This window comes from Megalobrama amblycephala, linkage group LG20, assembly GCF_018812025.1.
Source record: "Megalobrama amblycephala isolate DHTTF-2021 linkage group LG20, ASM1881202v1, whole genome shotgun sequence".
In the NCBI taxonomy this organism is placed as follows: domain Eukaryota; kingdom Metazoa; phylum Chordata; class Actinopteri; order Cypriniformes; family Xenocyprididae; genus Megalobrama; species Megalobrama amblycephala.
The window spans coordinates 29,439,560-29,583,738 of record NC_063063.1 but is presented as its reverse complement, the minus strand read 5'-3'; the positions used below and the strand labels follow the sequence as shown (position 1 = coordinate 29,583,738).

Here is a 144,179-nt window from a genome sequence, read left to right as displayed (position 1 = left end):
CAGTTTGCACCAGCATCAACCGTGATAAACGACTGACGATGTTCAATTCACATTTCTTCTCTCAAAATCTGTTATTTTTCTTAACACAAGTGCTGATTTATGTGTTCTAATTCTGTTTTTCTTCTTCTTTTTCAGGACCGTGTCGTAAAGGCTGTTTATCTCTCTCGCATTCGCGCGTTCTCTCCTCGTTCTCTCTCTCGCACAGCTCATAGGGCGGGGCTAACTCTTCGCTCTCCTAATTGGACCAATCTTCAATTTGTTTTATTTGAATATTTTTCAAATTAGTTTTATTTCTTTTTGAATTTATGCATTTTCCTATTTTCTATTTCACAAATGTTATTAAAATAAAGTGCTGATTTACAGATTCATGAGTGTTATGGTTTTTATTCCCTTTTCTATTTTACATTAACAGGGCTCTTAGTAACCTGGGTTACGCCAGGCAATCAAAAATTTCTTCTGAAGAGATCGCTTTATATGATAAAACTTTTAAGTTGTTTTTACAATGGGGTAATTTTGTTGCAATATCTTACACACAGCACAAGTAAGCTTGTTTTTAAATGGTAAATTGAATTTTAAAAAGACAAGTAAACAGTATTAAAATAAGAACAAATGAACAAATTACTAACAAGGTCCGTGTACGGTCCATGTACTTTTGTGTCCATTCGTTTTTCCTTTTTTAAACCAGAAATGAAATATGGAAAATGCGGTTTCATTTCAAAATTTCCGTTTCCCCAACACTATTGAGATCCATGTCTCTGAAACATGATAATAATTAATTTTTCCAACCCCTTTCTCACTCACAAGGGGTCCGATACTGCCGCATGTCCAAGAGATGCTATACTGGCGGCAAACCAGTATGTCCCGCTTCGTCCAGCGATAGTGATATTGGAGGAGCAAATTCACTATAAGTAGCCCACTAAGAACACAATTAATAACACGTTAAGCATTTTCCTTGAAAATAAAACACAGTTATGAAGAAAATGCTTAATGCATTAAGACACTGATATTAAATGACCAATAAAGATATGCAGACAAGCAGGTCAGGCCGAATATGAAGGCAATGCGCTTTCAACGTTTAGCGTTATAGAGTGCCCCAGGGATGACGTGTTTTTGTAGGCCAACCCGGAAGTTAGCCGCGCACGGGTTCCCTCGGTTGAAAGCCTATGCATTTTTCCCATAGACTTTTGGAAAATCTCAGAAAATAACCTCTGAGTTTAACAAAGGGTTATGACACTTACATGTTTTGTCTATCAAGATAATCTTTACAAGTTAACACAACATTTATAGATTTTGAAGCCTAAATAAAGTCGTCAGATATAGAAGGCTAACAGTAGGCTATTCCACACCATGGTCACGGATCAACGTCGTCACCACCAAGCTTCCTCAAACTTTATTTAGAAAATAACTCTATTTAAAAACATGCTCACTGATTATGATCTGCGCTGTGTATGAATACTTATCCACTTTTTCATGAGAAATGCTGTCCAAATGTCCTGTTTGTCATGATGACGTCTAGACAAGTCCCCGCCAAAGGAAGTAGTCCCTTTTAGCAATTTGTTAGCAACCGCTGTTTTTAAGACACAGGAAAGGTTTAAAAAAAAAAAAAAAAAAAAAAAAAAAAAAAAAAATCACAAGCGGGTTATAACTGGAGTGTTTTATGTCATAGATCAAAACGTGAAAATATTTAGAGGCTTTGTTAACCACAGACCTTATTTCAGGCAATTTAGCAAAACCCCATTCAGAAAAGCCATAGACTTTACGGCGTTGGAACCGGAAGTCCTAAAATGCTAACTCGCTTCCGGGTTTTGCCTACAAAAATGCGTCATCCCTGAGGTACTCTATAGAAAACCGTTATAAATGCTTAACATAAAAATATTGTCCTTCCACTTTGTTTACATTGCTGTTGTCTTAGCCTTAGATGCTGTTGATGACAAGAAAATGTGCAAGAAAATAGTTTCTCCCCGGTTGTTGTTTTAGTAGGATTAAGCCATGTAAAGCAATAATGTCCCAGCAACGCGGCCGTAACGCATTGCTTTCAATGAGAATTGAGAAATATTTCATGTCAATCCTCCACTGAGGCAAAGGGCATGGGAATTTTGTCTTCATAAAAATCACATATTCGGGTATAATTTTGTCATCTTAACAAATGTTGGTATATTTTCAATTTGAACAGCATAGCTATAAAGTGACTCCTAATCCCAAACACTTTCTCAATATAAAACAATATAAAACACAGAGCCAGACGAAAAAGTCACAGTAATTAAGATGTCGTTTTGGCCTTTATTCATATAAAACAGAGTAAAAAGCAAAATGACGGGATTGAGACCACAAGCGGGAACTCGATCATGTTAGAGCGATAAACAAGAGGCTATAAGGTTTAGAAATGTTTAGGTTAAAATATAAATGAAAATAATAATAATAGTAATAGTAATTTAACGAATGAAAATTAATCAATGTCATTTAGGCAGGCTCTTGACGCGAGCCATTCTGTTGACGCCAGAGGAAAAGGCACTAGAGGGCGCTTTAGCGTCTGTGTGAATGACGCAAAACACTGGAAAATAAATGTAGCTTTTTTATATATTAAAATAACAAGTTGTATATCATTTATATTATTTTTAAAATAAAATAATCTTTATAATAAAGATTATAAAATAATCTTGTATAAGGAAAATTAGCTTGTATCTGCTAATTCTATTCATCAGTGTTAAAATAAAAAAAAAAAACTAAGAAACCGCATTTTCCATATTTCATTTCTGGTTTAAAAAAGGAAAAACGAATGGACGCAAAAGTACACGGACCTAACAATAGCAAAAATAAATACAACAGAATAAAGATATAAATTAAATAGACTGCTTTCTTTTTTCAGGTCTAACCCAGAGGTAGGCAAGTTCGGTCCTAGAGAGCCGCTGTCCTGCTGAGTTTAGCTCCAACCTTAATCAAACACACCTGAACAAGCCAATCAAGCTCTTCAGCATTACTAAGGCTATAGGCAGCTGAAGGTTTTTTTTTTTCAGGGTTGGAGCTAAACTCTGCAGGACAGCGGCTCTCTAGGACCGAACTTGCCTACCCCTGGTCTAATCAGGTAAGAAACTGAATAAAGAAACAAAGTAATCGAAATGAAAATAACATTGGATAATCTTCATTGAAAAATTAAATACAGGTTAATCAATTAAAGTTACAGAAGTTAATCGGTCAAGAACAGTAAGTGATGTTTTCTTTGTGTTTTGTTGTTTGATTAACATTAACAACAGAGAGAGCGTCACGTTTATTCGGCTACTGTCCCTTTAAGAAATGACGAACACACGGACACATTCTTCCTGAACTGTGTTTACTTTAATACTCACCGAGATGGGCATTGTGACATTGATTCTGAGTGTATTTGACCTTTAATAAACTGAGAAAAAGAGTGAAAAGTCATCAGTCTTTGTCATACTTTTAGTCAAACTACAGTTACCAACTTTAATTTTGATATCTATTTTATATGTAGTCTTTAGACAAAATAGTCATTATATTTTTTTTCTCTTTAGACCAATTCATTTAAGCTTATGAAAAATTTGAATCAAGGTAACAGGCTGTATTGACAAAGCACTCTTAGCAGTAGCACTTGTGCAATTGTACATTTGCCTGGCAAATTCTTTTAACTAGTAGCTTATTACTATTAGCATTCATATGGCTAAAATATTGGCTATTTATTAGTACTTATAAAGCACATATTAATGCCTTATTCTGCATGACCATATTCTAGATTCTTAATCCTACCCAATACCTAAACCAAACAATTAACTATAATAAGCAGTAAATTAAGAGTTTATTGAGGGAAAAGTCATAGTTAATCGTTTATATATGTGTTCCCTATACTGAAGTGTTACCAAAATAATGTAATGTAATGTTAACCCATAAAGCTAAGTAGTTTTTTAAGTTTGATAATTAATCTGCTATGTCATGTTTATGAAAGGTTATGATGTTTTGCTAATGTCAAGTTGTCATGACAAAGACACTGACAGGTTATGATGTGTTGGTTTATGTCAAGTTGTCATAACTCGGACATCTCAAACAATGTCATCTTTGCATTAAAAATGACATAATTGAGCGAATGACATTTAATGACAGTTGTCATAAACATGCATAAAACCTCCTTCATATTCATGACACGTGTCATGTCAAGATTATGAAGGTGTCATGTCAGTCTTATGCACACCCCTTCAAGTAAAGTGTTACCCAGATTTGTTTATTTCAAATGCGCGAAAGTCCCTTCAATATCAACAAAGATTGCACACGGGAGACCCGAGAGTTTGTTTTATTCAGACGTGAATTCAGTTGACCAAAAATGACCAAAAACACATTAATTATTTACTTTTCGCTGTTGTACAGCTCTGGTACAGAGGATGGATTTTCCAGGCAAATTGTACATATCCTCGTTCAGTGGTTCTCAAACTTTCTAGAGTGTTGTACCCCCTGAGGGATTTAACATCCTTCTGTGTACCCTCTCTTTTCCACTTAGCCTGTAGTTACACATTTCCATTAAGGGACAATATTTGACTTCTTCAATCGATTTTTCCAGTGATTTTTTTACCTTTATAAATAGGCTACCTTTGTAAAATAAATAATGCCTTAAATATTTTTTTTTTTTTAAATTCAATAAATACAATGATGATAAAATTGAAGTGATACTTTTAAATATTACATTAAAATTAAGTCACTGTTTTTATGAGTGAATCATCGAGTCACTCATTCTTTCAGTATCAAAGCAAGCGGCTGTATTTATGAATGGATCATTGAATAATTGACGATTCGTTCAAAGCCGTAAAAAATAGAGCAAAAATACTGACAATACTGTTTAAAATGTATATCACTTAATATTACCCTTTTGTTTGTTGAACTGTTGTATAAAATCAATATTCGGGATATTATATATTATATTCGGGCAGTATTCTTGCTGGTATATTATGATCAACATTAAAAACAGTAACTCGCAGGGTTAAGAAGGGTATGTTTTTGTATCGAAGAGAGTTTTAATCTTAAATCTACATATTTGTTCTTCATGCTAGTAGTGCTAAACCCCCACTTTCACAAAGATAACGTTATATTGTCGAGAACAGCACTAATGTAGCGCGATGCTGGCTTGTGTGGATACCTGCTAGAAATACATGTTCAGGTTTCATGTTATTTTAAGGTGGAGTCGAATAAAATGAACGGCACTTTCAGCGTACGTCAGTTTGAGAACCACTGCTGGATATCAGCCTGCACTTTGTTCCCAGATTTAGTTTAGTAAACGAGCAGCGCAATATAGACACTTTAATTTAAGTAGAACATCTCAAATTAAGAGCGCTGAACTCCAGCTTACTTGTGTTTTCAGATCATCCGCACTTCTTCAGTGTAGAGAGGGCTCGAGTGCGGGGTTGCCAGATAGCAAAAAATAAGTAAAACGTGTTCTTTTAACAGAAAAGCTCTGATAGGGGGTTTAAATTATGGAAATCTGGCAACCGTAAGCATGAATACTCGTAAAGACAGTCTGTAATGTTTTGTCTCCTTTATTCGACAAAAACAATAAGTGATTTCAAAATAGTGATTTTGGTAAAGTGTTTAGTCTTTTAGCCACATTTCAGTCTCGTCTTTTTTCGTCAACCATATTGCATGTGTAGTTTTAGTCACGTTATGCTTAAATTAAATTGGTGTCGTCTCTCATCGTCTCTTAACGAAATTAACACTACTTCAAAGAATATTTATATCAGCCAAGCTCGTGAACAGTTTTGAAGTGGCTGCATATAAGTTATAACTTGCCTACTCATTCACAAGCGAGTTATACTCGCAAACATGTTGATTATTACACACAAACCAAATACAAACCTCAGCTAAGTATGTGAGTATTTTGAGTGAAAGGCAGTGGGTTTATTTAGTGACATTATTACAAAAAAATTTGCTAAAAGTCGTCTTCCCTCACCTCCCTCAAGGACCAATGTTCTGTAGCCTCGTCCTACCTCCAAGTTGTGGTGTCTCTGGCACAAAAACAAACAAATCCTCATCATCATACCCCTCTTCCGGAGGCTGCAAAGACTCAGCCACTGGACTATCAGACAACCCAGTAGGCAGATCCTGACAGATCTGGGCCTTCAGCAAGGATCGGTGCACATGCTTTACTTTTCCCAGATCCATGGTGGGAGCAATGGTATATACCGCCCCACCTTCCTTGGGTGCCCTTACGACCTGGTACACCACTGAACTCCACAGGTCTTGGATTTTACATCTACCCCTCACACTATGATCACGGAGGTATACCAATTGACCCTCCTTCAGTGGTGCTTCCCTTACCTGCTGGTCATGCCGAGCCTTTCGCCGATCGGCTGCAGCACCCAACCGTTCACGAGCACTCTCAAACGCCACTTGCAACCGATCCTGCTGCTCCAGAATCCACCCATGAACGCTGCTGGCCAACGGCTCTTGGACTCTGCCCAGCAAGAAGTCAACAGGAAGTCTGGGTTCCTGTCCGAACATTAAGAAATACGGGGATTCCCCAGTTGTCTGATTAGGAGTGGTATTGTATGCAAAGAGTACTTGTGGGAGGCAGAGTGGCCAGTCACCCTTTTTGGAAAGCGGCAAAGTGCGCAACAGATCATGCAACGTTCTATTAAAACGTTCGCATTGACCGTTTCCGGCCGGGTGATATGGGGTCGTACGTGACTTCTCGACTCCATACAGACTGCAAAGCTGTTGAAGTAGAACAGATTCAAAATTCCGACCTTGGTCGGAGTGGATACGACCCGGCACACCGAATTTACAAAACCACTCTACCACAAGAACCTGAGCTACCGTCTCTGCCCGTTGGTCTCTAGTGGGTACTGCCAAGGTGTATTTTGTAAAAACGTCGGTCATAACTAACACGTTTTCAAGGCTAGACCTTGAGGGCTCCAACACTGTGAAATTCAAGGCCAGAATTTCATTTGGCCGAGCAGCCAACAAATGTCCCATGAAACTACCAGGTGCAGAGGGGACGCCTTTGGCACACTGGCACCGCTCACACTCCTGGCACCAGCGGGTAATGTCTGCTGTTACGGCCAAAGCCTTTGTATTTATTATTTAGTGTGGTGTGTATTTCTTTATATTAATTTGTGTCTTTCTCTTCCCCCGAGGGTAAGCTCCGCCCCTGTGCACCTGCGCCTCATTCATTTACGACGCACTGGGTTCAATATAAGAGGGGAGCGTGTAGACGCGGGGGTGTGCTGTTGAGTGTCAAACTTGTGCTGCCTCCATCACCACTCCAGTCGCCAGGTCACCACTGCCGCTGTCTTTAGCTCTATGTGAGCGTGGTGCACACTTGAGTTTCCAACGACTACATCTCCAGACGCCAGGCCGCCACCGCCACTGTCTTTGGCTTTATGTGAGCGTGGTGCGCACTTGGGAATTTCCCCATGACTACAACACCTGTCGTGTAGCTGCCACCGCCACTGTCTTTAGCTCTATGTGAGCGTGGCGCACACTTGAGAGAGGGCTCGTGTGGTAAGCTGACGCGGACGGCCAGTTGTGCCTGACGAGCTCGTGTGCGTCCTTATAGCCCGCTGATGTTATGAAGCTGTTTGTTTGTCTCATTTTGTTGATCTGTGTGTTTGTTTATTTCATGTTCGTTGTATTAGAGAGCTGGTTCTATACTATCTGAACAGTTGCCTGTGATACGCGGCATTAATAAACTGATAAATTGTTTCTTTGTCTCGCGTGTCCTTTTATGTTGCTCACCCCCTTCCCTAGTAGCGAGCTATTTAAAAGTGGGGTTTGTAACATAAATGGGGGCTCGTCCGGGATCCTTGGTAAGTATTGTTTCCCGAGAGTTCAGCTGTATGTAAATAACGTGATTTGTTTGGTGTGGAGCGGATCAGGTTTGTCCTACACATTCTCCGGTTAGACAGAGTAAGCCAACAGGACTGTGCTTAGCGCCAGTTCTGGCTACGGTTTACTGTTTGTTGTTTTCTTTATTATTTTAGTTTGTTTTGTTTGGAGGTATTCCGGGGGAGAGAGCAATCTCTTAATCGGTACCCTCCGAAGACTAGCTATAGGAGGTAGTTAGACTTCTGGGTTAGGTAGGTAGGTCCGGAGTGTGTGGGGATTTTCCTTATCTGTTTCCGCACCAGTTTTGTAAAAAATGGCAACTTTTGATTTGAACAAATTCATAGATCAGCCTAGTGTTGAGGGGTTAGAGGCGTGTCGAAAAAATGATTTGTTTCTGATCGCTCAGCGTTATGAGATTTCTGTTTCTAAAACACAGCGTAAAGCGGAAATAAAAGCCTGTATTGTGTCTGCTCTGGTTGACAAAGGGGTGTTTCCTTCGATGGAAGCAGTTTCTGGGGAAGCAGCTGGTCCCGCGATAACTGCTGCAGGAAGTCCTTCACGAGTGCCGGTTGGTGATCAGTCCACTCCAGTGACTACTGGTGCAGGGGTGAGTGCACCATTTTCAATGCCTAAATTCGAACCGATTTCTCTTTCTACTGAGGCATCGCCTGAAATTCGTTCGGATTTGCGTTTAAAAGTTCGTTTAGCTCGTCTACAGTTAGAGACTCAGGATCGAGCTCAGGCGAGACAAGATGATTTAAAACGCCAGATTGAGATGTATCGAATTGATGCTGATACAAAAGTGCGACTTCGGCAGGTGGAGTTGCAGGCTGCTCAAGATCTCTCTAAACAAACGATTCCTAAAACATCTAGTTTGAACGATTGTTCTGAGGCAGCTGCTGGTCCATCAAATTCGAATATTGTCTCTAATAATTCTGTTCCATCAGGTAATGTATCCGAGTCTGTAGTTGTATTGTCTCATTTCGACGTGGCTAAAAATATCTCGATAGTTCCACCTTTTCGGGAGAAAGAAGTGGAAGCTTACTTTCAAGCGTTTGAACGAATCGCGAGTGCTCTGAAGTGGCCAACTGAAGTTTGGGCTTTGATGTTACAGTGTAAACTAACAGGTAAGGCACAAGACGTGTGTGCATCTCTTTCATTAGAAGAGAGCGTTCAATACGAAGCCGTGAAAAATGCGATCCTGAGAGCGTATGAGTTGGTCCCCGAGCATTACCGACAACGTTTCCGTACCACGAAGAATTCCGCGTCTCAAACTTATGTCGAGTTTGTTCGTGAGAAAGGAATGTTGTTTGACCGCTGGATTAAAGCGTGTAAGGTCGCAGATTATACTTCTTTGCGAGAGTTAATGTTGATTGAGGAATTTAAGAACTGCGTTCCGGAGCGCACTGCTCTGTATTTAAACGAACAAAAAGTCAGTACGGTGCAGCAGGCTGCTGTATTAGCAGATGAATATGCTCTGATGCACAAAACGGTGTTTTTTAAGCGTTCAAGTGATTCTGGAGGTTCAGTACCAAAGGAGAATGAGATGGTCTCTGATGGTAAAAGTAAATGGGTTCCTAATGCTCCGAAATCCCGTAAAGAGTGTAGTTATTGTCACAAACTTGGGCATGTAATGGCTGATTGTCATAGCTTAAAACGAAAGCATGAGCGACAAGAGTCTTTCTCTGTTCAACCTCGAGGTACCGTTTTGGTTAAAACTGTCTCTTCCTCTGGCACTACTTCTACTCTGGATCCCTGTTTCCAGCCTTTCGTGTTTGACGGATTTGTGTCTTTGAATGGCGTCGAAAGTCGTAAACCAGTGCAAATTTTGCGTGACACTGGAGGATCTCAGTCTTTTATACTGTCGAACGTTTTAGATTTTTCTGCGGGCTCCGCGTGTGAAACCAGCACGATTGTGCAGGGTATTGAAATGGGGTTTGTCACAGTTCCTCTTCATCGCATATGGGTAACTTCTGAATTGGCATCTGGGTGCTTTGAAGTCGCAGTTCGCCCATCTTTGCCTGTGAAAGGTATTGATTTTATAATGGGGAATGATATCGCTGGTGGCCAGGTTATGCCGGTCGTAAAAGTGACTGATGCTCCGTGCAGAGATACACACTCTGATGTACTTGCTGAAACTTTGCCTGATGTGTTTTCAATAAGTGCTGTTACGACACGAGCACAAGCAAAACGTGACGTTCAAGATACTAACCTCCGTGACTCTATCTTTTCAGAGCTTCTAGGAGATGGTGTATCTCCAGAATCTTTGGATGAGGCTAAAGTAACGCAGAGTTCACACGCTTACTTTGATTTGGCTGCTGTTGCGTCAATCTCACGTGAAGCCTTGATTGAGGCGCAGAAAAACGATCCGACTTTACAAAAGTGTCGTGCTAGTGCTGAGAACAGTTCGTTGACGCTGCGTAATCAAAGTTTTTTCTGGAGTGACGCAGTGCTGATGCGCAAATGGAGCAGTACGTTGTGTGCTGAGCAGGCAGATGATTGGAACGTGGTGCATCAAATTGTGGTTCCCTCGCAATTTCGACAGCAGGTATTGAGTTTAGCTCATGATCATCCTTGGTCTGGACATCTAGGAATTAATAAAACCTATAATCGAGTGCTCCAACATTTCTTCTGGCCAGGATTAAAAACTGATGTCTCCAAGTATTGTAAAACATGCCACATTTGCCAGGTTGGGGGAAAACCTAACCAGGTGGTGCCACCCGCTCCCCTCTGTCCTATTCCTGCCGTAGGAGAGCCGTTTGAGCGCGTTTTGGTAGACTGTGTGGGTCCACTTCCCCGCGCCAAGTCTGGTTGTCAATATTTATTGACGATAATGTGCGTGGCTACTCGGTTCTCAGAAGCGATTCCTTTGAGACGCATAACTGCCAAATCTGTGACGAAGGCCTTAGCGAAATTTTTCACGACTTTTGGGCTTCCAAAAATTGTCCAAACGGATCAAGGGTCCAATTTTTTATCTCGCGTATTCCGTAATGTGTTAAAAGCTCTAGGAGTGTCTCACGTGGTTTCGAGTGCCTACCATCCTGAATCTCAGGGAGCTCTGGAACGTTGGCATCAAACATTAAAATCAGGTCTGCGTAAGTATTGCCTGGAGACTGGGAACGATTGGGAAGAGGGAGTCCCTTTTGTTTTATTTGCGGTGCGCGAGGCGCGACAAGATTCGTTGGGTTTTAGCCCTTCCGAACTAGTGTTTGGACATAACGTGCGTGGGCCTTTGAAAATGCTGAAGGAAGAACTTCCTTGTTTAGGTCCTTCTGAGAAGACCAATGTAATCGATCTGGTCTCTCGTATTCGTGAACGTTTACGCACAGCTTGTACTGCGGCTAAAGAAACTCTTGCTTTGTCGCAGAAGAAAATGAAGCGCTGTTTCGATCGGAAGGCAGTTACGCGTAAGTTTCTACCAGGAGAGAAAGTTTTAGTGTTAATTCCTGCTCCTGGATCTGCTTTTGCGGCGCGGTTCTCAGGTCCTTATGTAATTAAACGCAAGGTAAGTGAGACGGATTACGTAATCCATACTCCTGAGCGAAGGCGAAAAACTCGCTTATGCCATGTAAATATGTTAAAGCCATATCTGTGCCGTGCTGCTAAGGACGAGACCGCTGACGTTTCTCCTGAGACCGTTGATGTTTCTTTACTTGAGACAGTGACCGAGTCAAGAGAGCGCGTTTCGTTACTCACCCGCACTCTGCCTACAGATGATGTGGATGATGGGTTGGAGGCTTCCATGGAGGTCGTAAGGGGTAGTAGTTTGAAAAACTCAGAGGTTTTGTTAAATCTTCAGTCCCAGCTTTCTTATTTGTCCAGTGAACAGCAACAGGACATAAAGAAATTGTTGGATAGTTTTCCAAGCTTGTTTAACGATGTCCCTCCGGGTACTAATATCATTGCGCATGATATAAATGTTAGTAGTGCGTTACCCATTAAGCAACATGCATACCGTTGTCCGGTAAGTAAACGAGAAGAAATGAAACGCGAGGTAACGTATCTTTTGCAAAATGGTTTTGCTGTTCCGAGCACCAGCCCTTGGAGCTCGCCATGCATTTTAGTGCCAAAATCTGATGGGACCGTCCATTTTTGCACTGACTTTAGGAAGGTTAATTCTGTTACTGTGCCTGATGCTTTTCCATTGCCGCGCATCGATGACTGTATTGATAATCTTGGAGTAGCGAAATATATCACAAAATTAGATCTATTAAAAGGTTATTGGCAGGTGCCTCTAACCGAACGCGCTTCTGAGATCTCCGCGTTCGTTACTCCAGATTCGTTCCTTCAATACACACGGATGGCTTTCGGCTTGCGAAACGCACCGGCGACGTTTCAGCGTTTGATGTCCATGGTTTTGGGCGAAGTGCCCAGGTGTAACGTCTATCTGGATGATGTAGTCATCTATTCATCCACCTGGGCTGAACACTTGTTGACTTTGCACGATGTATTTCATCGCTTATCCGTTGCATCTCTTACGTTGAATTTGAAAAAGTGCGAATTCGCTAAAGCTTCGGTCACATATCTAGGAAAACGGGTAGGAAACGGGCAGGTTCGGCCCTTGGATGTAAAAGTGACTGCTGTTCTTGAGTACCCGGTACCTACTACGAGGCGAGAGCTGCGTAGATTCCTTGGAATGGTAGGATACTACCGGTGTTTCTGCAAGAACTTTTCGAGTGTTGTTGCTCCTCTAACTCATTTGTGTAGCCCTAAAGTGGATTTTTGTTGGACTAATGACTGCCAACAGGCATTTTTGTCTGCAAAATCTCTCCTTTGCAGTGCTCCTGTTCTCTCGGCTCCGGATGTGACTCGGGCGTTCCAGTTGGAGGTGGATGCCAGTGCTGTCGGAGCGGGAGCTGTTCTTCTACAAGAGGGTGCTGACGGAATAGCTCATCCAGTATCCTACTTTTCGGCTAAGTTTAACTGTCATCAGCTTAACTACTCGACAATTGAGAAGGAGACCTTAGCACTCTTACTGGCATTGCAGCATTTTTATGTTTACGTTGGCGCCAGTATTTTCCCTGTTATAGTTTATACGGATCATAATCCACTAGTCTTCCTCAGTAAGATGTACAATCACAATCAGCGCTTAATGAGATGGGCACTAATGGTGCAGCCGTATAATCTAGAGATCCGTCATAAAAAGGGATCTGAGAATGTGGTTGCCGACGTGTTGTCACGGGGCTAGTTTTTATCCTTTGTTCAGAAACAGTTTTTTTTTTCCCCTTGTTTCTCCAACAGGAGATAAGGAGAAAATCTGAAATCTGTTTCTGTTTTCAGGGGGGGAAGTGTTACGGCCAAAGCCTTTGTATTTATTATTTAGTGTGGTGTGTATTTCTTTATATTAATTTGTGTCTTTCTCTTCCCCCGAGGGTAAGCTCCGCCCCTGTGCACCTGCGCCTCATTCATTTACGACGCGCTGGGTTCAATATAAGAGGGGAGCGTGTAGACGCGGGGGTGTGCTGTTGAGTGTCGAACTTGTGCTGCCTCCATCACCACTCCAGTCGCCAGGTCACCACTGCCGCTGTCTTTAGCTCTATGTGAGCGTGGTGCACACTTGAGTTTCCAACGACTACATCTCCAGACGCCAGGCCGCCACCGCCACTGTCTTTGGCTTTATGTGAGCGTGGTGCGCACTTGGGAATTTCCCCATGATTACAACACCTGTCGTGTAGCTGCCACCGCCACTGTCTTTAGCTCTATGTGAGCGTGGCGCACACTTGAGAGAGGGCTCGTGTGGTAAGCTGACGCGGACGGCCAGTTGTGCCTGACGAGCTCGTGTGCGTCCTTATAGCCCGCTGATGTTATGAAGCTGTTTGTTTGTCTCATTTTGTTGATCTGTGTGTTTGTTTATTTCATGTTCGTTGTATTAGAGAGCTGGTTCTATACTATCTGAACAGTTGCCTGTGATACGCGAGTGCTGCGGCATTAATAAACTGATAAATTGTTTCTTTGTCTCGCGTGTCCTTTTATGTTGCTCACCCCCTTCCCTAGTAGCGAGCTATTTAAAAGTGGGGTTCGTAACACTGCAGACATGCCAGGCCAATAGCACCGCTGCCGCACTAGCTGAAATGTGCGTTCTACCCCCTGATGTCCATGCTGTTGGTGAAGCTGGGTCAGGACACCATGTTTCATGGCTGCAGGCAATAATACCTGGAAGATTTCCTCTCCACCATCTGAGCGCAATACATGCCGATAGAGCACTCCATCAGTCTCCACCAGGCGGTCCCATTGACGGAGCAGAATAACTGCCAATCTGGAGAGTTTCTTACGCTCTTCAGGAGTTGGGGGCAACTTGCGCCTCCAAAAAACCAACAACTCACATATGACTGAGTCTGCTACCTGCTGAGCACTCATGTCACTAACTGAAGTACAAGGAAATGAGATAACCTGATTGACCGAGGTCACCAATCCACCTTGGGCAGCTTGCTGCAATGCCACTGGAACAGCCACAGCGGGACAAAACTCATTTACTACCCATGTACCTGAAAAGTTTTGACGTGACAAGGCATCAGCATTACGGTTGCTTCTCCCTGACCTATACCTGATCTCAAAATCAAATGATGCCAATTGGGCAGCCCAACGCTGCTCCATGGCGCCCAACTTTGCAGACGTCAGGTAGCTGAGGGGGTTGTTATCAGTAAAATCCACGCATTTATGGCCCAGCAAGTATTCCCTAAATTTTTCAGTCATGGCCCACTTGAGCGCCAAAAACTCCAGTTTCATTGAACTGTAATTGGATGTATTGCGCTCAGTGGGCCTAAGACTGCGGCTGCCATAAGCTATAGGGCGTACTTTACCTTGTTGCTCCTGTGAGAGGACTGCCCCTAGTCCTCCATGACTAGCATCTACCTCTAAAATGAAAGGTAGTGAAAAGTCAGCATAAGCAAGCACTGGAGCTGTGGTTAACTTACCTTTCAACCCCTCAAAGCTACACTGACATTCCGCCGACCAGGCTTCAGCAATCTCCCGAACACCCTGCTTTGGTCGCTTGGGATTTGCTAGCTGAGCCACCAACCTATGAAGAGGGGCAGCCAACTTGGCAAACCCCTCCACAAACCGTCGTTAGTAGCTAGGAAATCCCAAAAATGAGCGCAACTCCGCAACACTGGTGGGACAACGCCATTGTGCAACCGCCTCCACCTTCCCTGGATCAGTGGAAACTCCATCTGAAGAGATGACATGCCCCAAATAATGCACTTCCCTTTTGAAAAAAGCACACTTCGATAATTTGGCCTTCAACCCTTCACTTTGCAAGCGGCTCAGGTCTACCTCCATCCGGGCAAGATGTTGATCTACCGAGGAGGAAAAGACAACAATATCATCAAGATAAAGGAGGAGGGACTGGCACTGCTGATCCCCAAACAACCGTTCCATCAATCGTTGGAAGGTGCTTGGGGCATTGCACAGCCCAAAGGGCATCCTATTCCACTCAAAGAGGCCAAACGGGGTGCAGAAAGCAGTTTTAAATTTGTCCCCCTCAGCTACAGGTACCTGATTGTACCCGCTGGCCAGGTCCATGGTAGAAAACCAACGGGCCCCAGCCAGCGAGTCCAGAGTCTCCTCTATACGGGGTAGAGGGAACGCATCCTTCCTAGTCTTTGAATTTAAGCGACGGTAGTCCACGCACATGCGCAGACTACCGTCCTTCTTTTTGACCAGAACAATGGGTGACGCATAGGGACTGCAGCTCTCTCTAATTACCTGAGTTTCCAACAATTGATTGATATGTGCCTTGACCACCTCATACTCAGATGGGGGAATACGCCTGAACCGCTGCCTAACAGGGATGTCATCCAACAAGGGGATCTCATGGGATATCAAATTTGTGCACCCCAAATCCGCATCGTTTGCAGAGAACACAGGCACATACTTCTCCAGTAGTGCCCTGACCTTACCCTGTTCTTCTTCTGACAACACAGATAAGTCTAACATGGCTATCTGTTCTTGCACAGTAGGGGAAACCTGCACAAACTGTGTACTCACCTTAGCTGTAACGGTCTTAACTTCTGCGACCTCCGGGGGCAAACTAATCACATCAACTTTATTCACAGTGCCAATAACAGTGCTAGCGTACAATACCACATCTACAGTAGCCAGATTAACTACTGGCACATAAACTGTACCACCGTCCACCCTTAAGAGAGCAGGAGAGGCTAGCAAACCTGCCGGTAGACCAGAAACTGGTGGTTCAAACAGTACTGTACCACTCGAATATTGCACTGAACAGGTTGCAGTAACCAATTTCATGGTGCCACCCGAGATGCGCCACGCCCGATGTCCCCGCACTCTAACTCGCCCTCCGCCATCTGAAACTGGCTGAACGTCAACCTGGTGGCAATGCTGTAAGGCCTGAAAAACAAAATTAGGGGCCTGTGATACCACTGGTAAGTCAAAGAGAGCTATGCCATGCTGGCCAAAGAGCTCCCGATAGCAGCGGCTCAGGATGTTCATACCTAACACCCCAGGAACTTCTGCACACACACCACCGGGAGGATCTCTGACCACCAGTATGCCGCAGCCTGAAATTACTCGCCCACAGAGTTCCACATCTAATAACCAACATAAGGAATTGAAAGGCCGTTTGCAGCTCGAAGTTGTAACCAATGACACAATCTAAGCTGTTCCTGACCCCACGACCCAAAATTTGTCACAAACCAACTCTCAGTAATGGTGGACACCATAGAACCAGTGTCCACCAGGCAAGGTATCTGAGCCCCACCCATAGATACAATAAGCTGTGGACAAGTAGACATAAGGCGTGACATAAAATCAAAATCAGTTACAGTTTTGGAGCCTATCCTTTTCCCAACCAAATTGTGGCCCTGCAACTCGGTGGGAACTAGTTTTCCGACGGCTGCTCAGATGACTGTCCACCCCTCATTACGGCAGAATTCACACGGGCTGATGGTGAAGCAGATCTCCGCTCCCCATCGCAATCTCTGGCAAAATGGCCAGGTTGCTGACACCTTCTGCAAATTAAGTTAGCCTTAAATGGTCGCGAACGTGACTGAAAATTTTGAAGCTGCGCCATACTTTGGGTTAACTGATTTAATTGTTGTTGCTGCTTTCTGAGCATGTCCCGTAGTTCACTCATTTCTGACGTTGCTGAACCACTACTACTATTAACATGCTGATGTCCCTGTACCCCATATTGGATGCCATAAGCGGATGGAACAGACTGGCTCCGACCACGTACCCCCCCAGGCATGCCCTCTCTTTCCCAACGAAGAGCTTCGCTGCGAATGTCAAACAATGTGGCAGTGGGTTGACGACGCACCAATTGCTTAAGTTCACGCCGAAGAGCACAATCACCAACATACTCAACAAACTGATCTCTTAATAACATTTCGCCGTTAGGCATGCTATGAGGTGAGTGACTTTTAACCTTTTCCAGAAGACTCATCAGGGCCAGGGAGAACTCCACCAGTGTCTCCCCATCCTGTTGTCTTCTGGAAAAGAACGACTCCTGAAGTGCTACATAAGACTTTGTACAACCGTACAATTCACGCAATACCTGAGTAATCTGATCTGGATCCTCCCTCTCGTTCCTTGATCGATAACGAATTTCTTCCCTCGCCTCTCCTTCCAGATGATCAAACAAGAAAAATGCCTGATCAGCTGTAGAAAGATGGCGAAGCCGCATACAGGCCTGAGCCTCCTCCACCCACTCATTGATGCCAATGCCCGACCGACCGCTAAACTTTGGACACTTGCGATCCCGAGGAATGAAAACAAACCGCTCCGCTGTCGATGCACCAGCACCAATAAGTGGGGGATTTTCAGCCACAGAAATAGTAACATTAGATGGACCTGGCTGCGCAACAGACACCGGCTCTTGCCGCAGCCTTTCATTATCAGCTTTCAGTTGAGCTACCAAATCTCTTAACTCACGCAATTCGTCCTCCATATCTGCAACTGCACACGCAAAGAGGGACTGCTGTTGTCTGGTTCCTACCAAAAGAGAAAGAAAAGAAAAAAAAGAAAAAGCAAATATACAAACAAAACCCACGTCTCTGTACTACACAAGAGGGAACCCTGCCGACTACGCCAGAATGTGGCGGGGCGGTGTAATTTTGAGACACAAGCCCAAGGTTTTGTTCACCAGAAATAAAGTCAGACTACGCCACCCTAAGGATTAACCCCAGGGAAAATACTCAAACCAATCAAATTGGATAATAGAGCACACAGGTTCGGTTCCCTCAAAATTAGGCCAGAGACGCAAGTATAAAAAAAATACAAAATGTTTATTAATACAAAAGTTAATTAAAATACAAAACAATGAATCACAGAAAAATACATGAAACCCCACTTCAAACACAAGAACACAAATTACAAAAAGAGAAAAAGATAACAAAACCAACTTGAGGTAGTATGTATTTGTATATGTGTATGTATATGTAAAACAAAAACAGTAATACCAGCAGGGGCTGAGGCTCCCAACGGCTGGGATCAATGCAGAGTTTGGTTTCACAAGAGCACACTTCCACGCGCACACACACCCGTGCACTCTAATCACACTATCAAACACTCAAGGTGTACACCGCACACGATGAAGGAGAACCACCACCACAAGGAGGGAGAGCAAACCACCCGTGGGACCCCAGCTCCTGCAATAAATCAAAAAGAAAATAAATAACTTTGAAAATAAACTGGACAGAAATGGCAATATGAACATCAATGCAGCAACTCCTCACATAAGTGGTATCAACCAACAGAAGTGAGGAGAAGCAACAATGTAACCAGAAAATCAGATAGTTAATCACCTGAAATTGTTACAAACACCAACTTCTATACAGTAAATCACCATACGATTTGAATTGCATTCATAGATTAAACATGCACATGTCGACAGATTATAGTTTCACAAAAAAAGAAAAATCAAAGCAATACAATCAAACAAATATCCACAAACTTAAAGAAAAAGAAAAAGGTTAAATGATTTAACCATGGTAACTAATAATGAAATAAACCAAAACATGAAGCAGGGCACTAGAAAGGCACGTAATAGAATCAAACCAGCAGTCCCCTTTAATAAACGTTGATGACTTCGTCGGCGCGGCTGTATGGACAGCCGCTCTTTTAACAGCGCGAAGACAGCAGCAAGAGCTCACGGCAGCAAACAATCACGGCATAAAACGATCACGGCAGCAAACAAATCACAGCATAGAACGAGAGGGAGAATCCTACATCGAACAAAAGGAGGTGTTAAAAAAAGAATAATATTATGCTTACCCAGATATAAATTGCCTTTAAAACACTTACCATCAGGATATCACGCCGAACAAAATGCTTCATAGGCACGGGCTTGTTACAGTCATACCCACCGCTACCATCATGGGGTACAAGTATGTTAAATATACTATACTCACTTTATACTAACCACGCAACGAGCTATTAACATTGCATACCTGAGAGGCAAACAGTCATCAAACCCACTAAGCAGCACAAAAAGGAAAGCAGCACCGGACCATAAAAACTGCACTCTAAATAAACACAGTTTTAGATTATGCACGCCAACAATTTCTAAGTCACCGTATTAAAACACAGCACACTTACCCACAGCCACCGTCAACACAGCCAAAACAAAGGGGGAAAACGGACGTGACGCATCCCAGGTAACAGCCAATCGGCCTTTAAATAGGAGGTACTATTCACTGATAGGCAAACACTGCTGTCAATCACCTAATCCTGTTACACAAATAAATATGTACATGTGTAGTTTTGTGCAGTTTGTATTTATTCCCAGTTCATAAGGTGCTTACTTCAGCTGACCATTCTATGATAATCTTCGTTTATTTTGATAATATGCTTATTAGCCTATTTTACTGTCACATCAAGTTTGAATTCAGCTCTAAACTCAGTTATTATGGATTGATTAAATAAAATAATATAAATATGAAGCTCAGATACTCAACAGCATTAGTTTTAGTGTGACATTAAACATTAAAGTGTCTTTTTTAGTTATTGATCCATATATAAATCTATTTCTCTTTTCATTCATCATCTTTTGTCTTTGTGCTGCTGCAGAATATTATTCACGTCACATTTACATGATTAAACGTATTTCAGTGAAGATTATCAAACCAACATCAAGTGAGTTTAAAGCTTTAATCTGTGAAAAACTCTGTTCTTCAGGAGTGTTTGGTGAAATGAAGAGAGTGACGGAGGGAGATTCAGTCACTTTAAACTCTGATCTTACTGAAATGAAGGATGATGATGTGATTCAATGGTGGTTTGGAGATTATGTAAGCACTGTAATAGCTGTCATCAATGTAACGGCCGACAGCTTCACTGTATATGATGATGTTCTTGATGGGAGATTCAGAGACAGACTGAAGCTGGACAATCAAACTGGATCTCTGACCATCACAAACATCACAATGAAACATACCGGAGTTTATGAACTACTGACCAACAATAAGAGTGATCATTTCTATCTCACTGTCTTTGGTGAGTTCAAAAACGTTTTCACCTGTTTTAATGATAAAGCTGAAAGAGAATTCATCATTTTGTTTCTTTTTGCTGTTTTATGATATTGTTTATTTCAAATTTAAATGTTAAACTATTTAATTTAATAAACCATTATAATTTGTTTATCTGTGACAAACCCTGTTTCAGTGTCAGTGACGGAGGGAGATTCAGTCACTCTAAACTCTGATCTTACTGGAATAAAGGACGGTGATTGGATTTGGTGGACGTTTGGAAAGAGTACAATAGCTGAAATCAATAAACTGATCGACAGCTTCACTGTAAATGATGATGTTCTTGATGGGAGATTCAGAGACAGACTGAAGCTGGACAATCAAACTGGATCTCTGACCATCACAAACACCACAATGAAACACACTGGAGAATATACATATTATATCCTCAATTTAGCAGCATCCACTCTTGACAACAGGCATTTTTCTTTTATTCATCTCACTGTCTACGGTGAGTTAAATATCAATTTCACGTGTTTTATTTATTACAGCTAGATCTAAAGAAGTATCTTATCATGACTAATGAGTTCAAATGACTAATTCTCTTACTTTCACATGAACAGCAGGTTTATATTTAACTTTCTATTCAATAGTTTTAAATGCTCTACTTTTGATCATCTTGGTTCCTCTGGATGTTTCTTGAATCTCTTCATTCATCCTCATTTCTCTTTATTCTCTCATGTTTTCAGCTCGTCTGCCTGTTCCTGTCATCAGCAGTAACTCTTCACAATGTTCTTCATCATCATCATCATGTTCATTGGTGTGTTCAGTGGTGAATGTGAGTCATGTGACTCTCTCCTGGTACAGAGGAAACAGTTCATTGTCCAGCATCAGTGTGTCTGATCTCAGCATCAGTCTCTCTCTACCTCTGGAGGTGGAATATCAGGATAAAAACACCTACAGCTGTGTGCTGAACAATCCCATCAGCCACCAGACTCAACATCTGAACATCACTCAACTCTGTCACACATGTTCAGGTACGGCAGCGCTGATGATATTAGCGTTTATTGACTGAGCTGATCTCACTTTGATGTTTTTATTCCTCAGTCCACTGTTGTGGTCCTACTGAAGCTGTGATCCGATTGGTCCTCTCTGCTCTGGTGGGCGTGGCTACTGTCATTCTTGTGCTTTATCACATCAGATCCAGAAGAGCTGAAGGAGATCAAGCACATATTCACACATCAGGTACATGATTGATGATGACTGATTCAGCATATATTAATATTGGTGAGATTGATTCATTTATGGCTTTACATGTTCATCTTTTTCAGGAAGTGCTTAAATCTGAAGCAGAACGCTGAACTTTAAAGGTTCTTCAAGTGTGTTTTTGTCATAATAAATACTGATGATTATTTGAGCTTCTCTTTCAGTGTCAGATTTGTAAAACTCTTATTTGTAAGGCTTTATTGTTTATATTTCTCTCAGAGACACAGATCTCACTTTACTACTACTGCTGTATATTTGTCATGTGTATTTTACACTGTTGTTGATGATCAAATTAAAATAGCATCTTTTTAATGTGTCTGACGGAGTTGACACAAATTAAGTTCTGAAGTACATTTTTAGAAGAAAACATTTTCAGAAAAACCTGTTCATTAGCTGAGACCTTTGTCTACAAATATATCAGTTTATAATAATGTGTTATGAAATAATAAAAACTAACATCTAAAACATGTTTTGTCTCTTCTCTCAAGAATCAGTGAGATTAAGTTCAGACTTCTATTCTTGCCATAACTCTGATATCATTTCATGATCACTACATTCACTTGCGTCTTGTGTTTTGGTTCACTAACATCCTCCTGTCAGAGTCTCTGTAACAATTGTAGTCACACATTTATTTCAATAATAATTCCAGATTCTATAGAAATGCTCTCTGTTGCAGTTATTTGTGTGCATGTTTGTTCCAAATGTCATTTGTGCTCTAGTACCAGGCCTTAGTTTCTGTGTGGAAATTTCCTGATTTTCAGATTTCTAAAGTGTGACAAAATCTCATGAGAGGAACCATGTTTTTAATGAAGGAAAGTTCAAATGCGGGTCCAACAGACCCCAAATACTCGACGTACTTCTACTTTTTATAATGTATAAAACATTCTTTATGAACTCCTACACTATACTTTAATACTTTTAATGCCCTCTTATTCGGGTGGTTGTTACAATACTATTTTTGCATTTTATATTGGGATATAAATGCTTTCTGCACACAAGATGTAGTCTCATGCTCTTTTATTAGTAATTTTTCCATCACATCATGGACAACAATTATTTAAATGGGTATTTCACCAAGAATTCAAACTGCCACACGCGCTTAAAGTCGGCATGAAATCAGTATTGACCCTATTTACTATGTTAGTGCATATTACTAGTCTTGTGGTGAACAATTAATCCAAGTTAATACACAGAAAATGATTGTTTGTCACTTTAATCAAAATCTGAAAAGTTACTTCCGGTCCCATAGACAGTAAAAGAAAGGCGTTCCTTCTCTGGTGACGTCAGTGTGACGGCTTGGGTTGTAACGCTTAAACCACGCCCCTCCAACCGTTAGTCTGCTATGAGCGAGAGGAGGAGCTAAAATAAAACCCTGAAACAAAACGGTTTTTATTGTTTACATTTCTTTAAAATGATGTGGCGAGAGATCGGCATGGCTTGTCGGACACAGCAACAGTAACTAAAGGGGGCGGGTCTTTGCGAACGGTCAAAAGGCAAAAGAACCTGCTGCATGACTGGATTTAATAGAGGAAACTGCGAAAACGCGAGTAAAACAAACGGTTACACTAAAGGTTGGACTCGAAAGTGTTCCTTACAACTTGTCAAATAAACCTAATCCATGGATATTGACATGCAGCCAGGAATCGTGTTTCCTGACATTTATATGTGCCTGATTTCGACGCGGGGGAAATAACGTACATAAATCAAATCTGCCTGTGAATATTTTATATAACTACAATATATAGGTTTAAATCCGAGTAATCACTTATATCAATGTTATATATATCGTCAATGCCGCGAAAAACACAAAACACATCCGAAACAGAAAAGAGCTTTGCTTATCAGGTAATTTAAAGCCATTAACTCTCACTCTGACTGATTCCCTTACCAGTGCGCTGACTACTGAACTAGGGAGCTGATTGAGACGCACCCAGAGATTTAGCTTCTCTTTCTGTTCAAACACTCATCTTACTGTTCAAACACTCAGAAAAACTGAGACACTGTTGTAAATACTCTCACACTATTATAAAGATGGTGTTTATTATACTGTAGACTGAAGACATTAGTTGTTGTTCCTGTTATTGTCCTCTAGATGGCAGTAGTACCAAATATACAAGTGGAGGATAGCCAACGTTACAGGGGTAGAATAAAAGAGTATTAGAGAAGCTAAGCACGTTAAATTAGAGAGCTTTTTAGAAATAAAGAGGCTACACGGCAGTTCATACTTCAGTTCAGTAGTTTATTTAACAAACACCACAGACATGAAGAAACATTCAGAGTGAAACATGAAGATACTGAGGAACAAACAGGCTGGTTTCATTCTCAAAGCTGAACTCAGTCATTTGATCCTTATTTAAATGTCCAGCTCTAGAAATGAATTATATTTGTGTAATATGAGTGTGCACCATTAAAGTCGGCATGAAATCAAAATTGACCCACTTTGTTAGTGCATATTACTAGTCTTGTGGTGAACAATTAATCTGTCCAAGTTATTACACAGAAAAAAACTGTCGTGGTAATCTTTAATCAAAATCTGAAAAGTTGTAACATATATCTTGTAACATATAACCAATTAATAATAATAAATTATTCGAACTTCATTTAAATTGCTGTCAGGGACACGAGGGGCTACAAATGATAACAGACCCTCATTTAGCCTATCTTCATGGCTACAATCATAAAGTCACATTTTATTGGCATGATCTGGCATTTAAAGTATTTACAAAATATAGCTAACATAATATAGACCTACAGAAAGAGTACGGGAAATGAAGGGGGAAATAAAGCAAATAGGGCAATGAATAAGAAAAAAAATAACCAATAATAGCCTAATAATATTAATAAATAATATAAAAATATGAAATAAAACATTAACAATCAGTGAATTGATTTCAAAGACTGTTGGATGTGATAAAAATATACACGGCATATTCTATTATTTATTGATAAACTTCATTCGAATGCTGCTGTAGGAATCGCACACAACAACATGTTAATATAATCATTTCTTAATTATGCGCTTTTTCTTAATTAAAATAAACATTATTATCTTATAAATTAATGATAATTCCAGGTTGCTATGGTCGCGCAGGTTGTTTTAACTCGTGGCCATAAGAAATAGATGTCGTTCCCTCAACATATGATCTCAAGGCCACGACTTTGGCCCAATCCCAATTCTACCCCTTTCCCCTTCCCCTTTGTTTCGCGCGTTCACGTGAAGGGGTAGGGGTGTCCCAATTCTCATTTGGTTGGAGGGGAAGGGGTAGGGGGAAGGGCCAGGTAGCCCTTCAAACGAAGATTTTTCGGGACCACACTTCAGACGAAGGGGTATGATAAATTTCCAACATGGCCGACCAAGCGAGCAGAGAGACCCATAAATGTAAGTATTTTTTTACGGTAAACAGTATTTTAGTAATAAATAATCACTTGTTTTATGTTGCCTTTAATCTTGTGTTCATGTATACGGTTATGTTCTCCGAAAAAAGATTTGTTAAAATCGCTATGAAAACAGTTTTTTACTTTATGATAGTTCCACAACATATTTTTTTTATATTTTATTGAAACCCGCGTTGATTTGACAACATAAATTCAAATCCGGTGGCAGCTAACTTGTCTTTTTGCCGCATGCCTGATTAATGTATTGTTTTGTTGTGGTTACGTCCATAAATACGTGTACATTACATGATATAAACAAAAAGTGCATTCAGTTTGCGTGCTTATTCATCAGTATTGTATGTTCTGTATCAACCAGGGACTCCTGAGGAAACACGCAGGCTCGTCTCCTTTGTCTTATGCGAAGAACTGAAGACAAATGCAAAAAAATAGCTGTCGCCCAAGCAACAGAGATCACTACAGCTATCGATGGCATCTTAAAAGGCCAATTCACACCGCACCAACAAACAATTTTTTTTAGCGCGACCCTTTTTATTAACGAGACCCATAAGCATATACAACCATGTAGCTAAACAAGCCAAAACGAATTATTAAAAACGAAACTGAAGGTAAACCTGCGTTGCTCTCATAGTGGTTAACGTTACCTCTCTCTTTTGTTGAAGTGGAGCAGCGCTGCTCTTGCTGAATGGCACGGATTGCACTATGGACTATTGTACCTTTTGTATATTTTATTTTTTTTTAACAATATTTTATTTTTTATAATGAACAAGCTGCGATGTCACGTTTCCACTGCTTTGTTGTGTGTGCGTGAGGCGCAGGCGCGATCAAACAGCTGTCTTTGCAGGGGACTTGCCTCATCGTCATGGCAACGGTTCGTGGCCAGGTCAGATTACGTCAGAGTTTGTTGCCGTCTGTTGATGACACCACACTCATCGGCCTCTTCCAGGACAGTGACGTGTCTGCTCACAGACAGGAGGTTAAAGAGAACCGCGGGACCCGATAAGATTTCTTGCTGCGCGGGATTAAGTTTTGAATGGCGGATTGCGGATTGCGGTCGGTAACTATAGTGTACCTTCGCGAGTGCACCTTTGTGATCGGAGTTTGAAGCAGAGACGTTCTGAAACGGTCGTCAGTCAGCGTCATTCTGTTCTTGCGCGGATGTTAAAAAAGATTTAATCTTGCAGTATAGTAGTAAGCCAACAGTTTTCGTTTATGTAATTTAGGTTTAGCTTATAGTTTTGAGGGACATGTTGTAGGCTATTTAATTTAGCCTATTTTTCTCTGTGATATTTAGCTTATTATTCTTTGTGACATTTTTTCTCTGGCATTTTTTAAGGTGTTGGCAGCATCATAGACAAATAACAAATACAAATCTTGTATGCAACATTTTATATTTGTTATCCCCAATCACTCTCTTTCTTTAGGGGAAGTTTAAACGCGAGATTCTGGAAACAATCTTTAGCGGGACCCGTCGGGTCGGAACGAAAATCACTATGGCTGCGTTTACACTGGCACAAAACATCCGATCTTTTGCTCACATGCATCTGACACAGATCGGAATTAGCTGCACACGTGTAAACACAAAAATCCACATGAGATCCGATTTTTTCGCATCCGATCTGAGCCACTTCCAAATGTGGTTTTAAATCCGATACATATCCGATCTCTGGACATGCGACCTAAGTCTAAAAACACGCATATCCGATTCCCATTGGAATCCCAAGCCACCACACGGCGAGGGTGGCACGTTTTCTTACTAAAAGGTAGCTTTTATGTTGTATTATGAAGCAGACGTGCTTGTATGCACTCGCACTAAAAATTCGCAGCTTTATTATTGAGGTGGGAACTTTATATGTCTAACGTTATCTATTTTTTTTTAGAAAGAAATTGTGCACACATACATTTTGCAGCTGAATTTCAACCTTTGCCCGTTTAATTTTAAAGTGACCGCCGTGTTGTTTTTCTTATAAGCCAAAAGCTTCACTGTAGCTACTCTAGAGTTTCTCTCTCGCGCGCTCTCTCCCTAGCTTGCTTGAATTCATTTAAAAAAAAAAAAAAAAAAAAAAAAAAAAAATGGAGTTCTATAGGCTAACTGATAACTGTAGATAAAATATCAAACGCAAATTACCTTTATTTTCCGGTCTATATCCGTTCAGTCAGAATTCGCGCTGCAATACCTCCATGACACTGACTGTTAACTTATCCATTCTGACTAATCATGGCCACTCAACATGAAATATATAAATAATAATTTTCAAAACCCGAGTATCTACTATGTGCATGTAAAACTATCAATGACAATCATTTTGGGACAGGAAGTAATGTAAACACAGATATCGGATACCAGTCGCTCTTAAGTTAATGTAAACACACTGGCCAAAAAATCGGATATGGTCAAAAGATCGGATCTGTGCAGCCAATTTGATGTTTTATTAACAAAATTCGGGAGGAGCAACGATCATCACGTCACTTCAGCCAGCTGTTAGCAATCAGTAATCAACATATCTACACAGTCAGCATGGGTGAAAGCATATAGGCTATATATATAGACACAGTCAACTCACCCATATGCCTCGACAGGTTTACATCCCTCCACCACCCCGTCTCCTCACACTTGCCTGATTACTTTCTAAATATGGGGGGAGTAGCCTACTCTGGATTCGGGCCAAATACCGAGCTCGGAGCCCTCTCCTCGGACAGCACACCAAATACGCATACTATTTACTGTCTGATTATTTGTAAGTGTGAACTCGTGAAATGTGGATAGCGGGTGAACACAGACTGAATTTTAGGCGGGAGCGGGTGCATGCGGAATAATATCGCGGGAGCGGGACGAAAAAAAACAGACCCGCGCAGACCTCTAATCCGGCCGTCTGGTGCAGTCATAACAACCTGGAGCTGAACACACTCAAAACTGTGGAGATGATAGTGGACTTCAGGAGAAACACTCCAGCATTATTCCCACTCTTCATCATGGACAGCACTGAGGCAGCAGTGGAGTCATTCAGGTTCCTGGGCTCCACCATCTCTCAGGACCTGAAGTGGGAGTTACACATAGACTCCAGCTGAAAAAGTCCCAGCAGAGACTGTACTTCCTTCACCAGCTGAGGAAGTTCAACCTGAAACAGTTCTACTCTGCAGTGTCGACAGAACCGGCTAATATGGGCACACTTCCTGGATCTAGTAACTCAACACAGGCAAACATTATACATGTGATTTACTGGCTTTTGAGTCAAAATGGACTCTGCAACAGTTTTTCCTTTTTATTTTATCTGTTCAAACATCAGTGTGTCTGGTTTGATCTGTCTGGTGGATAAACAGCGTCTGCTGGATGTTTGTGGTTGATGCTCGAGTCAGCAGTTTTTGGCTGAAGCATTACTTCATTTTCTCTCCTGCTAATAAGATCACAATCTTCCACTCCACACAAAACATCTTTACACTGAAATAAAGTGAATCCATCAATAGTCAAATAAGAGTCACGGGTCAAATATGATTGACAGCTCACAGCACTAAATAACACACCAGTAGATTCAGATATCTAGTCCAATATTTCACTCTTCTGCTGTTAGTTTCATTCAGGCCCAGAATTCATTTGAAAATGTAATATCAGCAAAAGCTTGTTGATTTTCGTGATGTTAAAGCAGATGAACGTGTGAACGGAAACTGATGATGGAGGAGGATTCACACACAACCAGATAAATATAACAGTTCAGTGTGTTTCAGATCAATCCGAGGGTTTTCAGATGAGTTACTATCGTGGGCTTTTCAGTGAACCGATGAAGAAAATGTTTCTCAAGTTAGTTTTGCTCTGTTTGTGGTGTCTGGATGGTGAGTTTTAAATGTGTTTTTATGGCTTCAGTTTAGGGCTGCACGATTATGACAAATAACTGTCGATTATTCCCTTGAAATTGTAATTGCGATTATTAATTAAGATTATCACAATTTACATTGAATGATGTTTTGAATAGCTTTATACCATTGTTTGAAGCAATAATCATGTTTTGCTTGGTCTGCTCAAAGTTGCACTGGATTTTCTCCTCAGCGTAAGGTCGAGAGGTCCATCTATCACTCTTTTCCATGTTTGTAGAGTTAGTTCGTGGAGTAAATATATAGGCTGTGTTGTCATGGTACTGCAATTTCTAACTTCAATATGATACCTTGAAAAGAACCGATATTCGATACCATTTCAATACCATGAAAAAAAAACAATGTATATACTGTCATATAGGCTAGATATGATCCGATCTTTTGCTCACATGCATCTGACACAGATCGGAATTAGCTGCACACGTGTAAACACAAAAATCCACATGAGATCCGATTTTTTCGCATCCGATCTGAGCCACTTCCAAATGTGGTTTTAAATCCGATACATATCCGATCTCTGGACATGCGACCTAAGTCTAAAAACACGCATATCCGATTCCCATTGGAATCCCAAGCCACCACACGGCGAGGGTGGCACGTTTTCTTACTAAAAGGTAGCTTTTATGTTGTATTATGAAGCAGACGTGCTTGTATGCACTCGCACTAAAAATTCGCAGCTTTATTATTGAGGTGGGAACTTTATATGTCTAACGTTATCTATTTTTTTTTTAGAAAGTAATTGCGCGCACACACACACACACACACACACACACACACACACACACACTTGCATTTTGCAGCTGACTGGAGATTCAACCTTTGCCCGTTTAATTTTAAAGTGACTTTAAAGTGAATTTTAAAGTGCTTCAATGTAGCTTCACTGTAGCTACTCTAGAGTTTCTCTCTCGCGCGCTCTCTCCCTAGCTTGCTTGAATTCATTTAAAAAAAATGAGTTCTATAACTGATAACTGTAGATAAAATATCAAACGCAAATTACCTTTATTTTTCGGTCTATATCAGTTCAGTCAGAATTCGCGCTGCAATACCTCCATGACACTGACTGTTAACTTATCCATTCTGACTAATCATGGCCACTCAACATGAAATATATAAATAATAATTTTCAAAACCCGAGTATCTACTATGTGCATGTAAAACTATCAATGACAATCATTTTGGGACAGGAAGTAATGTAAACACAGATATCGGATACAGTCGCTCTTAAGTTAATGTAAACACACTGGCCAAAAAATCGGATATGGTCAAAAGATCGGATCTGTGCAGCCAATTTGATGTTTTATTAACAAAATTCGGGAGGAGCAACGATCATCACGTCACTTCAGCCAGCTGTTAGCAATCAGTAATCAACATATCTACACAGTCAGCATGGGTGAAAGCATATAGACTATATATATAGACACAGTCAACTCACCCATATTCCTCGACAGGTTTACATCCCTCCACCACCCCGTCTCCTCACACTTGCCTGGTTACTTTCTAAATATGGGGGAGTAGCCTACTCTGGATTCGGGCCAAATACCGAGCTCGGAGCCCTATCCTCGGACAGCACACCAAATATGCATACTATTTACTGTCTGATTATTTGTAAGTGTGAACTCGTGAAATGCGGATAGCGGGTGAACACAGACTGAATTTTAGGCGGGAGCGGGTGCATGCGGAATAATATCGCGGGAGCGGGACGAAAAAAAACAGACCCGCGCAGACCTCTAATCCGGCCGTCTGGTGCAGTTATAACAACCTGGAGCTGAACACCCTCAAAACAGTGGAGATGATAGTGGACTTCAGGAGAAACACTCCAGCATTATTCCCACTCTTCATCATGGACAGCACTGAGGCAGCAGTGGAGTCATTCAGGTTCCTGGGCTCCACCATCTCTCAGGACCTGAAGTGGGAGTTACACATAGACTCCAGCTGAAAAAGTCCCAGCAGAGACTGTACTTCCTTCACCAGCTGAGGAAGTTCAACCTGAAACAGTTCTACTCTGCAGTGTCGACAGAACCGGCTAATATGGGCACACTTCCTGGATCTAGTAAGAACTCAACACAGGCAAACATTATACATGTGATTTACTGGCTTTGAGACAAAATGGACACTGCAGTGGTTTTTCCTTTTTATTTTATCTGTTCAAACATCAGTGTGTCTGGTTTGATCAGTCTGGTGAATAAACAGCGTCTGCTGGATGTTTGTGGTTGATGCTCGAGTCAGCAGTTTTTGGCTGAAGCATTACTTCATTTTCTCTCCTGCTAATAAGATCACAATCTTCCACTCCACACAAAACATCTTTACACTGAAATAAAGTGAATCCATCAATAGTCAAATAAGAGTCACGGGTCAAATATGATTGACAGATCACAGCACTAAATAACACACCAGTAGATTCAGATATCTAGTCCAATATTTCACTCTTCTGCTGTTAGTTTCATTCAGGCCCAGAATTCATTTGAAAATGTAAGATCAGCAAAAGCTTGTTGATTTTCGTGATGTTAAAGCAGATGAACGTGTGAACGGAAACTGATGATGGAGGAGGATTCACACACAACCAGATAAATATCAAAGTTCAGTGTGTTTCAGATCAGTCTGAGGGTTTTCAGACATTTTAAGAGTTACTATCGTGGGCTTTTCAGTGAACCGATGAAGAAAATGTTTCTTAAGTTAGTTTTGCTCTGTTTGTGGCGTCTGGATGGTGAGTTTTAAATGTGTTTTTATGGCTTCAGTTTAGGGCTGCACGATAATGACAAATAACTGTCGATTATTCCCTTGAAATTGTAATTGCGATTATTAATTAAGATTATCACAATTTACATTGAATGATGTTTTGAATAGCTTTATACCATTGTTTGAAGCAATAATCATGTTTTGCTTGGTCTGCTCAAAGTTGCGCTGGATTTTCTCCTCAGCGTAAGGTCGAGAGGTCCATCTATCACTCTTTTCCATGTTTGTAGAGTTAGTTCGTGGAGTAAATATATAGGCTGTGTTGTCATGGTACTGCAATTTCTAACTTCAATACGATACCTTGAAAAGAACCGATATTCGATACCATTTCAATACCATGAAAAAAAACCAATGTATATACTGTCATATAGGCTAGATATGTTTAATATATATATATATATTTTGTCCATCTATTGAAAGTCTAGGCAATCAAAAATTTCTTCTGAAGAGATCGCTTTATATGATAAAACTTTTAAGCTTTTTTCATATATATACGTTGATCAGTTACCATTATAATTATCTCAAATATTTGCTAACTCAGTGTATTTGTTTTTACAATTAGGTAATTTTGTTACACACAGCACAAGGAAGCTTGATTTCAAATGGTAAATTGAATTTAAAAAAGACAAGTAAACAGTAATAAAATAAGAACAAATTAACAAATTACTAACAATAGCACAAATAAATACAATAGAATAAAGATAGAAATTAAATACACTGCTTTCTTTTTTTCAGGTAGGTCTAACAGTAGTAATCAAGAAACTGAATAAAGAAAAAAAAAGTCAGTGGCGTAGCGTCTGGGTACGCACGTACATATGGGCCCGGACGGATTGGGGGTCCGCAATTAGGGGCTTAACCCCAAAGTATACTTCGGGCATCTGCGCACCGTCCGCATCGCGAAATTTTTTCATTAGTAGGGTTTGTGGACGTCCACGTGCAGCCTAATTTTTGTGATGGCACGGACAGTGTGTGTACTGAAAACAGCTTATGCGAGTGTGAACTGAGAGCTTGAAAACAAAAGTCCATAAAATGGTCCATGCCATGTCTTAGCGATGATCTATTGTATTTGACGGGTATTCGCTTTTCTGGCATTTTTAAAGTGGGTTTCTGAAACTTATGCATGCAATAATGTAAGTAGTACATAATTTTAAATGAGTCATATTGATTTTAAGATACTGCACAAGATGGGAATAAATGTAACCCGTACTCACTGGGGTGTATACTCTTTATTCAATGAATTAAAATGCACATAAAAACTGATGGAAAAATATTTAGAGAAGGAACTTATAGGAATAAGGAATTATTTATTTGGAATAAAACACGTCTATTAAAAAAGTCTGTGACAGAATAATTAATTCATAACTGGAATAATCTTCGGACTCATCACATCTGAAACGAGGCTATGCTCATTCTGAAATTACAGAGCCAGAGTCGAATCAGTCGAATTCAAAAGAGTTGAAAATCCGTTTTTTTGACATTTTTGAAATAGATCCGCAATGCAAAGTCAAAATGATGGAGGAACGCATATACTGTAGTGCTTTTGTTGTCATTCCTAGAAATGTTTTTTTTTTTTTTGTCTGCATACCGTCCGCAACTGAGGGGGGCCGTAAAAAATGTTGAGCATATGGGCCCAGGGCTGACTTGCTACGCCACTGAACAAAGTAATCAAAATGTAAAATAACATTGGATAATCTTCACTGAAAAAATTAAATACAGATTAATCAATTAAAGTTACATAAGTTAATCAGTCAAGAGCAGTAAGTGCTGTTTTCTTTGTCTTTTGTTGTTTGATTAACATTAACAACATAGAGAGCGGCACGTTTATTCGGCTACTGTCCCTTTAAGACATGACGAACGCACGGACACATTCTTCCTGAACTGTGTTTACTTTAATACTCACCGAGATGGGCATTGTGACATTGAGTATATTTGACCATTAATAAACTGAGAAAAAGAGCTTATTTTGGCTCTTGTATTTCAAAGGTGGCTTTATTATGTGTCTGCTTTTGTGATTTCACCGGAACGAATAGAGTCTCCGGCCGCAGCAGCGTTAAGCAGAAAGTGGTGGGGACATTTATAATTAGAGGTGGGCATAGATTAATTTTTTTAATCTAGATTAATCTAGATTAATTTTGGAATTAATCTAGATTAATCTAGATTAAAATGGCTCATTTGAATTCTGCCGAAGACATTCAGAATATGTGAGATACCCAAATTGTCCCTGCGTCCCAATGTCCGTACTATCCATCCTAAATAGTATGTGAGATTAAAATAAGTGTGTGCCAAAGCATAGTATGTTGAAAAGAGTACGCCAAAAGTCCCCGGATGGTCTACTATTTCCGGTAGATTTTCGAAGTGTGGATCCGTGCACACTATAAAGGCTAATATTGCCCACAACCCATTGCTCTTTGGATGAGGATTTAGTTCAGAACTACAAACACGAGTAAAAAGTGTTAAAAACTACAAAACATGGCGAATATGCACGATAGAGGCTGTTTGAGTGACTAATAAACAGTTCAAACTGATAGAAAATATTTATTTAATGTTATATGTGTTATTTTTCATCTGCAAATACCAATGTGGACTTTTATAAAGATCTGATTGGCCATTAACTTTTAAATGCATCATTATGCATTAATATGAGGAGAGTTCTCCACATGAAAGACTCGCGACAGCAGATCAACGTGCTGCATTTCTCTCCGATACGGTAGGAAATTAGCTAAATGAAATGTGGAGGATGTAAGATGATTGACAGGGCAGTTTACGGTAACAGAATGCGACAGAGAGCAAAGAAGCAATTGTATGACGTGATAGTATGTCCCAAAGCTTGTCTACTCTTATGCTACCCAGGTGAAAAAGAATTCTATTAAAAATATACTTTAATAAAGTGTACTAAGTATATTTTCTACATTTTGTACTATTTTCGTCAAATCCAAGTATAGTTAAGTGTATTCAATTATGTATTAACTTCAACTTAACATCTATTTAACTACACTTCTAGTGTAAATAGTATACTAAAATGGAACAACTTTTTTTAAACTTCAAGTGCACTAAAATACACTAATGAAAATCAAGATTCATGAGCAATTAAGCACACTTACAGTACAATTGCATTGTATTGCCATTCTAATGGAAATACACTTAAAAAGGCATTGCAGTGCAAATTATAGTTGTGTTTAAGTACATTTTGTGCATACTGCTATCATACTTATAATTACTATGAACAGTTAATTTAGTATGCCTCTGTAACATTTCAAGTGATCTACAAATGCACTTCCTAACTATATTTAGTGCTTTTGAAGTGTCCCACTATGACAATAATAATGTTTTTGAAGTGAAGTTCAATTACAACCTAAACATCATAGACACAGTGCAATGTTATTATAGTGTAAGGTAGAAACAAATTGAAAGTGCATTTCATTTGTAATTTTATCCCCATTTTGTTATACTTAAGCATGAATGTTGGTATTACACTACAAGTGTATTACATTACAATTCAGTTCAAGTACATTAAATCAACAGATTACAAATTGCATTTCAGAAAAGGATCTTTATTATTAACACAAAAGTAACACACAAAAGCAGATATTGGCAAAAGGACGAACCTTGAACAGTCGACTTTCTCTGAAATGCCAGGAACAGAACAATGGCAAACAACTTACTACACATGCATATCTACAGGTGCTGGTCATATAATTAGAATATCGTGAAAAAGTTCATTTTTTCATTGTAAATTATTTTAAAAAATGAAACTTTCATTTATACTAGATTCCCTACATGTAAAGTAAAACATTTCAAAAGTTTTTTTTTTAATTTGTTGATTAGAACGTACAGCTCATGAAAGTCCAAAATCCAGTATCTCAAAATATTAGAATATTTACATTTGAGTTTCATTAAATGACCATCCCTACAGTATAAATTCCGGGTATCTCTTGTTCTTTGAAACCACACTAATGGGGAAGACTGCTGACTTGCCAATGGTCCAGGAGACAATCATTGACACCCTTCACAAAGAGAGTAAGTCACAGATGGTCATTACTGAATGTGGTGGCTGTTTACAGAGTGATGTATCAAAGCATATTAAATGCAAAGTTGACTAGAAGGAAGAAATTGGGTAGGCAAAGGTGCACAAGCAACAGGGATGACCGCAAGCTTGAGAATACTGTCAAGTAAAGCCGATTCAAACACTTGGGAGAGCTTCACAATGAGTCAAATGAAGCCGGAGTCAGCGCATCAAGAGCCACCACACTCAGACATCTTCAGGAAAAGGACTACCAAGCCACTTCTGAAACAGAAACAACATCAGAAGCATCTTACCTGGGCTAAGGAGAAAAAGAACTGGACAGTGAACAGTGGTCGAAAGTCCTCTTTTCAGATAAAAGCAAATTTTGCATTTCATGTTGAAATCATGGTCCCAGAGTCTGAAGGAAGACTGGAGAGGCACAGAATCCAAGCTGCTTGAAGTCTAGTGGGAATTTTCTGGAGTCAGTAATGATTTGGGGGGCCGTGACGTCTGCTGGTGTTGGTCCATTGTGTTTTATCAAGTGCAAAGTCAATGCAGCCATCTTCCAGGAGATTTTGGAGCACTTTATGCTTCCATCTGCTGACAAGCTTTATGGAGATGCTGATTTCCTTTTCCAGCAGGACTTTAGCACCTGCCTACAGTGCAAAAACCACTTCCAAGTGGTTTGCTGACCATGATATTACTGTGTTTTATTGGCCAGCCAACATGGCTGACCCCTGAATCTATGGGATATTTTCAAGAGAAAGATGAGAAACAGTCGATCCAACAATATACAGATGATCTGAAGGCTCAATAGTGCCTCAGCAGTGTCACTTCCATGCCACACTTCACTTATGCTGTAATTTGTGCTAGAGCAAGTCATTTGCTGTATTATGTGCTGCCGACCAAGTATTGAGTGCACAAATGAACATACTTTAAAGAACTTGGAACTTTTCTGTTTTGAAAATCCTTTTTTTGATTGATCTTAGAAAATATTCTAATATTTTGAGATACTGGATTTTGGACTTTCATGAGCTGTACGCTCTAATCAACAAAATTTAAAAAAAAAAAAAAAAAAAAAAACTTTTGAAATGTTTTACTTTACATGTAGGGAATCTAGAATATATGAAAGTTTCATTTTTAAAAAATAATTTACAATAAAAAAATTAACTTTTTCACAATATTCTAATTATATGACCAGCACCTGTAGCTCTGACTTGAGTTACTAGAGGCCTTGTAGCTCTCACTGTTGCACTTCCTCCGTAGAAGGGCCCGGATCTCTGCCACCTCGGTGTTGGGGAATCGCTCCCTCACTGCATCTGTGAAAACAGGAAAGAGACATGGGGATGAATTAAAACAGGATAGACAATGTAACATTGAAATACAATCATTGATTATAATGGATTTGTCAATCAATCATGACAATGGATTTGGATTCATAACTATGATATTACTGTACCTAAAATTGCGTTGTTTTTTTCTGGCTCAAGCTTTCCCTGTGAGGGTTGCCTATAAACGCAATATGTCACTTGTGGTCACAGTATTGGTACCTGCGCCAATTTGCCAGAGGCCTTGTAGTTATATCCGTACCAGGGCTGGGATGAACAAAGTTTCAAGTGGAGCATTCTGAGATATTTTTTTTGCTGAATTACTGCGGAGTGTAAGTTATGCTAAAAAATATATGCCAGGATAATCACACAGCGCTTGCCGTAGGCTACACGTCCAATAATGACATGTCCGATTCGCGAACTAATGACTCATTTGAACTGATTCACTTAAATGAATGGTTAAATCAACTGATCTGTCCAACACTGAACTCATGAGACGTCTGAATCGGTGTATAACAAATCGGTACACTTTACCATAATGTTCCATTTATTAAATTCTAGTTACCTACATTAGTATTTTTTCTTTTAAGAAAAAGGTGAGTGGCAGAGTGTATTACTACTATACATTATTGTTATTTTTATGTGAATGAAGAATTAAAAGATGCACTTTTTTCAGTAAGCTATGCATTTTCAACAAATGTTAAATTCTGTTGGTTCAGGAAGGACACCATGACAGGCTGCTGGCTCCCACTGTCGCTGTTAATTTTTATTGATTTTTTGTTGGAAAAGCACTCTCTGTGTTAGCTTAAAGCCCTCAAGTTTACATTGGTTACTGTATTCTTTCAATTGCTCTAAACAAGTATTTTAGGTGACCTTTTTTTTTATTGAATGCTAGACATCAATTTGTTGTTATTTTCATCTGAAAGAAGAATTACAAGATGCACTTTTTTTTAGTAAGCTATGTGTTTAAGGCTTCAAAGTTTTATCCAACGCTACCTCTGACTAAGAATGCATTACTTTGCACTTGTATAGTTTTTTATTTTGGACTTTTTATAAATTGGTATTAGTCAATTAATGGGGAGATTATCGATAATCGAATCAAACCGAAATAGAATTGGACTGAAAAAAACAAAATCAAAAAAAGAGTCGTTAGATTAATCGATGCACCGAAAAATAATCGCTAAATTAATCGTTAAAAAAAATATTGTTTATCCCAGCCCTAATCCGTACCAACCCACTGTCACTTTTACCATAGGCTATTGCTTAATCAGTGAAATTCAAACAAGAAGTATTAACAGTAGTCAATGACGGCAAAAATGGCAGATTTAAGTGCATTTTCAAATTTGTAATCTGGGAAGTCAGGTCTGTATTCCAAGACATAACGTGAACATGCATGTTCTTCAAATTAAAGGGTTAGTTCACCCAAATAGCAAAATTATGTCATTAATAACTTACCCTCATGTTGTTCCAAACCCGTAAGACCTCCGTTTATCTTTGGAACAAAGTTTAAGATATTTTAGATTTAGTCCGAGAGCTCTAAAGGTAAGAAAAACATCATCAAAGTAGTCCATGTGACATCAGAGGGTCAGTTAGAATTTTTTGAAGCATCGAAAATACATTTTGGTCCAAAAATATCAAAAACTACGACTTTATTCAGCATTGTCTTCTTTTCCGTGTCTGTTGTGAGAGAGAGTTCAAAACAAAGCAGTTTGTGATATCCGGTTCGCGAACGAATCATTCGATGTAACCGGATCTTTTTGAACCAGTTCACCAAATCGAACTGAATCGCTTTAAACGGTTCGCGTCTCCAATACGCATTAATCCACAAATAGCTGTTAACTTTTTTAATGTGGCTGACACTCCCTCTGAGTTCAAACAAACCAATATCCCCGAGTAATTCATGTACTCAAACAGTACACTGACTGAACTGCTGTGAAGAGAGAACTGAAGATGAACACCGAGCCGAGCCAGATAACGAACAACAGACTGACTCTAAGATTACACTACAGATGAAGTGAAATCAGTGTACACTTTAATAAATTATACTTTGTATTACAAATAAGCGTACTTACTAAAAGTACACTAAATTACCACTATACATTTTTGTATTTTAACATATTTTATGAGAGTACTCTGATATGCCACTAAAAATACACTTATTTTAGAGTGTACTGTATAAAGTGTACAGAAGTCACACTTCTAATGAAGTGAGAACATAGTACACTTTAAAAAAAAGTATACTAACAATTAATTTCCAAAAAATATACTTCCCATAAGTACACTGAATTGCCACTCTAAGTGTGTCAAATTTAATACACTTAAAAAAAATAAACTTCAATACAATTTAAAATACATTAACAACAAAGTACACTTTCAAAAAGTACATTTAAAAAATAATTTGATTACTGATAAATTAGTATACTTACTGTTTGGACTATTAAGTTGAACTTAATTACATCTTTTTTGAAGTATACTTTTAAAAAGTACAAATCAAATACTCTTTAAATAAAGTACAACAAGTAGAAGTATACTTGTTTTATAATTCATGTACTTCATTCATATTTCAAATACACTAAAGTATACTACTTTTTTACCTGGGTACACACTCAAAAGTAAGTACTTTTTGTTCACAGAAAGAGTACATACTTTTAGGGCGTAGTATAAGTAGGCGAATTGGGACGCAGCAAATGACTAAAAGTAATCCGCCATTCTGTCCGACAAAGCAGATAGGAGTTAGAAGTTAACCTCGGTGGAGTTAAACTTGAAAAATGTTGTATATTAATATCTTTCCGCGTTTGAAACAACATTGATTCTCATGTTCATTCATGTTTATTTGATGCTATAAATGGACTCGTAGTAAGAGATGATCGGTTTACGAGCCTCTTGACCTGAGGCGCTACAGCAATCTGTCACGGCCATGGTCACGACACATTAAAGAAAACGGGTTTTATTGTTTGAATTTCTTAAAAAACTACACAGTTTTAAAGCTGGGACTTTGTTAAATATCATAAGTTACCTGCTCTGTCTTGTCTGTCGACGTGTTGTCAGTGTCCTCTGCTCCGTGATGCATTTATCACTGTGTATGGAGTGACAGCGCCACGGCTTGTCGGACAAAGCAACAGTAACTAAGGGGGGCGGGTCTTTGCGAAGGGTCAGTTCGGCTAGGTATACATCCGCGCTAAAATATCAAGGTGAAAGTCATCATAGCTTGTGTAGAATAGACCCAGCTCCCAACCCAACTTTCAGAATAGATAAACGGCGATATTTTTTTTATCGCCCGATAAGAGTCTCGCGTTAACGCAGCACGTTAACGCCGTTAACGGCCCACCACTATTTATAATACAAATCAATATGTACATGTGTAGTTTTGTGCAGTTTGTATTTATTCCGAGTTCATAAGGTGCTTACTTCAGCTGACCATTCTATGATAATCTTTGTTTATTTTGATAATATGCCTATTAGCCTATTTTACTGTCAGATCAAGTTTGAATTCAGCTCTAAACTCAGTTATTATGGATTGATTCAATAAAATAATATAAATATGAAGCTCAGATACTCAACAGCATTAGTTTTAGTGTGACATTAAACATTAAAGTGTCTTTTTTAGTTATGGATCCATATATAAATCTATTTCTCTTTTCATTCATCATCTTTTGTCTTTGTGCTGCTGCTGAATATTATTCACGTCACATTTACATGATTAAACGTATTTCAGTGAAGATTATCAAACCAACATCAAGTGATTTTAAAGCTTTAATCTGTGAAAAACTCTGTTCTTCAGGAGTGTTTGGTGTTAAAGTGAAGAGAGTGAAGGAGGGAGATTCAGTCACTCTAAACTCTGATCTTACTGAAATGAAGGATGATGATGTGATTCAGTGGAGGTTTAGAAACACTTTAATAGCTGAAATCAATGTAACGGCCGACAGATTCACTGTATATGATGATGTTCCTGATGGGAGATTCAGAGACAGACTGAAGCTGGACAATCAAACTGGATCTCTGACCATCACAAACATCACAATGAAACACACTGGAGATTATGACTGTTTTCAGAGTCTTGACGTTTTTTCTTTTATTCGTCTCATTGTCTACAGTGAGTTAAATATCAGTTTCACGTGTTTTATTTATTACAGCTAGATCTAAAGAAGTATCTTATCATGATTAATGAGTTCAAATGACTAATTCTCTTACTTTCACATGAACAGCAGGTTTATATTTAACTTTCTATTCAATAGTTTTAAATGCTCTACTTTTGATCATCTTGGTTCCTCTGGATGTTTCTTGAATCTCTTCATTCATCCTCATTTCTCTTTATTCTCTCGTGTTTTCAGCTCGTCTGCCTGTTCCTGTCATCAGCAGTAACTCTTCACAATGTTGTTCATCATCATCATCATCATCATGTTCATTGGTGTGTTCAGTGGTGAATGTGAGTCATGTGACTCTCTCCTGGTACAAAGGAAGCAGTTCATTGTCCAGCATCAGTGCGTCTGATCTCAGCATCAGTCTCTCTCTACCTCTGGAGGTGGAATATCAGGATAAAAACACCTACAGCTGTGTGCTGAACAATCCCATCAGCCACCAGACTCAACATCTGAACATCACTCAACTCTGTCACACATGTTCAGGTACGGCAGCGCTGATGATATTAGCGTTTATTGACTGAGCTGATCTCACTTTGATGTTTTTATTCCTCAGTCCACTGTTGTGGTCCTACTGAAGCTGTGATCCGATTGGTCCTCTCTGCTCTGGTGGGCGTGGCTACTGTCATTCTTGTGCTTTATCACATCAGATCCAGAAGAGCTGAAGGAGATCAAGCACATATTCACACATCAGGTACATGATTGATGATTACTGATTCAGCATATATTAATATTGGTGAGATTGATTCATTTATGGCTTTACATGTTCATCTTTTTCAGGAAGTGCTTAAATCTGAAGCAGAACGCTGAACTTTAAAGGTTCTTCAAGTGTGTTTTTGTCATAATAAATACTGATGATTATTTGAGCTTCTCTTTCAGTGTCAGATTTGTAAAACTCTTATTTGTAAGGCTTTATTGTTTCTATTTCTCTCAGAGACACACAGATCTCACTTTACTACTACTGCTGTATATTTGTCATGTGTATTTTACACTGTTGTTGATGATCAAATTAAAATAGCATCTTTTTAATGTGTCTGACGGAGTTGACACAAATTAAGTTCTGAAGTACATTTTTAGAAGAAAACATTTTCAGAAAAACCTGTTCATTAGCTGAGACCTTTGTCTACAAATATATCAGTTTATAATAATGTGTTATGAAATAATAAAAACTAACATCTCAAACATGTTTTGTCTCTTCTCTCAAGAATCAGTGAGATTAAGTTCAGACTTCTATTCTTGCCATAACTCTGATATCATTTCATGATCACTACATTCACTTGCGTCTTGTGTTTTGGTTCACTAACATCCTCCTGTCAGAGTCTCTGTAACAATTGTAGTCCAGGGCCGCGTTATCCTAATGGGCAATATGGGCTGCAGCCCAGGGCCCCGAACACTAGGGGGCCCCCGAGAAAAATTTATTTTGCATTTTAAAACAAGATCAAGGTAGTCGAGGTAATTATGCCTACGTAGAGCATCGTTGCCACACACAAATCAAGATTCACAGCGGACACGCAGTAAATACAGGACATCATCACTATGTCGAACGAAAATGTAGGCCTAAGAAAATATGACAGTGGCGCTAAAAAGAGAAAAGAGCAGCAACAAAAAAAACAGAGAAATGAAGAAACTCTGAGAAAAATGCCAAAGCTTACGACTTTCTTTAAAAAAAAAATTCAGAAGAACCCATAGCTGACACTGCCGACAGAGGTAAAGACAACGAGACTAATTCCCTATCAGATTCAGCTACAACATCAGCCACGGAGCTATGCGAATCTGGCGAGACATCGGCGGCCTCGGCCACAGATAGGCCGAATATAGGCCGCTACTATACCCCCTCCTTCTGCCAGCACTTCTGAATCAGGTGACGATGATGATGCAACTGATACAGGCCAGCAGTTTTCTCCTATTAAAGAACACATTACATCCACTGATGTTGCTTGTTGGGGCCTTGCTGTCACCGAGGAATTGCGTTCTTACTGGGTTAGTAAGGGCGTAAAAGCATCCCTGTTGTGTCAAAATAAAGACGCACCATTCCATGCATCAGAGCGAATTTACAAAAACCAGAAGAGGTGTTTAAGCAAAACCTTGTTTACTCGCTCTATGCGTAATGGCGAAACTGTGCAAAGAGAATGGCTTGTTTATTCTCCTTCGACTGGAAACGTGTATTGCTTCTTTTGTCGGTTATTTGGGCAGTCTGCGAGTTCTTTTTCTCACTCCGGTTTTTGTGATTGGAAACATGCGTGCGCGCGTGCGGAGGAACATGAATCAAGTCAGCCTCATAGAAATGCCATGCTTACATGGTTGGCACGGACACAGGCTCATGGAATAGATGCAGAACTGAAAGAGCAATGTGAAGACGAGCAGAAATATTGTGAAGACGAGCAGAAATATTGCCAAGAAGTTCTTAAACGGGTGGTTGCGGTCATACACGGGTCCTCTCTCACTCACTCACCGCCCAACAACGAGCATATGAGTGTTCATTGAAATTACAGTGGATTTTAGGAAAGCATAACAAGCCCTTTACAGATGGGTACATAGTAAAGGAGTGCATGGATGCTGCATGTGAAACATTTGTAGATGGAAAAGAAAGACATGAACTGAGAGAGAAAATTAAACCCCCCTTTCTGCTGCAACAGCCACAAGAAGAGCTGAAATGTTAGCACAGCATGTGCAGTCACAACTTGACTGTTCTATCTAAATCTAAACTTGACTTGACTTGAGTGTTCAACATTACATTTAGTAAAGTACAGACAATACATGAGAATGAAGATAAAATGTGATATGAGATCTGATTTAATTGAACCAGAGAGGTTTGTGTTCATTGATTGTGATTGTTAATCTCAGTTAGAAAAGAGACTAGGTTTTCCTTTTAAGTTGTTAATGTTGAAATTAATGCATGTTGTGCAGATTTAGAGATGCATTTTACACTGTTCCCTTCATATTTTTGTCAGACATTGTTACTGGATAAATTTAGATATTTTGTACCAAAGCAACTGAAAGGACATACAGTAACAGAACAGCATTAAAATGAGAGCGATTTGTGAAGGATTATTTATGCTTATACATATGAAGAGACATTATTCAATATACATGATAACATTATATTTTGTTCAATAAAAACAAATATTTACACTAATTTCTTTAGTCTGGCGAAAGCCGTCAATTTATGTTTTTTACGTGCAGTACATATTTGTCCGGACCTCGGTTGGTGAGGAGAGTTGATTTACTGGACCTCAAGCAATTTTAGTTGAAGACCCCTGCTGTAGACTGAAGACATTAGGTGTTGTTCCTGTTATTGTCCTCTAGATGGCAGTATTACCAAATATACAAGTGGATGATAGCCAACGTTACAGGGGTAGATAATAAAAGAGTATTAGAGAAGCTAAGCACGTTAAATTTGAGTGCTTTAGAAATAAAGAGGCTACATGGCAGTTCATACAGTTAATTTTCAGAGTTTATTTCACAAACACCACAGATATGAAGAAACATTCAGAGTGAAACATGAAGATACTGAGGAACAAACAGGCTGGAACTCAGTCATTTGATCCTTATTAAAATGGCCATCTCTACAGAAATGAATGATATTTTTGAAGAATGTTATGAGTATGTAACATTAAACCCAATATCTACTTCTAAACTGAAACAAGTTTATTTTATATAGCGCCTTTCTGCATACTCAATATTATAACACATAAATGATCAATATTATAACACATTACTCATGACAGGTGCAGGAGGGTTGGTGAGTTTATTGACCACAGAAAACAGTGTTTTAGGACGAGAGGATGCATTAGTAATGAGTAGTAGCTGGAGCGTGCAGTATTTAGAGCGGATTTGTATAACTGTATTTGTTCCTTGTAGGCAATAAGATGCACATTCAAACCGGTTTTCCTGTGAAGGCGTTCAAAGCGGTGACTAGTAGTTTTCAGTTTGTGAAGTGCAGGAGTAAATCAGGGAGATGTATGTGTAGAAGATACAAGTCTACATTTAAGAGGAGCGTGTATATCAAGGGCATTGGAAATGGGGGCATTATATTTGGCAAGGATTTCAGGGGCGCTAGTGTGTACAGTAATATTGGACAGATGTGTTTGTACAGATTCAGAAAACAGTAATGGATTGATAGAGTTGTGGTTACGGTAGGTTATGGTGGATTTCACCCTAAGGCAGGGAAGAGGCATTACACAGTTTAGTTCAATGAAGAGGTGATCAGAAAGTCCAATTGGAGAGCCAAACATTACATAAATCAGCAGTACAGACTAAATCCAGTGTATGACCTTTTGAGTGTGTAGGAAAATCAACATGCTGTACGAGATTGAAACATTCAAACACTGATATGAGTTCACGGGAATCTGCACAATCACTATCAATGTGTATAACAGTTCATGCAGTTCACTGAAAAAATTGGACATTGATTTGGGTGGACGATACAGGAGAATTACAAGCTATGGAGAAGTACCAGATATTTTGAGAACTAGATATTCAAAACTTTGTCACATGAAGATCAATTGTGTTAAGTGGGATATTGCTGCGGTAGACAGCAGCCAGACCATCACCTCTAGATGTTAAGGTTTGGCCAGGTGTGTCCAGACGGAGTGAGGAGATTTAGGTGGAAATAGTCGTTAGGAACTTGCCATGTTTCAGCGAGCAGCAGGAAGTCCAAGGTTTTTTTTCCATTAGTAACGCGGAAAGCGCAGTGGCCTTATCCGTGAGAGAACGACAGTTAAACAAGGCAAATGCGAGATGAAACGCGCACACATTGCGTGTATGTAAATCAGTCAGAGATGGATCACAGGATACAGTAATTAATGACGTAAGATTTCTTCCACAGTGGGTGGACGGCAGCATAGAATAGCGAGTATCCGAGTGGTTAGACCAGATAGATGAGATAGATGAAATAGATGAGGATGACACTATGAGACACTTGTTACACACTGCAGTAAGATAACTTAGATCGATTTTATTGAATATCATTGCTGGATGTTTCGTGTTGATAAATGATAAATTTATGCATGATAAATTCATTTTAAAACGTATTGTATGATGGAGAAAATGCTGTATTACTGTTAATAAAAATAAAGCTGCATCTGATTATGCTATGTTAGCTACTTGACAAAAATAGTGTTTTTCTCTGAGGCATAGTACTCCCCAAAATCAAGGATATTAGATTTAAACAATGACTAATCATGTTGAGCTATTTATCATCAATTGTTTTTTGTCTATAGATGAGTCATTCTACGAAACGGGTGCCATTTCCACTTTGCACTTTTCAAAATTTTCATTAAGAGCAAACTTTTTTTTAAACAAACATACAACTTGAAAGATATGTTAATCCTCCAAAACGGGGTGGTATGGACAAAGTGTATCTCTATATGATCTGCTGGTTTTAAACTTTAAAAACTGGGGGAGGGGAGACATTCAAATTGAGTAAAAAGTGTGAGAGTGATATAGTGAGTGAGTGAATGAGTGAATTAATGAAACAAACAGTGTTGCCAAGTCTGCGTTTTTCCCGCAAAATTGGGCTAGGCTACTTTTACACTGTTGCTGCGGGTTGTTTTTCATGTCCGACGGGTTGAAGTGAGCCCAAAAAACATGCTATTTAGCCCTTGGAATGCACATTTTACCACGGGAACCTTGCCAAAAAGAAAAAGTTTTACCCCCAAGAACGTTATTTTTATTCGAGGGACATTTTGGGATGAAATTTACCACCCCGTCACATACCACCCCGTCACAAAAACGTGACGGGGTGGTAAATTTCATCACAAAATGTCCGCAAATCTCCCATGTGGTCAAGTTTCTCACCTAGCATACATGCATTCAATCTGAAATTTAATTTTCTTTGTATTAATAATGTGAAAAAATGAATAAAAAAACAGTTTTCCCTATCTATTTTGCGTGACGGGGTGGTAAGGTTAAGCTTGACGGGCCCTGCCTAACATTGAAAAAGCAACAAATAAACAATGTAAAAAAAATGTACATAGTTGCCTTCTTTTGTTCTTGGTGGCTATAAGGCTCAAATGATGTCACTTAGGCTTTGTGATGTCATTTAAAGGAACAGAGCATTATTTATAGATAAAACAAGTTAGTGTGACGGGGTGGTAAGTCAAACTGAGGGACGCGCACAAATCATAAAATATTTACAAAAAAAAAAAAAGATTTATTGTGAATAAGTATATATTGTGTAAACAGGGACACATATATAATCCTGAAAATAGTATATGTTTGAAAAAAAATATATGACTTATTTGGTGATATTTTAGATGCAAATGTCATGTTGGTTAACACGGACATGTGAAATTGGCTATATAATAATGAAAATTAATTAAAATAGTATGCTAATCTTCAAAAAAAAGCATTTTATCATATATCATGTTGAAAAGAACACTTGAATTAATGACCTTAAGCTTTGGAAACAGACTTTGGGACATTTTTTGTGCCTTATGCATCTGATCAAACGTTGCGGACCCAAATGCACCCGTTTCGTAGAATGACTCAGCAGCCGCCGAGTGAACGCACACAGTAATGTTATAACATCATTTTGAACACACTAAAATTATAATAAACGGAGCTATGTTACCTCATACTCATGACCAGAAAAGCGGAAGCAGCGCCGGCGACTCTGTCATAATAAAAGTCCCGCTGCTCGTGAGGCGTTTGTTGCGGAATCGCTCCAGCGGCCTCGTTCAGTTCCCACAACATTCGGTCCTGCTCTGCTTCAAACTACAATAACGTTAATATTCACATCCATGAACATAATTCTTCCTGAGTCCTATCCCTATTCTTTTGCACCGACCGTTATGATGTGCCAAGATGCTTACATGCCATACATCAGCCCAATCGTTCTAGAATTACTATTAAATTCCAAAGAATTATTTGAGTAAACTGATGATTTTATGACGAATTGCAATATTCGATAATACAATGCCTCGATATATAATACAATGTCTCGTTAGAAAGATCTAGACTACATTACAATGTAATGATGTGGGTGTGTTGCTTTAAAGTTTAAACCGCAATGGGGTTTTCCAAGTCTTGCAACGATATCCGGATATGGTATGCCATTCTTTGTTTTGTCCTAAACGAATGGTACTTGAAATATGTGGATGATCATTACAACGTGCTAAAGGCTATGCAATACGAACAAGCACTACAAGCAACGTTTAACGAGCGCTCTGACTAACAAATGCGTGCGCTTGCATAATACTGATTATGAAAGTGAAAAGAGAGCAGAAGACGATTCTTCGCCCAATAGACACCAATGTGCATAACACGATGAAAATACTATCACTGAATGAAACTAATCGTAGTGAAGAGGCGAGGATGATGAAGATTGAGCCGTGACTAACCCTTTGATGAATGTGAGACGAAATTCGAAAACAAAAGAAATCCGTGAAAGGAGAACCTGCATGCTTCTGAAATTAAACGGGAATCTTTCTCCTATTGCCGTAACAGCTCAAACATTCGAAATGATAGGCTGACATGAGCTCAAATGACACTGTTACCCGTCTAAAATTAACATTTTTACATGGAGTAGTAAATCAATATACGCAAACATTTTGTAATCTGTTTGATTATTTAGATAATCACGATAATAGTCTGTGCATGCATCGAGAGAGGAATATTGTTTTACAGTGGTTCACTCACTGAAGCTTGGGTTTTAGATTGAAATATCAGTGATTTAATGGATAACGACGAGACAGGCTGGATTTTAAACGAGCTATATCCCGCACCGACGTGAAAGTTTGCATCAGCATCTGCGAACTCAGACAAGTGTAAGTACCTATCATTTATACTCCAAGTGTTAGATAATGATTGGTTAGATCTGAATTAATAAGTGACGTAACATTTGAGTCTTCCCGGCAGAACTTGCGCTAGAGCTTCATTTCATGTATTCTGACTTATTAACACAGTTAAAGAGTTGGATTCTCATGCTAAAAATGGCCAAAGTTAAAAAAAGAAAACACAAAAAAAACCCCAAATACACTCCTTTATGGTTCATAAAAGTTTAGGAAAGTTTTTCGAGCATGGCTCTGAATGACATCATAAAGGGCTGAATTCTTCTCCCGGAAGAGAGCGCGCACACATCAGCCAGAGCGAGAGCAAGAGCCGCCCATCAGACTGGTGCTGGCCTACCTGAAGGACATTGCAGGACGAGTCTGCTTACATACAGGAGGTTAAAGAGCTGGCCGTCTGGTGCAGTCATAACAACCTGGAGCTGAACACACTCAAAACAGTGGAGATGATAGTGGACTTCAGGAGAAACACTCCAGCATTATTCCCACTCTTCATCATGGACAGCACTGAGGCAGCAGTGGAGTCATTCAGGTTCCTGGGCTCCACCATCTCTCAGGACCTGAAGTGGGAGTTACACATAGACTCCAGCTGAAAAAGTCCCAGCAGAGACTGTACTTCCTTCACCAGCTGAGGAAGTTCAACCTGAAACAGTTCTACTCTGCAGTGTCGACAGAACCGGCTAATATGGGCACACTTCCTGGATCTAGTAACTCAACACAGGCAAACATTATACATGTGATTTACTGGCTTTTGAGTCAAAATGGACTCTGCAGTGGTTTTTCCTTTTTATTTTATCTGTTCAAACATCAGTGTGTCTGGTTTGATCTGTCTGGTGGATAAACAGCTTCTGCTGGATGTTTGTGGTTGATGCTCGTGTCAGCAGTTTGTGGCTGAAGCATTACTTCATTTTCTCTCCTGCTAATAAGATCACAATCTTCACTCCACACAAAACATCTTTACACTGAAATAAAGTGAATCCATCAACAGTCAAATAAGAGCCACAGGTCAAATATGATTGACAGGATCACAGCACTAAATAACACACCAGTAGATTCAGATATCTAGTCCAATATTTCACTCTTCTGCTGTTAGTTTTCATTCAGGCCCAGAATTCATTTGAAAATGTAAGATCAACAGAAGTTTGTTGATTTTCGTGATGTTAAAGGAGGCGGATGTGTGAGCGGAAACTAACTGAGGATGGAGGAGGATTCACACACAACCAGATAAATATCACAGTTCAGTGTGTTTCAGATCAGTCTGAGGGTTTTCAGACATTTTAAGAGTTACTATCGTGGGCTTTTCAGTGAACCGATGAAGAAAATGTTTCTCAAGTTAGTTTTGCTCTGTTTGTGGCGTCTGGATGGTGAGTTTTAAATGTGTTTTTTGGCTTAGTTTAGGGATGCACGATTTGACAAATAACTGTCGATTATTCCCTTGAAATTGGATAAGATTATCACAATTTACATTGAATGATATTTTGAATAGCTTTATACTATTGTTTGACAATAATCATGTTTTGCTTGGTCTGCTCAAAGTTGCGCTGATTTTCTCCTCAGCGTAAGGTTGAGAGGTCCATTATTCCCATGTTTGTAGAGTTAGTTTTGTAAATATATAAGCTGTGGTGTTGTCATTGCAATTTCTAACTTCAATAAGATTGATATTCAATACCATTTTAATTGGGGGGAAAAAAAACAAGATTATCATATGGATATTTTTAATATATATACAATTTAGGCAACATTGATTTAATGATATTTTGTTCCAAATTAATAGCAGTAAGATTTTTATACTATTGTTTGTTTATTTATCCAGCTTTTTAGATAACTGGTATCAATCTCAGACAAAATAATTTTCTATGGAAACCCTACTTAGAGGTTGTTCCACATTATTAAGCAAGTCACAGTTCTCATGCAATATGGGGAGGAAGAAAGATCTTTCTGAAGATGAAAAGCATGAAATGGTGCAGTGTTGTGCAAAAGGCATGAAAACAACTAATATTGTGTGAAACTGAATGGAGATTATCGAATTATCATAAGATTTATGAGTGATTTAGAGCACAGCAGAACTCGGTCAGATAAAGGCTTATTAATGAAAGTTCCTGTCAAAAAAATTTATTGTATTAAAAGGGCAGCTATAAAAAAAGCCAGTGTTGAGTCAGCATCAGGTATTTGAAGCTTCTGGTGTCTCTGGAGTCTTGAGAGCCTCACCATGCAGGCTGGCAGTTGTGCGTAAAGATGCATTTTAGACACCACTAACTAAACCTAACAAAGAGAAACATTTACAGTGGGTGTATAAATACATTTTCAAACAGTTTTATTGCTGTGGTGTTTTATTTGCAGCATGGGATAGTGCATAGTGCATTGTACAATAGTGCATTGTACTATGCACTATCCTCCTTTTTATACCATAGCTGAAAATGGCCAGTTATGAGCTCCACATATCTTGCAAAAGTCATTTTAATACCCTCCATCTCACTTCCCAGTATTCCAGCCCAAATCATCACCCACCAGCTCCTTGCTGACGTCACAGTCTTGTTGGAACATGGTGGCCATTCACCAACCATCCAGAAATCCATCCATTTAGACCATCCATTGCAGTACGGCATTAGTCAGTGAATAAAACTATTTAAAAATGAGCCTTCATGTATTTCTAAACCCACTGTAAATGTTTCCTTTTGAGGTTTGGTTTGGAGTGGCTGAAATGCATCTTTACGCCATGCCAGCCTGCATGGAGAGCTTCTTGAACTCCAAGCTTCAAAACCTGTTTGCTGCTCAACACTGGCTTTTTTTATACTGCCCTTTTAATCATATTTTTTTGACAGACTTTCCTCAATAAGCCACAATTTCACACAATATTAGTTGTTTTATGCCTTTTGCACAACATGCACCATTTATGCTTTTCATTTCAGAAAGATCTTTCTTCCTCCCCATATTGCATGAGAACTGTATTGCTTAATAATGTGGAACAACCTCAAAGTAGGGTTTCCATAGACCTGGCAAATTATTTTGTCTGAGATTGATACCAGTTATCTAAAAAGACATAAATAAATAAACGAACAAAAATTTTCTTAGAAAAACTAAAATCTGAATGTTTATGACAGAAATCTTACTATGCTTTATATGATAAAACTTTTAAGCTTTTTTCATATATATACATTCAGTTACCATTACAATTATCTCAAATATTTGCTAACTCAGAGTATTTGTTTTTACAATTAGGTAATTTTGTTACACACAGCACAAAGAAGCTTGATTTCAAATGGTAAACTGAATTTAAAAAAAGAAGTAAACAGTATTAAAATAAGAACAAATTAACAAATTACTAACAATAGCACAAATAAATACAATAGAATAAAGATATAAATTAAATAGACTGCTTTCTTTTTTCAGGTAGGTCTAACAGTAGTAATCAGGTAAGAAATTGAATAAAGAAACAAAGTCAGTGGCGTAGCGTCTGGGTATACACGTACATATGGGCCCGGGCGGATTGGGGCCCCAAAGTATACTTCGGGCATCTGCGCACCGTCCGCATCACGAAATTTTCATCATTAGGAGGGTTTGCGGACGTCCACGTGCAGCCCAATTGTTGTGATGGCACGAACAGTGTGTGCTGAAAACAGCTTATGCGAGAGTGAACTGAGTGCTTGAAAACAAAAGTCCACTAGAGCGCAGTGCACACGCCGAACGCGTCTTTCTGCAGCCAAATGCTTTCAGAGGCTCGCACGCGCGTCTGTGCGCGAGACAGAACCTGTGTAGATATGTTCAAAAAATTAAGTATAATAGAAATAATGTTGTCAATAACTTGCTATAGCCCATCTATGCTAAATGTACTGAAAATCCTTAAAGGGATAGTTCACCCAAAAATGAAAATGTGATGTTTATCTGCTTACCCCCAGCGCATCCAAGATGTAGGTGACTTTGTTTCTTCAGTAGAACACAAATGATGATTTTTTGATTTTTCTCGCACAAACCGATCGTTTCGTGTCTAAGGACATCAATGTGTCGTCACGAGCTGCAGGGTTTAATTTGGATTTGTCTGTCGTGTTTTATTTACTCTTATAGTCCAAGTTCCCGCTTAGACTTGCATTATACCACTGACAGACGGCAACGGTTGGAGTTAAAAATCATCATTTGTGTTCTACTGAAGAAACAAAGACACCTACATCTTGGATGCGCTGGGGGTAAGCAGATAAACATCACATTTTCATTTTTGGGTGAAGTATATAAGAATCTGAATAAATGGACCATCAAATGGTCTATGCCATGTCTTAGCGATGATCTATTTGACGGGTATTCACTTTTCTGGCATATTTAAAATGGTTCACCTGAAACTTATGATGCAGTAATGTAATGTTTATCTGCTTACCATAGCGCATTTTAAGATGTAGGTCACTATTGATTCTTCAGTAGAACACAAATGACTATGTTTGCAATTTTAATGTGAATAAATGTAACCCGTACTCACTGGGGTGAATACTCTTTATTCAATGAATTAAAATGCAGATAAAAACTGATGGAAAAATATGTAGAGAAGGAATAGTTATCAGGAATAAAACACGTCCATTAAAAAATGTCTGTGACAGAATAATTATTCAAAACTGGAATAATCTTCGGACTCATCACATCTGAAACGAGGCTATGCTCATTCTGAAATTACAGAGCCAGAGTCGAATCAGTCGAATTCAAAAGAGTTGAAAATCCGTTTTTTGACATTTTTGAAATAGAGCCGCAATGCAAAGTCAAAATGATGGAGGAACGCATATACTGTAGTGCTTTTGTTGTAATTCCTAGAAATGTTTTTTTGTCTGCATATTGATGTGACAATTTTTTACAAGTAATCAAAATGTAAAATAACATTGGATAATCTTCACTGAAAAAAGTAAATACAGATTAATCAATTAAAGTTACAGAAGTTAATCAGTCAAGAGCAGTAAGTGATGTTTTCTTTGTCTTTTGTTGTTTGATTAACATTAACAACAGAGAGAGCGGCACGTTTATTCGGCTACTGTCCCTTTAAGACATGACGAACGCACGGACACATTCTTCCTGAACTGTGTTTACTTTAATACTCACCGAGATGGGCATTGTGACATTGTTTTGAGTGTATTTGACCATTAATAAACTGAGAAAAAGAGCTTGTTTTGGCACTTGTATTTCAAAGGTGGCTTTATTATGTGTCTGCTTTTGTGATTTCACCGGAACGAATAGAGTCTCCGGCCGCAGCAGCGTTAAGCAGAAAGTGGTGGGGACGTCCCACCCGCAAAAAAATCATAATACAAATAAATATGTACATGTGTAGTTTTGTGCAGTTTGTATTTATTCCCAGTTCATAAGGTGCTTACTTCAGCTGACCATTCTATGATAATCTTCGTTTATTCAATTAGTTTCAATATAAAAACACTTTAATAGCTGAAATCAATGTAACGGTCGACAGCTTCACTGTATATGATGATGATCTTGATGGGAGATTCAGAGACAGACTGAAGCTGGACAATCAAACTGGATCTCTGACCATCACAAACATCACAATGAAACACGCTGGAGTTTATGATCAATTCCTAAATGGACTTTCAGAAGTTATTTTTCTTCTATTCGTCTCATTGTCTACGGTGAGTTAAATATCAGTTTCACGTGTTTTATTTATTACAGCTAGATCTAAAGAAGTATCTTATCATGACTAATGAGTTCAAATGACTAATTCTCTTACTTTCACATGAACAGCAGGTTTATATTTAACTTTCTATTCAATAGTTTTAAATGCTCTACTTTTGATCATCTTGGTTCCTCTGGATGTTTCTTGAATCTCTTCATTCATCCTCATTTCTCTTTATTCTCTCATGTTTTCAGCTCGTCTGCCTGTTCCTGTCATCAGCAGTAACTCTTCACAATGTTCATCATCATCATCATCATCATGTTCATTGGTGTGTTCAGTGGTGAATGTGAGTCATGTGACTCTCTCCTGGTACAAAGGAAACAGTTCATTGTCCAGCATCAGTGCGTCTGATCTCAGCATCAGTCTCTCTCTACCTCTGGAGGTGGAATATCAGGATAAAAACACCTACAGCTGTGTGCTGAACAATCCCATCAGCCACCAGACTCAACATCTGGAACATCACTCAACTCTGTCACACATGTTCAGGTACGGCAGCGCTGATGATATTAGCGTTTATTGACTGAGCTGATCTCACTTTGATGTTTTTATTCCTCAGTCCACTGTTGTGGTCCTACTGAAGCTGTGATCCGATTGGTCCTCTCTGCTCTGGTGGGCGTGGCTACTGTCATTCTTGTGCTTTATGACATCAGATCCAGAAGAGCTGAAGGAGATCAAGCACATATTCACACATCAGGTACATGATTGATGATGACTGATTCAGCATATATTAATATTGGTGAGATTGATTCATTTATGGCTTTACATGTTCATCTTTTTCAGGAAGTGCTTAAATCTGAAGCAGAACGCTGAACTTTAAAGGTTCTTCAAGTGTGTTTTTGTCATAATAAATACTGATGATTATTTGAGCTTCTCTTTCAGTGTCAGATTTGTAAAACTCTTATTTGTAAGGCTTTATTGTTTATATTTCTCTCAGAGACACACAGATCTCACTTTACTGCTACTGCTGTATATTTGTCATGTGTATTTTACACTGTTGTTGATGATCAAATTAAAATAGCATCTTTTTAATGTGTCTGACGGAGTTGACACAAATTAAGTTCTGAAGTACATTTTTAGAAGAAAACATTTTCAGAAAAACCTGTTCATTAGCTGAGACCTTTGTCTACAAATATATCAGTTTATAATAATGTGTTATGAAATAATAAAAACTAACATCTCAAACATGTTTTGTCTCTTCTCTCAAGAATCAGTGAGATTAAGTTCAGACTTCTATTCTTGCCATAACTCTGATATCATTTCATGATCACTACATTCACTTGCGTCTTGTGTTTTGGTTCACTAACATCCTCCTGTCAGAGTCTCTGTAACAATTGTAGTCACACGTTTTATTACGGTCTTCCATTAAGCCGCTGGTGTCGGTGGCAAGTAAGCAAGTTAATCACGTGTGCCCATTAAGTCCATACACGCAGATGTTAAAATGCAAACTGTCTCTTTATTTTGTTCCAGTCAATAAACACTGCTTCCAATCAGTTTCCTGTGAGCTCTCGTTCATATACTGTTCTTAAGCATAAAGTTCTTAGCACGGTTAGCACGGTCAAACGGTGCGTTCCAAACGGGATATATCGCCCTCCAAAGGGCACTTCGGAGTGAAAATAATCATGGCCGCCATATTGAAGGGTCCTTCCAAACCAAAGTGCTCAAAACTGGCCACTTCAAAGGGCCCTTCGGAATGAAGGATTTCGAAGGGAACAACTGATGGACACTTCGGGCCCCCATGATCCTTTTGCACAGGTAAGTTGTTTGACGTCACAGAATGGGTACAGGAGGTTAGGAGTTCGATTTTAACTATAAAGGTATGTATAATATTTTTCTGTACTATAATATTTATATGAGTTAGATTTGGTACATTATTATGGTCAAAATGACATTGTACTTCAAAAAAAAAAAAACTTTACAACTCATTTATCAGTCCATTCAAATGTTTCAAATACATAGATACAATATAGCCTAAATGCGATAAACCTAAAATAAATAAATAAATAATAACGTTAAACAAAAGGCACAGCTTGCACCATTTATCCTCCTTGATTGTCTCGTTAAGATGACGCTGAAGTGCGTTCCAAAAGAACAGTTTTTTTTACCCCTACACCCTTCATACCTTCGAAGCTCTCACTCCGGAGGGTAAACCCTTTGAAGGGATTAGGGCATAGGGATGAGCCCTTCCGAATGGAACGCAGGGAAAAACTGTTTGCCTCTCAGCCACCAAACACACCTGTTATCTCATTAACCCCGTGCTCTAAATATACAGCCACATTAGAGTGACACCCAATGGACAAGACATGAATTACATTAAAATGGCTCCTACACACCGGCCCCTTAATTGCTTATGGCAGGCAGACATAACAATTACACAAAATACATAAAGGAGCCATATTACAAACATCTGATAATAAATTGTGACAATGTTACAACCACAAACTCTTATTCCCCTTAATCAGTTGTCTTCAATAAAAGAAAGCTTTTAACAAGTCTAAAACACTACCGTTAGTTTTAATCATTACTGCATGTACTAGACCCTTCGAAAAGTTTAATTACTTGATCTACTTGTCATGTCAGCTTCAAAGAGATTTTACAATGACAAACCCATCTATGGTGGATATAGTAGCTTTGCAACTCTTTTCAGTGCCAGCAGTTCTTCCCTTTTGAAACGCAGCCTATTCAGCAGCTTTTTCAACTTGATCATCCAACCAACTAATGCTTCTATTTTACAATCTGTATGTGATAAAGTGATTGTTAGGATTTGGTGTATCTTTTAGATCTCTTGACTTTGATTCCTGATCTGCATTTTCCAGACATTGGTTCTCTTGAGTCTGGTCCTCATCCTTGACTTTACTTTGACATTCCTGGCTTGCTTGTGTATTTTCCTTTAACAAAGCAAAGTTCACCTTTGGTTGGTCGAAACAGTTTCTTTAAAGAGCATAAAATGCCGCCTTAAAATCCATTTCATCAGAATCAAATGATTCTCCTTCCTTCTCATCTTCCTTAAACCTTTGAACAACACAACCTGCCTTTATCAGGATGTCTTCACCAACTACAGCCATTTGCACAAAAGCTTGATCTTGGATTGATCTTTCCACCTTTTTTACCTTAAGTTCTTGTTCAGAGGCATTTGACTCTACAGGAGCAGTGAGAGGAGCAGGAGCAGTGAGAGGAGCAGTGAGAGGAGCAGTGAGAGGTGCATCCACTGATGTTGCTTGTTGGGGCCTTGCTGTTACCGAGGAATTGCGTTCTTACTGGGTTAGTAAGGGCGTAAAAGCATCCCTGTTGTGTCAAAATAAAGACTCACCATTCCATGCATCAGAGCGAATTTACAAAAACCAGAAGAGGTGTTTAAGCAAAGGAACGTTAGCGGATTATGATCGGTGTAGACTGTAATACAATCACCAGAGCTCAAGTACACTTCGAAGTGTTGAAGGGCTAACAACAAAGCCAGAGCTTCTTTTTCGATGGTACTATAATTTTGCTGACACCTGGTAAACTTCTTGGAGAAGTAACTGACAGGATGTTCGATACCAGTATCATCAGTCTGCATAAGCACTGCACCGGCACCGCGGGCACTTGCGTCAACCTGCAAACTAAATGGCAAATCAAAGTTTGGGGCAGACAAGACCAGAGTATTGCACAATAGATCTTTAGCAGAGCAAAAGGCAGACTCACACTCATTACTCCACACAAATTTTTGTTCGGTTCTCAGGAGATCGGTAAGAGGCGCAACCACAGAGGCAAAGTTCTTGCAAAACCCTCTGTAATACCCGGTCCTTCCTAAGAAACGTCGTAGTTCACGTTTATTGGTTGGCGAAGGAAACTCTGCAATGGCTTCAATCTTTGCATTCACCGGCTTAACCTGGCCCTGTCCCACTAGTTTTCCGAGGTAAGTAACAACAGCCTTGGCAAACTCACACTTGCTAAGGTTAAGCGTCAAAGATGCATTAGCCAAGCGTTTTAAAACCAAGTCAAGGGTGTATAAGTGGTCATCCCACGACATAGAATAAACCACAACATCATCAAGGTACACTTCACAATTCTGCACGTCAGATAACACCATTTGCATCAACCTTTGGAACGTGGCAGGTGCGTTGCGCATTCCGAATGCCACCACAGAATATTGCATGAACGCATCTGGCATCACAAAGGCAGAGATCTCGGAAGCACGCGGTGTCAGCGGCACCTGCCAGTATCCTTTTAGAAGGTCAAGCTTCGTAACGTAGCGTGACGATCCCACTCGATCGACACAGTCCTCTATTCTGGGAAGTGGAAAAGAGTCAGCTTTAGTCACGTTATTCACTTTGCGGAAATCAGTACAGAATCGGAGTGAGCCATCAGATTTGGGCACAAGAATGCAGGGCGAACTCCATGGGCTCTGACTGGCTACTGCAAAACCATTACGTACTAAGTAGTCAACCTCATCTCTCATCATTTGACGTTTATGTGGATTAACCCGATAAGCATGCTGTTTGATAGGCGTGCTTTGACCCACATCGATGTCATGCACTAACAAGTTAGTTTTTGAGGGAACATCATTAAACAGCATTGGATACCTGTTGATCAGCTCAATAATATCATCGCGTTGTTCATCGGGCAGATAAGAGAGATAAGACGGCAAAGTAGACAGAATGGCAGAATTCGGAAGCCTACCACAAGGGGCTTGAACACTCTCGTCAATAAGGTCATCTTCCTCAGACACATTTCTAGAGGGCAGATCAACATTCACAACAGACATGTTCTTAATAACGGGACTGACGTCATTCTCATTTCGGGTAACATACGCTTTTAGCATATTTACATGGCAGACTCTGCTTTTGCACCATCGATCAGGGGTTAAAACAGTGTAGTTAGTGTCACTCAGCTTCTTTTCAATTTCGTACGGACCAGCGAAACGAGCATGCATAGGAGAATTGGAGACAGGTAGCAGCACAAGCACAGAGTCTCCAGGTTGAAAACTGCGAGCAACACTCTTTTTGTCATATCTCGTTTTCATTCTGGACAGAGTCAGCAAGATGCCGTTTAGCGACCTCCCAAGCTTTATGCAGATGCTCATGAAACGTATTCACATACTGCAAGACTGGCATGCGGGGAGAATTTTTAGAAAGGAACTGCTCACTTATCAACTTCAAAGGTCCCCGGACTGTATGCCCGAACACAAGTTCAGCAGGGCTGAAACCCAACGATTCCTGTACTGTACTCCTTATGGCCAACATTAACAGGGGTAAGCCATCTACCCATTCCTTACCAGTTTCGACGCAGTAAGTGCGCAACATTGACTTAAGCGTCTGGTGAAAACGCTCGAGCGCTCCTTGCGATTCTGGGTGATATGCAGTTGACAGTACATGCTCGACTCGCAGCTCTTTAACCAGCTGTTCAAACATGTGCGAGGTAAAGTTTGTACCACGGTCTGTTTGAATTATTTTAGGTAACCCAAACAAAGAACAAAACTTGATCAATTCTTTAACCACCGCTTTCGTTGTAATAGAACGCAGGGGTACGGCTTCTGGATACCGAGTAGCTGTACACATTATTGTAAAAATGTACTGGTGACCGGACTTGGCTTTTGGCAAGGGACCTACACAGTCAAGTATTAGTCTTTCAAAGGGCTCTCCCATCACAGGAATAGGCTGCAGCGGGGCTTGAGGAACCACCTGATTTGGTTTACCAGCAAGTTGGCAGACACGGCAAGATTTAATAAATGCAGACACAGAAGACTTCATGCTGGGCCAGAAAAAGTGTCTAGCGATACGGTCGTAAGTTTTTGTAACACCCAGATGTCCCGAGCAAACATGCTCGTGGGCCAACTTCATTATCTGAATCCTGTAGCTGGCAGGAAGGACAATTTGAAAAGCCCCATCACGTTCAGAGTCTGACGGCTTCCACCAGCGCATCAGTACACCATCATCCCAAAAATAACCTACCAACGTTTTTAGAACTTCTGCTTTATCACTAGCAGCACTAACACATTTACTCAATGTCACATCACCTTTCTGGGCAGCAATTAACTGTTCCCTACCTACTTTCAAGGGAGCGTCGCTTTCGTTCGCACGGTCATCATCTGGGTGCGGCTGCGGCTGAACAAGTAATTTACACTCTGTATTCTCCGGTGATGGAACCAGGAATGAGCTAGAAAGATCGAGTACATCACTAAATTTCTTTTTCTGTGCACGCGTCACTGCGCACGACGGAAAAACAGAGGAGCGAATACGGTTTTATGCGAAAGCACAAATTCGTCTGCTAGAATTGCAGCATCGGTCAATTTAGAAACTTTCTGCTCGTTTAAATGTACTATAATACCCTCTGGTAAACAGTTTTTAAAATCTTCGAGCAGAATCAGTTCCTGCAACTCTTCAATAGAAGTAATTTTGGTAGCAAGACACCACTTTTCGAACAGCGCTCTCTTTTCACGTGCAAACTCTACAAACATTTGCTTGGCTGTCTTTGAACAAGCCCTGAACTTTTGTCGGTACGCTTCTGGAACCAGTTCGTAAGCGCGCAAAACAGCCAATTTTACAATATCATAATCCAGTGAATCTTCAATTGGCAAAGCCGCACACACCTCCTGGGCTTTGCCAACGAGATTGCACTGCAACAATAATGCCCACATATCGCGAGGCCACTTTAATTTACCCGCGACCCGTTCGAAGGCCACAAAGTACGAGTCTACTTCGGTTTCGCGGAAAGGAGGTACAAGTTTAACGTACTTACCTACATCGAAGTCAGGTTGTTGCCCAACCTCAGAAGTACTGGAAGGGGGTCTGGTGCACGGTGATGGAACTGGCTGGTTACGCAGTCTCTGGACTTCCAGCTCCAGTTTACGTAACTTGACATCCCGATCAGTTTTTAACTCAAGTTCTTTTAATCGGAGTAATTGCGTATCGTGCTCTTGTTTTTTTAACGCAAGATCTTATTCTTTTAAACGAATGGTAACTTCAGGATCTACAAACTGAGGAGACTTTCTATCACTTACCGAATCTGCACCGTCAGACGCGGCCTCTCCGTCAGTCTCCACTTCAGGCCCTCCTGCTACCATACGCTCAGGCAGAATACCCATCTCGACTAGCTTACCATAAAGTTCGTCTTTAATGAGATGTTTCCTTTGCTCTTTGGAAACCAATACGTTAAAGAACTCCGCAATTACAATTAAATCTTTCTTTTTTCAGCGGTCAAATTCTTCCAGCGTAGGCGAAAGAGTGAACTTGATTAAATCAAACTCCATATTAAATCCTTCCTATCTTCCTCCCCTACCAAAAATTCAAAGCAGCCAAGCAAACTCGCTGTAATGAACGGACGAGACCAATTGTCATAAGCGGATGAAGCACTAATTGTCGCAATAGGACGAGCCCCCAATTGTTACGACCCGTCCTAATCTAGGGGTTGGACGGATCGGTAAGAAAGAAATTAAAATAATAAAAGATCTAAATTAACGAAAATTCCTCCTCTCCTGTCCCAGCTCACAAGAATCACCACGTTTTGTAACAAACTTTTCTTTATTCTCTTCTCATAAGTCAAAAATGAACAGAAGCATTTGCTCGGAAGGGGGACAAAGGCCAAAACAACAAACAAAAGGGAATCTACCTAAGGATTTAGAGAAGCTGACTTACCTTACAAATGAAATATAAACAAAAGTACAACAAACTTCCCTAACTCCCCAACTAAACCATAAACAGGAAAAAACAAATTGCACAAAGTAAAAGTGGCGCTCCCCCGACCTTCAGCTTCGCATGTAAAAAGAAACAAGCGTTATTTAACAAGAGTAGAGTTAAATGATGAGATAGAGCAGTTCTTACTGGGTATTTGTTTAAAGTCTCCGTCACACAATTGGGAGAAAGCAATTCTCACACATAGACAACAACAGCATCGGTCACACCATAACAATTAGTAATAGTCTGGGGCAGGAGACAGAGGACAGGACACACGTGGAGCTCACGAAATGTTAGCACAGCATGTGCAGTCACAACTTGACTGTTCTATCTAAATCTAAACTTGACTTGACTTGAGTGTTCAACATTACATTTAGTAAAGTACAGACAATACATGAGAATGAAGATAAAATGTGATATGAGATCTGATTTAATTGAACCAGAGAGGTTTGTGTTCATTGATTGTGATTGTTAATCTCAGTTAGAAAAGAGACTAGGTTTCCCTTTTAAGTTGTTAATGTTGAAATTAATGCATGTTGTGCAGATTTAGAGATGCATTTTGCACTGTTCCCTTCATATTTTTGTCAGACATTGTTACTGGATAAATTTAGATATTTTGTACCAAAGCAACTGAAAGGACATACAGTAACAGAACAGCATTAAAATGAGAGCGATTTGTGAAGGATTATTTATGCTTATACATATGAAGAGACATTATTCAATATACATGATAACATTATATTTTGTTCAATAAAAACAAATATTTACACTAATTTCTTTAGTCTGGCAAAAGTCGTCAATTTATGTTTTTACGTGCAGTACATATTTGTCCGGACCTCGGTTGGTGAGGAGAGTTGATTTACTGGACCTCAAGCAATTTTAGTTGAAGACCCCTGCTGTAGACTGAAGACATTAGATGGCAGTATTACCAAATATACAAGTGGATGATAGCCAACGTTACAGGGGTAGATAATAAAAGAGTATTAGAGAAGCTAAGCACGTTAAATTTGAGTGCTTTAGAAATAAAGAGGCTACACGGCAGTTCATACAATTATTTTTCAGAGTTTATTTAACAAACACCACAGACATGAAGAAACATTCAGAGTGAAACATGAAGATACTGAGGAACAAACAGGCTGGTTTCATTCTCAAAGCTGAACTCATTCATTTGATCCTTATTAAAATGGCCATCTCTACAGAAATGAATGATATTTTTGAAGAATGTCATGAGTATGTAACATTAAACCCAATATCTACTTCTGAACTGAAACAAGGAAACGTTTATTTTATATAGCGCCTTTCTGCATAATATTATAACACATAAATGATCAATATTATAACACATTACTCATGACAGGTGCAGGAGGGTTGGTGAGTTTATTGACCACAGAAAACAGTGTTTTAGGACGAGAGGATGCATTAGTAATGAGTAGTAGCTGGAGCGTTCAGTATTTAGAGCGGATTTGTATAACTGTATTTGTTCCTTGCATGCAATAAGATGCACATTCAAACCAGTTTTCCTGTGAAGGCGTTCAAGGCGGTGACTAGTAGTTTTCAGTTTGTGAAGTGCAGGAGTAAATCAGGGAGATGTATGTGTAGAAGATACAAGTTTACATTTAAGAGGAGCGTGTATATCAAGGGCATTGGAAATGAAGGCATTATATTTGGCAAGGATTTCAGGGGCGCTAGTGTGTACAGTAATATTGGACAGATGTGTTTGTACAGATTCAGAAAACAGTAATTAATTGATAGAGTTGTGGTTAGGTTATGGTGGATTTCACCCTGAGGCGGGGAAGAGGCATTACACAGTTTAGTTCAATGAAGAGGTGATCAGAAAGTCCAATTGGAGAGCCAAACATTACGTAAACCAGCAGTACAGACTAAATCCAGTGTATGACCTTTTGAGTGTGTAGGAAAATCAACATGCTGTACGAGATTGAAACATTCAAACACTGATATGAGTTCACAGGAATCTGCACAATCACTATCAATGTGTATAACAGTTCATGCAGTTCACTGAAAAAATTGGACATTGATTTGGGTGGACGATACAGGAGAATTACAAGCTATGGAGAAGTACCAGATATTTTGAGAACTAGATATTCAAAAGTTTGTCACATGAAGATCAATTGTGTTAAGTGGGATATTGCTGCGGTAGACAGCAGCCAGACCACCACCTCTAGATGTTAAGGTTTGGCCAGGTGTGTCCAGACGGGGTGAGGAGATTTAGGTGGAAATGGTCGTTACTTGCCATGTTTCAGTGAGCAGCAGGAAGTCAAGGTTTTTTTTCCATTAGTAACGCGGAAAGCGCAGTGGCCTTATCCGTGAGAGAACGACAGTTAAACAACGCAAATGCGAGATGAAACGCGCACACATTGCGTGTATGTAAATCAGTCAGAGATGGATCACAGGATACAGTAATTAATGACGTAAGATTTCTTCCACGGTGGGTGGACGGCAGCATAGCGAGTATCCGAGCGGTTAGACCAGGGGCGGCGCCAGCCGATTTTGCCGGGGCTTTAGCCCCGGATGTTTTGAGTCAAGCCCCGAATGTAATGACTGTCACTGAGCAAATATGACACTGGACAATAGCCTATGTAAACCCCCGAAATCATAAGTTGCTTTATTTCATTGCGCTTTGGCTTTGCATATACTGCATACAGTATCCGACCATACACCGGCAGCGCTTTCTCTCTCTCCTCTCCGACAGCGCGTTTACGCACACCGCAGTTGTACAGAGCCACGCCTCCTGTCACTCACTCAGAGCAGCGGCAGGCCTCGAGACTCTCTCGGTCCAGTGGAAGGGTTTTTGTTATATAACAACCGATATGACAACTTTAGCACATTTATCAGCAATACATTCATTCAGTGTTTCCCATTAATGACCCTGTACTGCCGCCACCGTTTCATAATGAACTGAACATTTAAAACATACTACGTTTTACAACGAGCTAAAATCGAAACCGTGATATGGCTTTGTGCCTATATAAAACAGCAAAAGACAGCGATTAATTATATATACACTCTGTCTGTGCTGCGTGTTTTAAAGAGAAGTGCGCACATCTGCGCACGCGATCGGCTGGTGATCTGGTGATCAAAATAAAAGCTCAAGGATTTATCTTTTAAAAAGAATGGTGATCAAAATAAAAGCTCAAGGATATATCTTTTAAAAAGAAATGAGTACAAAAGTATTGTTAAAAAAAAAAAATTTTTGAACCCTTTTTAATGTCCAGCTACAAGTCAATGCTGTTTCTTTGTTCAATTTGCACACTGTACATGGGTTGAAGCTCTTAATTTTGAGTTTCCAGAGTGCACCAGATTGATGCATTTAACTCTAAAATGTACAAAATTTTCTTCCGGGGGAGCATGCCCCTGGACCCCCCTAGCGGAGGTACATCCAACAAAGTTTTACAAATTACAGTGTCAAATAATGTACATTTTCTGAACAAGAATACGACAACAAAAGCTCCTTTCATGTCAGTAAAGCTATTAATAGAAAATTTAAATGTCTTTGGACAAATATAGATTTGGGCTAAGCCCCGAATGTTTACAATGTCTGGCTCCGCCCCTGTCAGGTAACAAAACTGACAAAAAATAAAATAAATTATTTCACCCCAATGATACTAAGTAAACATGGACTGACATTGATTTTTAAAATTAGGGTTACCAAACATTTTCTCCGCGCACACTCGCAAACTGAAATTTTTACAAAGTCTCACTCCAGCCAAAGTCCAAAAGTTGGCAACCCTGATTATGTACACATACATACAGTCTCACACTCACACAAAACAGTTTTGAATTATGTGCTGGTAATGTAAATACTCCAATTTCATTCATGCCATGTATATAAACTTGACTGTAAACGTATATACATTCAAGTTCACACAACTACATAATCATGGCGTCATATACATCCTCACACTATCAGTGAATGGGCACGGAATAAACTCATAACACAGAATTAATGAATAAAGGATAACATTACATGAAACGCATACACTACTACGTTCGGCCGCCGGCGGGAGACATGATCACGGATCCGTCAGAGATGCAGCTTGATGAACACGTGAATTGTGCACCGTAAATCTTTATTATTATTATTATTATTTTATTATTTAATTTGCTAACTACCAAATCAGTCGTGATGAGAAACCGGTATATCACGTAACTTTAGTGTGGACGGATATTAACGCGTGTGACATAGGCCTGATCAAGGTTTATTAGATTCTGTTATTAGTAATCAATAACGTTACTCCTAGATGACCATTAGCTTTGCTATTGCCTGAATCATGATAATAATCTGTACAATATTGTGATCTGAGAACATGTCGTTACCTAACGTTATATCTATAAGCTAACATCGGTCACTGCCCTGTTCTCCACTGCTTCTCCTCACACAACAGCTCAATTTGTCTATTTTGACCGTTATTTTGTCTAATCCTGGTCTGTCCCTGCTCTCTTAAACACATAGCAGGCTAATTGTATGGCTGTGGTTTGTGATACGAGTATGAATAAAAATTTACAATTTCCTCAGCATCCGAACTGTCATTGCGATCCATTGTTTTCCTATTGTTTATATTGATCGCACTCCCTTGAGTTACGTCACTTCCGATTTGGCATTTTTCAGATGCGGAAGTAAAATTCTCTCACAAAAAAACGACTCCAGAAGCCTATGTAGCGTATTTATATGTGTTTTTTCAAGAAAATCTATTTAATACATTATTTTTCTATACATTGAATCACTGATGCTCTAACCTGCAATATGCCCTTTAAGTGCTGCTGTTTTGTGCTGTAGAAGACGTGGATCAACTTGTCAGATGGCATTCTGGATTTTTGCGTTCGCGTACGGTGGCTCTGAATTGTCAAAACGTCTCTCAAAACGCATGCCACGGATGCGAAAAACGCAGAAAATCGAACCTGATCCGAATATTTTTTTGACGGACGAAAGTTTCGGAGGCAGTGTGCAAACGCAATTGACATAACGTGAGGTCGAATTTATTTTTTTATTTTAAGTTTCACATGCAAATTTTGGACTCAGTGTGCAAAGGCCTTTAAGCTTGGGCTAATTTTCATTTGAAAGTGAACTAATCCTTTAAGAGTTAAAAAATTTAGTCTCGGAGGAAAACAATAATAATATTATTATTAATAATAATAATAATAATAATGTTCAAATAGGTTAACAATATGTTGCATTTCTTAAACCAACATAATTTTGTTCTTGAAAATAGTAGTAAATAAGTTACTACAAACTGTTTCTAAAGGACATTTTATTAAGATTTACAACAAAACTTACAAAACCACTTACCCATATCCTCCCATTCACTTCTGCAGGTAAATTTTTGCCAGATTGTGTCCTTCACAATGGCTGTCTGTCAGCCCCAAAGTACCTAAAAAAATTAAAACATATCTTTCCCATTTCAACATATCTTTATGAATTACTTAAATATTATTATTTAAGTTAAAGAAATAATCAGATTAACACTTTTAAGTAGCAAATGTACAGTATCCGTATTCATATAGAACACAATATCGCATAACGACGGATTAAAGTACCTTTGTTGTAAATGAAGACTTTTTGTTGCATCATCAGTGTCCATATTTAAGTAGGCCGTTTGGATTCTGGATGAAAACAAATCTAAGTTAGCTGTTATTCTAAAGCAGTATACAACCACAATTACTGTAATTGTCATGTCATTCTAAGAAAGATCTAACGGATTTTAGTGTATACGTAAAGGATAAACGAAAGATGTAAACTGAAAAAGACATTTAAAAACTTACATTCCAGTATTTATTGTTGAAGGCAGAGCTCCGTTGACCAGGAGACGGTTCTGTTGTTTGGGCCACAAACTGTCCCAGCGGGTAAAACATCCTCCATCACAACTCTGTATCTGCCGCGACTCTGTTTGTGAACGAGTCCGTACTCGCTTTTTCCTGTCAAAAAGACAATCAGACCAGGGACATTTTGCGGCAATTTCTTCAACTACCATTCGCGCTGTTCGTCAATTTCAAATGTTCCTACGTCACGAGAAAAGCACGCTGTGATTGGTGGATTTACGCGTCGATCTACCATGGCCCAATCAGCGCCTCTCGTCTCCTGTAAACACCCTGTAGATTGTCATATTTTAAAATAAGCACTTTTTAACGAGGCTGAGTTGAAAATGTTCTCTAAACCTTGTAATCAAATATAAACTGTAGCTACATTTGTTTGTTGCAAATTTACAGAAAATGCCATTGAGATGTTAATATTGTTAATAAAGATATTAAAGGGATAATTCACCCAAAAATAAAAAATGTCATTATTTACACACCCTCAAGTTGTTCCAAACCTGTATAAATGTATTTTGTTCTGTTCAACACAAAAGAAGATATTCTGAAGAATGTGGGAAACTGAACAGTTCTGGGGCACCATTGACTTCCATAGTATTAGACCCAAAGCAACCTGGTTACAAACATTCCTCAAAATATCTTCTTTGTTCAACAGAAACTTGAGGGTAGGTAAATGATGACAGAATTTAATTTTTTTTGGGTGAACTATCCCTTTAATATTGCTTGCCAACTGAAAACAAAGTTTCCCCATTTAGGCTACAGTTAATACAATCTTTTTAAAACAAATGACATTAATTATACATAAATTTCCCTTAGTAAAAAGTAAATTGAGTAAGACAGTGTAAAAGGTGCGCGTGTGGATTAGTAATCTGGTCCCCAGGTATCAAGGAGAAAAAATGTTGGCCCTCGTCAATATCAAAGTTGCCCATCCCTGCCCTATGGTAAACACGTTCGCGCAACAGTTCAGCCAAATACGAGACTTTCCCTTCCCCCAGAATTCATCTCACTTTTTACAGTCAAGCCAGTGTTCAGCTAAAATAATGCATTTCATCTTTTGTTTCTTATTATATTTTGTATCTTATTATATGTTGTTTCTTTTGAGTTCAGCCCAATGCTGTTTCACACAATGGTGTTAAAACATGATGCCAGCCAGACCCAGAACCAAAACAGAAGTGCCAGATGTAATGATGATCTGGCCCAAACTTCATCACAATCTGGAATAATATCCACATTTTACAAATGTTGTTTTGATAATGTTACTCCTTTATTATGGAACATTGTGGCAATATTGTATATTCTCCATTCTTACATAAACCAAGCTAACCATGTCTTGAACATTGGGGGGAAGTTTCTTTCTTTCTTTTTTTTTTTTTCTTTTAATAAAGCGCAAAGAAACAAAACAGTGAAGGAAATTGTTTCTAATACAATGCTATATCAGTTATGTACAATAATAATTGAAGACTTCAGATGCAAAAGCCTTTAAGTGCCATTTGAAATTTTCTTATAAAACAAGCATGTTTATCAAGCGTATTACACTTTAATGGCAATGAAAAGGACCTATTAATTGCCATTAAAGTGAAATTTACTAAACCTAAAAATACAAGCTTGACAAAAATGCTAATTTAAGAAGAAAATTTCAGATGCCACTTGCACAGGCTTTTGCATCTGAACTCTTCAATTGTAGAAAAAAAGAAAACATTAAATTGTGCAGAAATTAATTTCAATAGTACATTGAGAACTCAAGTTTAATAATACAATATAATGTTAGTTCTGAGATTGTTCAATTTAAGGAATGAATAATAGTGAATATTTATAAAAAATTAGTGAATATTTACAACTTTGAATAATCTGTTACCTCAATAACATCCTCAAAACATCCTCAAAATGTTGCAGGTGAAATGTTCTAGATTTGTTAATAGATATAATATGTATTAACATATATAATATGTTACCTCAACAACATCCTCAAAATGTTTAGGTAAAATGTTCTATCGTGGTTAATACGTCACATTAGAAGAACATTTTACCCAGAACATTTCATCACCTCAAACCACAGTGATGTTCTTATAGTGTTTTCCTAATGTTGCTGAGAGAATGTTCTTCATTTGTTTTATTTAAACATTGTGCGAATGTTATATTTACAACATTATATAATGTTACCTCAATAACATCCTCAAAACATCCTCAAAATGTTCAGGTTAAATGTTCTATTGTGGTTAATACGTCACATTAGAAGAACATTTTATACAGAACATTTCATCACCTCAAACATTAATGATGTTCTTATAGTGTTTTTCTAATGTTGCTGAGAGAATGTTCTTCCTTTGTTTTATTGAAACATTGTGCGAATGTTTTATTGACAACATTATATAATGTTACCTAAATAACATCCTCAAAACATCCTCAAAATGTTGCAGGTGAAATGTTCTAGATTTGTTAATACGTCACATTAGAAGAACATTTTACACAGAACATTTCATCACCTCAAACCTCAGTGAAGTTCTTATAGCGTTCTCCTAATGTTGCTGAGAGAATGTTCTTCATTTGTTTTATTTAAACATTGTGCGAATGTTATATTTACAACATTATATAATATGTTACCTCAATAACATCCTCAAAATGTTGCAGGTGAAATGTTCTAGATTTGTTAATACGTCACATTAGAAGAACATTTTACACAGAACATTTCATCACCTCAAACCACAGTGATGTTCTTATAGTGTTTTTCTAATGTTGCTGAGAGAATGTTCTTCATGTGTTTTATTGAAACATTGTGCAAATGTTATATTTACATTATATAATATGTTACCTCAATAACATCCTCAAAACATCCTCAAAATGTTGCAGGGAAAATGTTCTAGATTTGTTAATGCGTCACATTAGAAGAACATTTTATACAGAACATTTCATCACCTCAAACCTCAATCATGTTCTTATAGTGTTTTCCTAATGTTGCTGAGAGAATGTTCTTCCTTTGTTTTATTGAAACATTGTGCGAATGTTATATTTACAACATTATATAATGTTACCTCAATAACATCCTCAAAACATCCTCAAAATGTTGCAGGTGAAATGTTCTATCTTGGTTAATACGTCACATTAGAAGAACATTTTACACAAAACATTTCATCACCTCAAACATTAATGATGTTCTTATAGCGTTCTCCTAATGTTGCTGAGAGAATGTTCTTCATTTGTTTTAATGAAACATTGTGCGAATGTTTTATTGACAACATTATATAATGTTACCTCAACAACATCCTCAAAACATCCTCAAAATGTTGCAGGGAAAATGTTCTAGATTTGTTTGCACTTAACATTATAGGAACATTTTCTGAATTTAAAAACATTCTTAAAACATTTTTGGAACATTACATTCAAATGTTTTCTTTAAAACATTAAAAAACCTTTACAGAATGTTAGCCAAAGTTCTGAGAACGTTCCCTGCTAGCTGGGTAACTATTTCCCCACAAAAGCTGTTTAATCAGCACAGTGAAGCCTCTCATCCATTGACATCCATTCAAAACACTGCGTACCACTGGGGCGGAACGTTAGCATTAGCTGTTATGCTTTTTTGGCTAAAGGTTCCAGTGGCTTTGATAGTGATTGTTTGATTTTGCCATAAGAGTCAGAGGTTTTGTGAAATTAGTTGGAAGATTTGGATTTGTGTTTAATGTTTTGAGAAAATAAGTGATGGTTTCAAGAAATGTGTTTTAGCAACTGTGAAATCTGCTATTTCTCAATATTTCAGTGATCTGTTAATTAAAAAAGCTTATCAGTTGTTTCAGTTATTTGTTTTAGATATATTTTTTTCAATACTTTTGAGCTGCTGTTGTTGCAGAAGTAGAGGTTTATACTATATTTAAAGAGTGAAACATTCGGTCTTTATTTCTGTCATGCTGTGTTTAAGCATTTGTAAATAAGATCAGAAAGATCCATGATTTTGGTATGGGGTAAACTTGTATGAAGAGAAAATTTAAGCCTTTTAGAAATGTGTTAATTGACTGTATTTTATGTGAAAACGACATGAATTGTGTTAATGGTAAGGTCACAACAGACGGATGTTGTGTTAATTGTGTTTAGAGTTTTGAAAATGTGATACAGATTGGATAAAAGTATGTTAGAAATTGGAAAAAAACTGTAAACACAAACTCTCACAGTCAGGACTTTGATACATGAAGAACATGAATTCATCCTTAATGACCGTCACATCCATCTTTTTTCTGTGATCATCTTTCCATATTATTTAATGTGATAATTTGTTAACATAATTTGTTATATCAGTTTTTATATTAGTTTTCCCTCTCAATCAAACACACACTCTCTCTCTCTCTCTCTCTCTCTCTCTCTCTCTCTCTCTCTCTCACACACACACGCACACACACGCACACACATGCACACAGACACACACACACGCACACACATGCACACACGCAGACACTCACGCAGACACACACACACAGAGATACGCAGACACACACACACACACACACACACACACAGACACGCGGACATAGTAAAACTCAAATCAAACATGATAATTGCTGCTTTTGTTTTTTATGTTTCTTTTTAATAATGAAGTCTCTGTTGAGTGAAGAGTGTCATTGTTCTCCACAGGTTGTGGAATTGTGGTGTCACAGATGAAGGTTGGGCTGCTCTGGCTTCAGCTCTGAGATCAAACCCCTCACACCTGAGAAACCTGGATCTGTATGAGAATAAACTAGGAGACTCAGGAGTGAAGATGATTTCTGCTGTACTGGAGAATCCTCACTGTAAACTGGAGGATCTGAGGTAAGATCATACGTGACTCTCACATGAAACTGTCACTGTTAGTTTTGCAATTTCAATAATTCATAAAGTAACATTTAATGGAATAAAGGAATCAAACTATTATTACATTCATTACAACAAAATTGTGAGTCAACATGATTACCATTTATTAATTTAAAATTATCTCTGTTTAAATAAAGTGTAAGAAATAATATAGTTCTGTGTTTACGTGTTCAGTCTCTCTTTCTTGAGTTGAGGTGATTGAGTGATTGATCTGTAAATGATTGAACACATCAGCTGCTCCTCAGTAAGATGAAATGATTGTTACGCACCTCTACTTTAAAGGCAGAAAAGGGGAAACGTAACACAAAAAAGGACACGTGAAACCCAATACGTTCGTTAAATATTTATTCGACAAGCAACAAGAAATCGGGAACACGTAACCTATCATACGGAAAAACAAACAAATCAATGACCAAATATAACCAACAATTAACCCAAATTAAGAATAATAAATAAAGAAATAAATACCTGACTTAACCAAGACAAACAAATCAACTTATATAAAGAAAAACAAAATAAAGAAACAAGGAAAAAAAAGAAAAGCTTGTTTGCTGGTGTGTCTCCTCTCTCCAGTCTCCTTCAGCGTCCTCCATATAAGCACATGCAACTAGATGCAGGTGCACAGAGGGCGGACCTACAATCAAACTCTCAGGATGAAAAATAGAGTCATGACGTCACAACACACACAAGACACCGGCCGTAACACTCCCCCACCTAAAAGAAGAACCTAGTCTAATACAAAAAGAGACAGGTTCTGGGTGAAGCATCAACAAGCAAACAAGAATGGAAAAAAACAAAAAAAACAAAACAAAAATTAAATTACATTACAGTTTTTCTCAATCGATTTGGTACATTTCTCCAAACTCAGGTAACAGCTCTCAAAACAGTTAACACAGCAAACTAAACACACTCTTATGCTGGCGAAACCATTAAGTATTCACTGCACAATGAAACACAGCATTTTATTCTAGTAATGCATTTATTAAAATTCAATATTAACATCAAAACTAAAAGTGTGTTCTCTGTTGATTTTATAACAAATTCAGCTGAAGATACACAAAGAAATAAATGAAAATACATGTTTTTTATTAAGTTCTTTAATGAGGAGTTCAGGTGTATAACAATAAGTTGTCACCCCACACACAAAAAAAAAAAGAAAAAAAAAAAAAAAAAAAAAAAAAAAAAATATATATATATATATATATATATATATATATATATATATATATATATATATATATATATATATATATATATATATATATATATGCCTGCTTCATCAATATACAGGTACTCATAATGAGTTGCACTGCTATCCAACTCCAAGATTCTCTAGAGTAAAAAGAAGCACAAGGTAAAATATAGTAAATTTGTGTTTTACAGTAATGGCATTGATTGCAGTCAATACTACTGTGAAATTGTTGCTGAAGTTTGAGTTCACACAAGCAGCAGTATACATAGATATGCCTAAATCTTTTCACATATAGTAGCATGGAATAGTTTATGGACACATACTTAAAATTCAGGAAAAATATATCTTTGAGTTGACAGTAAAATTGCAGTAATTGGGTTGAACATACTTGAACAAACTAGAATCGCAACTCCTTCACTCTAACAGAGTTCCTCTCAAAGGGCACTTTGTATACTTGCTTCATTCGGATAGCATTTCTTCTTAGAACACGGTCAATTGTGGAGAGACTGTATTGGTGGATATTGTGGAACAGTTGATTGTCCTGTGTTATTCTTTGCTGAATTTCTTTGAGGCGGAGGGTGTTGTTCTGGACCACCATGTCAACAATGACATGCTCTTGTTCAACTGAAAAAAGTCTTGTTCGTCCACCTGAATGTTCTCTAACTTCAATTCTGAAAAAGGTTTGGACAAGCAGGAACATTTACTGTAGAGATCTAGACCTATGTCAAACAAGACTACATGGACTCTCATTGTAAAAGTAGAATGATATAGTTACTTACCGGTTTTCCCTCTGAAATGTACGGATAATTGAAGCCACTGTGGATCTGTTTATATTGGGCTGAACTCTCTGGCCAGCTTCTCTCAGTGAGAGACCATGATTTATGACATGGTCAATAAGTGTGGCTCTGATTTCATTTGAAACACGCGTGTACCCTACCCTCATTCTACCTCTCCTCCCTCCTCTTACACCTTGGCCTCCTCTTCCTCTTTGCCCTCCTCTTCCTCCCTGTCCATCTCTTCTTATATTTTCTCTTTCCACTATACCATTGCCCTCCAATCTATCCATCTCTTCAATCTCTTCTCCTCTTCCTACATCCTCAGCTCTTCTCGCTCTTCCTCCTACATCTTCAGCTCTTCCTCCCACATCTTCAGCTCTTCTTTCTCTTTCTCTATCTCCTTTTTCTCTATCTCCTCTTCCTCTTCTCCCTCTACCCTGGCCACCACCTCTCACTCTTAAACCTCTTCTGTTTAGACTGCTCATACTTCTTTTTTTTGTCTTACTGTATCTCCTCCTGTATCTTCTCCTTTGAGAAAATTATGCTTTTGATTTGTGATTTGTATGAAATGAAGGAGAATTTACTATCTGTTTAGGACAAATACAAAGTGTACTGATCACTGTGTTAACTGTTTTGAGAGCTGTTACCTGAGTTTGGAGAAATGTACCAAATCGATTGAGAAAAACTGTAACTTACTTATCCCCGTGAAAGAGCATCTGCAACGATATTGTCAGATCCCCTCTTGTGACGGCTCTCCACATTATAATGTTGAGCTATTAGAGCCCAGCGCATCAACCGTTGGTTATGATTATACATTTTATTCAAAAAAACCAAAGGGTTATGGTCCGTATAGACCGTAACAGGAATGGTGGTACAACGGACGTACACATAAAAATGCTGCAAAGCAAGCAACATGGCCAGTGTCTCCTTTTCTATAGTAGAATAATTCATTTGATGACGGTTGAATTTAGCAGAAAAGTAAGACACTGGATGGGAAATGCCGTCAGCACCATCCTGAAGTAAAACGGCTCCAACTCCGGTCGCACTGGCGTCCACCTCAAGTTTCAATGGGCAATCCTTCTCAGGAGCAGACAAAACAGGGGCACTACAGAGAAGAGACTTTGCACATAAAAATGCATTTTGACATTCATCAGTCCAGTTAAAAGCAACTTTTGGACTACACAGTTTTGTTAGTGGAGCGAACACAGTCGAAAAGTTTTTACAGAAGCATCTGTAATAACCGGTCATCCTTAAGAATCGCCTCAACTCACGACGTGTAGTAGGCACAGGATATGCAATAATTGCATTTACTTTCACCTCAACAGGACGTACTTCGGTATTTCCAACCTTTTTCCCGAGGTACGTAACAGAAGCTTTCGCAAACTCGCACTTCGCTAGATTTAACGTTAAGGAAGCGGTAGCCAATCTACTAAACACATCATACAGTGAAGAAATGTGATCAGCCCAAGTAGAAGAATAGATAACCACATCATCCAGGTAAACGTTACAATTTGGGAGGTCACCCAGCACCATATACATCAACCGCTGGAAAGTGGCGGGCACGTTTCGAAGCCCGAACGCCATCCGTGTATACTGGAGAAAAGAATCGGGAGTCACGAAGGCGGAAATTTCAGAGGCACATTCAGTCAAAGGCACCTGCTAGTATCCTTTTAAAAGATCTAATTTTGTGATATACTGAGCAGTGCCAAGATTATCAATACAGTCCTCTATACGTGGTAAAGGAAAAGCATCTGGCACCGTAACAGAATTCACCTTTCGAAAATCAGTGCAAAAACGGAGCAACCCGTCTGCCTTAGGCACTAAAACACACAGTGAACTCAAAGGACTGTTAGTCTATTTGGCAAAACCATTCTGGATCAGATACTCCACTTCATGCCTCATGACCTCCCTCTTACTTGCTGGACAGCGATACGCATGCTGTTTAATTGGACGGGCGTCATCCACCTCAATGTCATGCTGGATGACAGGAGTACCTGAGGGTACATCATTAAACAGGTTAGGAAAACTTTCCACCAAATTAATCACATCCTGTCGCTGGTCATTAGATAAATAAGTTGAAATGGCAGTACTTTCAGAATTTCAGAATTTTTTTAATAACCACCATTCAATAATTCTGTAGACATGGTCAAACCGTCATCTCCATCTTCACTTGCAAGGGAGTGGGACAACATGGACACTCGCTCTGCCTGGGGTGTACACTCAGAAAGGTTACTTGCCTCTGTTTTATCAGCACGACACAGGTAAGGTTTCAACATATGCACGTGACATAACCGCGTCTTTCGTCTGCGTTCTGGGGTATGGATTATATAATCCGTATCACTCAATTTACTTTTAATCACATATGGTCCTGCGAATCGTGCAGCCAAAGCAGAACCAGGTGCAGGAAGCAACACTAACACTTTCTCTCCCACCGTAAAATTGCGTGCAACAGCTCGCTTGTCAAAGCAACACTTCATTTTGTGTTGTGACCGAGAGAGCGCTTCTTTTGCAACAGCACAAGCATTTTGTAAACGCTCACGGGTACGAGAAATAAAATCAAGCACGTTGCTTTTCTCAGACGGATCAGTAGTGAAGAATTCATCTTTTAATACCTTTAAAGGACCACGTACGTTGTGTCCAAAAACCAATTCAGACGGGCTAAAACCGAGTGATTCCTGTCGTGCTTCACGAAGAGCAAATAAAACTAAAGGAACGCCCTCATCCCATTCATTACCAGTCTCCATGCAGTATTTTCGCAGAGCAGATTTCAGAGTTTGATGCTCAGCTGATAGGCTTTAGAATCGATTTAGGAGCTTCTGAAGACTCAGAAAATGCTTCTTTTTCCAGAATCTCTTTAAAAACAGACTCACCTAGATTTATTTCGTTTTCTTTACCTAAACGTTTTGCCTGCGCACGTGTCGTGTTACAAGGCCGCATTAAGACTACAAGGGGCCCCTGGGCTTTACCTCTTGAGGGGGCCCTTCGTCCACCAGAACTATTACCTACATTCACTCAATCTTCTTAATCACAAAGTGAAAGTTATCAGCCTTTTATTTTGCATGAATAAATGCCATTACCAAAACATCCAAATCTATAGGTTTGTTATAAAATATAAATATCACTGCATGAACTACATATTGGCACATAGTCTAATAGTACAAACTATTTGTACAGGCTACTCATTTCGAAAGCTGCATCCTCCGGAGATCGCATTTGAAGGCTATATACGTCATTGAGGCAGCTCATTTAAGAAAAACAACCGTTGGATTGCAAAGTAAGAAAGAAAATATAGCATTTTGCACCTCACGAGGAATAACCATCAATTTTATTATGGTTAGGCTACTTTGGATGTCTTAAATAAGACATCCTTAATGCAGCCTTCAAATGCGAGCTCCGGAGGATGCAGCCTTTGAAATGAGATGCAGATTCGAACAGTAACAAAGGCGTTAGTTTTACCGTATCAATTTCAGTGCGAGTCCTTGTCTTTTGGAAGTGCATGCAAAGTGGATTTGCTTTCACACCGTAAAGATGTCATGTCAACAACACAAACCAAACTCTTCCAGTCTCAGTGTTTGAAGGCGGGTCAGAATAGATGTTCGTGAGCAACCTGCTGCCATTAAGCAAATTTTTACATTGTTATGTGAGTTTGTAACAGAAAGTGAGACTGGAATCGCTGAAGACTCATTTCGGCAGTTCAGAATCAATTAATTCTTTAAGGCAAAAATTACTTTTTTATCCTTCACTTTGATCTTTAAAACAATGTGGCAAAAACACACACAAGTTCAACCCAAATGTTTAAAGGTGCCCTCGAATGAAAAATTGAATTTACCTCGGCATAGTTAAATAACAAGAGTTCAGTACATGGAAATGACATACAGTGAGTGTCAAACTCCATTGTTTCCTTCCTCCTTATATAAATCTCATTTGTTTAAAAGACCTCCGAAGAACAGGCGAATCTCAACATAACATGTTACGTAACAGTCGGGGTGTACGCCCCCAATATTTGCATATGCCAGCCCATCTTCCCAACATTATCATTATGTAAGGCATTAGACAAGGGCAGAACGTCTGGATGTGCAGAGCTGAATCAACAGACTAGGTAAGCAAGCAAGAACAACAGCGAAAAATGGCAGATGGAGCAATAATAGCTGACATGATCCATGATATCATGATATTTTTAGTTATATTTGTGAATTGTCTTTCTAAATGTTTCGTTAGCATGTTGCTAATGTACTGTTAAATGTGGTTAAAGTTACCATCGTTTCTTACTGTATTCACGGAGACAAGAGCCGTCGCTATTTTCATTTTTAAACACTTGCAGTCTGTATAATGCATAAACACAACTTCATTCTTTATAAATCTCTCCCACAGTGTGTAATGTTAGCTTTAGCCACGCAGCATAGCCTCAAACTCACTCAGAATCAATGTAAACAATATAACAGTATACAATACTCACATAATCCGCATGCATGACGAACACTTTGTAAAGATCCATTTTGAGGGTTATATTAGCTGTGTAAACTTTGTTAGGGCACTGTTTAAGGCAAGCAAAAGCTCTGTGGGCGGAGAGCACGGGATTTAAAGGGGCCGCAGCATAAATCGACGCGTTTATAATGATGCCCCAAAATAGGCAGTTAAAAAAATTAATTAAAAAAAATCTATGGGGTATTTTGAGCTGAAACTTCACAGACACATTCAGGGGACACCTTAGACTTATATTACATCTTTTAAAAACATGTTCTAGGGCACCTTTAATGTCATGATTGTTACCATCTATTTGCATTAGTTAATATCCAGCTGGTCGCTTGCATCGATTCGTTTTGCAGCAAAGTTGCATAATTAAAACTAGTGTCATGAGAAAGCAAACTCTGTTGTCATGCAGCAGACATATATAAACAAATCAGAAATGCATTTGATTTCAGTTCTCTTTTATCATCACTGTAATACAATTCAAATCTTATTTAAATAATAATCAGTGTTCTAAAATGGAAGCAAATAAAGTGTAAAATGGAAGCAAATAATGTATACATACATACAATATCTAATGTCAATGCTATGGCCTTTGTGTAGATATTTAAAGATGGTCATCTTTAAGCATGACTGTTTGGATTTATATGAAATGGTAACAATTTATAATTAGATTCCATCTGTAAGGTTAATAAAAGTATTGTTCATTATTAATTTCAACATTTTAACATTTTAAGTACAGTACCTCATTGAACGTTTTAAGAAACTGTATTTTTGTATGATTTGTATTTTTATTGGACTATACTGACGACTGCAGGGTTCAGTGAGTGAAGGGTCGCACATCGGTCGAGAAGGGCAGCACCGCACCACGTCTTTAAAATTCGAACACATTGTTTTCTTTGGGGCTGTTCACACAGAACGCGCTTTTCCATTCCAATGCGCTACTTTTTCTTTGTTTTTCTATGTAAGCATGCGCTAGAAGGACGTGCATAACTGTTGTGCTCGCGTCTTGCAGCATCTCGCGCATGACCTGGCGTTCTAAAGCCATGAATCAGTTCAGCTAAGTTAAAATCAGTTAAAGAAAAGTTTTAAAAAGCGTCTCGAGACCTTGCGGTTTCCCCCATTCCACTGCCCGCTTTTCGCATTTTTCAAAGCAAAAACGTGTTCTGTGTGAACGAACCTTATGAGTGTACGCACACAGGCAGCGCCACTCGGTCTGTCCGCGTTGTCCAGATACTGATACTGTGAGTTGCTTGCTGCTAGACGCGGCGCGTCTTGATGCACTTCACGCTCAGGACCGCACATGTATTCAAAGAAAAGCGATGTTAAAGGGACAGTCATCACATTATAAAATGTGGTTATATTTTTTTCAGGCATCACCAGGGCCCTCCCTCAGCCTGGGGCCCTGGGTTTAAGCCCAGGTAAGCCCGTGCATTAATGCGGCCCAGGTCGTAACTGCACTAACAGCAAATACATTCGGAAAACTTTCAGCCAACCCATCAGGTTGTGGATCAGTAAGTGGAGTATTAGTAACGTGCATAACCGGCATTACTTTACCTCTAGCAAGATCATTGCCCATAATAAAATCAACGCCCTGTACAGAAGAGAAGAACGAACCGCGACATTAAAACATCCAGAGACCAAATCAGACGATACCCAAACACAATAAAGGGGAACAGGTACAAAGCCCATTTATATTCCCTGTACAATAGTACTAGTGCCACACGCAGACTCTGCACCAAAGGGTAGAGATTTAGACAATATAAAAGATTTCGATCCCCCAGTGTCACGTAATATTTTGACAGCTCTCTGATCCTCAACACAACCAGTCAAGGACACAAAACCGTCAAACATGACAGGCTAAAAGCACGCATCAGGAACTACAGAAGTCACAGGCTGCGGAGACATGACTTTCACCAATACTGAAACCCGAGGTTGATTCACCGAAGAATCCGGACGCTCTTGTTTTCGTTTTAAAATTCTACACTCAGCGATCACATGTCCCACTTTGACAATAGCCACACTCTTCCAAAAGCTTGTTTGCTGGTGTGTCTCCTCTCTCCAGTCTCCTTCAGCGTCCTCCATATAAGCACATGCAACTAGATGCAGGTGCACAGAGGGCGAGTCATGACGTCAAAAACACACACAAGGCACCGGCCGTAACAATGATCAACATTTAACACTCTTTACTTTAAACACAAACTCTCACAGTCAGGACTTTGATACCTGAATACCTTTGAACAAGAGGTTTTGTTTTTGGTTTCTTTTTAATAATGAAGTCTGTTGATCTGATCTGAGAGAGTGAAGAGTGCGTCATTGTTCTCTGCAGGTTGATTAAGTGTGGTGTCACAGATGAAGGTTGTGCTGCTCTGGCTTCAGCTCTGAGATCAAACCCCTCACACCTGAGAAAACTGATTCTGTCTGGGAATAAACTAGGAGACTCGGGAGTGAAGATGTTTTCTGCTGTACTGGAGAATCCTCACTGTAAACTGGAGGATCTGGGGTAAGATCATTTCTCTGATAGTCACATGATCTGGTGCTCAGAGAGACATATTTTTAAATAGTTCATTGTGAGACTGTTACGAACTTTTAAAGGTCTAGGGTAGAACGCAACATTTAGTTTTTAACATTGCTGTAATGGAGCGGGCAGCAGAAAAGACCAGGCACACAAAAGCGGGTACAATTAATTTGTTTAATGTTGGTACGTCAAGCCGAAGCCACTAATCAGTGTGAGTGCGCTATAATACAATGCATTTATATAGAAGAATGGATAAAGAAATTTACAATTAACTACTGGGGAAAAGGAACTAGGGTGGCGCCAAATTAAAGAAAGGAATAAAACAAAACAATTCATAAACTAAATTCTCAAACCCTCTAAACTTACTAACCAAAGAAAAATGTGAAAAGAAAACCCGAGATCTTCGGCGCACCCGACGCCATAACTATACCTACCCTCAAATAAAAACCAAAATACAAGAAAGGGCGCTCACCTCTTACCTGGTGTTTCTAACACTTGATAACTGCGGGCAATATGTATGTCGCGCGACCTGCTTACCTGTTCACTGTTTCCCCAAAAGGTAATCAGTTACTCTTAACTCTCGACATTCTAACATAGACAAAGTCAAGTGTCGGATTCACACGCCAAAAGGAACAAAACATACAGAGTATAACAGGCTCTAACTAAAACGCCTGAGACACACACAAACTGCACTGCTGAACAAGACACGCCGGGAGACTTTTAAACTTCCAGGGCGGCACTTGATTGGCTGCAGAGACGACACCGTAATGAAGAGTGACAGTCACCTACTCCAATCAGCGTGGACCTGAGAGCAAGACAGCACAGAGGACAGAAAACAGAGGCAGGGGAAAAAAAAAACATCGAAAACACGCGCAGCACGTAACACTCCCGCCCACAAGAACAAACTATATGAAATTGCATATATTTGTTATTTCAGCAATAAACAGGTAGCACAATTACACCCTAGAGAGGGCATCAGCGAACACGTTCTCCGCACCTCTCTTGTGCTTTATGACCAAATTGTAACTCTGTACAATCAGGGACCAACGCATTAAGCGTTGATTCTGATTGTACATACGCGACAAAAACACTAGAGGGTTATGATCCGTAAATACAGTAACTGGACAGTTAGACTGGGGCCAACATACACGTCGAAATTTGGGTATTGAAGGGCCATCCTCCTAAGCAGTGCATCCACCTCCAATTTAAACCAACAAGTAAGCCATCTCCTTCTCGATCAGACCACCGTCGAATAATTAATTTGATGTTTGTTAAACTTACGCGAGAAGTAGCAGACGGGATGATCAATTCCGTCCGCATCCTCCTGCAACAGCACGGCTCCGGCACCAACCGCGCTGGCATCCACCTCCAATTTAAACTCAGAATCAAGATTAGGAGCCATCAAAACAGGAGCGCTACACAAAAGAGATTTAATCGACGTAAACGCAGCTCTCTTTGTGCGGTACGATGCTGCTTAACGGAGTGGCATCACCTACATTAATATCATGCTGCAGAACTGAAGTGCGAGAAGGAACGTCATTAAACAGAGAAGGGAAATCGTTAATCAGATGCATAATATCACTTCGTTGTTCTTCCGATAGATGTTTTAAGTGAGATGGTAATTCGCTTAATACCTCAGAATTCTTAAGTCTAGCACATTGTTGATATGCATGACGGGACCCTATACCATCATCCTCAGCATCAGCATCACAAGCGGCAGTCACTCCACCATAGGCTATAGCTACAAGAGCTGGACCATGAGCTGGAACATCAGCAACAGCAGAAACTTCAGTCTGGGAAGATTCTCTACTGTGATATGCTTTTAACATGTTCACATGACACACGCGAGACTTTCTCTTTCTGTCGGGAGTACAAACCACATAATCGGTGTCACTCAACTTCTTTGACACTTGGTAAGGACCTGAGAAACGTGCAGATAAAGCAGAGCCAACAACAGGGAGTAACACCAACACCTGATCTCCTTCTTGAAAACAGCGCTGAACAGATTTATGATCAAACTGACGTTTCATCTTTTCCTGAGCAACAGTCAATGAATCTCTCGCCATAGAACAAACTTTATGCAACCGCTCACGGAATTTACTAACGTAATCCAAAACGTTCGTTTTCGGGCTGGAATCAAGAGACAGAATATTTTCTTTGAGCATTTTTAAAGGACCTCGGACAGTATGTCCGAACACGAGCTCAGCGGGACTAAAACCAAGGCTTTCCTGCACAGCCTCTCTAGCCGCAAACAAAACCAACGGTACCCCCTCGTCCCAATCCTTACCTGTATCCATGCAGTACTTCCTGAGCATCGCTTTCAACGTTTGATGGAAGCGTTCAAGAGCCCCTTGAGTCTCTGGGTGATAGGCGCTTGCAACTCTATGAGAAATATTCAAGGTAGTCAAAACTTGTGAAAAAAGTTTAGAAAGAAAGTTAGTACCTTGATCGCTTTGCACGACCTTCGGTAAGCCAAACGTAGAAAAGAATTTCACAAGCGCTTTAATGATTACCGGAGCTGTGATTTTTCTCAATGGAATCGCCTCAGGAAAACGCGTAGCACTACACATGATTGTTAAAAGAAATTGATTACCGTTTTTAGTTTTAGGTAGAGGTCCTACGCAATCAACGATTACGTGCTCAAACGGTTCTCCTACCACTGGAATAGGAACGAGCGGCGCAGGGGGAATTACCTGATTCGGTTTGCCAGTAACCTGACAAGTGTGACAAGTGCGGCAGAAATGAGCGACATCAGTTTTTAGGCGAGGCCAAAAGAAATGCCTCAGAATTCGATTATATGTTTTCTTAATGCCTAAATGTCCTGATAAATCATGATCATGAGCTAAGGATAGAACTTGCTGACGATAACATGAGGGAATCACGATTTGATACACCACATTCCATTCCGAATCATCCTTAACATCAGAACACCACTTACGCATCAATAAGCCATTTTCGACGAAATAAGCAGATTTTCTCTGTTGTGCTTCCTCCAAAGGAACAACCGCAGAGAAACATTTTCGCAAAGTCACGTCAGCTGTTTGTGCAGAAATAATTTTCTCACGCGTCACGGGCAACTTCAAACAGTGCGAACTGATAGGAGAGGATTCTTCAACAGTCTTACCTTCCACCGGCGGTAAAACGTCATCGGCAAGTACAGGTGCAATAAAAGAGGACGACAAATCAAAAACATCTTTCTTACGAGCCTGGGCTCGCGTAACGGCGCAAGCCGGAAAAATTTCAGGATACATCTCGGACACCTCATCGGCCTGATCTAACACAGGGTTATCAAAAACCTCCAACACGGGAAAAACCTTCCCACCAGCTAAGTCATTGCCGAGGATAAATTGTACCCCTTTCACAGGCAAACATTCACGAACTCCTACTTTTACAAAACCTGTACACAGCTCAGACTGCAAATGCACCTGATGTAACGGCACTTTAAGGAGACCCATCTCTATGCCCTGTACCAACACATTACTGCCACAAAAGGTCTGCTCAGAGAACGGCAGTACACCTGCAACCACAAAGGATTGAGTAGTACCAGTGTCGCGGAGCATTTTAATTCTTACCTGTTCTGTAGACTTACCCGTAATAGAAATTAATCCTTCCGTCAAGAACGGTTCATAACTAGAATCTGGCCTACCATCACGCTCAACATTTGCAACATCAACAGCCTTTACAAAACCAACGCTCTTGGTCGCAGAGCCCTGCTGCTTTCGTTTCAGCACAGAACAGTCAGCAATTAAATGACCAGACTTATGACAATAAAAGCATTCTCGATCCTCTTTTGACTTCGGAGCACCTGCTTTCGGTCGTGACTGGTTAATCAAAGGAACGGACGTGGGTTTATCAGAACGGACGGTGGTAAATACGTTCTTATGTGTTAGCACGAATTCATCTGCCAGGACAGACGCATGAGATAAAGAAGTCACCTTTTGTTCATTTAAATAAACAACGACACGTTCGGGAATACAGTTCTTAAATTCTTCTAAAAGAACAAGTTCTCGTAGCGTCTTAAAATCTGTAACTTTACTCGACGCGCACCACTTGTCAAATAAAACACCTTTCTCTCTGGCGAATTCAACGAACGATTGACTGGAATTTTTTTTGTGGCCTCTAAACCGTTGCCTATAAGCTTCTGGTACTAACTCATAAGCGCGCAAGATTGCAGCTTTCATCATGTCGTAATTTAAACTATCTTCTAAAGATAGAGTTGCACATACCTCCTGTGCCTTACCAGTTAATTTGCACTGCAACAATAAAGGCCACACTTCCCTAGACCAATTTAGTGCGGACGCGATACGCTCAAACACACCAAAATATGAGTCGACTTCTGCTTCTCGAAATTGCGGTACGAGAGAGATATGCTTACTCACGTCAAAGGTGGTTACTGCTAACCCAGCCCCTGACGGAGCGCCAGCAGCCTGCACCGGTGGAACAACTGGGGCAGGTGAAATTTTAGCTGCGTTCAGCTCCAGTTCACGCAGTTTAACCTGCTTTTCCGCCTCAATTTCTAACCTGCGAACTTCAAGTCGTAACTTCATCTCAGCCCGACGACTCTCTGCCCGTTCCTGCGCTTCCATTTGGACACGCGCCAAGCGAACTTTCAGCTGGGCATCACCTACCGACCCAACAGAGATCGGAGAAAAAGGTTCAAAGGGCGGCAGAACAGCCTTGGTCTCAGACCCCTCCACCTCAGCCGTTCCACCCTGCTCCTCATCACCAGACACATTTGAGTGAACGTCGGTGCTGAGAGAATCTTCGTCTGCTCCAGCAGGCAAAACCAAAACACCCAGTTCCACCAACCTTTGTACGATAATGCTCTTAATATCTCTCTTAAGCTGTTGCTTCGTAACCGCAATTTTATAATGAGCAGCGATGCATAGCAAATCATCTTTTCGGCACTTGTTAAGCTGCTCAACAGATGGCGTTTTAACGAAATTATCTAAATCAAAATCGGCCATTGCCACGCCGAAACAAACCCGGTTAACCAGTCACGCCCTTCAAATAAATTACAAAAGAGCCATGGCCATTCTACTTCCCACTCCAGCAATGTTTAATATCACGGGAGATATTGATCCCGGACGAGCCCCCATTAAATGTTACGAACTTTTAAAGGTCTAGGGTAGAACGCAACATTTAGTTTTTAACATTGCTGTAATGGAGCGGGCAGCAGAAAAGACCAGGCACACAAAAGCGGGTACAATTAATTTGTTTAATGTTGGTACGTCAAGCCGAAGCCACTAATCAGTGTGAGTGCGCTATAATACAATGCATTTATATAGAAGAATGGATAAAGAAATTTACAATTAACTACTGGGGAAAAGGAACTAGGGTGGCGCCAAATTAAAGAAAGGAATAAAACAAAACAATTCATAAACTAAATTCTCAAACCCTCTAACTTACTAACCAAAGAAAAATGTGAAAAGAAAACCCGAGATCTTCGGCGCACCCGACGCCATAACTATACCTACCCTTAAATAAAAACCAAAATACAAGAAAGGGCGCTCACCTCTTACCTGGTGTTTCTAACACTTGATAACTGCGGGCAATATGTATGTCGCGCGACCTGCTTACCTGTTCACTGTTTCCCCAAAAGGTAATCAGTTACTCTTAACTCTCGACATTCTAACATAGACAAAGTCAAGTGTCGGATTCACACGCCAAAAGGAACAAAACATACAGAGTATAACAGGCTCTAACTAAAACGCCTGAGACACACACAAACTGCACTGCTGAACAAGACACGCCGGGAGACTTTTAAACTTCCAGGGCGGCACTTGATTGGCTGCAGAGACGACACCGTAATGAAGAGTGACAGTCACCTACTCCAATCAGCGTGGACCTGAGAGCAAGACAGCACAGAGGACAGAAAACAGAGGCAGGGGGGAAAAAAAAACATCGAAAACACGCGCAGCACGTAACAGAGACCAAAACTAAACTAATGAAATAATAAAGAGTACACAAACTCTATCAATAAACATGATGATGAAAAAAGAGGTGCAGAAAGAAGCAAAATGAAGAATGTTAATTTGTGATAACTGAAGTGGAATCTTATTAAATTCACATTATATTTCCACATTAGATCTCCTTCTATAACACTGTTAGTGTTACAGTTTTTTTGAACAATTCTAACAAGCATTGTTCAATACCGAAACCACATTTTCAAAACTCTTCACACAGTCTGCATTACCAGCATGAATGTTGGCCAAACAGTTAATCTCACCTACAAAACTCACTCAGACCAACATAACACTGGCAACAATTCTCATTCAGAAAGCACACATTTCATTCACAACACACTGACCTAAAAATCACTAACAACAGGAAGCATTACATAATTGATGAATTTTTCTTTTTTAAAGTTTCAATGATTTTCCACATACATCAGTTCTTCATATAGAATACTGTAACACAATTTCACTTTATTGAAAGCATTTGTAACACGAATGAATCAGAATGAATCAAAATTTCATTTTTTATATGAATATAGTACTTGAAAATTATAACCAAAAGGTGAAAAAAGAGGAAAAAAACTCCAGGGCTGCAATGCTAATAAAAAAAGAATAAATAAAATACATTCTACGCATTACTGTAACAACATGTGTAGTTGTTCATTATAGTAAATTACAGTGATGGTTCTAGTCTGCTCTCTCTCTTGCATTTGGCCACAAGTTCTCATCAACATCACCTGGGTGGAATTTCAGCTAAAATTGCAATTAGCTTGTAATGATTATTTTTTTAATTTTTGGCTATAAAATTGAGAATATTTTAAAATAATTACTGCATAAATGCTTGGAATTCGCCATCATTCTGTATTGAATGTGTTTTTAATCATTTTGAATGCAGTGTGTTAGCATTAGAAAAATGTGCTGAAAATACATAGTATTTTGCATGTTGTGGAGTACGAATGGGAAAAGAGTTCCTGAATTTTGAAAAGTGTGGTCACTGAATGCATTTTGTCTGAAAGCAATGAAAAATGGTTCGCAGTTTGGTCTGCATTGACTTCTGTTTCGCTGACTGTGTGAAGAGTTTTGAAAATGTGGTTTCAGTATTGAACAATGCTTGTTAGCAACGGAAAAAAACTGTAACATGATTAGATGAATATTAGCTACATTATATCATACAGAGATGCTGTATTAGTTATCTTTAACTAGAGAGAGTGAAGAGTGTGTCATTGTTCTCTACAGGTTGGGTTATTGTGGTGTCACAGATGAAGGTTGTGCTGCTCTGGCTTCAGCTCTGAGATCAAACCCCTCACACCTGAGAAACCTGGATCTGTCTGGGAATAAACTAGGAGACTCGACAGTGAAGCTGTTTTCTGCTGTACTGGAGAATCCTCACTGTAAACTGGAGGCACTAAGGTAAGATCATACGTGACTCTCACATGAAACTGTCACTGTTAGTTTTGCAATTTCAATAATTCATAAAGTAACATTTAATGGAATAAAGGAATCAAACTATTATTACATTAATTACAACAAAATTGTGAGTCAACATGATTACCATTCATTGATTTAATATCATCTGTTTAAATAAAATGTAAGAAATAATATGGTTCTGTGTTCAAGTGTTCAATCTCTCTCTCTTGAGTTGAGGTGATTGAGTGATTGATCTGTAAATGATTGAACACATCAGCTGCTCCTCAGTAAGATGAAATGATCAACATTTAACACTCTTTACTTTAAACACAAACTCTCACAGTCAGGACTTTGATACCTGAAGAACAAGAGGTTTTGTTATTGGTTTCTTTTTAATAATGAAGTCTCTGTTGATCTGATCTGAGAGAGTGAAGAGTGTGTCATTGTTCTCTACAGGTTGAGTAAGTGTGGTGTCACAGATGAAGGTTGGGCTGCTCTGGCTTCAGCTCTGATATCAAACCCCTCACACCTGAGAAAACTGAATCTGTCTGGCAATAAACTAGGAGACTCGGGAGTGAAGCTATTTTCTGCTGTACTGGAGAATCCTCACTGTAAACTGGGGGAACTCTGGTAAGATCATTTCTCTGATAGTCACATGATCTGGTGCTCAGAGAGACATATTTTTAAATAGTTCATTGTGAGACCAAAACTAAACTAATAAAATAATAAAGAGTACACAAACAAATAAACTATCAATAAACATGATGATGAAAAAAGAGGTGCAGAAAGAAGCAAAATGAAGAATGTTAATTTGTGATAACTGAAGAGAAATCTTATTAAATTCACATTATATTGTCTGTCTCCGTCTATAACACTGTTAGTGTGAACATGATTAGATGAATATTAGCTACATTATATCATACAGAGATGCTTTATTAGTTATCTTTAACTAGAGAGAGTGAAGAGTGTGTCATTGTTCTCTACAGGTTGAGTGATTGTGGTGTCACAGATGAAGGTTGTGCTGCTCCGGCTTCAGCTCTGAGATCAAACCCCTCACACCTGAGACTACTGCATCTGTCTGAGAATAATCTAGGAGACTTGGGAGTGAAGATGTTTTCTGCTGTACTGGAGAATCCTCACTGTAAACTGGAGTATCTGTGGTAAGATCATCTCTATCGTAAAGACTCGAAGTGAATAAGGATTAATATGTAGATAGTGCATACAAAATATCCTCTGGCGTAAACCCCATCCGGCAGTTCAGTGACAGATTCATGCTTGAACCGTCAGATCCTGCCGGCAGTAGAAGGAAGGAGTGAGGAGTCTACCTGAAAAAAAGAAAATTTAGATCTAAATATATTATTATTGTCATGATCACCGTCTGTTCCTGTCATGTTCCTGTTCACTCCGGACTCCATTTCCCATAATCCTCCCTTGCTTATCACCTGCACTCACTCCACAATCACTCCACACTAATCACCCAGCTGCAGCTCATTACCAGGACTATAAAGGACTTTCACACACACCACCTCACCGCGAAGTCTTGTTTACTGTTGTAGCAATTCCGAGCATTTATACCCTGTCTGTCTGTTGTTACTGTTCCTGCCTGCTACCCGTTATCGACCCATTGCTGCCTGTCCTGACCCTTGCCTTGTCTGCCGTTCTGTGAATGATATTTGCCTGCCTCGATCTACTGCCTGTACCCTCACTACGATTCTGCCTGTCCCTTGCTGTTCCTGATTGACTCTGCCTGTACGACCATTCTCACTGTAAATAAAACGCTGCACTTGGATCCCCTGCCTGAGTCTCCCATTCGTAACAGAAGACTTCGCCAACCCAGATCCAGCAGCTTCTATGAGCGTGTCCAGTCCCAGCATGGATCCCGTAAGGCACCTTGTAAGCCTTCGTCAAGGTAACTGCACCCTGGAGGCACATATTCAGAGATTCCTAGATTTTGCTCATCTTTCTGATTTACCGGACTGTGCCCTCATTGACTTTTTTGCCTATGGACTAAATGAACCACTAAAGGACTATTTACTCACTAATGGTCCCCGAGGGTCGTTCGTGGAATTTCTGGACTTTGCCCTGCTCACAGTTGGTTCACTCTTTACTGTGGGTGTCGCAGAGAAATGCGACACCATGGTGAATCATGTAATGGCTGCCGCTAAAGTGAACACTCATAAAATGGCGGTCACAACAACAACACAAAGTCAAGCCACATTTGATCTCCCAGAGTCACGTCACGTCTCCACTGATCGCCCAGAGCAACGTCACATCTCCGCTGATCGCCCAGAGCAACGTCACGTCTCCGCTGATCGCCCAGAGCAACGTCACGTCTCCGCTGAACGCCCAGAGCCACGTCACGTCTCCACTGATCGCCCAGAGCAACGTCACGTCTCCGCTGATCGCCCAGAGCAACGTCACATCTCCGCTGATCGCCCAGAGCTACGTCACGTCTCCGCTGATCGCCCAGAGCAATGTCACGTCTTCGCTGATTGCCCAGAGTCACATCACGTCTCTAGATCAGTCAGGGAGTGGAGAGGGTTGCGCTCCAGCGTGGCTGACCCACCGTTGACTTCGGCACGAGCAGCTGGCATTCCGAAACCAACGCCGGCCGCTTCGCACTCAAGCCCGCCGGCCGCTTCGCACTCAAGCCCGCCGGTTGCAATGCACTCAAATTCACTGGTTACAACGCACTCAAGTTCGCCAGTTGCAACGCACTCAAGTACCCTGGACACGATGGATGAGATGGCTGCTTTGCCAGTGCCCACGGGCAAGATGGCCGCCCCCTCGGAGCTTAAGGATATAGGGGGCATTCCAGCCATTGAGTCCGCTCCAGAACCCGCTCCAACTGGAGAACCCTCGCCTCAGCCTCGGAAGAGGAGAAGGAGGAGGAAGAAGGCTTTTCTGATTCTTCAAGGCTCAGAAGCCTTCCAAGAGCCCGCTGTGGGTCCGGAGACCACTCCAGAGGTCTCTCCTGCTCCGCCCAAGCGTCATGCTCTGCCGGCGCCACCTGTGCTCCTTGCCCTGCCAGCGCCACCTGTGCTCCTTGCCCTGCCGGCGCCACCTGTGCTCCTTGCCATGCCGGCGCCACCTGTGCTCCTTGCCCTGCCGGCGCCACCTGTGCTCCTTGCCCTGCTGGCGCCACCCGAGCTCCTTGCCCATGAACCCGCCACGGCTCCCGTTGAATTCCCCAATAACTTTTTTGGGGGGGGGCAGTATACTTGAGGGTGGGGAGCTTGTGGGTGGGTACCCTGCCCGGCCACTGCCGTCATCTGCCTTTGAACTGTCACGGTCGCCCATGGACTATAATCCACTAGGGGCATTAATGGACTTTGACCCACCGTGGTCATCTTTGGACTCTGTCCCGCAGTGGCCGCCCAAACCACGTGACCTGCCGTGGCTGCCCGAGCCACCTGACCTGCCGTGGCTGCCCGAGCCACCTGACCTGCCATGGCTGCCCGAGCCACCTGACCTGCCGTGGCTGCCCGTGGCACCTGACTTGCCGTGGCTATCCGTGGCACCTGACCCGCCATGGCTGCCCGTGGCACCTGACCCACCATGGTGGCTGAGTTCCTGGAACCTGCATTGGGGACCCTGTTCAAGTCTGCATACCAGTCCCCAATGCACCCACCCCCCCTCCCTAGCTGTTCCGTTTACGTCGCGAGGACGCGCCTTCCGGGAGGGGGGCATTATGTCATGATCACCGTCTGTTCCTGTCACGTTCCTGTTCACTCCGGACTCCATTTCCCATAATCCTCCCTTGCTTATCACCTGCACTCACTCCACAATCACTCCACACTAATCACCCAGCTGCAGCTCATTACCAGGACTATAAAGGACTTTCACACACACCACCTCACCGCGAAGTCTTGTTTACTGTTGTAGCAGTTCCGAGCATTTATACCCTGTCTGTCTGTTGTTACTGTTCCTGCCTGCTACCCGTTATCGACCCATTGCTGCCTGTCCTGACCCTTGCCTTGTCTGCCGTTCTGTGAATGATATCTGCCTGCCTCGATCTACTGCCTGTACCCTCACTACGATTCTGCCTGTCCCTTGCTGTTCCTGTTTGTTCCTGATTGACTCTGCCTGTACGACCATTCTCACTGTAAATAAAACGCTGCACTTGGATCCCCTGCCTGAGTCTCCCATTCGTAACAATTATCCTGTAAAAGAAAGTTAACAGTTTGGTTTATTTAACATTATTTAACAGTTAAATAAACCAAACAAACTACAAACCAGACAACAGACACAGGTTACAGTGAAGAGGGTTTTTTAAATCACAAATGTTTGGTGTAAATCAACTTATCTTGTAATGCTTGTGCAAACAGACCAACCTTTCAAAAGTGTGATCATTGCCTCAAAATGTGTATCTGCAGCTGAAAAGAGGGAAGTTTTGTGTGGTTCACCTGTATAATTTTTACATGAATAATGTGACCAGAATAAATCACGATAACAAAATATTTCGATATCTATAGAAATCTTGAAAAAAAAAAATAATGCTATCAGTCAAATTGATCTTTAATTAATTAATTTATTTATTGAAGAATCACACCATCGCATACAAAAGGGAACAATTATAATTAATGGTGACAAGTTTGAAATAACGTCCTTCTGTCAGTACTGAAAATCTGTACTTAAATACAAGTTCTGATACATTGCTGAATACTCAATTACAAGTAAAATTACTGGTGTGAAAAAGTACTGAAGTAAAAGTACAAAGTCTCTTCTCAAAAACTACTCAGAGTACTAGTTACTGGTTACTTTTTAGCTGGCGATATTTAATGAATTACTGTACTAATATATATTCAATCAAATTATAGATCTGTGTAGAAAATAGTAAAGTTTCACCTTATTGAATTAGTGGTCATAATACTGGAGTTTCTAACTTCAATACGATACCATGAAAAATATCAGTATTCAGTATAATTTTCAATACCATGGGGAAAACCGCAACATACTGTATACTGCCATATAGATATTTTTATATCTCAATTTTTGTCCATTCATTTTGTCAAGGCCATCATTATTTTCAAGCTTCAAAAAGCACAAGACTCGTTGTAACAGTAATCCATTTGAATGGAGCGGTTTAATTCAAGTCTTCTGAAGAGACACGTCCACTTTATATGATGAACAGATTTTAATTTAGGCTTTTGTTTACATATTTAAACATTGATTAATTATCATATAATCTCACTTAAACATTTGTTCACTCTGTGTATTTGTCTTTACTATAGAGTAACTTTGTTGCAATAGCTTACATGCAGCACAATAAAGATTGATTTCAAACTTGATTTCAAACTGAACTGAATTTACAAAAAAGACAAGTAAACATTAAATAAAAACAAATAAAACAAAATACCTTAATTCATTTGAGGTATTTGAAATTACAAATTACCTTATTTTTATATGCAGTGTGTTTTAAGAGAATATAATATGTTGTTTATTTAAATAAACCGAACATCAGAGGGGTTTGACCTGTAATGTCTGTACAATGTAGTGATGCAATTATACAGACTAAGTTATTTATATGTACAAATCATACAAATGCCTCATTCTGAAACATTTCTAACATTGTAAAGACATTTAAGAGCCACTTTTGATTTTTCGAAGACTTTCTGGTGCATTTCACTTACAGCCAATAAGTTTTCCTGCATCATTTTCATTGGTCAGGAGGTCTATTCTGATTGGTTGATAACTTTTGACAATGTTTAATCCAGAAGGAAAGAGAATTAAAGGGATAGTTCACCCCAAAATGAAGATCTGCTGTTGATCTACTCACCCTCAGACCATCAGAGATGAAGGTGACTGTTTTTCTTCAGTAGAAAACAGTAAAGAAGATCTTTAGCTGAATCCGTGGTCCTTGCTGATCAGATACTGGCACTGGATTATTTATTTATGTGTCATTATCTTATGTGTACTATTCATCATTTTAAATATCATGATTATCGTCAATACCAGTATATTGTGACACCTCTAGCCTGAACAAATAAGAATTTAATCGAAACACTGATTAAAGTCAACTAGTAAACTAAAACATAATAATTCCCGGAAATACCAAGAAATAAATCACTGCAATATGAAGGAAAAACAATTATTAATAAAACAAGATTGACACTGAATAAACTCTCATCAAAATAACATGAGCACCTCAGAATGCTGGAGAAACATAATCAATTATAATAATATTAATAATAACTAAAACACACAATTGGCAAAACTGTTAATTTCATGCTCAAAATCACACATTGTAAACTAAACCCCAAAACTAATTTTCAAAATACAATAATAAACTAACAATACACTATGTCTAACAAAACACTGCAAACATGTTTTAAAATAAAATAATTATTCAAAACACTAACACATGTTCTCTTCCAACAGGAACATTTAGTCAATCATAACACAATGACAAAAAAAAAAAAACACTATCATCAGCTAAAATTACAGAAACTGCATTATTTTATGTGTCAGGTCTGCCCTTATACAATAGACAGTATATTGTATTGATCATAGATTGTGTTTTGCATTGTAGTTTCTTTTGAAGCCTCTCTACATTTTTGTTTTGTTGGGTTTAGTAAATGCATGCATTTTGTTTCTTTTGCTGCAGAAATTCAATATAAAAAATGAATGACCATCTCAGAGTAGCTTTATAAAATGTACAGTTTATGTAAAAAAAAAAAAATACAGACACAGAATTGCTGCAGTGAAGACTTTATTTGCAAAAGGACATTACTGCAAGATATACAAACAGATATACAAACAGAAAAAGAACCGGAATTATAATTAAAAAAAACAAAGTAATTTTCTAATCTGCCCGGTCTTCTGCATTTGGCCACATGTTCTCATCCACATCACACCTGATATCTTCTCTGGCAAGGCACCGTGGGAAGAATCTTTTGGCATGCCTTATCCACCCCTGGCAGTGTTCAACTGTGATGTCTTGGCATGCAGCATCCATTGCATCCAGGAGGGACATTTGGTCATGTGGACGATGGTCAAAAACCTTCCATCTCCAGGCTGAGAAAAACTCCTCAATGGGGTTGAGGAAAGGGGAGTAAGGGGCAAGGAAATGGGACATCATCCTTGGATGGGCGTCAAACCAGGCTGTGACTGCACGGGAATGGTGGAATGCCACATTGTCCCATGTGATAACATATATTGGCAAGTGGTCTCCCACCTGTCCCCTTTCTAACTCTGGCACCAGTCACTTCACGTCTGTGGGCGTTACGCACAGCTCAGTGTGGCCCAGGCACGGCGCCAGGATTCCAGTTTTGGATGGGCCAGACCAACTGTGGGTGGCCCTTAAATTAAAAATGTTAAATAATAAAAAAAAAACGTTATCCAATCACTGCTTAACCTAATAAAAAAATATTGACTAATATAGCCTACTGTTATATTATCTGTGCATAATATAGATTTTAATAGCTTGATGCTCTTTAAATATTTTGTTACATTGTTAAAAGTTTCGGTGCATAGGACAGACCTATCCGCGATCGCTCTCCATGGTTCTGACCAAAGAAGAGCGCTTTGGAATCTCCATTACGCATGAAACGCATCATACCTGGGCTGCATTTCCCGATAACATTGTCTCTTAGCGCGCTACGAGGACTCTTAAGGTATAACTTAACTAAAGGTATACTACCATTAAAGGTATATCATTGCTAGGCGTCTTCAGGGCTATCATCCACTCGCGAGGCATAGGCGCTGAAAGGCAGAGGCGCTGGCGCCCTCCTAGCAACGGCGCTGTTTTTGGTAAAACATGATTTTGACGACTTCATTAAGTTTTGTTTTATATAAAACTCTTTTTAAAAGATATTCGTTTTGTATAAATTGTATCTTAATTTTGATCAATGTTTTATCAATCAATTGCCCGTATTTAATAAATAAGAAGCAAATATATAGCAGACAATGTAATAACCTTAGTGTAATTGACAGAATTACTAAAAAATATTTTGCTACCTAAAAGTTAAAGATTTTTTTTGTGTCACGCATGCATGCATGTCTATTTCCCTCATATTAAATATAAAACGCATGTGGACTGATATTTTTCCAATGTCTGGACTCCTTTATTAATGGAGCATATAAACAGACGTTTCAATATATTGGTATTAAATGCATTTTCTGAGAATTTATATTTCAAGTTTTTACTGCAAATGTCGAAATGCGCGCTCTTTGGTCCATCAGTGCTTGAGTCACTGATCACATTAGAATAAAATATCTCATAATAAAATACAAAATTGACTGATTTATGAATGTATATGCATAGTTCTCATCAGTCGGAAATACAGATAAACGCTTTCATTTGTTATATTTTTGATCCTGAAAGAAAACAGAACAACAAAAGAGCGAATCATAGGCCTACATGGAGTCTGTACGTGTTAAGCCTCGTTTACACTGCACGCGTGTGCGGCGCGTTACGGCTGCGACGTGGCTACCGGAGCTGATTCGCGGCCACTCTAGTCAATGCTCGTGTTTACACCAGCCGCGCCGCGGTGCGTTTGAGAAGCGTCCCAGAAGCTCGCCGCGCCACTTCGCTAAAGATAGGCACCTCGCCTATTTTTGACGGACACCGCGTCAAAGACGCGCAGCTCAAATACAAAATAAAGTCAAAATAATCACCCTGAGTAAACTCCTGGTCATATTTCGCATCACTACGATGCCAGAAACTGACAACAAGAGATTCGAAGTTGAAAAACTTGAAATTTCTTTGTTTTTGTTGTCCATAACTGGAATTTTAAGTGTATTAACTTCATCTGTATGGCTAACAAAATAAAGTATGGCATAGCATAAACACAATAAAACCGGACAAAATATAACAATTTAGCCATAAAAACACGAAAAAAATCAATGAAAAAAACTCAGACAGCAAATCTCGTGGTATCGGGAATCCAGCCGCTTCGCTTCTGAAATGCTTCTGGTGTGAGTGACACCGCTCAGAAGACGGAACAAAACCTTGCCGGAGCGTAATGCAACGCACACGCTTGCAGTGTAAAAGGCTTTATGCTTCTTACGCGGACTTTTGGGACCGTTTTGACTGGTGTCAGGCAAATGAATATGCACAAATGGTAATTAAATAGAACCCCTGAAATTGAACGAGGGCGAACTGTTTTATTTTCAAACATTTTGGAACATGAAAATTCAACCGGTAAATCAGCCATGAACGAAAAAAACGTGACCCCTAGAAGGGTGGGGAAAAGGGGTGGGGGGGTGGAGGGGGTCGGGCTGGGAGGGGGGCGGCCGCCCCCCCCCCCCCCCCCCGCCCCCCTGTTCCAACGCATGGATGTCTGCAGTCTTTCTAATCGCTTGAGAGGAGGAATATATACACAGACGAGAGCCGACTCGCCTATAGTTACTTTGACAGTTTTCTGCATCCCTCCGCCAACCCGCTCTTGGCTGGGGATATGGGGAGAACTTTGGGTTTGAGATAAATTCCAAGCTCGGAGCCCTCGATCCCCTTGGACAGCACACCAAATACGCTAATTATATATATATTTTTTTACTCTATTCAATCATTTGTAAGTGTGAACTCATGAAAATCATTGCCACAGGTCAGAAAATATTTATTTATTAATTTTTTTTTTTTTTTTTTTTGGCATCTCATCATAGATTAAAATCTATAAATCAAAATGTATTGCATTTATGAAGAGAAGGTTTAGCACCCAAGGCTCTATCGCTATTGTCTCATGGTGTACAGTGTCTTTGGGTGGATTAGGATTGTTTGTGACTTGGTCTTAGTAATTTAGGAGTCCTCTTGACTACTCCTAATGTTTCACAGATTTAGGAGCTAGTTTTAGCGCTAAAATGCTTTGTGAAATACTCTTAGAGCAAAAATGTAGGACTCCTGAAATTAGGACTGACACGCCCATTATTTTTAAGAGTTTCTTCTAAATCGGCAAGTTAGGAGCTACTTTTAGCCTTAAGATGTTTTGTGAATACAGCCCTTGAATATAATTAGCATAACAGTCATAATGAAAACCATGACAATATTATATTTATTTGATGATTATATTTATTTGACCTCTTAAATTGATGTTAATGTATATGTAATCTTAGAGGTGAATGCATTTACACTGCAATTACAACAGCATTAAAAATGTTGAGATTATTTTTTTAAATATATATAAAAAAATGAGATTAATTAATTATACTTTTAATTGACTCTTCGCCTGGAGTTTGATTGACAAGCAATCTAACCAATCAGAACGCAGAATCCACCATTTTGTCCGACAAAGCAGTCAGGAGTTAGAAGATTAACCTCGGTGGACTCTAGGGTGACCATATTTTGATTACCAAAAACCAGGACACTCAGCCCAGCAATGAGATACTCAAATGATACTTGAAGTTTACTCAAAGATGCCCTATAATTTCAATACATTTAAAGTATGCCTCCTCTTTATGGATAGAAAATTGTTATATTACAAAATACTATCTATAACCAAAGACACAAATTCAGATAGGCTTCTCAGAGGTTACTCAACATGTTTTATGGCAAGTTCCAAAAATAACGAATGAAATAATGATAGAAATAATGTCTCTTCTGTGGTAGAAAAATAAATAAATAAATAATAAATAACTAAAAAATACCTGTGCTGTATTAGCAATCCAAATTTAACAAAAATAGCTCTCACAAACTTGCAAAAACTAACAAAAAATATCTATATCTTTAGTTTTCTTCTTCATCCTCGTTTTCCTCTTCATTCTGTTTTTCTTCCTCATCCTCCTTATTTGCCCATCTATATTTTGCTGTAGAGCTGATCTTTCCCAGCAGTTTTTGTTGCTTAACAAATAAGCATGAAAGTTATAAAGCAATGTATATTATCAGCTGTTACATCACAAGGTACAAATAGGACGAGCATAACAAGCTGAACTCATTGTAGACGATAGCTGAAGGTTGCTCTGCTGTTAAACAAAGTATCTGTTATTCAGTTACAATCGACTGCACAAATCGTGCATACTAATGAAACCATGTTACCTAGAAGTAAACAACTATAATTTAGGCATAAGTCAGCCACGACGCTGAGAATATAGTTACCTTTATGGAATAATCCACTAATGTCTTGAGATACAATGTGAACTAATATTCTCAGTTGCACGTGCAATAGCTCATGTCTGTAAAACTCATTTATATTAATGTATGCTCCGCCTTTGGAAACCGAAAATCTTGTAACGCTGGTCAATTTAATGGCCCAATGAAAAACAATGAAAACCAGGACATTTTCATCAATTTATAAAAAAACAACCAGGACGGCCAGGACAGGATTTGAAAACAGGACATGTCCTGGGAAAACAGGATGTTTGGTCACCCTAGTGGACTTAAAATTGAAAAATGTTCATTCATTTCATGTTCATTCATGTTTATTTGATGCTATAAATGAACTAGTAGATGATCGGTTTACGAGCCTCTTGAACTGAGGAGCTACAGGAGCTACGATCTGTCACGACATATTAAAGAGCCACAAAACGTTTTTTATTGTTTGAATTTCTTAAAAAAACTACACATTTTGAAAGCTGGGACTTTGTTTAATATTATAAGTAACCTGTCGTCTTGTCTGTCAACGTGTTGTCAGTGTCCTCTTTGCTCTGCGATGTAGTTTTCACTCTGTGTGGCGTGACAGCGCCATGGAAAATTAAAACAGCCAGTAGGTGGCAGTAAATCATTGTCTTAATGAATGAGACATAGAAGCATTCATTAAACTGATTCATTCAAAATGGCCGATTTCATTCTGGAATGAAGCAAGTGACTGAATCACTGAACCAATTTGTTCAAAACTCTGGATTCATTCAGTAATGAAACACCACTGTGTGCTGGTGCTGCTGAGACACATGCCTCTTTTGCTGTGGCTTGTTTGGAACTATTGCTGTCCGTGAAATAGAGCAAAAACATAAAATTATGACAATATTATGTCTAAAATGTCACTTATCATAATATTAACTTTTAGTTCAGTGAACTATTGTATAAAATTAATATCACATTAGCAGCCGTGCTAATATTCTGGAAACATTGCTTAAATATCATATGTTAAATATAAAAAGCTCATACTAGGGCCGTTTTGGGGCCACTATATCTTGAATTTTGGGTGCATTTTATTAATTCTGGTGTCATTTCTAATAATGTCTGACCCTGCTTTATACAGGAACATCAATAAATCACCGGTATATCATTAACAGTTTTGTGTATTGTTTTCCGCCACTAGAAAGAGTGAAATATTTGGCATTAAAGCACTATGATTTAAAATAAAACATGCCAAATGTCAGTGAATTTACATTAGGTTAATTATAAAACATGCCATCATTAATTATCATTTTAATATATTGACAACCTTAAGCTACAGTTGAAAAAATCATTTTGTATAAAGACATGCTGTTTTGACCATTTTTTCTCTCTAGATTTAGTCAAATTAACTAACGAACAGGTTAGTTTACATGGCTTTCCTTTTTGAAGTTGGAGGTTGTGATAGTCGTGTTCAATTGATATCCCTTGACAGTTTTTATGCTGCAAATCTCCTTTTATAAATATTGTCTATTTCGAAGTGTTTATATCCAAAAGAAACAATGTTGGGAGATTTTCTTCTTCTCTCTGTATTTAGCGCTCTCACCCGCTGTATCTTTTTCTGTGCTTGTGCAGCGTCACGTGATTGAGCAAACTCTGATCTTCTGTAGCTGATTTTGTTCAACTGATGATGCGATGAGATCACACTTTAGTTTAGGATCCAATTCCCACTATTAACTAACTATTAACTACAACTTCAACCTCAATAAACTTTTAATTTCTGCTTGTTAATAGTTAGTAAGGAATTGGATAAGTTAATATATTACGATTAAGCAATGTAGAATATGGTCATGCCGAATAAGGCATTAATATGTGGCTTTATAATACTAATAAACAGCCAATATCCTAATAATATGAATTCTAATAAGCAACTTTAATAGTGAGAATTGGACCATAAGCTGAAGTGTTATCTGTGATGACTTTGATTAAAATTTAGTTACTTCAGTTGCAAGTCTAAAGTCCTTAAAGTGTTAGTTCACCCAAAAATGAAAATGATGTCATTAATTACTCACCCTCATGTCATTTTACACCCGTAAGACCTCCATTCATCTTCAGAACACAAATTAAGATATTTTTGATGAAATCCGATGGCTTCATTGACAGCAAGTTAATTTACACTTTAAATGCCCAGAAAGGTATAAAGACAAATTTAAAACAGTCCATGTGACTACAGTGGTTCGACCTTAATGTTATGAAGCGACGAGAATACTTTGTGCAGCAAAAACACAATTTCCTCTCTTCCTTCTTCTCACGAGAGCACTACGACACATGCATGTGGTGATGTGAGATACATGTGTCGTCTCATCATCTGAATTATCCAAACTTTCAAGCCGTGGCATGACAATATCTCAATCGATGCAGCACACGCTCTCCTGTTCAGTAGGCGTCGCTCAAGTCACTTTAAGCAGTAAAATTACACTCATAAGATGCAGTATTATACTGTGCAGATCTTCAGAAAAACAATGTCAAGATATGAAACTTGGGAAATTAAAATATGAAACTATGGGATATATATTACTAGGGCTGTCGCGATAACCGCAATTTCGTAATACCGCGCTTTTGACGAGCCAACCGCCGAACACTGCAAAAACCGCAGCAACCGCGATATTTGCATGTTTTCTATTTTTTGAAAGGCTATATCCTTCTCGTTTTACACTTCATACACGTGTACTAAATATTAAATAAGGTAATAATGATAGCATAATGTGTACCATGGTGATTTGTACAGTCAGAGGCTCCGTAGATTTGCACTAAACAAGCCTAAACAGACAGTGAATGTGAGAGAGATCGACTGAGCGCGTGCGATTACCTGCGTCTGTCCTTCAGGCCGAGACACAAGTTATATTCGTGAAAAAAAGTTGTCGTGTCCAAGGATAGCGAAATCTCTCCCTTAGCATTGACGCATTACTGGTCAGCTGAGCCTTATAAAGTGGCGCTCAACGTTAAAATGATTTCAACAGCTTGTTTCATTTCATCTCTCTTTGAATGAATCTGCGTTTTTGAACGTGCAGTTGAATGAACGGTTTAAAGACTCAAAGACAGTCCCTTGCCTCCACCTTGTGTCACAACAATGTAACTGCACTGACTGACAGCCCGTCTAGAACGCGCAGAGATGAGTAACGTTAGTTCTGCTTATACTCGTGAAATATCAGCAGAAAGTCTTGTTTAGTCAGATTCGAGGATCGAAACTAACTATTATACATACAACAATAGCTCTACCATCTTATTGTCAGGTTTATGTTCTGTTTTGTAGACCCTTATTTTGACATTCTCTTTATTTCAATGCTCTATTTAGTTTCGTTATTGAATATGACCTCTCTCTTTCTCTCTCTCTCTCTCTCTCTATATAAATATATAATGGCGGTAATACCGCATATCGCGCTATAGAGCCACTCAAAAATACCGCAAGGGAAATTCCTTAACCGCGACAGCCCTATATATTACTCTATAACTAAAGTGGATATAATTATGTTCATTGTGTGTTATAAATAATCATACTCTTATTTATAACCACAGAGAGTTAAGTATTATTACTGTTGTTATGAATATTCATTAGATGATGCAACATTATACGTTTTTTTATAAGGCATTATGTGTGCATTATGATGCATTAAGATTACCTTATGATGCATTATGAATGCAGGCTTCATCTGGTGTTATAATGCATCATACTCTTAGGCTTCATAGAAAGTGTTACCGAAAAATGTATTTGGGTGATTCTCACATCAGTGTGTTAATACGAGAGCTATAGATGTCATATCAATTATTTTTATTCACTATTATAAATCTGTAGTAGAATTTGATGTCAGAGTTTCAGTTTCGGAATATTGTGTTCAGCGGCAAAAAGAAGAAGAAGATGATGATTTCAGAGGAAACTGACTTTATTCATTTATAAAAAATATATATAAATATAAAGTCTCTGCTGTAATGCTGCATGTCTCTCTCACCTTATCATCACACTGTTAGTTTGAATGTGATCATGAGAAATTCCTTGTTGATCCGATCTGAGAGAGTGAAGAGTGTGTCATTGTTCTCTACAGCTTGAGAGATTGTGGTGTCACAGATGAAGGTTGTGCTGCTCTGGCTTCAGCTCTGAGATCAAACCCCTCACACCTGAGAAAACTGGAACTGTCTAGGAATAATCTAGGAGACTCGGGAGTGAAGCTGTTTTCTGCTGTACTGGAGAATCCTCACTGTAAACTGCAGGAACTGAGGTAAGATCATCTCTATCATAAAGACTCGAAGTGAATAAGGATTAATATGTAGATAGTTCATACAAAAGATCATTTGGCGTAAACCCCATCCGGCGGGTCAGTGACAGATTCCTGCTTGAACCGTCAGATCCTGCCAACAGTAGATGGAAGGAGTGAGGAGTCTTCCTGAAAAAAAAAAAAAAAAAATTAGATCTAAATATATTATTATCCTGCAAAAGAAAGTAAAACTAACAGTTAAATAAACCGAACAAACTACAAACCAGACAACAGACACAGGTTACAGTGAAGAGGGTTTTTTAAATCACAAATGTTTGGTGTAAATCAACTTATCTTGTAATGCTTGAGCAAACAGACCAACCTTTCAAAAGTGTGATCATTGCCTCAAAATGTGTATCTGCAGCTGAAAAGAGGGAAGTTTTGTGTGGTTCACCTGAACCAGGACTGTCACCATATCAGATCTTTCATTACATGATTATCATGAGCAAAATAATTCACAACAACAATATATCTATAGAAATCTTTAATAATAATAATAATAATAATGCTATCGGACAAATTGATTCCCCAGTCGGGCCAGTGGTTCAAAATTTTCACTTTCCCCACAACAAAAAATTAATAAAGTAAAAGAAAAGAAAATGGGCCTATAAAATAAGCCTAGTTATTGCTTTTGTTGTTTTTGATACTTGTAACCTTAATAAATAGGGTTATGACACCAAAAACTACTAGATTAACTCAATTAAATTTTAAATATTGTTGGAAAGGTGGGACTTAGCTCACCTGTCAATCATCATCTATAACAGAGCCAAATGAAGCAGGAAACAAACTTGCCTGAGACTGAGAGAAATAACCTCAATTTGTGTGCTATTGTGTGCGTCTATGACTGATTGTGAGTACCCGTTCTAATCATTAGATAATCTTTGTTAATCATAGTATTTGATTACGGGTCAATTTTGCATTTCTCCGTTATTATTGAATTAACCTGAATGAACAGTGTTAAAGCAAACTAGCGCGTTTGGCCCCAATAGTATCCAGCTGCAGACCCGCAGCACCATAGTTTCAGAACCGCAGTTTCAGAACGGAAGTGAGGGGCGGGGCTTAAATAGTCATATTTGCGCTACATGTCATTTTCTTTTGTTAAATATAAGTTGTTTTTACATGGATTTTGATCGGATTGATGTCTATAGTATTTAACAACAATATTTTTAAATAAAGTCATTTTTCTGTTCATATAGGCCTAATACGCATAAGATATCATGATGTACAAAGAGCAAAATTTAAAAACGGCCTATGCTTAATGTCAATGAATGGATACAAACACAGTCGTGTATACTGCGAGTATATAGGCTACAACTATATGCCGTTTTTATTTTAAATGATTTTCTCCACGTTCCAAATAATACTTCACGTCAGAGTTTGAGAAGATTTATTTATTTATTTAAGTTTTTTTTTGTATTAATTCAAACATATATTAATAAATGTGTAACATTTGACTGTATAGGCTATTTGATCGTATTATTTCCTTCATGTTCAAATTGTTACAAATAATACTTAGATTATGTAACGTAGGCTATTTAATGTCAAATGTCATAACATTAAAAAAAAAAAGCCTTGAACAAGTAAAACGTGTGTTTCTCTGTATGAAAACAAATAGGATATTTAAAAAACATTTCTAAAATAATAGGGTTAAAACATTTTTAAACTGCTCATAATAAAATAAAAACAAGCAAAAAACAAATAATCATCTTAAAACACTTAAAGATTATCATGGCAATTCTGCAGAAAAACCTGTCTTTTCATCCCTGAGAACAAAATGAATAAGTTTTATTAATATTTATTTAATATTAACACGATACATATTTTTGACAAATGCAAAAAAAAAAAAAAAAAAAATCTTTAATGATAATGATGAGCCTAAACACTTAATATAAATATATAAATATAAATTCGTTCACCACATCATGACAAAAATATCATACACTCACCGTATACACCTTCTGTTGTTAAATGTCTCATTGGCGTAAATGCATGTTTCACTTGTTCAAGGATTTGCAATGATTAAATACATGTAGGCCTATATTTTGATATTAAATGCCCATACCTCCGTGCCTTTATACTATTTGTCAAAAGTTCACAACATGAACATAGGGAAATAATATCACATACCGTCAAGGGAGACATTTATGGTTACACATTTTTTAATATATTTTCAAAATTATATGGTTAAAAGTATTTGTTCACAGTTTATACAAATTAGTTCATGCCTTAACAAAACAGTTTGTATTATCCATTAACATGGTAATTAAAAGTCCTCTTTGTACATCATGATATCTTATGCATATTAGGCCTATATGAACAGAAAAAATGACTTCATTTAAAGGTATTGTTGTTAAATACTGTAGACATCGATCCATTCAAAATCCATGTAAAAACAACTTATATTTAACAAAAGAAAATGACATGTATGTGTAGTGCAAATCAGAGCCATATAGATATTTCTCTATGGCTCTGCCGCAAATATGACTGATTAAGCCCCGCCCCTCACTTCCGTTCTGTGGCTGCGGTTCTGAAACTGTGGTGCTGCGGGTCTGCAGCTGCTGTGTGTTCACAATTACAATATCGCAGTTTCAGGGTTGCCAACTTTGGGACTTTGGCTGGAGTGAGACTTTGTAAAAATTTCAGTTTGCGAGTGTGCGCGGAGAAAATGTTTGGTAACCCTAATTTTAAAAATCAATGTCAGTCCATGTTTACTTAGTATCATTGGGGTGAAATAATTTATTTTATTTTTTGTCAGTTTTGTTACCTGACAGGGGGGCGGAGCCAGACATTGTAAACATTCGGGGCTTAGCCCAAATCTATATTTGTCCAAAGACATTTAAATTTTCTATTAATAGCTTTACTGACATGAAAGGAGCTTTTGTTGTCGTATTCTTGTTCAGAAAATGTACATTATTTGACACTGTAATTTGTAAAACTTTGTTGGATGTACCTCCGCTAGGGGGGTCCAGGGGCATGCTCCCCCGGAAGAAAATTTTGTACATTTTAGAGTTAAATGCATCAATCTGGTGCACTCTGGAAACTCAAAATTAAGAGCTTCAACCCATGTACAGTGTGCAAATTGAACAAAGAAACAGCATTGACTTGTAGCTGGACATTAAAAAGGGTTCAAACATTTTTTTTTTTTTTTTTACAATACTTTTGTACTCATTTCTTTTTAAAAGATATATCCTTGAGCTTTTATTTTGATCACCAGATCACCAGCTGATCGCGTGCGCAAATGCGCTCACTTCTCTTTAAAACATGCAGCACAGAGAGACTGTATACTTAATCACTGTCTTCAGCTGTTTTATAAAGGCACAAAGCCACATCACAGTTTCGATTTTAGTTCGTTGGCAAACGTAGCATGTTTTAAATTTTCAGTTCATTGAAACGGTGGCGGCAGCAGAGGGTCATTAATGGAAAACACTGAATGAATGTATAGCTGATAAATGTGCTAAAGTTGTCATATCGGTTGTTATATAACAAAACGTATATAACGTACTCGGTTACTTACGTAACCTCGGTTCCCTGAGAGATAAGGGAACGAGTATTGCGTTACAAACGCTATGAGAAAACTCCTTTTCTCGAGAAAATAACGGCCATGGTGTGTAAGTCAGAAGAAGCAGCCTGGCCAGCGGCGGAGTGTGCACGATCCGGGAGTGCTGAAGACGTTCTGCGCGGCTTTGATGGGTGCGCGGCCACAAATGGGCGGCGACCGCTTCTTCCAGTGGCAGGAGCTTCACATATCCTTTTTCCTCAGCGCCCTCAACAAATAGAGCGTTAACTGTACGTACACACCGCCGCCGACTTGAGCTGCAAAGAAGCTCTGGCCGCTTTGTCAAAGACGCTTGTCAAAAAGTACGGGGAAGCTTGACGCTTTGGCCGCTCTGAATATTGAGTGCGCGCGCGCGGCCAGGGCTCTCTGTCTTTGCTCGTGCGCGCTGAAAATTTCATATTTTGGTATGAACATTAACCCGCCAGTGTGGCGGATAGCCTTTTGAGATTTGCTCGCCAAACGGAAAATCTACCCGCATTTGGCGCTTGGCGGGTGTTAATTTCGGACCCTACATGAGACTATTTTTATTGAGCAATTTAGCTAGCCCACATCATAACGCACGGCAGACAACATTTGCAACTATAGTTGAAGTCTGTAACTTAGTCTCGGCACACAGACTGATTAGGCAAGGCTACGTCTGTAGTGACAAGGCTCACCATTTTATTATTTGCTTACCTTGATTGTCTTCCAAACTTTCACACGTGCCGACTCCGAACTCTCTCTGAACTTCTCACACGCAACTGACGTATCAGGTGCAAGGTTTTCAGCCAATCAACGATCAGAGAATACTGCTGTGAGAACGTTGTAGGGAGATGTAACAGCTGTGGGCCTTAAACTCCTCTCCTGTCATTAATACACTGTGGTCTAGTCATCAACAGAAAATTAACGGATTGAGAGGGGAGAAAAATGGATTTTGGCGTGACATTTCTTGCGTGTACGTGAGAGCGTGAGATTGATGCTGAAAGCGTGAGTGTCACGCCAGATGCGTGAGAGTTGGCAACCCTGCAGTTTGTGATATCTTCACTTCCTGTTCTGTATATGTTTATTCATGTCACAATGCTACTATGCTGAGAGTTATTCATGTCAAGTTTATATAGGAGTACTGTATAGTGCGCTGGGTGATATTTATTGCCAGTATACAGACACTTTCGGTTTCAACGTGCCGATTACAGCTGCGTTCCATTCGTCAGAGTACCTACGCAGTGTTCACTGCTCCCGACTCCCTGAGCACGGTATATCATTCAGTTGAAGTGGACTTCACTGACAATAATCACTCATTTGCAACGCCCTGCAAACGTCATCAAAGAAAGTCAACAACGGTGTCATGCAGATTATGATATAACATAAAAAAATATATATTATAATTTATATAATTGACTCTTAACAGATTTGAAGTTGTAACTGTTATGTCATATTAAAATAAATTATCATGGTTAACCAGAGGTGTACTTCACTAATTTTACTTGATTACTGTACTTAAAGGGATTCCCTGGTGTTAAGACTTGTATGGCTTAATACAACATAAATTATGTGTCTCACTGAAATATGTAGTAGAAAACCCATGAAAGATTTACGTTATTTAAAAAAATCCATAACATATTCGGACAATGGGCGGCGCCATTTTGTTTGCGTTCAATGTCGATGACGTCAAATGGTTGCACTCTGTCAGCTACTTACATTACTCTATGGCTGTCCGCAACACACCTCGGAATATAATATATGATGCCACATTGTGCAGCTATATACACTGCGTTCCAAATTATCATTCAATTGACATATCAGTAAGATTTCAGTACAATAAACATTCAGATTTTAGTTTTTCTAAGAAAATGTTTGTTCGTTTATTTATTTTATTTATTTATTTTATTTATTTATTAACTGGAATCAATCTCAGACAAAATAATTTGCCAGATCTATGGAAACCCTACTTATAGGTTGTTCCACATTATTAAGAAAGTCACAGTTCTCATGCAATATGGGGAGAAAGAAAGATCTTTCTGAAGATGAAAAGCATGAAATGGTGCAATGTTGTGCAAAAGGCATGAAAACAACTAATATTGTGTGAAACTGAATGGAGATTATCGAATTATCATAAGATTTGTGAGTGATTTAGAGCACAGCAGAACTCGGTCAGATAAAGGCTTATTAAGGAAAGTTCCTATCAAAAAAATGTATTGTATTAAAAGGGCAGCTATAAAAAAGCCAGTGTTGAGCAGCAAACAGGTATTTGAAGCTGCTGGTGTCTCTGGAGTCTTGAGAAGCTCTCCATGCAGGCTGGCAGTTGTGCGTAAAGATGCATTTTAGACACCACTAACCAAACCTAACAAAGAGAAACATTTACAGTGGGTGTAGAAATACATTTTCAAACAGTTTTATTGCGGTCATGTTTTTTTGCAGCATGGGATAGTGCATAGTGCATTGTACAATAGTGCATTGTACTATGCACTATCCTCGTTTTTATACCATAGCTGAAAATGGCCAGTTATGAACTCCACATACCTTGCAAAAGTCATTTTAATACCCTCCATCTCACTTCCCAGTATTCCAGCCCAAATCATCACCCACCAGCTCCTTGCTGACGTCGCAGTCTTGTTGGAACGTGGTGGCCATTCACCAACCATCCAGAAATCCATCCATTTAGACCATCCATTGTAGTACGGCATTAGTCAGTGAATAAAACTATTTAAAAATGAGTCTTCATGTATTTCTACACCCACTGTTAATGTTTCTCTTTGTGAGGTTTGGTTTGGTTTGGAGTGGCTGAAATGCATCTTTATGCACAACTGCCAGCCTGCATGGAGAGCTTCTTGAGACTCCAGAGGCACCAGCAGCTTCAAATACCTGTTTACTGCTCAACATTGGCTTTTTTTTATAGCTGCCCTCCTAATACAATTAATGTTTTTGACAGGAACTTTCCTCAATAAGCCTTTATCTGACCGAGTTCTGCTGTGCTCTAAATCACTCACAAATCTTATGATAATTTGATAATCTCCATTCAGTTTCACATAATATTAGTTGTTTTCATGCCTTTTGCACAACATTGCACCATTTCATGCTTTTCATCTTCAGAAAGATCTTTCTTCCTCCCCATATTGCATGAGAACTGTGACTTGGTTAATAATGTGGAAAGACCTCTGAGTAGGGTTTCCATAGATCTGGCAAATTATTTTGTCTGAGATTTGATACCAGTTATCTAAAAAGACATGGATAAATAAACGAACAATCATTTTCTTAGAAAAACTAAAATCTGAATGTTTATTGTACAGAAATCTTACTGATTTGTCTCTCTCTCTCTCTCTCTCTCTCTCTATCTATCTATATATATATATATATATATATATATATATATATATATATATATATATATATATATATATATATAATATAAGTGTATGCTTTAACCAAATGCAGCGCTTGTCGTGGAGACTTACGAACCTATAACGCATCTCGATTGAGACAGACTGACTCAAAGCTTTCGTGCGCTGATGCACGAGATATCTGTGATTGCATAAACAGCAGCATATTATCATCGTGTTTAACTGTGTGTATACATTCAGGTGACATATCTGGCGATTTTTACACACCATACAACAGTAGTTTGAATAGTCACAGAGTCATTGCACGTCTTCGATGTTTTCATCCTCACCAATTTTGCGATCTGGTTCAAATTGAAAAGGCTGATCTTGTTTTAAAAGGAACCCCGCGGATATAAGACTTACTAGATTACGGTTGCACCAAAGTATACAGATGAAAAATAATCAAAATAAAAAATGAGCTGCATTTTATTGATTATCAGCTTGCAAAATCAAGACCGCAATCAGAGAGGGCACGGCAACAACACTGGTAAGATCATTCAGTCGCATTACCTTTAATGAAGATGATTGTGTTCTGAGTGCCTGCGACTTACTTTCATTTTCATTTGTGGCAGCTTGCGCGTTGTGTTGCTGAATAGAAAATCAGCTGCGCATCTGCGGTGATGCGTGCTGCAGTAGCGCTGTCAAATCTGACTATAACATGTTATTTAGCCTATAACATGCTCTCACACGTTTATTTTTTAGTATTTTTGGGAGTTAAATTTACATATGCGGTTTTTAACAACCAGATGCATTCATACCTGTTCAGTTTTGACTGGAATGTGTCCCAGACCGCCTCCTGAGTGATCGGATTTATATCTGTCTCATCTTCTTCATAACTTCCCATTCTTTTCTCCTCTTATCGCTAGTAAAGCAGTAAAAACTTACATCGCTTCTCTTGTGGCTCATCGGCTGAGAATAACAACCAAAAGCTGCACAATGTGGCATCGTATATTATATTCCGAGGTGTGTTGCGGACAGAGTAATGTAAGTAGCTGACAGAGTGCAACCATTTGACGTCATCGACATAGAACGCAAACAAAATAGCGCCGCCTATTGTCCGAATATGTTATTGTTTTTTTTTTAAATAACGTAAATCTTTCATGGGTTTTCTACTACATATTTCAGTAAGAGACATCATTTATGCTGTATTAAGCCATACAAGTCTTAACACCTAGGGATCTCTTTTAGTATTATTTTTGGGGATTTTTACTTTACTTGAGTACAAATAAAAATGAATACTTTGACTTTTACTTAATTAAATTTTTTAAGAAAAAAAGTACTTTTTACTCCTTACAATTTTATTTACTCTCAAAAAGTACTTATCTTTTGGAGATCACTTCATTCGATTTTCCCTTGCTTTTACCAAACCAATTGAATTACACTGATGCCCAGTTTCATTTAAATATTATTTATTCAATGAGATTCATTTTCACATTCCATGAAATTGGTCAGACATGTTCATTGGTCCTTTGGAAGTGACCTTGACCTCAAAGAATATACAATAACAAGAAGCGACAGTCAATAGAACGTTCCATTGCAACACCGGCGCCCAGCAGCAGCCCTGCGTTTCCGCCATTTTGGGGTGAAAGCGAGTCGTCAGTCCACTAGTTTCTATGGCAATATCAGCTGCTTTGTTAAAAAAAAAACGTACATTAAAGCTGAAATCCAACCTGAATGATGACAGCACAGAATAAAATACTGTCACTAGTGATCATCAAATCTTTTAACAGTTTATTTTACAGACTTTGTGTTTAAGTCTTCCACTTTTTTCACAAAACCTTTGCTCTCTAGAAAGACAGTCAGTTTGGGTTAAAATTCTTTAAAAGGCTTATAAACACTGAATTAATATCAACATATGAAATTAAATTAAGGACATGCATCAGAAAAAATAGGAATGTTGGACAATAAATATATGAATATAACACCTTGATTTTGCAGTGTTCTCTAATATCCGTTAAAGCAAAAGTGTCCAAAAGTGTGAATAATGGGATAACAGACACAGCATGTATTGTAAGATCATTATGTTTGTAGTGTGATCCGTTAAAACCTACAATATATATATATATATTTAAATTCAGACCTAGATACTATTACTATTACTCCACTAGGTCAAAAATATATTGTTCGCTGCAAACATGATGATCTTAAATTTATTATTAATTTACTATTAATAAATGTGTAAAGTTGTATAAAATGGAAATGCTCAATAAAGTAGGCTAACTACATTACCTCAGATGGATGAATGGTTGGATTCCACAACTGGTAAAATAAAACATATATAAGACAATACAACATTTACTGTAGGAGCCATATAATTTACTGGTGACTTAATTTTAAAAAATGTTCTATGGCGCTTCTGATTTGGCCGTGAAATTAGCCAATTTTGGGTGCGTAAGATGTGAAGGATTCTATGGTCCAGTTAGTTTTTTCACCCCATAATGGCGGCCATGCTATCTATGGGGAGCGCCATCTAGTTACCAAAAAAGTATCAGTGTCACCACTTGGGTTCTAAGCTCTTTGTTGTCCTGGAAATTAGAGAAATTATAACAGTCAATCAGTGGAAGAAAATGGAGGAAGAACGTGATTCAGCTGTGAACACAGTCCAAAATCAGCCACAGGATCAAGAGTACCCGTGGCCAACAGTTCATCTGATGATGAAGATTTTTTTGCTTCTTTGAAAGCAACAACACATGAAGCCAGCAAAGACTTGGATGGATATCTGGCCTGTGTTTCAGACACCAGTGTTTCAGGCACTGCAGGATTGCTTTTTAGCCCCAAAAAAGCTAGGCTTGACACTCACAATTTTGAAAATCAGCTTCTGCTTAAGTTAAATCTGAGGTTTTACAACTTTGAGTACCATATTGCATACTGGCATTAGGTAGTAACCTTTATAGTTTGATAATTAAATACAATTAAACACAAACAGTTCTAAAGCAAGTTAAAATCTTGTATGTGGTTCATTCAATTCATGTTTTTAGAGATTAAAATTTTAAACAAGAATCTCTAGGTTTTATTCTTGCTGTTACTTTTACTCAAGTACAATTTTAATGTGGTACTTTTTTACTTTTACTCAAGTATGATTCTGGCCAGATACTTTTACTTTTAATTGAGTAAAATTTTCACTCAGTACTTGTACTTTCACTTGTTACTTTCAGTAACATTCAGTTGTTACTTTCAGTAACATTTTTGAGTACTTTTTACACCTCTGTGATTAACTGTATGTAGGCTATTCTTAATCCACGGTCTGGGTCTCATCTCATGTGCTTTCTTTTCCACGCGCACTAATGTACCTCTTTATAAACATCTTCAGTGTTCAATAAACCCCTTTGATTTAATCTGATTGCCTTGATCCATTCCTGTGTTCTGATCGGCACACCAAGAGGAAAGCTAGAGACATTAGAACCACCTTAGAATACAATCCTAGTTCAACTCCTTAACAAATATTGTTAGACAAATAAACAGTAAGTAATAAAATAGTAAAAAATAATCAAATTATGAGTAATAGCAAAAATAAATACATCAGAACAAACATATAAATGAAACTGCTTTTCAAGATTTTCATGTAGGTTTAAACAGGAAGCTACAGAAATTGTAATCTATAATGTATTGCCAACTATAACTATAGATTAAACTTTAATAAAGTTAATCAGTCAAGAGCAGTTACAGATGCTTAAATAATGTTTTAAAAATGCTGAATATATAAAACGTTAAATAATGTTATTTGAAATTATTAAAAAAATGAAAAGACACTTTAAACATGAAATTAACCCACCAGTAGGTGACAGTGAATATCATTGAGATTCATCCGATTCAAACGGCTGATTCATTCTGTGGACTTTGGTACTGTTTTTGTAGACAAAATTGAGCTAAACAGGTGATTTGGTGTCTAAAATGTAAGTCAATTGATATTAAGTTCTTGTTCATTAAACTGTACGCTGTATAAAATCAATATCACATTTGTAATCATGCTGATATTTGGAGAAAAATGGCACTCTTCATGTAATATTTGTTAACTATATTAAATGACATAAATATAAAAGACACACAGGGTAATTTTTTCTCCTTTTCTTGAATTCTGATGCATTCTAAAGGCATTTTAATAGACTAAATCATGCAGTGAAAGTGTAAATATGCACACGCACTAGTCTAACCTACTAGACCACGTCACATAGTGCATGCGTGCGCTCAATGGGTGTGTTTTTGTAAAGTGAGGGACATACTCAATAATTTCAGATTGTTAAATCAACAATTACAATATCATAGACGATATATCACACACCCTACAGCACTGGCCCGATCGTTCTGTCTACTGTCCCTAGCGTCGTTCACACTGGCCCCGGGCCATCGGGCAGCTCTTATTGTCGAGCCCTGAAACTATTCGTTTATAGTTTATAAACTGTAGTTAATACATTAATAGACTAAATGCAAAATTTTGTTCTTCATTCATTGTTATTGTTTAATTAGCTCATATGTAAGAGGTAGATAATGTTTTGTTAAAGATTTATCAACCATAAAGAGTTCTCACTTTAGATTTTAATACAGTCTTTATTGGAGATTAATTACATTACACACACACACACACACACACACACGCAGGGTTTCAATTTTTTATGGTGACTTAATATAGAAATAATGATTTTTATACTGTACAAACTGTATTTTCTATCCCCTAAACCAAACTGATGTATTTTATGACCTAATGAGTACTTGAATGTATTTCATATTGACAGCATTATGATATTTATTTATTCATTTATTAACTGGTTATGTTAAGTTTTGTAGATTTGGAGGCTTAATGTGTGTTGATCTGATCTGAGAGAGTGAAGAGTGTGTCATTGTTCTCTACAGGTTGATGGATTGTGGTGTCACAGATGAAGGTTGTGCTGCTCTGGCTTCAGCTCTGAGATCAAACCCCTCACACCTGAGACATCTGGATCTGTCTAGGAATAAACTAGGAGACTCGGCAGTGAAGCTGCTCTCTGATCTGGAGAATGATCCACATTATAAACTGGAGACACTATGGTAACAATAGTTTTTAACAATTTTCATCATCATATTTTCATATAAAGTTTAAATGTCTGTTTTACTCAGTAGAAATAAAAGGAAACTGTACCAGGTTCAGTAACAGCACATGTGTGTGAATATTGTGTCTGAGATCATCAGATAATGAGTCTTAAATTCAGCTTCAGTTTCTGTAGGTCTCTGAACTTTAAACTGTTTAAAGTGAGTTTAATTCTGCTCATAGTGTTGTGACTGATTGTGAAAATAATATTAATGTTATTTCCAGCTTTTACCCTTTAACTGTCTGTGTGTGTGTGATAATCTGAGGTTTGGGTTTGTAGAAACTCATAATGTAATAACTGCACATAATGTAATAAGTATTATATTATTATTGTAATAAAATGTTCATAATGTAACAATTTTCTGTTGTAATGAAATGTAATGAAATCTTGAGCTCAAAATGTAATAATTTTTTTACATTATGAAAAATTAATTATATTATAAACTCATAATTGTCATAATTGAAACAGCTTTTAAAACATAAAATCACATTATCTGCTTCAGCCAATTGCAGCACAGAGTACAAGTTCAGCAAACATTTCTTCACTTTAATACAAGTTACAGCAAAACAAATCCTTAATGTACATCAGAGGACATGTTGAAAAATACAGTATAACTTACAATCATGTACAGTGGTTATAAAGAGACTACACACCTCTGTTAAAACAGTTTGGTTCTGTGATGTTAAAAAAGAAACAAACATTGATTGTAAGTTATACTGTATTTTTCAACATGTCCGCTGATGTACATTCAGGATTTGTTTTGCTGTAACTTGTATTAAAGTGAAAATAAATAATATTAATGTCAGTAATCTGGTGGATTTTGTAGGCAGGTTAAGATTAAATTTAGATTTTAAAATGTACTTTAAGAGAATACCAATGCTTTATGTTTAATAAAAATATAATCATAATAATCATAATAATTGCATGAATATTAAAATCTGTTGCATTTTGCAGGTAGTTTAAGATCGGAATTATTGTTTAAAAAAGAGAATACTAATATTTTTATGTTTTAAAAGCTGTTACAGTTATGATAATATAGGGAGTTTATAATGTAATACATTTCTCATAATGTAAAAATTATTACATTATGAGCTCAAGATTATTTGTTTTGATAAAATTATTACATTATGAACATTTTATTACAATAATAATGTAATACGTATTACATTAATGTGCAGTTATTACATTATGAGTTGCAACATCTGATATTAAATTTGTAGTGGAGTGTAATGATAATTTCTGCTGGTTCTGGATCAGCTGTCCGTTGTGTGACCTCTTGATTTTGTAAAGTGACTTTGAGCATCAGACAGAAGCTATATTATCATGTGTGAGAATGAATTGATAAAGCTTATCTAGTTTTCTTAGGAAAAGATGTGACAGACGTAATGTTTCATTCTGCATTTGTGACTGTTTGTGTTTTATTTTAGCACATGACAGTCTGATCTCCTCATGATCATCTGATGGTGAATAAGGATCCACTACAGAGACTCACAGTCAACAGAATCAACAGACTGAAGATACAGTGACTTCACTGTTATAAATTAAGATTCATTTAGATCTCAATGATCCTCTGACAGACCTGATGAGGCGGCAGTGAAAGAGCAAAGAAACCGGCTCCACCTCCCGACAGCTTCCTTTAATTTAGACCTGCAAACGCTTGAGGCAAATCAGACTAATAAAGATACTGTATCTTCTTCCACATGGTCACCAATCAGGAGCGACGAGTGATCATGGGAGTCACTTGGTCCCAAATGATCCGCGTCTGTCGAGCACAGAGAGAGGGAGGATCCATCAGAGTCCATTAATAATAAAATACTGGAATTCAATAAACGCTCCATGTTAGTTTGACAGGTGGAGATCAGTCTCTAGTGTAGTGATGAGTCTGGACTGGAGCGATAGATATAGAAGAGTGAATGTAAATCTGTGAAAGTAACTGTATGAGCAACAAGTCAAGTCACTTTTAGTTATATAGCACTTTTTACAATGCAGATTGTGTCAAAGCAGCTTTACAGTGATAACTGGTATATCATTTTGGCTCTTAAAGAAAATGGTGTCATTATCCAGCTTAAGTAAATTCAGTATTGATTCATTCCGATGTAAGAAACAATAGTTATTAATTTAGTTAATAACTAGCTCTACTGCATGATCTTCCCTGGCTACCTGTGGCATCACGTTTTCACTTTAAGATATTATTTCTAACATTTAAGGCATTAAATGGTCTTGCGCCTCCATATCTGTCTGACCTACTCTACTCCTACTCTCCTGCCCGGTTCCTCAGATCATCTGAGCTTGGTCTTTTGTCCATTCCTTGTTTTCGGCTGTCCACTGTAGGTGGTAGGTATTAGATATTAGTATGTAGGTATTAGATATATAGTATGTTACTGTGCAGAAATTGAGTCGCAATGATGAGATCTTTTATGCGCTCAGCATGTCTGTGATCGACTACAATGTTCATCTCTGCAACCTTTCATGCCACAATCTAAATATAATGCCACGGATCTAAATGTAATGCAACACTTTTCATGATTAGTTAACCAATCACAGCAGTGGGCGTTTACACTGAAGTCTCACAGCAGACACGCCCATTAAAACCAGAGGGCTAAAATCAGGGTAGGAAAAATGCCTTTTATTTATAAATTATGGCAATTTTAGATGTAAAAAGCATACTCACATTATGAGTGCACCACAGGAAACATTATAAATAACGCAGTTCATGACCCCTTCCCCCATCAGCCAATCACTGTGTACATAGGGGTGCATAGTCCATAGCAAAGAGGTCAACCCGGCCCTAACTCTTAGCTTAAATCTTCTCTCTGTTCCTTAGTAAAAGTTGGTCTCAGCAGCTCTGTGAATAGGTTTTAAGAGAAAACTCTTAACTAAGAACTTTTACTGCCATTTACAAGAACTCTTAGTGGTAAGATAACATGTTTTGTGAATACGGCCTCTGCCAAGTCAACAGAAGATCTTTTTTTTTTAAATACATGGATATAAATATTAATTCTGTTCAAATGACCAAACAGTTTGACTCTTATTTCCCTGTCAGTTAAAACATATCTTAGTTGTAGTAGCTGTTATTGGCCGCTTGTTCTGTCCGAGTCGTGAAGCAGAAACAGTTTCATCGAGTTTTCAGTCTCCAGGACTGACATTTGAATCACTTCCACAATCAGGTTTAGTGAAGAAAACAGTTCTAATGAAGGAAAACTGAGGAAAAACTACAAACAAACAGCGATATAAGAGCTTTATATTTAATGAAGACAGTCTTCACATATTGCAGAAGTGTAAAAAAATGAATTCCAACATACTGCACAAAAATAAATTATTTTTCAAATAATATTACAAATGTGCTCAATGTTATCAAACTGAACAGACAGATGTACGATGAGTTCTAACAGGTTCATCAGTTTTTTAACAGAACTTTACTGATATATGGAAGACATGTCAACACGTCAGACGGAGTCGGTGTGTGTTTTGACGTGAGGAGAGGGTTTAAAGCTGGAGCGGTCCACAAGGCCTCGGTCAGTCAGAGAATAGTGACGTGCGGCCCATTCCCGACGTTCCCGCCTCACCGACAGCAGCTCTTCTGCTTCCTTAGGGAGTGTCGACTCATCCTGCTCAGAGAACGCAGCACAAACCATATATTCTTCTGAATGTTTAGTTACAGGGTTTTTTTTTTTGTTGTTTTCTTATGCATTTATAAAAAGGTGTTTTGCATTTGTGAACCATTTTTTCATCAGTATTTCATTAGGTTACACATTTATGAATCATATTTAGTAAATAGGATTCTGACTCCATATTTAAGACATATGTGCATGTTCTGACCTGGTCGAAGTGAAGAGACTGGTTCTGGTAGCTGCTCATGTATGCATCCACCAGAACAGTGTAATCGGACATGAGAGCATCCAGAAGCAGCAGGCGCAGCGGGAGAAGGTGCCGGACGGAAGCAGCCATCAAACTCATCAGCGCAGGAGGACACGGACAGATGTACCAGATCTCAGGACACTCCTGCAAGAGGACAGTCTTGTGTTCAGATCCATCTGCGGACAGTGGGCTTCCCTTCTGACATGATGTACACCATTACCACAAACATCTGTAATAAGACTAGCAAATCACAACAATAGTACGGTGGCAGAGAGGTGCAAAAATCACAATACTAAAAAAGAAAAAATCCAAAAACAAACATTATCAGCACAGTGGAAAGACTAACAACAAAATAAGTCAGAAAACACAACAACAGGTCATATTAAAGGATAAGGTAGGTATATTTTGCAAATGGAATACTTATAGCTGATTGGACGAGACATCTGTCAATCAAGATATGCAGAAAGTAGAAAATCGATAGTTTCATACAAAGCCACAGCAGAACTGTTGAGTGTCTCTGAGCAACACAGCAGTGTTTCATTACTGAATGAATCTGTGGTTTTTGAATGAATCGGGTGAGCCATTGATTCAGTAACCCATTTATAAAGACAGTCGACTCTTGCTTTGTTCCTAAATGAATCTGCCTTTGAATTAATCAGTTGAATTAAAGGATTAGTTCACTTTCAAATTAAATTTTCCTGATAATTTACTCACCCCCATGTCATCCAAGATGTTCATGTCTTTCTTTATTCAGTCGAAAAGAAATTAAGGTTTTTGATGAAAACATTCCAGGATTATTCTCCTTATAGTGGACTTCAATGGCTTCCAAACGATTGAAGGTCAAAATTACAGTTTCAGTGCAGCTTCAAAGCGTTCTACATGATCCCAGACGAGGAATAAGGAAACCATCGCTCATTTTCTAAATCTTTTTTTATTTTATTTTATACATTTTAACCATAAATGCTCATCTTGAACTAGCTCTCTTCTTCTTCTCCATTAGAATTCCAGCAGTGTAGACACTGCTAAGCATATTACTGCCCTCCACAGGTCAAACTTTAAACTAAATTGTCATATACAATATTCTAGTGCAAGTATATAACAATTAGATCAAAGTTTGACCTGTGAAGGGCAGTAATACACTTAGTAGTGTCTACACTGCTGGAATTCAAATAGAGAATAAGAAGAAGAGAGCTAGTTCAAGATGAGCATTTATTGTTAAAATGTATATGATTTTTAATTGTTTTTTTTTTCGAAAATGAGTGATGGTTTCTCTAGATAAGACCCTTATTCCTTGTCTGGTATAGTTTAAAGCTCTTTGAAGCTGCACTGAAACTGTAATTTTGACCTTCAACAGCCATTGAAGTCCACTATATTGAGAAAATCCTGGAATGTTTTCATCAAAAACATTAATTTCTTTTTGACTGAAGAAAGAAAGACATGAACATCTTGGATGACATGGGGATGAGTAAATTATCAGGAAATTTTAATTTGAAAGTGAACTAATGCTTTAATGACTGAATGACTCACACATTAAGACAGAGACAAGCCGCCACCTACTGGCAGTTTTAGTTTTATATTTAATGTATAATTTCATTAAAAAATAATAATAATTCAGATTCCAGTATAAAATAAATAAATAAATAAATAAATAAATAAATAAATAATAAAGTCAAGTCAAGTCAAGTCAAGTCAAGTCAACTTTATTTATATAGCGCTTTTTACAATGCAGATTGTGTCAAAGCAGCTTTACATTGATAACTGGTATATAATTTTGGCTGCACAGCAGCTCTTCAAGAATAGTGTCAATGCAGGCAGATCAAAGCACTGTTGAATAAATGTCAAGAATACTGTTGAATATCAAATGTCAAGTCAAATGTCAAGTGTCCCCAACTAAGCAAGCCAAAGGCGACAGCGGCAAGGAACCCAAACTCCAACAGGTGACATCAGGTGACATCAGGTGGCAAACAAGTGGCAAATAGGTGTTAAAATGGAGAAAAAAAAAACCTTGGGAGAAACCAGGCTTAGTCGGGGGGCCAGTTCTCCTCTGGCGAACAGTGCTTTGTTACGATTCAGGTTGCTATCATAAATCTGATAGGATCGCAACATTCAAAGTATTTATTTTAGTTCCATCCAGTTGAGGATCGTATTCATCACGCCGATATGGATGGTTTGTTGAGGAACTGTGCTATTGGCTGTCGTGTCGATGAGGCCTTCACAGTGGATGATCTAGTCGACTCGATCTCTGCTGATACTTCAGGGCTGCGTTGTGGTCGTGTCCAATTGAGGATCGTATTCATCACGCCGGTATGGTCGGTTTGTTGAGGAACTGTGGCACTGGCTGTCGTGTTGATGATGTCTTCACAATGGATGATCTAGTCGACTCGATCTCTGCTGATACTTCAGGGCTGCGTTGTGGTCGTGTCAAGGCGCAGGTCCTTGGTCTCAGCTGGATACAGCCCGGATCCGGTTGACTACGGTAAACCTCGGGATGAACAGAAAGACTAATATTAGCGTAGATGCCATTCTTTTTCTGATGTAACGAGTACATCTGGTGTTATAGGAAGTGTTCCCGGTTCCGGCTGACCTAATTTATGCAGCCTAATAATCCTTTAACGGATTTGAAAATATAAATTGATAATGTGTTATGTGTATGCCAGGTTAAAGAGATGTGTTTTTAGTCTAGATTTAAACTGACAGAGTGTGTCTGCATCCCGAACAATGCTAGGAAGATTTATAAAAACACTATCTCACAGAATTATTTATACAATTAACTGCAGTGTAAATGAATTCATGTCATTGCCAATTTCTTTCGGAAACTTTTTGCATATACACAAGCCATCAAACTCTAGAGGGCGCAGGTTAATGGGTTCTTTGCAAGGGTTGCAATCATATCATTACTGCATGGCACAAACCCTAGTGAAAAAAAAGTATACTTTATTGTATTTTAAATATATTCCCTTTTTTTATAGTACACTGCAAATATACTAACAAAAAATGTACTATCATTAAATATCTAAAAAGTATATTAGTATCATATTTTCACAATGCAACTTTTAACACACTTTAAAATAATTGTACTTTAGTATATTTTCTAAAAAATATATTTTAGAAAAATATACTTGAAGTGTAAGTTCAGTTTATTTTTTAAAAGTGTATTTATTTGCACTTTATAAAAATATTTTTGAGGTATATTTTAACTGTGTGCTGAAAATGATCATTGTAACAATGCACTGAAAGTATATTTAAAAATACATTATTTAATATCCTGAATTTGTAGTGTATCTAATGTTAAATTTGAGTATATTTTTTAAGTTTACTTCTTCATCCTTGGAATTCATTATATTACTTGTGCTATTTACTTCAGTATGAATGCATTACAAGCCCATTTAGTATATGCAGTGTAGCCTATACAATTTCCAAATATGTGTAAATGTTTATTAAGTTTACACTGGCAGAATCATTTTACAATCGTACACACAAATCTATATTAAACAACACACCAGCAGCACAAGTAATGCGAAAAAATATGTCGAGTGGTTAAACTTATCGGAATTCAAATGTCTCTTCAACTTGGTCTGTGACCAATCAGATTTTGTTGCTCACTGCCTTCAGCCAATCAGAGCTGCTGATGTCACGGTCGTCGTCTCAATCCCCTCGCTCAGTCACTCAGGTGAAGTATAATGTCGCAATGTATAATTTATTTAATAAAACACTGAAAGTGCAATACATCGCTCAATCTTGGGGATTCTGACCAGTTCAATCAAGTGACATCGCAGCCTGACCGTGATGGCGACGACAACCGGCTAATCTAATGGCCTACGCGATCCTGAAAGAACCGGAGAAAAGTGCTGCTATTTGGAAGTGAGTTGTAGTCTACCAGTTAACAAACTTTATTTTATTTTATTTAACAAACGGAGATCGATATTTCGGCTTGATATCTCCTTTTTGAGTTTGTGTGTGGTGGTTTATGGCACATGTTTGTATGCAGCACCAAAACATTCATATGATTGGTCAAATCGGCCCGTATTCTGTACGATATTAATTCATAAAGTGTTTTATGCTTGACTATGTACCGAAAACAATATCGACATGCCATTCTGATACAGTTCCCTGCTGCTAATCCTCATTTACTGTTCAAAAATAGTATTGGTTCAATGCAGGATTTAGACAGACTATTGTAAACGTGAATAAATAGTTGAACAGGTCTTATATCTGTGGTATATTCTGTCAACAGATGCTGTTCTTCACGAGTCTCTGCGGTCATCATTGACTTCGGTAAAGTTGGTTTTATATCAAGCGGCAACCTCCCCGTTTCTCGTGAAGCCAATACGGAAGTGAATTAAACTGCAATTCATCGACTGGCCGCTAGGGACAGGCTGCAGAAGTGAGCAGAATCTCATTGACCATCATGTTAAATTAGCCAAGTTTACAGCAGAAAAAAACATGTTTACAGTCTGGTTCATATTGTGGTTTTGGTCTATACTGCGAATTTGCCCTTCATGACAACTCTGAGGGGGGTGAATTTTTTTATAGCTCATCCGTTTAAATTATATTAAGCCTTAAAGTTCTGCATAATTAAGGGCGTGGTCACTTGAGTGACAGGTATGCCGCTGCTGTCTGTGAGCCGTCATGTTACCTCAGCAGCTCATTTCAGCCGCTGAATTTGGCATCTCACTCGTATTTGTGCTTTTTTCTGTATTATTTTATACAATATATGGCTTGCTGCATACTCGAGACAGATGTCAGTCTGTGTACATGTGCTCGCATGCGGAACACACGTTGTTGGATCGTCGTGGCATTGGCTAAAAGTTTTGTTCCTGAGATTTACTTCAATGACAGTACCAGGAGGATATACAACTCCGACAGCACTGCTTGGATATAACTAAAACTGCTGCACTATTTAGAAAAATTATACTTTGGATACGTGCTCATTAGTTTGAGAGAACATTTGAGAGATACAGGCCCGGCTCCACGGGGGGGCCAGGGTGGGCCTGGCCCACCCAATCAGAGGCTTGGCCCACCCTGGCCCCACACCACATAACAGCCAATCACAAAATTAGTGTGATATTCAATTCAGCTCCAGACCAAGCTGCAACCTCCCCCTTAGTAGTGCTGCTAAAATATATATTTTTTCTAAACATGTCTCTAAAATATGTTAAACCGTTCAATACCGCTTCTCTACAGTATCCATATGACAGCGAGTTCACGCACATCGCAGCCTCCTGTCACTCACTCAGCGCAGCGGCAGGCCTCGAGACTCTCGTTCGGTCCGGTTGAAGCGTTTTTGTTATGATAACAACTGATACGACAACTTTAGCATTCATTCATTCATTCAGTGTTTCCCATTAATGACCCTGTGCACCGCCACCGTTTCATAATGAACCGAAAATTTAAAACATAAATGGTCTCTACATTGTATTTTGCCAATGAACTAAAATCGAAACCGTAATGGCTTTGTGCCTTAATAAAGCACCAAAATATATACAGTGATTAAGTATATATTTAGTCTGTTTGTGCTGCGTGTTTTAAAGAGAAGTGTGCACTTTGCTCACACGATCAGCTGGCGATTTGGTGATCAAAATTAAAGCTCAAGGATTAGAAATTGGCTACAAACTAGTATTTTAATTTTCCTATACGTTGTGTAAAGTAGCCTAACCAATATATATATATATATATATATATATATATATATATATTAGATTGCATTTGTTACAATAGCCTATATGGATATTACTGTCATATGTATAATTATATAGGCCTAAAACATTATTATATTATTATTTTATTGTTATAATTGTTTGGCATCCTAAAACACCTAAAACGATGTAGACTTTATATCACAACTAAAAATATGTTTGAACCCTCTTTAATGTCCAGGTACAAGTCAATGTTGTTTCTTTGGTCAATTTGCACACTGTACATGGGTTGAAGCTCTTAATTTTGAGCTTCCAAAGTGCACCAGATTGATGCATTTAACCTTAAAATGTACAAAATTTTCTTACGGGGGTGCATGCCCCCGGACCCCCAGAGGAGGTATTGGACAAAAGTTCTAATTTCGTACAGTATAAACAGCTCGTGCAAAAAAATTAAAATAATAAATGTTGCAAATATTATTTGTGTTATAGTTTATAACAATAACAATAACAAACAACCCTAACAATTTCCTTATCTATATCAATATACATGTGAGATTAAAGCATTAAAGCCCCCCACCAATCCGACCGGCCCACCTGGAATATCATTTGGCCCACCTTTCATCTCATATCTGGAGCCGGGCCTGGAGAGATATACATCTGGTACATATATATATATATATATATTACCCAAGTGCCACGGATTGGATTCATCTCGCGATCTCTATTTCATTATAAAGGTATGAAATCCCATTTGATTTGTGTTATTTGCACACCCCACACACATTAATTAGCCTACTGGTGTTGGAGCATCTATAACGTTATCGTAAAAAAAAATCACCGTAGATTGACAGTAATCCTTTAGTACTTTCTAATGATATTGCTATCTTTATTAATATTTTAGATAGTATCTAAGATAGATAGCTAGGGCGGGCGTGGTTTCAGCAACAAGTCGCATGGGCTCCAACTTCGTTCCGCCTCTTTGCCCATTTTCAGTTATCCGTGAGTGACGTGCGGTCACGTGCAGCTAAGATGGCCGCGGCCTCATTTGCGCGTCAAAACTGCTATTCAGAACTCTATGGGTGACGTCACGGACACTACGTCCATATTTTTTTACAGTCTATGTTTTATATTCGCACATTCAGACATCCGTATTCAATAGCCTTGTTAAAGGGATAGTTCACCCAAAAATGAAAATTTAATGTTTATTTGCTTACCCCCAGCGCATCCAAGATGTAGGTGTCTTTGTTTCTTCAGTAGAACACAAATGATGATTTTTAACTCCAACCGCTGCCGTCTGTCAGTGGTATAATGCAAGTCAGTGGGAACTTGGACTATAAGAGTAAATAAAACACGACAGACAAATCCGAATTAAACCCTGCAGCTCGTGACGACACATTGATGTCTTAAGACACAAAACAATCGGTTTGTGTGAGAAACCAAACAGTATTTATATCATTTTTTACCTCTAATACACCACTATGTCCAACTGCATTCATCACTCGATTCGTTTGGTCTGATCGCGCTCTGACAGCGGCAGTGATGTCACGCGCATATACTTCAATAAGAGCGAGACATCACTGCCGTTGTCAGAGCGCGATCAGACCAAACGAATCGAGTGATGAATGCCGTTGGACATAGTGGTGTATTAGAGGTAAAAAATGATATAAATACTGTTCGGTTCCTCGCACAAACCGATCGTTTCTTGTCTTAGGACATAAATGTGTTATCACGAGCTGAGGGTTTAATTTGGACTTGTCTAAGCAAGTTTTATTTACTGTTATTGTAGAAGTTCCCATCCACTAGCATTATTTGACTGACAGACAGCAACGGTTGGAGTTAAAAATCATAATTTGTGTTCTACTGAAGAAACAAAGTCACCTACATCTTGGATACTCTGGGGGTAAGCAGATAAACATCAAATTTTCATTTTTGGGTGAACTATCCCTTTAATCACACTACATTGGACATTCAGTGGACATTCACAAGTAAATATACCTTTAAAACAATACTTGCCTATTTTGATCGACTGTGAAAAATGTTGTAAGTTGACAATCGTTGGTTGTCAATATCATGTAGCTGCTTAAAATTCGCAAACATTAATTTATTGCACATTTATTGGAAAGTCTGAATTTATCAAAGTCCAAATGTGCGAATATAAAACCAACTTTACCGAAGTTCATCATTGTGCCATCAGACACAATGAGAAGCTCATCAGAAAATGGAATATAATGTGTAATTTGTATTTGTGTATAGAGGGTCACCATTGGTCCAATATTTTTTTTTTCTTTAATGAAAAACATGGTAAGTTTTGCTGAATCTAAGTTTAAATAAAAACTATTGGATTTGTCAATGAAATATGTCTCTTCATTAGTGATGTTGTTACATTTTATTTATTTTAATGGCCTTGAAAACAAATGCATTCAACTTTGGGAAAATGTGTTACACTGTATTTAAATAGTAGCACAACTGTATTGTGTGAGATTATGTAATTCAAAGTACAGTAGTCAACATTTGAAGTGGATCAAAAAAGTTAGGACAACTTTGATTAAAGGTTTTGATCCGCTTCAAATGTTGACTATATTATACAAAGTATAAGTAATAACAAAGTGTATTGTTATTGACTGCAAAGTGTGTAATATTTAATATTTTGAATAAGCCAAAGGTACTGAGCATACAGTATATACAATTACCTGTAAAATAATATATTCAGTGTATATTGCTTGTGTTTTCTGAAGACACTCGTAATTATTTTGTAATGTACTTAAATCACAAATAAAGTGTACTTATAACACAAAGTGTACTCATAACAGAAATAAAGTATACTTATAACACAAATAAAAGTATACTTATAACAGAAATAAAGTATACTTATAATACAACGTATATTATAAACAAAAAATATACTTTTAACACAAATAAAGTATACTTACAACATAAATTAAGTACACTTTAATATCACTAATCAAGCATGTAATTAGTCCCTACACAGACATATACTTAGTGTACTAAGTATACTTGAAGTTGTTCCAATTTAGCGCACACAAGTATACTAAATATACTTAAAGTTGTATTTTAATACTACTTAATTTCAACTTAAATATACTTAGTACAAAATTAGTTGTTTCAAAATAGCACACTTTAAATGAACTAATCATTAACACACTTGAAATATACTAATAATTAGTCTTGCTGCAAGTATACTTAGTATACTTTTTTTTCACTAGGGCTGGTAGACTACAACTCACCTCCCAATAGCAGCACTTTTCTCCGGTTCTTTCAGGATCGCGTAGGCCATTAGATTAGCCGGTTGTCGTCGCCATCACGGTCAGTCTGCGATGTCACTTGATTGAACTGGTCAGAATCCCCAAGATTGAGCAATGTATTGCGCTTTCAGCGTTTTATTAAATAAATTATACATTGCGACATTATACTTCACCTGAGTGACTGAGCGAGGGGATTCAGACTTCGACCGTGACATCAGCAGCTCTGATTGGCTGAAGGCAGTGAGCAACAAAATCTGATTGGTCACAGACCAAGTTGAAGAGACATTTGAATTCCGAAGTCTCAAGTTTAACCACTCAACCTATTTTTTTGCATGTAACATTACTTGTGCTGCTGGTGTGTTGTTCAATATAGATTTGTGTGTACGATTGTAAAATGATTCTGCCAGTGTAAACTTAATAAACATTTACACATATTTGGAAATTGTATAGGCTACACTGCATATACTAAATGGGCTTTTAATGCATTCATACTGAAATAAATAGCACAAGTAATATAATGAATTCCAAGGATGAAGAAGTAAACTTAAAAAATATACTCAAATTTAACATTAGATACACTACAACTTCAGGATATTAAATAATGTATTTTTTAAATATACTTTCAGTGCATTGTTACAATGATCATTTTCAGCACACAGTTAAAATATACCTCAAATATATTTTTATAAAGTGCAAATAAATACACTTTTAAAAAATAAACTGAACTTACACTTCAAGTATATTTTTCTAAAATATATTTTTAAGAAAATAAACTAAAGTACAATTATTTTAAAGTGTGTTAAAAGTTGTATTGTGAAAATATGATACTAATATACTTTTTATATATTTAACGATAGTACATTTTTTGTTAGTATATTTGCAGTGTACTATAGAAAAAGGGAATATATTTCAAATACAATAAAGTATACTTTTTTTTCACTAGGGCATATTCCGATCCACGTGACACTATGGTTAACACCGTCAAAGGTACAAGACATAGGAAAATATTAGATATGGACTATAAATGCCATTTGTGCAATACACTACACTGATAAAAATCATTCAATATCCTCTTTATGTTTTCAAATAAAAATATCAAAATATCCATAAAAACAAAATTGTATAAAATACTTAAGATAAATGTTTTAGAATAGAGTTGATTCATACATTTCCACAGGCCAAATAGTATTTTAATTGTTTTAAACAATTCGAATCAAATTTATGCAGTTTTGCTGATAAAATGAACATGTTTTAGGAAGTTTATAGGCTATTTTTAGTGGAAACAGATCGGCCTACTTATTTATTGCAGTGTAAATACAATTGTCTGACTCGGTGCGTCACTGACAAAGTATTTTAAAAAGAAAACGTGCAAATCTTACCATTTTCCTCAAATTATATCCTTCAAATGGTAATTGTTGAAGATCCTTCAAACGACATCAACACCCCCGTGCAGCTGCGGTTGTACAGTAAGATATTATCTTTGGACCTATTCAAACTGGACAACGGACCGTTCGACCACTGAATCCAGCAGTGTCTTCCATAATATCGAAGTTAAGTGTGCATCACTGACCCTGACAGCAACATAGTGCCGCCCCAGATCCGGCCCACATCTGGTACACATGTAATCCACATGTACCAGATGTGGGCCGGATCTGGGCCACACTATGTTGCTGTCTGGGAATCATCGTTCTCGCTAAAATATTTTGTCATAACATCTGCAGTGTAGTTTAAAGGAATTATTGTGCGCCTATCACTCCTCGCTGTCATTAAAACGGCGTGTCACAGGAAAAGTCATCGAAAGTTGCACATATCTAAATTCATATCATTTTTAACTTCTGTGTATAATTTGTGCTTATTGCTAGTGTAATAATTATGTAAATGTATATCAAAATGAAAACGTGAGTTTCCACGTGAGTTTAAATCTTTTATTATTATTATTATTATTATTATTATTATTATTATTTAAACTGTTATTTTGAAAATGCACTGTATTTATAATTAGGACTCATAATGAGAATTTAAAGTGGTGTCACCAAACTGCTCTGTCTCCAAAACGTTTGTACGCAGGGGTCAGAGTTTGCGTGGAGGTGCGCAAATTTTCCCGTCAAGTTTGTTTTTATAAATCACAACTTATGCATCGGAAGAGGCACACGCACTTTCATGGCCTGAATTTCGCGTACGCAAAGTTTTATAAATGAGGCCCCTGATCTGTAGCTGAATGAGGATCATCATGTGTCACATATGAAGCTCATCTGGATCAGATTACAGGATCAGTCTATAATCAGCTTCATGACATTCATGAAATAGATCATTACATATGATAAGATTTTAAAAAATGTGTGTGTGTGTGTGTGTGTGTGTGTGTGTGTGTGTGTGTGTGTGTGTGTCAGACAGAAGAGAGCTGGATGTGAAGAACTTTACTCAAGGTAAACACACATGAACAAGTATAGAACAGCAGAAGAACCGGTTTAACCAGCGTCTCTCAGAAGAGTAACAGAGTAAATGTGTGACAGTAAGACACTGAGTGTGTGACTCTCATAATAATAGATTAATGTGATTCCCTCATATAGCATGAGTTGTGTCTTTTACTCCAGCATTATGTAAAAGTGTCTTTAATGACACATTAATTTTTTATAACATTATATGGTGGACCTTTTTAAATATTTTGCATTAAATTGTAGACTGTTTGACACTAATTTAACACTCTATTATTAGAATATATACCACATATTTTTGTCTTTAAATAATTCAAGGGTCAAACAACCTCAAAATTCATAAGAGAATCAACTCACACTGTTTGATTGACAGCTTCAGCGATTGTAAAGGGAGTGTTTACAATAACTGGAGCTGTCAATCAAACAGTGTGAGTTGATCAGTGACTGAGTTCTGGACTCGCGCCAAAACTCACATTTTATTCAATGAATCTCTTAGTTACAACATGTTTGCACTGTTAGTTATGTTGAAAGCATTTGTTATTGTGCAGAAATTGAGTTATAATGACGAGATCACTGCTTTCATGAGGTCAACAATGTGTGTGATCGGCTACAATGTTCATATCTGCAACCTTTCATGCCACGATCTAAATATAATGTCATAGATCTAAATGTAATGCTATAATCAACACTTTTCACGATTAGTTAACCTTGAGAGCTATAATAGTAAAAACATGCTAAAAGTTTTTGAAAGAGTAATACTTTTTTCATGTGCAAAGATGTCAGCCAATCACAGCAGGGGGTGTTTACACTTTATTCTCACAGCAGACACGCCCCTTAAAACAGCGTTCAAATCAGAGTAGGAAAAAAATGCCTTTTTTTCTAAATTATGACAATTTTTGGTAAAATTTTTTGTAAAAAGCATACTAACATTATAAGTGCACCCCAAAACAATCCAGTTCATGACCCCTTTAAATTAAACTATAGAATATGACTTGCATTACATAGATTTTAAGACATTATAAATAAAATAATTCATTTCAGTCATATAATCACTGAGCAAAGGGGAAGACAGAATTGTTGTGTTGTCCATAACTGAAAGGGACAAATACCTTGAGCGAGAATGTGAGGAAGAGGCGGATTGCTGGTGATGTCATGAAAGACCAGATTACCCTTTTGAAAGAGACAGATTATGAACAAGCTCCTTTCACTATTTCTCTACGCTATTTCCCCAGTATTTTGGGTTGTTTCCACAAAGCTACAGTAAGCTGCATGAACTACTGACTCTTCTGTTCTGGTGAGAGACAGCAGTGATACAGCTAAAACAAAGCATCTGTAGATTCCCTCTAAATGAGAGCAGGGTTTGAACATTAGTGAGGTCTGGGGTATTTTGTCTGAAACGTTTTGCCGTCTATACTTTGGGTACGTTCTCTCTGTTGCATCACAATTTATTAATACTTAGGTAATATTATTATTATTATTATATGTTTATTATTCTTGTAACAATATTATTACTGTAATAGTTTTAATAAGGATTGCTATATAAATTATATGAACTTAGATAAGACTTAAAAGAACCTAAAAACCTGCAGACATGTTACTTGTTCAGATGACATTTTCCAGTGAAAATTCTTATTTTAAAAGCTTTAAAAAATGCTCATCAGTTTTCAATATTTTTATATATCTTTTGAGCTGCTATTGTTGCTGAATATGAAGCTTTATACTATATACAACACTGCTTGCTGAGTCAGAGCTGCCAGATATTGAAGTTTCTCTGAATGACTAATTCAATACTCTGTGTCCTATACAGAAATCAAAACTTTTAACTTTCCATTAAGATCTTTATTTCTTCATGAGAGAACAGATATTAATCTGTTCAGATATTAATAGTTTGTTTTCTTTATATTTATTGCTTAAATCAGATGGAAATTATGATTAAATAAATGAAGACACAAACAAGTGAAAAGAATGACCTTTGTGAAGATTGTCACATGGAGAAGCTTTAATAATATAAGACCAAACTGTGAAAACCATCAATCATAATTCAAACAGTAAATGATTGAGGGAATCATCTGTTTATGAAATATATATGCCATTTAATTTATCCATCTGTTAATTCTGCAAATGTTGCTCTGATTAATATTGTGATAAATGATCCCTTATATGATAATTCCACACATACAAAAACACAGAACAACCACACAAAGCAATTCTGAACGAGAGTATAAGGTTTTTAAATTAGAAATTTTAAATTATGAAAGGTTTATAAATTATACTGAGGAAAAATTAATATTGCTCCAATATTGGTATTCTGAGTGATAATTAACTTAAACCATATACATACACTACAGCTGGCAACAAGTCATCATCTTTATTATTTTCTTGCTGAGTTTTATTATTGTATGTGGTTGTTTGATCTGTCCATATTTAAACTGAAGATAATCAGAAGTTTCTTCATTCAGTCTTTGTTGATCCACACAGATCTGTAAAGTGTCCATCTGAAGCATCAGAGATGATCAAACATGAGCTGAGATCATGAACATCAGAAGAAATGATGTGTGGATGTCTGAAACTATATTATATTTAATTAAATGTAAGATGATGTTCTGAGATCATAATGGCAGCTCTGATGATCATGTTTTCTTTATATTTCAGTATATATTGAAGATGATGAATCAGCACTCTTTATATAATAGGTTATTATAAATATTAAAAACAAGAACTCATACAGGGACATTTGTTGCCCTATATATCTTTATATAAAATGTTGGTAGCATTTTATTAATTTCTGTGGCATTTTTTGCCCCAAGCCCTGTTAATTGTGGTGTGTGCAGCGTGATGGTGGGGCTCTTTTTGAGCACAAGGGGAGGCCCCTTCTGTTGAGAGGGTTGTTTCAAGTGAAACGAGTGAAACATGAACACTGCACATGTTCACGGTGTAACTTTTCCTGAGGGCACCGGGTGGCGGTGAGTCGGGTGCGAGGGCCCTTTCATCACTGCTTGCGGCTTTAATAACACTTTTTCCTTTTTCTATTTCTATTCTTTCTCTCCATCTATCTAAAAAAATCCTTGCTATGAGCACTTTGCTGGATAAACTGGAGCTTAAAGGGTAAATTAACCTTGTTTGTTTTTCCTTATTTGAAGCTTATTTGTCTTGTAGCAGTTCCTGGATGTTTCTCCTGCATTTAAGCTGATACAGCACATAGTCTGTGTTCAAAAGTGTGCTTGAGGAGATGTGAACCACTTTCTGTCAAGTCAAGTCACCTTTATTTTTATAGCGCTTTTTACAATGCAGATTGTGTCAAAGCAGCTTTACAGTGATATAATTTTGGCTGCTCTTAAAGGAAATAGTGTCATTTCAGTAAATTCAGTATTGATTCATTCGGTTGTAAGAATCAATAGTTATTCATTTAGTTAATTTTATCAGCACTGGAGTAAACAGTGATGTCATCATCCAGCTCAGTTCAGTTTACCCCATCGCCAGCTCTGCTAATGGTCAGCTATCGGAATGTCTGAAGTTCTTTTCCAAATGTAGCCTAGCCAATAAGTCTAGTTATTTCTTTATTCTTTATTCTTCTACTGTAACTACATGAATTTAGTTTAGGCCTACATCATTTGATGCACCGATCGAAATTACTGAAAATTTGCGGCCAAAACCAAGGGCACTTTATATATGCCAATACGCAAATTTGTGTCTAACTTAGAATTTAGACCAGCTAAAATATATTGTTAGACCACAAATATCTTATCAATTAATTAAGTAATAAAGACATGTAATAAAGTAATAAAGAAATTTAATTAAAAAAAGAAAGACGTCTATTGCTTCAGCCTTATTCAAAGGCCGCGGAAACATGTTTGTTTGTTACGCACTTCAATCCATTCCACAACCGACGTTCTTGGGTTTTCTTCCTATTTATTAAATATAGGCAATTGGTTGATGAAACATTGATTGAAATTAAGATACAATTTCTACAAAATGAAATTCACTTTAAAGAAAGACTTACTTTAAAACAAAACGTAATGAAGTCATGCTATTCACTTTTCATAATAAACATGGGTGACATTTAAAAAAATAATAATATTAGGCTATAGCCCAATATTTAAATATAAATATGAAACTAAATTGGTTACATTTTTATCCCTCTGGCCGACGAATGCGCCGGCGCGTTCTGATGGATTTTTTCCTCATGACAGCTGAAACAACTTAAAACAGGCCTTCCGTCATTTTTGGCGATTAGTTTTTAAAAAAAATGTTTAAATTTTATTTTATATTTACGCTCACAATAACAACAACACCTTGTAGGCTACTTTTGTAAAATAGAATAAATAAAAACAGGGTGCGCTTTCAGCTGTCTCTCTGCGAGAATCTTTCTGAAACGTCTCAAAAATTAATTTAAACTCGGCGAATAACTGTACCTAAAAGAAAGAAACATCTCCATTTGATAAGAAATTTGTAGGTCTGTGTTAAATAAGAGGCGATCTATCCGCTGGAATGTGTTGTTTCTGAAATCATGGCCAGTGCCGTTGTGCTTGTTGCGGCTGTTATCCATTCTCTTGGCGCTCCTTTGGTTTTAATGAGTAAATTAGCCTAAATATTTATTCCTGCCGGTATTTTAGTCTGCGATATCAAAATCACATTATACAACATTATATAGGCCTATCATATAGGCTAGGCTATAATATTATTCGATAATAACATCAAATAAATCAATGCAATGATAATTTACCACATGATTCACTGTTAAATCAGTTTTTGTAAACTGTGGGGCAGATGGACTCAGGTGCACAACGAATTTTAACCTAACACATGACATCACTGCTTGTGGGAGGGGCCCCATACTTCAGGGCTGCATTGAGGTCGTGTCATGGCGCAGGTCCTCGATCTCACCTGGATACAGCCTGGATCCGGTTGACTACGGTTAAACCTCGGGATAAACAGAGAGACTAATAGCGTAGATGCCATTCTTCTTCTGATGTAACGAGTACATCTGGTGTTATAGGAAGTGTTCCCGGTTCTGGCTGACCTAATTTATGCAGCCTAACAATCCTTTAACGGATTTGAAAACATAAATTGATAATGTGTTATGTGTATGCCAGGTTAAAGAGATGCGCTTTTAGTCTAGATTTAAACTGACGTAGTAGCCAGATCTACAAAAGATTGTTCCAGAGTTTGGGTGCCAAATAGGAGAAGGATCTACCGCCTGCAGTTGATTTTGATATTCTAGGTATTATCAGCTGGCCTGAATTCTGAGATCGCAATAAACGTGAAGGACTATAATGCATTAAGAGCTTGCTCAGGTACTAGGGAGCTAAACCATTTAGTGCTTTGTAAGTAATTAGCAAGATTTTAAAATCTATACGATGTTTAACAGGAAGCCAATGCAGTGTTTGAAATTACTTGTCATCCAATTTTTTATATCAGCTATACATTCTGTTAATTTAGCGAATTGGTAAGTTTCGTCAGGGCGCGAAGAAATACAGAGCTGAGCATCATCAGCGTAACAGTGAAAACTAACGCCATGCTTCCTAATGATATCTCCCAAGGTTAGCATGTACAGAGAGAAAAGCAACGGTCCTAGTACTGAGCCTTGCGGTACTCCATATTTAACTTGTGATCGATATGACATCTCTTCCTTTACTACTACAAACTGATAACGGTCAGATAAGTATGATCTGAACCATGACAATGCAATTCCACTAATGCCAACATAATTTTCAAGTCTATTCAAAAGAATATTGTGGTCGATAGTGTCAAATGCAGCACTGAGATCTAGTAACACTAATAGAGAGATACAACCATGATCTGATGATGAGAGCAAATCATTTGATTTGCTAATTATGTGTCATAATTCAGTTAATAATTTTCTATAATGAATGAGTGTTTTGCTGACAGAACTGCACAAAAGTTCATTGTTAATACTGCTGCTGCCAGCTGATCAAACCTGTGCTTAACTTACTGAATTAGATGGTGATTGACACTAAACAGTAGAAAGTCAGTCTGTATATTTCATTAGCTGTTAAAATCTTACTAAATTGACATGTTGATAACTCAATCATTCTTTCAGAATGCTCTCAGGAACATGTAGAAGCTACTGTATTAGTCAGTGTGGTTTTGCATATGGCGTGTTGTCTGGGATGTGTGAGTATGAGACCGAGGGGGAAACCACCGTAACTCTCATGACAAAAAAAAATTCAGCACTGGTCTACTGGTCCATTTCCTGTTGTTGTGGGTGCGGTTGAGTTGTTTGGAGCTGCAGGTTGGCTTTTTGCAGGTTGGTTTAAAGCGATTCACTTCAGTGGCCTGTTGCATGAAGTTAGCTGAACAAACTAGACTAAGTGTGACACGTGCAGCAAACAGCCAATCACATGCAACATGCAGAGCGTCCGAGCAGCTGTGGTTGCCAGAATAATTTTGTAAAAAATACAGAAAAACTGTAAACACATTTACAGAACAAACTGTAAATTTTACAGTATAAAACTGTAATTTACAAACAATAAAATTTGAATGTAAACCAGTAAATTGAACAATGCACACTACTACAAAAATATGTTTTGTACCTTTAACATATACTGACAACCACCATAATAATGAGGTGGTAAAAGAGAAATGAAGAATCAGAGTTCATCACAAGTAGCTTTTCCACGAGAAATATAAAGAAGGTGCACAGAGTCATTCAAGCAAACGCAAAATACCATCATGGTAATACTTAAATAATGCAATAAACATTCATTAAACAACAGAAGATGTAACATAAAACCCTAATGTACATAACTGATAACAAAAAATATTAAGAAACATGATTATGGAGTGTCACATAATATTATATCAGTTTACAGCTTTTGTTCTTTTTTTACTTCTAAAAACTGTAAAATTTACAGCATTTTACTGTAATTACATAAAATGTCTGGTTAGAGCTTTTACAGTTTTTCCATGTATATACTATGGTAACTTATTATTAACCTGTTAACATTGTTTTTTTTTCCGTAGCGTTTTTACAATATTTTACCATTAAAATCACATTCATTTTTTACATTGTAGGCCTAATATAAGAGTTTCACAGTGAGCTTAAATAAGTACACATAAGCTTAATTTGTTTAAAAGCTTTATATATTAAAGGGATAGTTCACCCAAAAATGAAAATTTGATGTTTATCTGCTTACCCCCAGTACATCCAAGATGTAGGTGAATTTGTTTCTTCAGTCGAACGCAAATTATGATTTTTAACTGCAACCGCTGCCGTCTGTCAGTCAAATAATAGCAGTGGATAGGAACTTCAACTATAACAGTAAATAAAACTTGCTTAGACAAGTCCAAATTAAACCCTGCGGCTCGTGACGACACATTAATGTCCTAAGACACGAAACGATCGGTTTGTGTGAGAAACCGAACAGTATTTATATCATTTTTTACCTCTAATACACCACTATGTCCAACTCCGTTCAGCTTCCTGCTAGTGAGGTCAAAAAACGCGTTCTGGTGACGGAAGTGATGTCTCGCCCATATACTTCAATGAGCGTGAGACATCACTTCCGTTGTCAGAGCGCGATCAGACCTCACACACCGGAAGCTGAACGGAGTTGGACATAGTGGTGTATTAGAGGTAAAAAAATTATATAAATACTGTTCGGTTTCTCAAACAAACCGATCGTTTCGTGTCTTAGGACATTAATGTGTCGTCACGAGCCGCAGGGTTTAATTTGGACTTGTCTAAGCAAGTTTTATTTACTGTTATAGTTGAAGTTCCTATCCACTGCTATTATTTGACTGACAGACGGCAGCGGTTGCAGTTAAAAATCATAATTTGCGTTCGACTGAAGAAAAAAAGTCACCTACATCTTGGATGCCCTGGGGGTAAGCAGATAAACATCAAATTTTCATTTTTGGGTGAACTATCCCTTTAATGCATGTGTTATATCAATTTAAAAGCAAAGTTTACTATTAATTGTCAATTAATATAATATATGAATATATTATATTAATTATACATAATTATAATTCATATAATATAAGTATAATAAATGATTGGCAGCAAAAGATGAGCAATTTTGTCTCTAACATGTTTGGAGTGAGAGACACCGGGGGAGTGGCTTTATTGCATCAGATATGTGTCACTTTACTCACAGCTGATTGGTCGAGTGTTGGTTTGTGATCTTTAACCCTGAATAAAAGCTGCTTCGGAGCAGGTTATCCATGAAGGTAAGTTGCCATGGCAATGAAACCCGCCAAAAACCATGAGCCCGAAAAAACAGAGTTCACTCAAACGAATCTCAAACTTGGTAGAAACTGAAACCGGTTTTATGCAACCGGCCACAGACATTTCAGAAATGAGGTGAGACTCACTCTTCATATCCAGAGACTGAATAGAGGTCAAACACTGTAGAACTGACACTGACACTTGTTATAATGACAGAAAGTGTTTTCTCTTTAGAAAGCTGTGCTTCCTTTTGTCTAAACAGAAGAATATTCACCAAATTCACTTTCTTCATTCTGTGCATTTTTTATGAATGAGTCTCTGTGAATGAAGCTTTACAGTACGTTACTGTTTAAGACACTGATAATAATTATTTATTAATAGAACACAATGTAGTATAAGTTGGAGAAAATACAGAAATATGAACTGGAATTAAATTATTTTTTTTACAACGAATTTCACCATAATGAATCTGTACTACCGAACTAAAGAATAACACTAGTTACACTTCCTGTACAAATAAATATGAATAATATTTGTTTACTGAAACGCTTTGTGTTTATTTTCATCTTCGTGTTTCTATGAAAAAAATTGTTTTTCCATCAGTGAAGCTTTTTATAACTTTGAGATCAGACTGATATTAGTGCTGGTATTTCAGACATAAGACCAACGAAAGAAACAAATCTGATGATGAAACACTTTGTTGTATGATTTTGTTTCATATGTTCAATTGCAGAACTGAAACATGACAAGAAATGCAGTTTTGTTTGTTTTGTTTTTTTGCCATGTTTTAGACAGTAAACTCATTCTTTGAACCAAATTCTCAAAGACCAATTTTGGGTTTGGGCGCAAGGAGTAAAAATAAAAAGTTATTAAATTGAATTCCTCAAAGACAGCTTTTTTAAATCACCTTATTAAAATCCTCTTGAATCTGTTGATCAAGTACCTAAATTTAACCAGTTACTTTAATCAATCACATTTCTATAGACTGTTGCCAATGAAATGTTTTCAACCATCAACTAAAGCCATTTTTAAACAGCAAAGGTGGAACAGAAGCTGCATTTATGTTTCTTTGGTGGGAAAAAGCACATCATATTCTGACTACACACAAAACATAATATTTGTGTACTGTGTATATTTATTTTGTATATATAAACACATACACATACATGTATATATTTAAGAAATATTTACATGTATATAATTTAAATTATATAAATATTTATTTTTTTTATTTTTATATTGTTCTTAAATATATACATGTATATGTATAAATAAAAAACAAATATACACACTACACACACATATTATCTAAACAAACTTTTATTTTGGATGAGATTAATCATGATTAATTGGCTACCAGGTTGAAAAAAAATCATTTTTGACTGAACTAACCCTTTAAATTGATGAATGTTAATTTGAATGAATGAATGTAATAATAGTTTTCCCTGCATTTTATTCCATTTTAATTGAATTATTGAAATTGCAAAATTCACAGTGACAGTTTCATATGAGAGTCACGCATGATCTTACTGTAGCTTCTCCAGTTTACAGTGAGGATTCTCCAGTACAGCAGAAATCATCTTCACTGCCGAGTCTCCTAGTTTATTCCCAGACAGATCCAGATGTCTCAGGTGTGAGGGGTTTGATCTCAGAGCTGAAGTCAGAGCAGCACAACCTTCATCTGTGACACCACAATCCATCAACCTGTAGAGAACAATGACACACTCTTCACTCTCTCAGATCAAAACTTACAGGGCCACATTTCCCAAAAGCATCATAAACCTTGTAGAAACAATTGTATGAATCATCCTAAAATTACAGTCTATTTCCCAAAACCAGGAGTGTGTTTGTGTAAATGTAATTAGGGAAGCGTGGGACACAAACTAACGTGGGGTTAATTATAACACACATGGTTTAAATACTTCCACACATGATGAAAATTAGCATATTTACTAGATGCCATATTGGCAAAATATAGAGAAAAAAATTGTCCAAAATTCAGAAATCTTTGGAAGATATCACTGAACATTTATTTAACAATAGCAAAAGTAAGTGTTCATTTTTCATCTATATATTTGTTTTTATTTAAAATCTGATATTAATTTAATCTCCAATTTGTTCGTTCTTTAATGTTTCACTAACTAGCAGAAGACACTAACCAGGTTTAAATTCCAGTTGCACAGATAGGGTTCGCTGTAACACTGCGTTACAATGTGACCCGCTATTAGAGCGATGCTATTCTATACAGTTACCAATACAATTGGCAAAATTAACTTTATGAATGTCTGTTCAGATACCATGGAGAAAAGGTGAATAAAGACTGAGAGGAAGAACCTGAACATTCATAAATATTATTTTAATCAATGTTCAGCATTGGTACTGGCTCGTCTATTTGTCTGGTGTTCAGAGAGAGCTGTGAGTGGAGGGAGGAGAGTGTTGAGTTCAGCTCTGTGTGTTTCTGAATGTCTTTCTTGAGCTGTTTGTCTGTATTGTTTTGATCTAGGCTGTACAGCTGTGTTCTGAAGTGTTCATTGTCAGAATTATTTCAATTTGAATTTCTAAAAAAATGCTATTATTTTATATGGAAGAAATAATAATTGTCTTTTAATGACAATATTTTAGTTTGTCATGTATATTATTTTGATTAGATCAGATCACATTTTCAGCTGTCATATGGTCATGTTACAATGTGCTCCACCTATGGGACATGTTGTCATTCCCTTCTTTCGGGGTAAATAAAGAAAAAGGTATACACTGCATTAATGAAACAAAGCCACACATTTGTACCAGACATGTGTGAAATTAATGTGGAACAAAATAAATTCTCTGAACCCTGAGTAGATTTACACAAACTGAGAAAGTCAAAAAGCGTTAGGTTGTGCCCCGCTCTCCCCTAGTAAGTGTACTGAAGGTTATTTATGGCTATTTTGTACCTGTTTCTGAGCATCAAAGTTATTAGCAACTTTTACTTTCTATTTGACTACATTTTTTAATAAATATGTACTCTTTACTCTAATACATTTGTAATAAGTTATGCAATTATTTGTTACATTTTGCATGGCACCTAACCAGTGTTAATTTTGGCAGCCATTTTTTATTTAGTCTTAGTCTTTATCTTCAGACAAAAATGCTCCTTAGTCTTAGTCATTTTTGTCTTTCATATTTTAGTCTAGTTTTAGTCGACGAAAGGTCATTGCATTTTTGTCAAGTCTTAGTCATTACTTTTAGTCAAGCTACAGTTACCAACATTAATTTGATAGCTATTTTATCTTTAGACAAAATAGTCGTAATTTTTCTCTTTAAACCAATTCATTTAAGCTTATGAAAAATGTGAATCAAGTTAACAGGCTGTATTGACATTGTACTCTTAGCAGAAGCACTTGTGCAATTCTACAAATCCCTTTTCAGTGGTTCTCAAACTTTCTAGAGTGTCGTTCCCCTGAGGGATTTAACATCCTTCTGCGTACAGGTACACCTTTTCCATTAAAGGACAATATTTGCCCTCTTAAATCGATTTTTCCAAAGCATTTTTTTACCTTTATGAATATCTTTATAAAATAAATAATTCTTAAAAAATTCAATAAATACAATGATGATAAAAATGAAGTGATACTTTTAAATATTACATTAAATCCACCAGTAGGTGGCAGTAGGTCACTGTTTTTATGAGTGAATCATCGAGTCATTCATTCTTTCAGTATCAAAGCAAGCGGCTGTAGTTATGAATGGATCATTGAATCATTAGTTCATTCAAAGCTGCAGATTCGTTCACGAAACAGCTTGTGTGCTGCAGTTCTGCTGTGGCTTTCATTGCAAAATAGAGCAAAATACTGACTGTTTAAAATACTGTTTAAAATGTACATCACTTAATAATACCCTTTTGTTTGTTGAACTGTCGTGTAAAATCAACGTCACATTTGAAATAGTGTGGATATTCGGGGGACCGCGTACCTTCGGATAATTTGTTTTCTCGTATTTGTCTTCTAAACGGAAAAACGAAGAAAGCATTCATTTATCACATATTCGACCCTCCTCATGAGAATTAATAAACAAATCTCGAGTCATTTTTTTCTATTTTTATTTTCATATTTTTTTATTTTTAATCACACTTTGCTCTAATCAGCCAAATGGAAAAACAATAAAACCAAAATGGATAAACGGCTTGAATATTCGATCTCTACATGGGCGGGAATAAAACGGCCCTTTCCGCTGATTGGTCAACCAAAGATCAAGCCGCGTCATCAGTTCTTAGCTCCAGAATCAGCTCCGCGCAACAGTAGCCTATATCTATCTGATATATGTACGGATTATTACAGAGTTTATTGCAACTACATTTAATCTCGTTCTCATCAAACAGCCAGACTAATAAATGGCTCGACACAACCTGTGCCAGGGCAGAGCCTAGACAGAGCTTTCTTCTGTTTACACATAAATTTGCATGCCATGAAATACTAATTTATCGTATTAAATAATAATTTATG

The 144,179-nt window shown here is 38.1% G+C and overlaps 3 protein-coding genes and 4 long non-coding RNA genes across 7 annotated transcripts; 4 read left to right on the top strand and 3 right to left on the bottom strand.

Moving 5' to 3' along the window:
* Positions 1 to 16,389: 16,389 nt before the first annotated feature.
* LOC125254938 lies at positions 16,390 to 19,540 on the bottom strand. The gene is made up of 4 exons (XM_048169753.1): positions 19,378 to 19,540; positions 19,230 to 19,304; positions 19,084 to 19,147; positions 16,390 to 19,004 (listed from the first exon to the last, which is right to left on the bottom strand). Exon 4 carries the CDS (start codon positions 17,726 to 17,728, stop codon positions 16,661 to 16,663), a length of 1,068 nt encoding a protein of 355 aa, XP_048025710.1. The 5' UTR covers positions 17,729 to 19,004; positions 19,084 to 19,147; positions 19,230 to 19,304; positions 19,378 to 19,540; the 3' UTR covers positions 16,390 to 16,660.
* A 1,615-nt stretch (positions 19,541 to 21,155) lies between these two features.
* Positions 21,156 to 21,660, top strand: LOC125255691. Its single transcript, XR_007181964.1, has 2 exons — positions 21,156 to 21,488; positions 21,575 to 21,660. It is a non-coding gene; the product is annotated as an uncharacterized LOC125255691 (long non-coding RNA).
* A 19,673-nt stretch (positions 21,661 to 41,333) lies between these two features.
* On the top strand, positions 41,334 to 42,154 carry LOC125255747. The gene is made up of 2 exons (XR_007181991.1): positions 41,334 to 41,666; positions 41,753 to 42,154. It is a non-coding gene; the product is annotated as an uncharacterized LOC125255747 (long non-coding RNA).
* A 12,722-nt stretch (positions 42,155 to 54,876) lies between these two features.
* On the top strand, positions 54,877 to 55,597 carry LOC125255724. The gene is made up of 2 exons (XR_007181972.1): positions 54,877 to 55,109; positions 55,196 to 55,597. It is a non-coding gene; the product is annotated as an uncharacterized LOC125255724 (long non-coding RNA).
* Positions 55,598 to 67,324: 11,727 nt separating this feature from the next.
* On the bottom strand, positions 67,325 to 67,922 carry LOC125255141. Its single transcript, XR_007181841.1, has 3 exons — positions 67,843 to 67,922; positions 67,618 to 67,683; positions 67,325 to 67,451 (listed from the first exon to the last, which is right to left on the bottom strand). It is a non-coding gene; the product is annotated as an uncharacterized LOC125255141 (long non-coding RNA).
* Positions 67,923 to 72,553: 4,631 nt separating this feature from the next.
* Positions 72,554 to 118,589, top strand: LOC125255173 (ribonuclease inhibitor-like). Its single transcript, XM_048170206.1, has 8 exons — positions 72,554 to 72,681; positions 81,488 to 81,661; positions 88,870 to 89,043; positions 90,860 to 90,949; positions 91,740 to 92,039; positions 104,131 to 104,304; positions 116,101 to 116,274; positions 117,743 to 118,589. Exons 1-8 carry the CDS (start codon positions 72,632 to 72,634, stop codon positions 117,747 to 117,749), a joined length of 1,143 nt encoding a protein of 380 aa, XP_048026163.1. The 5' UTR covers positions 72,554 to 72,631; the 3' UTR covers positions 117,750 to 118,589.
* A 957-nt stretch (positions 118,590 to 119,546) lies between these two features.
* LOC125256045 (piRNA biogenesis protein EXD1-like) lies at positions 119,547 to 120,296 on the bottom strand. The gene is made up of 2 exons (XM_048171695.1): positions 120,135 to 120,296; positions 119,547 to 119,923 (listed from the first exon to the last, which is right to left on the bottom strand). The coding sequence occupies exons 1-2, from the start codon at positions 120,270 to 120,272 to the stop codon at positions 119,762 to 119,764; spliced, it is 300 nt and encodes a 99-aa protein (XP_048027652.1). The 5' UTR covers positions 120,273 to 120,296; the 3' UTR covers positions 119,547 to 119,761.
* Positions 120,297 to 144,179: the final 23,883 nt, after the last annotated feature.

Excerpts from the sequence above, each read along its gene's own strand:
- LOC125254938 (XM_048169753.1), bottom strand. The coding sequence starts at position 17,728 with ATGGAGGACGAATTGCGTGAGTTAAGAGATTTGGTAGCTCAACTGAAA.
- LOC125256045 (XM_048171695.1), bottom strand. The coding sequence starts at position 120,272 with ATGAGTTTGATGGCTGCTTCCGTCCGGCACCTTCTCCCGCTGCGCCTG. Across the intron at positions 119,924-120,134 it reads AGTCTCTTCACTTCGACCAG|GATGAGTCGACACTCCCTAA; the intron begins GTCAGAACATGC and ends TTCTCTGAGCAG.
- LOC125255173 (XM_048170206.1), top strand. The coding sequence starts at position 72,632 with ATGATTTCTGCTGTACTGGAGAATCCTCACTGTAAACTGGAGGATCTG. Across the intron at positions 72,682-81,487 it reads TGTAAACTGGAGGATCTGAG|GTTGATTAAGTGTGGTGTCA; the intron begins GTAAGATCATAC and ends TGTTCTCTGCAG. Across the intron at positions 81,662-88,869 it reads TGTAAACTGGAGGATCTGGG|GTTGGGTTATTGTGGTGTCA; the intron begins GTAAGATCATTT and ends TGTTCTCTACAG.